This window comes from Chlorocebus sabaeus, chromosome X (genome assembly GCF_047675955.1).
Source record: "Chlorocebus sabaeus isolate Y175 chromosome X, mChlSab1.0.hap1, whole genome shotgun sequence".
In the NCBI taxonomy this organism is placed as follows: domain Eukaryota; kingdom Metazoa; phylum Chordata; class Mammalia; order Primates; family Cercopithecidae; genus Chlorocebus; species Chlorocebus sabaeus.
This window is the reverse complement of record NC_132933.1, coordinates 134,981,493-135,103,388: the sequence shown is the minus strand read 5'-3', so window position 1 is coordinate 135,103,388 and position 121,896 is coordinate 134,981,493. Positions and strand designations below refer to the sequence as shown.

The 121,896-nt window shown below is 43.3% G+C and overlaps 1 protein-coding gene across 2 annotated transcripts; it reads right to left on the bottom strand.

Annotated features, from left to right (window-relative positions):
• Positions 1 to 2,454: 2,454 nt before the first annotated feature.
• Positions 2,455 to 70,741, bottom strand: RAI2 (retinoic acid induced 2). 2 transcript variants are annotated; one of them, XM_007991169.2, is made up of 2 exons: positions 70,480 to 70,741; positions 2,455 to 4,443 (listed from the first exon to the last, which is right to left on the bottom strand). In XM_007991169.2, exon 2 carries the CDS (start codon positions 4,417 to 4,419, stop codon positions 2,827 to 2,829), a length of 1,593 nt encoding a protein of 530 aa, XP_007989360.1. In that variant the 5' UTR covers positions 4,420 to 4,443; positions 70,480 to 70,741; the 3' UTR covers positions 2,455 to 2,826. The 2 variants fall into 2 exon arrangements, with proteins under 2 accessions (XP_007989360.1, XP_007989359.1); XM_007991168.2 differs by lacking the exon at positions 70,480 to 70,741 and adding an exon at positions 69,894 to 70,289.
• Positions 70,742 to 121,896: the final 51,155 nt, after the last annotated feature.

The following is a 121,896-nucleotide window of genomic DNA, read 5'->3' as shown; positions in this document are numbered from 1 at the left end:
CAAAGGTTTGTGTGAAAGGTTGCATACTCCCGACTGGGGAAGGGGCATGGAGTTGAACCACCAGGGAACCTTAGGCTCACAGGGGCCACAACAATGGGTGCTTTCCCTTCTCTTAATTCCTGGCCTGCTTATAGCCAAGCTGACTGGATCCCAGTTTCCACCAAACGCCTGGATGAGGGGCAGGCAGAGGGTGTTGCTGCCCCAGTAGCAAAACCCTGATCCCAACACAACACTCAGTGTGCAGCCTTCACAAAGCTCAATGGGCAAGCCTCCCAATGCCACAGCCAGTCCCCATTACAATAGCCTCCCAGTGTTGAATGGGAAGGATCATAAATGGATTTGGCTGGGGTGGGTAGGGAGGCATGCCCCAGGAATTTATCCCAGGGATGGGAGTTGTCCCACACTGGCTCAACACCCAGGGTCGTCTGTGTAGCCAGCCTTTCTCACCCAGCCAGTGCCGCCGTCTCAAGTTGGGTGGGCGGCCTTCCTGCATCAGTTGATGGGGCCCGTGTCTTTACAATACACTGGGAAGACCTGCTGAGTCTCTGACTTTGAGGGGACAAACCTTGCCATTTGTAGAAGCTGAAAGGATGGCGTCTGGTTGATGCTATAGACTGGGACTAGTCAACCTGACAAGAAAAAGCTATCTGGTCACATTTTGAAAAAGAAATTTTAACAACACAGGAAAGAACAGGAAAAGGGCTTCCCAGATACAACAAAGAGAAACATGCGGCTTGAGGTTTATAAGGTAATTACAGGCTACCATTGCCTTCCTTTTCTCTTGTATGTCACTCGGCTTTAAGCACTTGCTTCTAAAGGGCAAATGGCGAATTTTGTCCCCTTAAAGCCAGAGACTCAGCAGTTCTTCCCAGCATATTGCAAAGACACGGGCCCCATCAGCTGGTGCAGGAAGGCCACCCAGCACTGCAGTGGCAGGAGGAAATAACCGTAAGCATGGGGAAAAACAACAGCAGACGAATGGGAAACGCCGGTTCCCAGGCACCTTTGTGTTCCATTTGAAACCAGAAGACATGTGCTATGCTCAGGAAACATGGCCAGAAACCCACACTAGGAATAAAAATGGAAAAAAAGACTGTGCCACGTAGATGCTGAAAGGATGGCGTGTGGCTGATGCTATAGACTGGGACTAGTTAGCCTGACGAGAAACAGCTACTTGGTCACATTTTGGAAAAAAAAAAAAAATTAATAACACAGGAAAAGAGCAGGAGAAAGAAAATTCACTCTGGGTGTATGATACAGGGCCAGCTAAAGCTGTAACCCTGTACACAGAGAGCCTGGTAATAAAAGAACAGTCTCACAACTGCTTTTCCTCCTGTTCATGCTCCTTGTAACAGCTGGATACATACTAATTACAAGAAGTGAAAAAAAAAAAAAAAAAAAAAAAAAAAAGAGCTTTAAGTTTAAAAGCAGGCATGCAATCATCAGTCTCTCGTCAGTATAGTTTCAGACACAAGTGTGCTGTGCCACCTAGCAGGTCTATTTTAAATGCACATTCACAGTTCCTCCCGTTCCTCATTTGTGTGGGTGGCCTTTGCTGTCAGGGTAGAGCTGCAGTCTCCTTCCACACGCATCGTTTCTGTCCATCAAGAAATGGCTTAACCAAGGCTTCTCAGCCTCAGCACAACTGACATCTCAGGTCAGATCAGTCTCTGTTGGGGGCTAGGGGCTGTCCTGTGTATTATAGAATGTCTAGCAACATCCCTGACCTCTACCCACTAGATGCCAGTAGTAATCTCTCCTCTCAGCTGCGACAACCAAAAGTGTCTCCAGGCTTTGCCAGATATACCCCGGGGGTTAAAAATCACCCCATTTGATAATCACCGAGCTGAACTAAAAAAGAATGACTTTGTCTTCTTTCCCTGGCTCCACCCTCAGAGATCTCTATCCAAGGCTAGGAAAATGTATGAGCCATCTCTTGATCCACTGGCCTGCGCCACTACTTCTGACTTGCAAGATTTTCCATCATTGAGAACAATGCTCGTACTGCCCTTGAAAAGAAGGGCATTTCCAACTAAACTTTTGGTCGGTGGGAAGGAAGCACATTACTTTTTTGTTGTGAAACACTTGTCTGTCTTAGACTGTGGAAGGTCCAGGCACAGAATTCTATACACCCAAGAACTATATGAACTGAAAGGAGTCTCGGGCACTTGAAACTCACCTCCCTGTCTCTTTTCTTTGCCATTTATTTATTTATTTATTTATCTAACAAATGAAATAAAAAAACTCAAGGCCAAAGTGGGAAATGACTTGCTCCAGGTCATCCATATTCCTAACCCTCCTTTTACTGGGGCATGGGGAAATATTTTCCAATATACCTGAAAGGTTTAAGTCTCTAATCACGGATAACTTACAGCTTTTTACAAGCAAGAGTTTTGGCCAAATTATGCCAGTTAAGGAATGTAAATTTTATAAATGATGGAATACTGCAACCAATTAGTGCAAACAAACATTTATTGTGAAATATTCATCCTACCCTTTATTAGGTATTACATCATCAAAGCACTTTGTGGCAATGAAAATAGCTTTTTTTTTAACCCCTCTAATTCACCCAATATTCCATTAAAGCTGCAAAAAATGTGCAATCTGCTTGAAAAATAGGTTGCTCTTATTTACTCATTTGTGAAAAGTCAAAAATTAAAAAAGAAAATGATACTAGCATACAGGGCCTCTAGAGCCAATTCACCTTTCTATTTCCCAACTACTCCCCAAAATAATTAACAAAGATAATTTGTTTTAAATGCCTTTTTATAAAACCAATGCACCTTTCCCCATATTATAATCATACAAATTTTAAAAAGCCGTTATTTACTTTCTTGGAAAAAAGGTGGCCAGCCGTTGTTTTTTGATTGGGAGCATGTGTATTTCCTGGGAGTTCACTTTCTTTAACTTTATGCTCCGGTTTTTGATGGGTTTCCTAAGGGGCTCTGCATTTCCCATGGACTCTTCCCCTTGGCTGTTGATGTCATAGCCCTGAAGCACGGAGTCTTCTCTTTTGAAGGAGAAGTTTTTGGTGGACACCCCTGAGAGGCCTTTGATCTTGCCACAGAATATGGTAGGCACAGCATCTTCGACTGAGACAATGACCTTGGCTGCCTGGGACTCGCCCATCATCTCAATGTTATTTTCAGTCTTGACCTCGCTGCTGGCATGGTTGGGCTCGCTGAGCATCTCGGTGGCAGCTTCACTGCTGCTGATGTGACTATCCATCATGGCTGGGGCCTCATGGGACGTGGTAGGGGCAAAAGAAATTTCCATGCCACTGGGAAGTTTCTCCATCACTGTGTGACCTGAGCTGTCCACTGATGCACCACTGTCATACAGTGTCTCAGGGGGAGGCTCGGATTTCCGGTGGGCTGCCACTGACAGGTCTAGGGCTGCATCTTCCTGGAAGATTGGGGGACTGACTTCGCCAGCCTTGAGCCAGGGCACTGACTTCATGGAGAGATCCAGGGCCTCATTCTCACTTCCCATCTTAATGACCGTGTGGCGGCTGAGCTGGAAGTACTCCTTAGGCTGGAGGATGTCAAAGGGCTTCAGTTCATCTTTTTCCAGAGGGGTCTGGGTGCCTTTAAAGGGGTGCAGGCCAAAGGAAGATGGCGGTTTGGGGAAACTGGAGCTGAACTTGGATTCAGAACTCTGAGGCACCGGGATGGGGATGGGAATAGGGACTGGCACAGGCAAGGGGACGATCACAGGATACGGCACCAAGAGGGTGGCTGGTGGGACCAGGGGGGACAAGGGGGAGCTAAAAGGCTGGGGGGGCACAGGGGCATATCCAGGAGGAGGTTGACAAGGTGGGGGCCCGAGAGTGCCCTGAGAGGGAAACAAATTCTGGAGCACAGCTTCAAATGGCAAAGTGGGCTCCTGCGGTTGGCTGGGGATCCTCAGGTCCAGGAGCTGGGGCTGGGCCTCCGGGTCCTCCGCTCCCTGGAAGAGGTTGTTGTGGATGGTATTGGAGGAGCATGGGGCCTCCTGTGGCAGGACCAGAGGGGAGTTGAGGTGCTGAAAGACGTGCTGCTCCAGCACCACGGGCAGTTGCACGGGGCCCTGGGTGGTCATGACGTAGGTGGCATTGCCATTGGGATTGAGCTCTGGTGCGGAGCTTCCCTCCACCTGCATGTGAATGGGCATCACCACTGGGCTCTCCCCGAGGCACAGGGGCTGCAACACAGTGGCTGCCACCTTCAGAGCCATACCACTCTGAGACTCGGCAGGGGGGTTCAGAATGGATGGGGCTGGCACAGTCACCAGGGCCTTCTTTACCAGGTCAGTGGAGTTGATGTTCCAGGCCTCAGTGGTGATCAGTTGAGCCATGCCATTCTCCAGTCTGTTATTAGCCAAGGCAGGAGGGGAGTCAGTCATGTCCATGGAGAGGTTCTGGGACTGCAGGTTGTCCATCACTCAGCTCTGATGCCACTTGGCCTGCAACACAGAACATACAATATGAATCTTCCTGAAAAGACTGTTTATAATTGCCTTAAGAGCTCTCTCACATCTTTAGAAAGTTTTCACATTTTAGTTAACCAGGGAGCATAACCCATCTCTCTATGTATATATTCAGGTTATAGATATCTCCTAATATATGCAAACACACCCACATGGTCATCTGTGCTTGGAGAACCCCAATTTAACAGCTGATTAAGCTATAAATGCAGATGATGTAATCAGTAAATAGCCAAGTGAGGTTAAACCGGGCATTTTTTAAGCCTAATTCTCAGCTTATATGTTTAGCCTTCAACAAAAACAAACTTTCAGTCCACATTGCTACGTCAGACAGTTAAGATATGCAGAAATTTGACTCGTTCAAATTCAAATAAGCAGTGAAGACTTACTTTCCTTTACGGAAAAAAATAACGCCTTGTCACATTTGAATATGCTGTGACTATGGAAAATGGCATTTTAAATACTCTGTAGCAATCATTCTTCCAAAAGAGGTTTGATAAGGAAGAGCAGTCCATTTACACAAGGGTCATTACAGTTGTCTCTCTGTCTCCCTCTGACCAACGACATTCCCATTTCTCCCAATAACAGCAAAATCCATTCCCCAGGGCAAGGTGAAGATGGGATGATGACTCGCATAAATGGTCATTGGGTCCACTGTCATTTCCCCAATCAGTTCATCTATCTGATCTGTGGCCTCTCCTAATATCTAGCTGCCAAGAGGAAGAGGGCATTGATGAACCTAGGGCTGGGGAGATGGAACACTTGTCGGAAACGAAAATCCTCAAAGGTCAGGCACACTTTCTCAATGTCCTTGGCACCTCCCACAGACCTCTGGCCACCTCTTGAGAGGCCAAAGGGACCTAGCACGTGTGCTTCCTGGAGGAGGCAGGGCTGCAGATGTGATAGGGCTCTCCATGGAAACCTGTCCATATTTTTGCCTCGTTACCATGGAGAAGGCAGGCACCATGTCTAACTCAGGGATCTGAGCAGCCTTGGAGTCTGGTTGGGCTCAATAATAATTCAATAATCCTCAGTTTCACTGGGCAGGCCTTGGGCAACTGAGATTTTTGACCTCACCTATCCCAACTGCCTAGACTTTAGTCCTGTGGCCAGCTTGTCGTCCTCTCTCCACCCCAAAATTACCAACATAACCTCCAAAACAAGAAAGAGAGGCAGCCCGGCACACTGTGGGGTTAGAAATAAACAAACGAGGCCGGGTGTGGTGGCTCATGCCTGTAATCCCAACACTTTGGGAGGCTGAGGTAGGCAGATCATTTGAGGTCAGGAGTTCGAGACCAGCCTGGCCAACATGATGAAACCCTATCTCTACTAAAAACACAAAAATTAGCCGGGCGTGATGTCACACACCCGTAGTCCCAGCTACTCTACTCAGGAGGCTGAGGCAGGAGAATGGCTTGAACTCAGAAGGCAGAGGTTGCAGTGAACCAAGATCACGTCACTGCACTCCAGCCTGGGTGACAGAGCGAGACTCCATTTCAAAAGAAAAGAAAAAAAAGAAAGAAAGAAACAAATGATGTCTCACTACAGTAAGGCAGCTTTAACAAATGAACAACTCTGTGGTATTTCCAGGCAATCAGAATGTGTTAAATGCACAGAACAAGGAGTTTCTCTGAGGCAGGAGGAGAGGCGGGGAGGGAAACGATGCTGTGCAAACAACTTTGTGGAGAATGACTGGTGGGCCACACTTTCGGCAGGATCCAGAGCGTGTCTACCTCTGGAAGCCATGAGGTGACCCAGCATGCTGGCCAGTAACCCCCTTGGGACAGAGCTGGGAGGCAGCCTGGCCCCAGGGAGGCTGAGGGGGCTTGCCCTAGCTGAAGGATCTGGTTCTTTATGAGTGAAGCCTGATTCAGCCCAGAAGACGCCATGCCTCTAAGATGCTTTTTTAAATTATTATTTTATTTATTTATTTATTTATTTATTTATTCATTTATTTATGTGAGAAGGACTCTTGCTCTGTAGCCCAGGCTGGAGCACAGTGGCGCGATCTTGGCTCACTGCAACCTCTGCCTCCTGGATTCAAGTGGTTCTTCTGCCTCAGTCTCCCGAGTAGCTGGGACTACAGGCGCACACCACCATGCCTGGCTAATTTTTGCATTTTTAGTAGAGATGGGGTTTCACCATGTTGTCCGGGGTCATCTTGAACTCCTGGCCTCAAGTGATCCTCCTGCTTCAGCCTCCCAAGTGCTGGGATTACAGGTGTGAGCCACTGCACCTGGCCTCTAATACACCATTCATTCATACATGCATGTATGAATTCATTCATTCACTCATCCTGAGTGAAACAGACAAGGTTCTTGCTTTCATGGACATTATAGTCTAGTGGAGGCAACATGTATTTGATCAGAGATTTGCTAGCATGCAAAGGCATCAACGTTATACCAGGAGAGGCATCCAAATCAGCAGGACAAATATTTGTTGGCCACTTGTATGCAGCCCCAAGAAGGCCCTGAGAACCTAAGGCCAGATCCTTGTCCCTCACAGTGGCCAGAACCCTTGGGGAATGGTAAGAAAAGGCTGAAGGGAAGCTGCAGTAGGACTGGTGAGGACAACGGCAGCTACAGAAGTCAATACATGTTCTATGCCACATTTGGTCTTCCTGTGGGGTTAGGATTATCCAGCTGTGAGACATCTTTCTCATAACAGCTGCATCTGTCCACCCTTGCAGAAATGGCAGCTTCTCTCCCTCCCTGTCTGCTTCTCTCAATCCCCTCCCAAAGGAAAGAAGGCAAACTTCTGGATGCCTCGTCCACCTGATCCTTGCACACACCTTCAGCTTAGGTACCAGCTCTCATCATTTCCTGTGAAACCTCAATCCCTTCCCTGCCTGGCCTTGGTCTAGGCCTGCTAACATTCCAGAACAGTCCTGCTCAGAAAAGTGAAAAGAGGGTTTTGCCAGGGCAGGTGACCTCCCTCAGGCCCCTGTTCCTCCCACAGATAGCAAGAGCTACAACTCATTGAGCATCTGCTATTTGCCAGGCCCTCTGTTGAGAACAACCCAGCCAGAGGGGTCTTATAATTATGCCAGTTTTGTTGGTGGAAAAACTGATTCTGCAGAGAGATTAAATAAGTAGCCTAAAGGTACATAAAGGCTGGGCTTCCCAGGCTTCCCTTCGACCGTGAGAGCTGTGAAGGCCACGCTCCTCCATGCATTTTGTTTCCTGGCAAAAGCAGTCCCCACAGCCTCTCCTTCAACACCGAGTGCATGTGCCTGCAGACGCATGCAGGAAACAGTACGTGAGCATCACATTTCTTCAAAGTGGAGGCCAGGCCCTTCCTAGTAAAGTCATTGAACTATTGTTCTTTTTTATCCCACAAGGGGCCTCATCTGTCCCTCTGGTCACTGGAGTTCCTCCTGTCCTTGGCGACTGCAGCCCGAAGTGGCTATGGTTCTGTTACTGGAAGACTTGAGGGGCCTCCATCCTCTCAGCCTACTTTTGGTTACCCACCTATCCCCAGCCTGCCTTCCAGAGACAGGTGTCACATGGGTTGGAGGGCATCTCAGCACCAACGAGCTATAGACAGGCCCTTGCATCCCCTGCTGTGACTCAAGTCTCTGGGAACAAGGCTGAGGCCCAGTGAGATGAAGGACAGAGGACAGGCCAAGGTGTGGGTGGAGGGGAGCAGTATGCAGGATCTCAGGGCAGGAAAAACCCCTGGCCCAAACCTCACTTCCACCTCCTTCAACAGGATAGCTCCAGATCTGCCTGACTACTCAGCCAAAGCAGGCCTGAGAGTAGCCCTGGGCTTTTCCCTAGAGAGCTGCTGGCCCTGAGACAGACTTGCCTGCCTCCACCTAGTCCCTGCCAAGTATGGCGCTGGCCCTGGGACACCCAGGCAAAGGAACATGAACTTGGCCTTCATCATGCACCCTCTCATCTCCCAGAAAGTCTCGTTCTTTCTTTCTCTCTACATCTCCTCCTCTTGCTGTTCAACCTGCCAGCAAGCACCCTCCTCTGACTCTGAGTCAGCAGCTGAGGTGGTCTGGGTGCATCTAGTGGGAGCATAGTGGGTGTTGCTGCTGCAGGGGCTAGTACTGGAAGCCTCAGCGATGCCCTAAGAATACAAAACCAGTTCATGAATTGAGGGTTCAAAGGGTGAGTCTGTGTCCCTGAGGACAAGCCAAGTAGCCAGATAATGACTGGAGAGAAGGTAGAGACCCATCTCCCCACTCAGCCAAGCTGCTGATTAGCTTGGGCCTAAGGTGGGTGGGGGACCGCTTCAAATCAAGGAATATCACAGGAGCCAGCTGATGCTCAAGCCCAGGAGGCATGAATTTCTTCAGAGGCGACAGGGAACATTTTGTTTGGGTTTTGCAAAACATTTTCACATGGGTTTAAATGAGGGCACCCATCCATTCTGCCTGCTCCTATTATCCCTGGGGGTGTGGGAGTGGAGGTCACTAAACCATGGCAGTGTGGCTGGGTAGGAAGTGGGCAACCTGGATTTGCAAGTTGCTGGAGACCCTGGAGACCTCGATGTCTTGGTCTGCAGCCAGTTGCTAGGGCCTCAACCCCGTGTAGCCCATGTGCACCCTGTATGGAGACAGTGGGGAAAAGACTCAGGGCCCAGGACAGATGAAGAGGTGGGGAGCGACTGGGAGAGTAGCTCTGCTTGCAGACTTTTGGGGTATATTAATCTGTTCTCACACTCCTATGAAGACATACTTGAGACTGGGTAATTTATTATATTAAGAAAAGAGGTTTAATGGGCTCATGGTTCTGTGGGCCATACAGGCTTCTGCTTCTGGGGATCAGAAAACTAACGATCATGGCAGAAGGTGAAGGGGAAGGAGGCACATCTTCACGTGTCTGGCAAGAGGTGAGGGGGAGGTGCCATACACTTTTAAACAAGCAGATTTCGTGAGAACTCTATTGTAAGAACAGCAAGAGGGAAGTCCTATGGTCCAATCACCTCCCACTTGGCCCCTACCTCCAACACTGGAGATTACAATTTGACATGATATTTGGGTGGGGATACAGAGCCAAACCATATCATGGGGTCACAGAACTGTTATCTGAACCCCTCATCTAATTATTGCAAAGATCTAATTATACCAGAGGCCGGTCTCCCCAGGGTCTGACCATTAGCCTGGAGCTCTCTCCCACCTCAGCCTTCACCCAGCCAACTCCTGCTCATCTGTCTGACTTGAGGGGTTCAGCTCTAAAGTTGCTTCTTCTGAGATCAACCCCCACCCTCATTGGGCTCCCAAAGGACCCCAACTTGACTTTATCTAGTCCTGACTCTGCCCAGCCCATACTGGGATTTCTTATTTACTTGTTTCTCCAGGAGAAGGGGATAGTCTCCCACCTCATATCTGGCACTAGTAGGTGCTTAGGAAATATATTCTGGATGAATTGGTGCACGAATGAACACCTAAGCCTTCCTGAGCCTGGTGTTCTCATCCTCATCCTCTTGTCGCAGGCACACCATTTATACACTCATGGTGTGTCAAGGTGGGCAGGGATATTAAAGCTGACATCTCCTCAAGACTCTTGCTGACCCTTTTTACTGATGAGTAAGCTGCAACTCAAAAAGGCTGACTGAAACTTACACAAGGCCACTTCTTACAGAGGTCACGAGGCTCTTGTTTCGGGAAGAGCAGAGGGTCAGACCCGCAGGTGACATGGTGGGAGAACATGGCAGCCACTCACCTTCACCAGCCATGGGAGACTCCGATAGGTCAGTGTTAAATGTCCACAACAAACAAATAGGTGGATTTTAGGACTTGGAGAATAGCCTAAATTATCTGAGATGTCAAGTATTTTGCTTTTTAAATTAAGCCATCTATCAAGGTAAGTTTCTTCCCCTACAACAATCACATCTTAAAACATAGCTGAAAATCCTCTCAAGATATGTGTTTTCCAACTGTAAAATATCAACAGCTTTGGTTTCTATGGAGCGTGGAGGCAGCTATCAATTATTTCTTTTTTTTTTTTTTTTTAATGTATTTATTATTATTAAACTTCAAGTTGTAGGGTACATGTGCACAACGTGCAGGTTTGCTACATATGTATACTTGTGTCATGTTGGTGTGCTGCACCCATCAACTCGTCATTTACATCAGGTATAACTCCCAATGCAATCCCTCCCCCCTCCCCCCTCCCCATGATAGGCCCCGGTGTGTGATGTTCCCCTTCCCGAGTCCAAGTGATCTCATTGTTCAGTTCCCACCTACGAGTGAGAACATGCGGTGTTTGGTTTTCTGTTCTTGTGATAGTTTGCTAAGAATAATGGTTTCCAGCTGCATCCATGTCCCTACAAAGGACACAAACTCATCCTTTTTTATGGCTGCATAGTATTCCATGGTGTATATGTGCCACATTTTCTTAATCCAATCTGTCACTGATGGACCTTTGGGTTGATTCCAAGTCTTTGCTATTGTGAATAGTGCTGCAATAAACATACGTGTGCATGTGTCCTTATAGCAGCATAATTTATAATCCTTTGGGTATATACCCAGTAATGGGATGGCTGGGTCATATGGTACATCTAGTTCTAGATCCTTGAGGAATCGCCATACTGTTTTCCATAATGGTTGAACTAGTTTACAATCCCACCAACAGTGTAAAAGTGTTCCTATTTCTCCACATCCTCTCCAGCACCTGTTGTTTCCTGACTTTTTAATGATCGCCATTCTAACTGGTGTGAGATGGTATCTCATTGTGGTTTTGATTTGCATTTCTCTGATGGCCAGTGATGATGAGCATTTTTTCATGTGTCTGTTGGCTGTATGAATGTCTTCTTTTGAGAAATGTCTGTTCATATCCTTTGCCCACTTTTGGATGGGGTTGTTTGTTTTTTTCTTGTAAACTTGTTTGAGTTCTTTGTAGGTTCTGGATATTAGCCCTTTGTCAGATGAGTAGATTGCAAAAATTTTCTCCCATTCTGTAGGTTGCCTGCTCACTCTGATGGTAGTTTCTTTTGCTGTGCAGAAGCTCTTTAGTTTAATGAGATCCCATTTGTCAATTTTGGCTTTTGCTGCTGTTGCTTTTGGTGTTTTAGACATGAAGTCTTTGCCCATGCCTATGTCCTGAATGGTTCTACCTAGGTTTTCCTCTAGGATTTTTATGGTATTAGGTCTAACATTTAAGTCTCTAATCCATCTTGAATTAATTTTCGTATAAGGAGTAAGGAAAGGATCCAGTTTCAGCTTTCTACTTATGGCTAGCCAGTTTTCCCAGCACCATTTATTAAATAGGGAATCCTTTCCCCATTTCTTGTTTCTCTCAGGTTTGTCAAAGATCAGATGGCTGTAGATGTGTGGTATTATTTCTGAGGACTCTGTTCTGTTCCATTGGTCTATATCTCTGTTTTGGTACCAGTACCATGCTGTTTTGGTTACTGTAGCCTTGTAGTAGAGTTTGAAGTCAGGTAGCGTGATGCCTCCAGCTTTGTTCTTTTGACTTAGGATTGTCTTGGAGATGCGGGCTCTTTTTTGGTTCCATATGAACTTTAAAGCAGTTTTTTCCAATTCTGTGAAGAAGCTCATTGGTAGCTTGATGGGGATGGCATTGAATCTATAAATTACCTTGGGCAGTATGGCCATTTTCACGATATTGATTCTTCCTATCCATGAGCATGGTATGTTCTTCCATTTGTTTGTGTCCTCTTTGATTTCACTGAGCAGTGGTTTGTAGTTCTCCTTGAAGAGGTCCTTTACATCCCTTGTAAGTTGGATTCCTAGGTATTTTATTCTCTTTGAAGCAATTGTGAATGGAAGTTCATTCCTGATTTGGCTCTCTGTTTGACTGTCACTGGTGTATAAGAATGCTTGTGATTTTTGCACATTAATTTTGTATCCTGAGACTTTGCTGAAGTTGCTGATCAGCTTAAGGAGATTTTGGGCTGAGACAATGGGGTTTTCTAAATATACAATCATGTCGTCTGCAAACAGGGACAATTTGACTTCTTCTTTTCCTAACTGAATCCCCTTGATTTCTTTCTCTTGCCTGATTGCCCTAGCCAGAACTTCCAACACTATGTTGAATAGGAGTGGTGAGAGAGGGCATCCCTGTCTTGTGCCAGTTTTCAAAGGGAATTTTTCCAGTTTTTGCCCATTCATTATGATATTGGCTGTGGGTTTGTCATAAATAGCTCTTATTATTTTGAGGTACGTTCCATCAATACCGAATTTATTGAGCGTTTTTAGCATGAAGGGCTGTTGAATTTTGTCAAAAGCCTTTTCTGCATCTATTGAGATAATGATGTGGTTCTTGTCTTTGGTTCTGTTTATATGCTGGATTATGTTTATTGATTTGCGAATGTTGAACCAGCCTTGCATCCCAGGGATGAAGCCCACTTGATCATGGTGGATAAGCTTTCTGATGTGCTGCTGAATCCGGTTTGCCAGTATTTTATTGAGGATTTTTGCATCGATGTTCATCAGGGATATTGGTCTAAAATTCTCTTTTTTTGTTGTGTCTCTGCCAGGCTTTGGTATCAGGATGATGTTGGCCTCATAAAATGAGTTAGGGAGGATTCCCTCTTTTTCTATTGATTGGAATAGTTTCAGAAGGAATGGTACCAGCTCCTCCTTGTACCTCTGGTAGAATTCAGCTGTGAATCCATCTGGTCCTGGACTTTTTTTGGTTGGTAGGCTATTAATTATTGCCTCAATTTCAGAGCCTACTATTGGTCTATTCAGGGATTCAACTTCTTCCTGGTTTAGTCTTGGAAGAGTGTAAGTGTCCAGGAAATTATCCATTTCTTCTAGATTTTCCAGTTTATTTGCGTAGAGGTGTTTATAGTATTCTCTGATGGTAGTTTGTATTTCTGTGGGGTCGGTGGTGATATCCCCTTTATCATTTTTAATTGCGTCGATTTGATTCTTCTCTCTTTTCTTCTTTATTAGTCTTGCTAGTGGTCTGTCAATTTTGTTGATCTTTTCAAAAAACCAACTCCTGGATTCATTGATTTTTTGGAGGGTTTTTTGTGTCTCTATCTCCTTCAGTTCTGCTCTGATCTTAGTTATTTCTTGCCTTCTGCTAGCTTTCGAATGTGTTTGCTCTTGCTTCTCTAGTTCTTTTAATTGCGATGTTAGAGTGTCAATTTTAGATCTTTCCTGCTTTCTCTTGTGGGCATTTAGTGCTATAAATTTCCCTCTACACACTGCTTTAAATGTGTCCCAGAGATTCTGGTATGTTGTATCTTTGTTCTCATTGGTTTCAAAGAACATCTTTATTTCTGCCTTCATTTCGTTATGTACCCAGTAGTCATTCAGGAGCAGGTTGTTCAGTTTCCATGTAGTTGAGCGGTTTTGATTGAGTTTCTTAGTCCTGAGTTCTAATTTGATTGCACTGTGGTCTGAGAGACAGTTTGTTATAATTTCTGTTCTTGCACATTTGCTGAGGAGTGCTTTACTTCCGATTATGTGGTCAATTTTGGAGTAAGTACGATGTGGTGCTGAGAAGAATGTATATTCTGTTGATTTGGGGTGGAGAGTTCTATAGATGTCTATTAGGTCTGCTTGCTGCAGAGATGAGTTCAATTCCTGGATATCCTTGTTAACTTTCTGTCTCGTTGATCTGTCTAATGTTGACAGTGGAGTGTTGAAGTCTCCCATTATTATTGTATGGGAGTCTAAGTCTCTTTGTAAGTCTCTAAGGACTTGCTTTATGAATCTGGGTGCTCCTGTATTGGGTGCATATATATTTAGGAGAGTTAGCTCTTCCTGTTGAATTGATCCCTTTACCATTATGTAATGGCCTTCTTTGTCTCTTTTGATCTTTGATGGTTTAAAGTCTGTTTTATCAGAGACTAGTATTGCAACCCCCGCTTTTTTGTGTTCTCCATTTGCTTCGTAAATCTTCCTCCATCCCTTTATTTTGAGCCTATGTACGTCTCTGCGTGTGAGATGGGTCTCCTGAATACAGCAGACTGATGGGTCTTGACTCTTTATCCAGTTTGCCAGTCTGTGTCTTTTAATTGGAGCATTTAGTCCATTTACATTTAAGGTTAAGATTGTTATGTGTGAACTTGATCCTGCCATTATGATATTAACTGGTGATTTTGCTCGTTAGTTGATGCAGTTTCTTCCTAGCCTTGATGGTCTTTACATTTTGGCATGTTTTTGCAATGGCTGGTACCGGTTGTTCCTTTCCATGTTTAGTGCTTCCTTCAGGGTCTCTTGTAAGGCAGGCCTAGTGGTGACAAAATCTCTAAGCATTTGCTTATCTGTAAAGGATTTTATTTCTCCTTCACTTATGAAACTTAGTTTGGCTGGATATAAAATTCTGGGTTTAAAATTCTTTTCTTTAAGAATGTTGAATATTGGCCCCCACTCTCTTCTGGCTTGAAGAGTTTCTGCCGAGAGATCTGCTGTTAGTCTGATGGGCTTCCCTTTGTGGGTAACCCGACCTTTCTCTCTGGCTGCCCTTAAGATTTTTTCCTTCATTTCAACTTTGGTGAATCTGGCAATTATGTGTCTTGGAGTTGCTCTTCTCGAGGAGTATCTTTGTGGCGTTCTCTGTATTTCCTGGATTTGAATGTTGGCCTGCCCTACTAGGTTGGGGAAGTTCTCCTGGATGATATCCTGAAGAGTGTTTTCCAACTTGGTTCCATTTTCCCCATCACTTTCAGGCACCCCAATCAGACGTAGATTTGGTCTTTTTACATAATCCCATACTTCTTGCAGGCTTTGTTCATTTCTTTTTCTTCTTTTTTCTTTTGGTTTCTCTTCTCGCTTCATTTCATTCATTTGATCCTCCATCGCTGACATTCTTTCTTCCAGTTGATCGAGACGGTTACTGAAGCTTGTGCATTTGTCACGTATTTCTCGTGCCATGGTTTTCGTCTCTTTCATTTCATTTGTGAGCTTCTCTGCATTAATTACTCTAGCCATCAATTCTTCCACTTTTTTTTCAAGATTTTTAGTTTCTTTGCGCTGGGTACGTAATTCCTCCTTTAGCTCTGAGAAATTTGATGGACTGAAGCCTTCTTCTCTCATCTCGTCGAAGTCATTCTCCGTCCAGCTTTGATCCGTTGCTGGCGATGAGCTGCGCTCCTTTGCCGGGGGAGATGCGCTCTTATTTTTTGAATTTCCAGCTTTTCTGCCCTGCTTTCTCCCCATCTTTGTGGTTTTATCTGCCTCTGGTCTTTGATGATGGTGATGTACTGATGGGGTTTTGGTGTAGGTGTCCTTGCTGTTTGATAGTTTTCCTTCTAACAGTCAGGATCCTCAGCTGTAGGTTGTAGCTGTAGGAGATTGCTTGAGGTCCACTCCAGACCCTGTTTGCCTGGGTATCAGCAGCAGAGGCTGCAGAAGATAGAATATTTCTGAACAGCGAGTGTACCTGTCTGATTCTTGCTTTGGAATCTTCCTCTCAGGGGTGTACTCCACCCTGTGAGGTGTGGGGTGTCAGACTGCCCCTAGTGGGGGATGTCTCCCAGTTAGGCTACTCAGGGGTCAGGGACCCACTTGAGCAGGGAGTCTGTCCCTTCTCAGATCTCAACCTCCGTGTTGGGAGATCCACTGCTCTCTTCAAAGCTGTCAGACAGAGTCGTTTGCGTCTGCAGAGCTGCTGCGTTTGTTATTATTTACTGTGCCCTGTCCCCAGAGGTGGAGTCTACAGAGACAGGCAGGTTTCCTTGAGCTGCTGTGAGCTCCACCCAGTTCGAGCTTCCCAGCAGCTTTGTTTACCTACTTAAGCCTCAGCAATGGCGGGCGCCCCTCCCCCAGCCTCGCTGCTGCCTTGCCGGTAGATCACAGACTGCTGTGCTAGCAATGAGGGAGGCTCCGTGGGTGTGGGACACTCCCGGCCAGGTGTGGGATATGATCTCCTGGTGTGCCTGTCTGCTTAAAGCGCAGTATTGGGGTGGGAGTTACCCGATTTTCCAGGTGTTGTGTGTCTCAGTTCCCCTGGCTAGGAAAAGGGATTCCCTTCCCCCTTGCGCTTTCCAGGTGAGGCAATGCCTCGCCCTGCTTCAGCTCTCGCTGGTCGGGCTGCAGCAGCCGACCAGCACCGATCGTCTGGCACTCCCCAGTGAGATGAACCCAGTACCTCAGTTGAAAATGCAGAAATCGCCGGTCTTCTGTGTCGCTAGCGCTGGGAGTTGGAGACTGGAGCTGTTCCTATTCGGCCATCTTCCATAGTCAGCTATCAATTATTTCTAGTCAAAGTAGGACTGTCTACCCAAGCTTGTCCAACTCGTGGCCCAAGGGTCACATATGGCCCAGAGAGCTTTGAATGCGGCCCAACACACATTTGTAAATTTTCTTAAAGCATTACGAAATTTTTTTTGCATTTTTTTTTTAACTCATCAGCTATCATTAGTGTATTTTAGGTGTGGTCTAAGACAATTCTTCCAATGTGGCCCAGGGAAGCCAAAAGATTGAATACCCCTGGATGCCCTTGTTGCTCAAAGTGGGGTCCTTGGAGCAGCAGCAGCAGCAGCAGCTCCCAGGATCTTGTTAGAAATACAAATCTCAGGCCACAGCCCAGACCCACTGAATCAGAATCTGCCTTCCAAACAGAGCCCCAGGAGATGTGTATGCACATTGAAGTCTGAGCAGTGCTGGTCTACCACTGGTTCTCAGATTTTGCTATTCATTGGAGTAATCTGGAGCTTAAAAAAAAAAAAAAAAAAAAAAAAACCATGCCTGGGTCCTACCCCTAAGACTGAGATTTAATTATTCTAGGATGCAGCAGGTGATTCTAATGTACAGTGAGGCTCTGGACCCTTAATCTAAAGGCCAGAACACACGACTGCTGGTCTGCTGACCTTCTCAATGGCCCATCTTCCTTCTTACTTCCCAAAAAAGACTGAGGCTATCAACACACCAAACTCCCACCTCTTCCCCGGGGCCCCTGCAGTGTCTCCCTATGTGCCCCCACTCCCAGGAAGACGTGAGATGGCTCTCCCTCTTGCAAGGCTGACTTCCCAGAGACCTCTGCTAAGAATCTTGTCCCTTCCATCCGTGCCCTATTCTGAGTCTATTTTGTGCTTTCCATCCAGTACTTAAATCAAACCTTCAATGACTAACCTAATTCTACATAAAAATCACCAGCCACTCTCTATGAGCCAAGTAAGAAAAGCATAATTTTCATCATTTAATTCTATACGTACACGGTTTTACCATTCGGGACTTGAGATACACTAAATATCTAAGAAGTAATTCCAACTGGGTAACAACTGGTCTTTCTCTCCCCATAGGGTATAATAATTGTCAATTACTTGCCCCAGTGATTAAATTTTCTAAGCTTTAAACATCAGCACAGGGCCTTTTTACCAAAGCTGTGAACATAATTACCACATGAATGTAGTCTCAAATTGGTTAAAATATGAAGAATACACAAAATAGTCACCTGCCTTATGGTTGATTGCCTTTTACATCCAGAGGTCTACACAGCCCTCTGAAAGGAATATGAATGCCCAGATTAGCTTTAGAGACGAGTTCCCTGAAACGCTAATTCATTTATGAAAACAGTAGTGACCACAAACATTGCAACTGGGACTAAACTTCATGAGGACGGACAGTGGCTATGGGGAAGATCTGTTAGGGAGGACAGAGTACAAATATTATCTCTGATCTGATATTTGTGAAAAATAGGAGAAGTGGAGCCAAGCATCAGAAACTGGCTATAAACAGCAGGAGAGCCCAAGGTCTTCCCAGGGAGAGGAGGTAAGGTCACGCCCTGAGGTATCATAAAACTTATTTATGTTTGTTTTATCATCTCATCTTTTTTTATTCCTGTTTTTTATTTTATAGTGTATGTAATAAATATAGGAAGGCATATAAATCTAATTATATGTCTGTGTGCATATGTGTGTGTTAAGGGGAGTGTTCACATTTTTTTTTTTTCTAACAGGAGTGCGAGAATTAAAACATTGCAAGACAGCAGGAGAAATGAAGCTCTCAGGGCCCAGGGAGACTTCCAGGGTGCCCCTACCTGAACAAGTCTCAGTGTCACTGGCCCAGTCCACCCCTTCTGGGATTTTTGTGTTTTTTGGGGGAGAGTCTCACTCTGTTGCCCAGGCTGGAGTACAGTGGTCCAATCATTACTTACTGCACCCTCAACCTCCCAGGCTCAAGCAACCCTCCTGCCTCAGCCTCCTGAGTAGCTGGGACTACAGGTGTGTGCCACAATGCCCACTTGATTTTTACTTTTATTTTTGTTGAGACTGGAGTCTCACTATGGTATTCAGGCTAGTCTTGAACTCCTGGCCTCAAGTAATCCTCCCACCTCGACTTCCCAAAGTGCTGGGATTACAGGCATGAGCCACCATGCCCGGCCCCATCCCACTTGTTTTCAAGAGCAAGAACCTGAGGCTCACAGGTGAAGTGACTTGCTCAAGTTCACACAGCATAGAGTACACTGACTCCCAGACCCATGCTCCTTCCTTAAAGGCTCATTACCCCACCTGTTGCCTCTGTTTCACATTTCAAAAGATGTTGAGGAGCACTTGAGTCTAACACACAAGCTATAGAGTTAGCACAGTCAGTCACCCAGGATTAGAACATCTTTATTGGAACCAGCATCTAATGCCAAAGTATGTGGGATGGTTTGATTCAACCAACAAAATGTCAAAAAGTTTGATAGGTGAGGAGCTTGCTAAAAAAAAGAACCCCCCCCCCCCATGTCTTGACTCAGTGATACCTAATAGATAAGTCATTGAAACGAAGAGATTCAGGACACACATGAACTTTTCATGACTGTTGGAATGTTGTTTTATACATCTGGGACTCAGTTTCCTCTTTTGTAACATGGGGGACTGCTCTACTCTCACTCAGGTCTCCTTGGAGCCAGTGGTGCCTGCTGGGGAGGAGTCAAACCTAGCCTCCCAGGAGCTGCTGGAGGAGGAATTGCTGTGGGCCCCAAAGGACGGGCAAGTGGGAAGACCAAGGAAGAATTGGAGGGAGGACACCACCAGCTCCCAGGCCTGGTTTTCCAAGCCTCTACTACCTTCAGCCTGCCCACAAAGGATCTATGATGGGTTTGGGGGCCCACACGGGCCTGACTGCAAGGCTGGAATATGGAACTAGATTTGTGTCCATTAATTTTTATTCATTCTTTCAAAAATGATGTGGGCACCTACTATGTGCCAGGCATGTATCTCCTATTCCTCCAACCTGATACCACTTTCTTTGTAGGCAGGTTGCCATCTCTCTTGGCTCCATTCTCAAGATATTAACCAAATCCATATTATCCCAGGATTATCTGCTTTTAACAGGGCTCCTTCAAGGCTCACATTTCCTGCAGAGGTATAGGAGTAAGTCTCTAAGGGAAGAATGCCAGTCCCTAGACAGCTGGAAGGGGTGATGTTGGTGCAAGGATCTCAACAAATGTCTATTTTCTAGAGATGGCTGCTCCTGATACTAACAGGAATGAACTGCCTTCCTCAGGTCTTGGCGAACCTCAGCATCACAGAAGAAAATCATAAAGAGCTGCTGGTGGTGGTAGGGGACACTCACCTGGACGGGGGACTGTGAGAGTCAGAAAGCATCCATCCCTGCATTGGGCCAATGCCCTACAGTTCAGTTGGACACCCAGAACCCCAAGCACCCTCAGGTGCTGCTGCTGGAGCAGCCATCTCATGCAGGAGCTCAGGTCACGTTTAAGGTCTTGGGCCAAGGTCTATCATCTTAAAGAGCTATGATTTTTGGACATTTTTCTGACAACAAAGAAACCTCTTAAATTTGGAACAAAGAGGAGGAAAAAACCTGCCTCTGGAAGAGAAAATACTTCTAATTAGATTGAGATACAAAGGTTAAATTTTTGTTCTGGGAAAAAGACTGTTTATAATCCTGTGTCATTAGCAGGACATTTTCCAGAGACCAGTGTGCCAGAAATAGACCCTCTGAGGGGTCACTGGAAGGAAGGGGTGCAGATTTCTGAAGTATAAAGAACTGGAGTTCAGTTTCACCTTTTTCTAATGCATGTGAATCCCTTGCCACCCTTTGCCATGGAGACAGTGCCAGGCTCACCCTGGGCACTGGGCCCCCTATGAGAGTGGTTAGGAGTATAAGGTTTGAACTTAGACAGGCCTATGTTCAAACTTCAGCTCTGCCTAATTTTGCTAGCTGTGTGACCTGGGGCAAGTAAGTTCTCAGCCTCAGTTTCTCTCTGTGTAAAATGAGGATTAAAAAAAGACCTGTCACATTGGGTGGTTGTAATGATTAAAGGAGATAAGCTAAGTAAAGTACTTGGCACAGTGCCTGACACAGAAAGTGTTCAGTAAATCATGGCAATTATCAATGTCGTCATCATCACTGGTACCATCATCAACATCATTAGCATCATTGTTGTCGATGCAGTCTTCATCTTCACCATCATTCTCATTGTCAGTGCTATCATCATCATTGTGTCATTGACATCATTGGCATCATCAGATCCACCCGCCATATTTCTTGTGAGCATCTTGAGTAGTATCACCCATGCTCCCTTTGCACCTGAATGGGTTTATACATTCGCAACCCTGTTTATTCAAAGATTCATTTAAAAATCAGCTACTAGGAACTAAGAAGGCACTTACCATAGGATTGGTGTTACACCTGATGGCAAGGTTTCCAGGTCAGCCCACAAAAACCCACCTAACACCCAACGTAGCTGAAATAAGCATTTGAAGTGAAAATAGAAAACAATGCTCTCTCAATATTAGACATTAAATATGGTGGGAAGACAAATAAATACAAAAATCTATTTTTTATTCAGACTGAAAGGCTGGGGGAGAAAGAAAAGGTGGCCAGAACCTTTTGTATCTTGAATATGAACTCATGAGCACTTTTAAGGGTTCTGAAGTTACTGCTGATTGACCGCACATAATTTCACTTCATAGCCTTCAGTTTTCCTTCTCCTTTGCACAAGAGCTTAAGTAGCTCTCCTCTCCTACTTTTCAGTGGTGATGAAGGTCATTTTCTCACTCACAAAAACATGGAAGAAGTGGAAGCAGAGAGGACGAGGGTAAGGATAAGAAGGAGAGAGAAAGCAAAGAGCCTTTTTGAGGTAACTAGGCAAGAGTCAAAGTAGAGAAGACTCAAAAGTTCGTGTAGATCCAAAGGAAAGATTGGTTAGCTATAACAGAAGAGTGAAAGAACACAGAGAAACTGAGGAAAGCTGTGAGGAAAACACTGAATGAGAGTTACTCAGCTGGCCACAAGGGGATGCTGTAATCTGCAATAGCTTGGTTGCAGGACAGCAGGGTGAAGGGAGAGACAGGACTGGAACTTCTTAGCACAGTGAGGACATGGTAAAAAAAATAAAATACAGCATTGTTCACAAGTTTGAGTACTGCAAGTACTTAGGGAAGGTGCTCCAAATTTGGGCAGAACTTCTCCTATGCCTCTAAAATCATCAAACACATTCCCTTGTGACTTGGTTATCAGTTTCAGGAAAAAAAATCTAAATGTACCTTCTTTCTGTGTCTAATATTTATTTTTTCCTACCCCCCCAGCTCCCCCAACCCCTCCTTGGACAGTCAGAATTAGGTTTCTCCCATCAAAATTGGGTTTTCCAGAAAGAAGCTGATAAACTCATTCTCATTGAGGTGCATGACTGATAAGGCAGAAGTATTATGTTCCTTTATTGGTATAATAAAGATAATCCAGCTAGTAATAAAGCTATAGACAAAGAAATGAAACTATAATTGAGACATTTCAGATACTGGTCATGGGGAGGAACCTTCCTAGCAGTCTTGAAATTTCTCCATAGAGACAAGAGCCTACAACTATGATTAAGTTTGCTGGGCCCATTGGGAGGCACCTGAGATCAAATAAAGGGGGCAGGGGCTTGACCTTGACCCTTAAGTACTCAACTAAGGAACGACATGAATGTGAGTCAATTAGTCATCCCTTTATAGACACAATCAGCAAGCACTTATTGCTCACCCAACATGAACTTCCTGAATATGTGCCTCCCTGGTGCAGAGATTTTAGCAGCATCCAAAGTTTTCCAGGGCCCTGTTACTGAACTGGCTACCTCCTTAAACGCTGGTTTCTGTCTTACCAGGTTTCCAGGCAGAAGTTAGGGCTCTCCGCCCATGCACAACACGCTATTGCAGTGCTACAGCCACAATGGCAACTTCACGATCATCATCAATCATGTTCTTTGAACCATTACCAACGATGGCGATGAACAGGGCGAGGGGAGTGAAGAAAGGAGGCTGTTGGGTTTTGGTGAACCCAACTAGCTAGTTGTCTTAGCTTGGGTTTCCCCACAAACAGACACTAAGGCAAGGATTAAATGAAAATAATTTATTTGGGAGAAGATCCCAGACAACACCAGTAGAGGAGTGAAGTGGTGAGACAAGGAAAGCAAGGAAGCCAATTTATCAAACAAGTTACCACTGTGGGCAATTGAAGCTCAATTCCACTGGAGAGACCTCAGAGTCACCCCAACTGAGAGGCTAGGAAATTGGGGTGTTTATTCACCCGCCCCCATTCATCACTGGCCAAGGGCTGCTCCTGGAGGATATAGTCATTCCTTAGCACTTCCAGCTAGCCCAGCATGCAGATCTAGTGCGCTCCTGAGACAAAAACCAAAAACCAAAAATTCACACCTTTAGGGAGTGTCATGGATGTTTGCAGTAAGTAGCATTTGGTGTATAAGAGGCCATTCTGAGCGGGAAATGGCAGGACACCGACAAATGTCTGCTACACCAGCCATGGCCTGGAAAGTCTCAATGCTTTTGTGAATATCCAAATGTCATTAATTTAGGCCACCATGACCAAATGTTTCCCCAGTTGGTGACACCTTCTGTAACCCCTGTGAAGAAGACACTCCTTTATAATAACAATGTTCACACCACAGGGGAATCAGCTGGAAAGGGGTGTGACTCAAGATCTTATAAAAAAACAAGACACACAAGGGGGCCAGAGATGACTATCTTTCCAAAAGCAAAATGTTCAAGAGATGGTCAGCATAGCTAATGTGTTCCTTTGCTAAAATATAACTGGGGCCCTCCAGAAAGTTCTTTGAATCATATTTGTGCTGGCTGGAAAGCAAGATGTTCCTGGGATGAGTCACAGAGGGAGTTTCTTTTCTGGTGATCTTGTGTTCCAACTTGGGGACCAAAAATCAATAAATAAACAAACACTACTTCACTTCATCAGCTGCATGCTGCCTAATAATAATAACAATAACTTCGACCCGAGAAGTAGAGACAATGCAGGAAGGAGAGGGTGGAGAGTACTCATCTTTCAGACAGGGAAGCTTCTTTCTGGAATTCTGTTTTGTCAAAAGCACCCTTCTGCCTAGAGGTGCAAGAGCAGAACAACATCCTCCGCAGAATCTTAGGGTTGGTGAGGCTTTTGAAGTCCTTAAAAATTCACTATATGTATCCTAAAGCAAGTATCATGGTTGGAGCTAATATAGCATAAACAACACAAAATTGGGGTGGGGGGAGGAAAAAGATCAGCTGTACAACATCTGGCTAGTTAGCAATAACGATTATAGGTATTATTTCCTATTTTATTTGGGGGAAGAGTTCTAGAATGCATGTGTTTGCATGCATGCATGTGCGCACGTGCGCGCAGCGCACACACACACACACACACACACACACACACACACACACACACACAGTGGCCAAGCAGGAGTGAAGCCACCTGTTGTCCCTCTAATAGTCAAGGAGGATTCTCAAATCAGGATTCTCCCTCCTCACCTGTTCCACCTCAGGTATTTTCCATCTGAATTCCAGTCATCAAATCTTTATTGTTGCAGGTGACCTGTGAACTGGACCTTGCCACATGAGTAGGATTTTGGCGCAGGAGATGTTGGAATGTAGGAGGGTTTTCCAAAAGTGCAGGACAGAAGGAAAGGCAGAAGAGGACAGGTATGTCTGGGGCAGGCTAGTAGGTTAGGTGCCTGAAGTCCAGGGCTGGTGAGGGCTTAGGGGAGAGTCAAGAGTGCTTCAGACATTCTAGGGGTTATCTATTAGGTTGGTGCAAAAGTAATTGCGGTTTTTGCCATTCCTTTCAATGGTAAAAACCGCAATTACTTTTGCACCAACCTAGTAGCTCTTTTAAAGAGTGTTCAGAATCACCCATCAATTAACCTTGTGCCCCAAAGGACTGACAACTCAACCGACACAATCTTGATGTTCTCTCAGGCTCTGATGAGCAGGAAGCCATCAATTCACTAGTGAAACCATTAGGTTGGGAGGAAAAGATAAAACAGTTTAATTTGCAGGGCTTTGCTAGCTCCTCTGCCTCTTTTCTTTCTCTCTCTTTCTCTTTCTCTTTCTTTCTCTCTTTCCCTCCCTCCCTTCCTTCCTTCCTTTCTCTCTCTCTCTCTCTCTCTTTCTTTCTCTTTCTTTCTTTCTTTCTCCCCCTCCTCTACTTACTCCCTCTCACACACACAGTGACAAGTTGATAATAATAAACCATTTAATAAGCATTTACCATGCATCCCACTAGGTATTTCACATTTATTTTCTCATCTCAGTTTCTCAGCATTCCCAGCAGACTGGTACCACCTTGGTGTGACTGGGTTTGTTGGATTGTTGCTTTCCACCCCGCCAACTCCCCACTCCCAGGAACTGAGCTGTGAATCCCCAGAGAATGGTTGTTTTGATGGGAGGGAGGGTCAGAGCTTTCCAGAACATGCACAACATTCACTGCAGGGAAGGCACTTCTGGGAGAGGTGGAGGGGAGAGAGAGAGCAAAGATTCCTGGTAGTGTGCAGAGAGCAGGTGAGAGTAGAGAAAGGCAGGAAGGAAGAAGTGGAGATGTCTTCGGTCTCTGACCAGAACCTAGGATTTCTCAGCCTACATCTGCACCTCAGGCAGGTCTGCCTAGCTTTGCTGTCTTGGCCCAGCCCTGCTTGGACTTCCCTCTCCACCTCTCCACCACTAACACTGCAGCTAGTGACTATTGGCCCATGAAGGACACAGCTTGAAATAGGTGCTCCCTTTTGTTTTTGGAGCTCAATTCTCACTTCCCATACCTCTGGTCCAGCTTGCATCCCAGGTAGGGGTTCATTCGCATGCTTCCCAGAAATATTTCACCTGTGGCTGTTCACCAAACCCACCTCCTCTTCTTCCTGGACTACATTTCCCAGCCTCCCTTGCAGTTGGATGTGGCCATGTGCCTGAGTTCTAGCAAAGGGAACTTGAGTTGAAAGTGAGGGGCACCACTTCCAGGCCTGCCTCCTACAAAGCTTCCTTCCATATGTGATGCTCCAACCCTTTTCCCCTTCCCCTCAGCTTGATGCAAAAGGACCTTTTAGAAGCGCCCTGTTGAAGATAGTGGAGCCACAAGATGGAAGGGCCTGCATGCCTGAATCATGGCTTGGAGGGGAAAGGGCTACCTGCCATCAGGATAATCCATTTGGGGCTTTAAGTGAGTAAGAAATTGACTTCTATTGTGTTTGAGCCATGGTACTCTTTCAATGTGTCGGTAAGCAAAGCTAGCATTATCTTAAGTAACACAGAGCTTCCTGGGACCCACCCTGTGCACAGTGCTGGGGGCAGGCAGGCTTGTCTCTGCCTGTTGGGAGCTCCTACTCTATTACTTCCACCAAGCTCAGAGCACCCCATAACCCACTGGCTTTCATATCAGTGACTTTCAAACCAGGACCTTAGAAGTAGCCCAAGTACTCACAGCCCAATTCCAAGCTTCCACGTGCTAGCTTTTCTGCAGTAAATTCACCGAGCACCCTTGGCTGCTCTTCCTGACTTGAATAGTGTATTTACATGGGGTCAGGACCATCCTGTGCTCTGTAACTGCATAAATATCCACTGAAAGAGTCTGTTTCATTGGCATTCACAGAGCTGGCAGGGATAAGGGAGCTGCCTCCAGGGAGCAGGAAAAGGCAGAGTTTTCAGCAGCTTCATTCCCTGGAGCCCTACAGCTGCTCAGGTGGCCCTCACCCATGTGAGAAGGTGGGGGCTGTGGGAGGGAGAAGCAGCAGGTCCCTGGCACAACACAGGCAAACATACCTGGGAAGTTGGCACACCTGGCTTCTTGCCAGAGGAATCTGCTAGGACTGCAACCCCCTTCTCTCCTTGTACCCTTTGATGGTTTGCTGGTTTGCAGAGCAGGGAGGTCTGGATTTCTACCCTCTCTCCACACTGGCTTCTCTATAGGAAAGGTCCCTGTAGATAGTCCTTTAGGGGAGTTAGCATCTATGGCTCAAGGATCTAGGGCCAGCTTTCTCCCTTGGTGCCCTATATAATTTATTTTCTAGGCAAAGGCTGCCCATTCAAAAGCATCCTCCTCCTCCACTGACTGCTGATGTTCCACCCCTAGCAAGCCCTTGCCTGTGTCCAACATTATTGCCCTCTTATTGGGTTCTTCTCCCAAAATGCTGGTTCTAAAGACACTGGGTCCTTGCCATATTGGAGTGACCAAACTGACACCATGGGGGCTCTTGTGTGCGAAGGGCCAATCCAAGTATCTTCTGTAACCTTCACAACCACCTGAGGAGGTAAGCAGAGAATGCCCCTATTTTATAGATCTAGAACTCCAGACCCACCTCAAGCCCTGCAATAAATGTCACAGTTGACTTGAACCCAGCCTCCCACCCCCTAAACCAAGGTTGATAAAATTCTCCCTAGGCTTAAGCTCTCTGGCTCCACAGATACATGACTCAGGGCTATGGTGCCTGTAACTTAAAATACACCAGCACCTATAGTGGGACATTTTCTGTCTGACTTAGGTGAAGCCCTAACCCAGTTAGCCACCATTCTGCTAACAAGTGCACATCCCATGGAGGGGAAGCTCAAGTTCTAATCTGGAAGCTCCCATCCTGAGGCTGCTACTGGAGTTCGTTATCTCTTCATCTCCATCAATACTCAAGGCTTGGTTAAAGAGCACCAGGAATGCTAGAAATGTGTGTTGTTGTTGTTGTTTTTTAAGTGGTAAAATTGATGGCTTGCTCTTTAGCATGATGGCTATTTTTAAAAAGAGTAAAATTCATAATACTCAATTTCAAGATATATGGATTAGCTGAAATATTTTAGAGTCAGGCTCCACCCTTGTGAGGACAGGGTTGGAGAATCCAGGAAAGCCCATAGCTGGCAGTCCCAGGGATGGCTCCCAGTGGTTCCAATGCTTGCCACCTAACTGGTTCCATGCCTGGCAACTGGATTTTGGAGGATTTCCAGTTGCCTATGCCAAATAGACGGTAACAGAATTCTGCCTTGGAAACGTCATATCTGCCTTGAATGGTTGGAGCAGCTGAGAGCACAAGCCGGCTGGGACTCCCTGAGCAGGCTCATGAGCTGTTCTGTGCCTGCCGGCTGCTAACATGTTAGATGATCAGTATCTGTGTGGCATGCCACACCATTTGCCCTGAGACTTGCCCTGTGGCTGTCACAGTGTGATTCAGTGTTCCCTGCACAGGGGCCCTCTTCTTCTCCACTCTGACTCTCTTGCTGGCCTCCTTCCCCTTCCCTAGTTCCCCGCTCTAGGGCTTTGGCCTTGAGCTTGCCCTGAGGTAGCCCACAGACAGCCCTCAGGGCTGGGAAGACTCTGCTTTAGGGACAGGGATGATTAGTAGAAACCTCCTGTCTGTAAACATTTAACACCTGGTTTCCCTCCTACGGGACCTTTTCAGTATCTGAGCTGGCATTGACTGACATGCTGGAACATTCTTTAAAATGTCCTAAAAAAACAACTAAGCAACCATATCTCATCCATTACAATAGCTAAAATTTTAAAAGACTAGAAACACCAAAAGTTGGTGAGGCTATGGTGCAAGTGAAACAACTGTCCACCACTGGTCAATGGCACCACCACTTTGGAGAACTGTCTTGCACCTTCTAGAAAGGTTCAGTAACCACCTGCCCTGTTGTCAGCCATTCCACTCCTGGGTATTCTTCCAAAAGAAATGAAAACCTATATTCATAAAAGACTTGTACTCAGATGTTCATTGCAGTCCTATTCATGAGAACCACAAACTGGAAGCAACCTAAATGTTGGTCAACAGGTAAATGCCATACCCAAACTGTGGAATACTACTCAGCAATGGAAAGCAATGCACTGCTGCTACAGGTAATGGCACAATTGCATCTCAAAACCACCATGCTGAGGGAAGGAAGCCAGGTACAAAAGGGAACATGCTGTAAGATTTCATTGACACGAAGTCGAAAAACAGGCAAAAATACTTACAAGGCTAGAAATCAGAAAGTGGTTGCTCCAGGGAGGGAGGAGAGGGAATGAATTGGAAAGGAGTCTGAAGGGTCTTTCTGGGGTTACAGGACTGTTTTATAGCCTCTTTTAGGTGGTTACAAAGGTGCGTACAATTGTCAAAATGTATCCATCTGACCACTTATGAATTTAGGTTAATTATCCCTTGATTCAAGAAAAGAGACATTAAAAATACTATTGAATAACCACAGAAAGGAGAAAAACCCTCAGTGGTTCTGCATGTGTGTATTGTGGGTTTTCACCACTCCTGAGCCCAGTGTGGAGAAGGGAACTGGAGTGAAGACTGTTGGTTAGCCAATGGGTGAGGACACTTCCCTGGGCACCTGCCAGGAGGCCCCTTACAAAGAAGGCAGCAATGTCAGCCCCCAAACACAAACACTCAATGAAATAAAGCAACAGGGGCCCTGAGGAAGCTGGCTTGAGAGTGTGGGATAGATAGCAGGCTTTGAGCCAAAACCACTTTCCAAGAAATGCCAATGTTTTTGTATTTGGGAACGGAGAGGGAGTATTAAGGCAAACAAGAGCCAAAATGTGTTGGTCTTTGGACAACAATTGTGCTCAACCGAGGGGGCCCTGTGGGAGAGACTTCAAAGTGCTGCTACTGAGACCTCCTCTGTGGGTCTCTGGGATGCGGCACCCATAAAAGCGCCGACTGGAGTGGAAAGTCAGAAGTTCCTTAAAGGCAAAGGCCTCCTATTTTGCATGCTGGAGAGGAATATTCTATTTCCCTAGTAAGAGGCTGGCCAAAGTCACACCCATATACCTTCAAATAGCCAGTGGAAGCTTGTGATCTATGGTACAGGAATGAGCTTGTGAGTCAAGCCTGCACACATACCCTGGTTCTGACCTCCTTTTTTTTTTTTTTTTTTTTTTTTTTTTGAGACGGAGTCTCTCTCTCTCACCCAGGCTGGAGTGCAGTGGCGCAATCTCGGCTCACTGCAAGCTCCGCCTCCCGGGTTCACGCCATTCTCCCGCCTCAGCCTCCGAGTAGCTGGGACTACAGGCGCCCGCCACCATGCCCGGCTAGTTTTTTGTATTTTTAGTAGAGACGGGGTTTCACCATGTTAACCAGGATGGTCTCGATCTCCTGACCTCGTGATCCACCCGCCTCGGCCTCCCAAGGTGCTGGGATTACAGGCTTGAGCCACCGCGCCCGGCCCTGTTCTGACCTCTTAAGAACTGTGAGGCCTTGGGAAAGTGACTCGGCCTCTCTGAGCTGCAGTTTCCTTGCCTGCAAAATGGGGAAAATGACACCTACTACTGGCAAAGTAGAAACTGCCTGAAGCCTAGTGAATGCTGAACACAGGATCATATTTGGGCTCCAAGGGTCTTTCCGGATTGTCTATGCCAACCTCTCAGCTGGAGAAGGAATCCTCTCCAGCCAAATCAGCATTCTTTTGTAAAAAAAAAAAAAAAAAGAGAGAGACATTTAGAGACAGGGTCTTACTCTGTCACCCAGGCTGGAGTGCAGTGGCGCAATCATAGCTCACTGTATCCTCCAACTCCTAGGCTCAAGAAATCCTCCCACCTTAGCCTCCCAAGTAGCTTTTTAATTTTTGTATCTGAAGTGTACAAAATTTGCATAATCATTATCCTTGGATCATGACAATGTTCCATGCATGGTCCACTTTTTTGGTTTCATTCTAAAAATTGTTTCTTTTTAGTATTATCCAATTTAAAATAATAAAATAAACGTGTGAACCGTCCCCCCAACTCAACAACATGTGGGTCTGTCGCTGCACTTTCCAGTCTATTTCATCAGTCCCTTTGTCCACCCCTATGCCAGCACCATGTTGTCTTCTTATACTTTCTGATGGTGCTAGGCACTAAGAAGACAGTCAATCAGCAAGCGGATTGAGAGTGACAGGGAGCAGGGTGTGGGGAAAGGCCTGCTTTGGAGAGGGTGATCAGGGAAGGTCTCTTTTTGAGCAAAGTTCTGAAAAAGGAAAGGGAGACACCATGGCATCATGGCATAATGGCATTCCAGGACTCTAAGGAGACATGTGTGTGCGTGCGTGCGTGTGTGTGTGTGTGTGTGTGTGTAAGAGAGAGAGAGAGACAGCGAGAGAGACAGAGAGGTGGGAGAAGGGGAGAAGAAGGAGAGGAGCTAACAAATTTCAGTGTGGCAGGAAAGAAAGGCAGGGGATAGATGACATATGGCTTTCTAATTTCCATTTTTACAAAGACTATTTAGTACAACTCATTTTGTAGCTGGGGAAACAAAGGCTCAGGAAAGGTGACTTGGCCTAGGCCATGCATCTAGGTAGGGGCAGGGTTATGGTTAGAATTCAAGGCTCTGTGCATCTTTGTGTTGACCCTCTGGGCCCTCAAATGATTTTCAATCCACAAAATGCCTCCAAGCAGCTTTCAGGTAATGAAGTGACAAACAGTATATTGAAATAGTGTTCTTCCAAGCAGAAGTTCTTTACCATGCAAAAGATTATTTGGAGACTAATCAGGATTCTGAAATTCTTTAATGGCTAATTCCTTAGGGCCATGTCAAAATCCATGTGAATATTTCCAAATTATTTTCTTATCATAGGCAATATTAATTCTTAAGAGAAAAACCAAACGCATGCTAGTGACATTCTTAGAATCTGAGTTGGGTGTTATGATCATATAAGCACAAGCAAGAGTTTGTCTTAATAACTGAAAAATATACGATTAATAATTTTACATTTATTTTAATACCATCCCTTCAGTTCAATAGATGACAAGAATTCTTATTCCTAATATTGTGGATGTAAACATTAATGTCAGAGGTTTAAAGGTTCACCTACCTGCTGTCTTTTGAAACTCTGAGCTGGGTACAAGATAAAAACAGGAGAGAGACGTGTGACTAAAGACATTTGAGTAAGTCTGACCTGCATTCCCTATTAAACCTTCAGGGTAAATGGATTTCTCAAATCTGTTTTCTTCTTTGGGCAGCTAATCCTTTCCTTCCAGGAGGAGATTTCAGCCCCTCCACTCTCTGCCTCGTCTATGGCAATAGCCCCATGTGCTGTTTCCATCTTGCATCCCCACATTAGGCTTTGATACAACTGCAGAAATTGTGACTCAAGAGATCACAATTACTGACTTCCGAGAGCCTCTGATTTCTCCCAGAAGAATGAGCAGAGGAGAAGTTCTAGGTATTTTCAAAGACAGATGAATTCAGGCTGTTTTTGAATCATGCCCAGACTTTTCTCAGTCTCTCCTTTTTCTTATGAGGACAATTCTAAAAGTATGCAGATATGAGAGTGCTAACTGTAGAGGGTCCTGCCTGCCCTTGGCACAGGTAAGAACTGCCTGCTTTTAGTTACTTATGTCTCCATGAGATCAAGACAACTTGGTCCAGTGGTTGCAACGAAAGAGACTCAAGCTGTTGAATGATTCTCTTCCTAAGCTCTCTGTCCTAAGCCACTCTGCCACTGTGAGAGCATAAGGATACTGATAGATCTCATAGGTGTACACTCACTCGTCCCTGAAGTTCTGTTTTGAGAAAGAAAATACAACGCAAAGGCATAATAAATCCAAGAGAAGTCCTTCTGACTTGTAGAGAAGAGGCTTCACTTAAATGAAATAAGATGTAGATGCCCAACTCAGCCACTGACTGGCTGTGTGAACACTGACAACTCCTTTAGCCTCTCTATGCCTCAGTTTCCTCACCTGTAAAATGGGAGTGATGACAGTGTATATGCTGCAGGGTTGTTAAGAAGGGTAGGTGAGTTCACATGTGCAAGACACTTGAAACAGTTCCTGGCACATGGTAAATACTCAGTAGGGGTTAGCTATTGTTATTGTAACAAAAGATAGGGAGCCAAATGACCTTCACTGTGGAATCCTAAATAAATAAGGCAAGGATTATATTTGAAACTATAAATAGACAATAAATAAGATGAAAAGAGGGATGATTTTTCTTCTCAGCAGGTTTTCCATGGCAATGGTCAGTCTATTCAAACATAAGCCTGGCATGGTGCTGGCCTCTCATGGCCCACAGTAGGCAAGATGTGTGGTGGAACAGTAACTATCATCAAGTCTAAAGTGACAAGTGTAAGGTCAAGAGCAGAGGTGGTGGGGACCTGATGCAGGGTTTTCATCAGGCTAGACTCTCTAGGATAAAGGGTGTGGAGGGACAATCAACTCTGGCTGCACAAGAGACTTGATCAGGGAGCTTTGAAAGACCCAGATAAGTCTACAGCCATACCACCCTGAACCCATCGAATCTCGTTCAAACAACCCAGATTCCCAGACCACACCCAAGGCCAATGAAATAAAATTCATCCATGGTCAGGCCTGGGCCTCAGGATTTGTTTAGAGCTCCCCAGGTGGTTCTGATGTGCATCCAGGGGTGAGGAACCTTCCTCCCAAGTCTGGATCCCCTTTCAACACTACATAAATGGATAGCTTATCCTGGCCAGTCTTCAGGAGGCCCAGACACAATCTCAATTCTCTTCAAAGAGACAAAGAGAAAACCCACCAAGCCCCACCCAGGGCAGGAATCAATTAATATTTGTTTACAGGTCCACAGTACCTGGTATACAGTCTTGGTGCTGAATCAGTAAGTGAATGAATAGATGAATGAATAGATAAATGAATGAATGAATGGACGAATGAACAAACGAATACAGCTCCATAGAAAATGTCTACAAATAAGGAAATAAATTGGTTAAACACTTTCTGGAGGGCAATTTAAAATCGTTCATATCCACTGACCTAGAAAATCTACTTTTTGGAATCACCTCAAGGAAATGCAGGCCCTGGCTGGATTTTCTCCCAAGTGCCTGCAGTGCTGATTAAAGGGAGATCCAAGGGCTACAGAAGTGAAGAGTGGACACTCTAGGGCAATGGTGCTCTTGCAATCCCATTTCCATGGGGAGGCGAGAGAGGGGCACTCTCAGACAAGGCCCATATTTTTTCTTTCATTAGTATTTGGGATTTGCACAGACTTTCAGTTAAGAACTCAGTGCAGACTCCAGAATTCAGTGGCCTAAGCATGAAAGAGACTCTTCTAGGTAGGAGAAAGCTGATAGGAAAGTCCTGCCAGCCAGTCAGTTAGACATTAAAAAAAAATCACAGTAAGACAATGTCCAATGTCTGATTTTGAGCAGAGTAGCCCTCCTAGGATGAGTTAACTGCAAAACGTGCCCCTGGGTGGTTAATGATGTGACCCAATCTTGCCAGCTGGTATGAACAAAGGTGTCAGCAATTTGAAGCCTTGTGCAACACTGCAGATGGTTATTAACTTGGGGAAGTTAGGAACCTTCCCTTTCTGGAAATGGGATGGATTTACCTTTGAGTCCATCTTGAAGGCATTACACATCAGAGGGAATCCATTCATCAAGACCCAGAGCTTGCTCCTCAAGACAGGAGGAGCAGTCTGCATCTACGGTGCAGGTGATGAAGGGCTTTCTCCGCTGTGTCTGCAACAGCATTATAATGGTGGGGCTTTGAATCAGGGGCTGGAATCAACAGGAACAGAATTTTGCAAATATGCCTTTGAAAGTCAAACCATCCCATCTGAAGCTATTAAATGTGCTTGTATGTATATGTACTTCTTGGTACTTAAGAGAAAATAGAATCATCATTCCCTGGGCAAGACCACTTATAAGAAATTTGGTCCAGAAAAAATATTATTCTTGTGTTACAAAATCAAAGCAGTGGGGGGAAAAAATCAAAGGAAAGGATCACTCAGGAAAAATGTCCCGGTTCCAAAATGCTGCGGGAGACTGCATAAAAAGCACAGTAATATTTAAGCTTGTGCTAAACAGATTTTTTCTACAGTCACTTTTTACCAAGTGTAAGTTTCTATATGCTCTGTCAAATGCCTCTTTAAGGATTTATTCTGAGGGATTTTCTACCATTCTTGGGCTTAAAAGTTCAGGCAAGGTTAAAGGGCTGGATGGACTTTGGAAGTGAAAGGCCACACAGGGGACAAAAATGAGAACATGGCACTGAGAAGGCCGAGGTCAACCCTCTGTGCCCTGCCTCACCCATTTATAAAGGGCCTAGGTAGTTCTCCTGAGTCACAGGTGCCCCTGGCCTCAGCCAGCCATTCTGCAATGAACATGGGTCATCAATGTCACAGAGTTCCAGGGGCTGTACATGTGTGACTGGCTGGTATTTCCCATACTGGGAAATCACCAAGGGGGTTGATGGTGGGCAGGTAGTGATGTCTTAGATACCAAGGATGACATCACCACTACAAACATCACTGTGACCATTACACTAAGTCTTACTGAAAAAAGAATAAAACCAAGTAATTCCCTGAAAACTGACCAAAGCAGTATTAAGAAATGTTATTGAATTTTTGATCCCTTCAAATGCAAGTGCCTATTCCTTGGTGAAACCATATGTTCTAAAACCAAAAGGCAAAGAGAACAGCTGCTCTCTACTTCTCCACAGAGGTCACACTGACCTCCATGTGGCCAGATCCACTGAGAGATTCTCTTCGCCCTCATCTTACTCATCTCAGCAGTGTTTGACACAGTTGACTATTCCCTCCTTCTTTTAAAACATAAATCAAATAGTTTTAATTGTCTGCATAAAACTCTCCAAGGCATCTCATTGTACTTTAAAATAAAAGCCAAGCCCTACAAAGCCCTATCTGATCTGGTCCCACTTTAACCCATTCCAAGAAGGTACCAAACTCTTTCCTGTCTCTGGGCCTTTGTACTGGCCATTTCCTCAGCTTGGAATACCCTTCTCACAGCTGGTTCCTTCTCAGCTAAGTCTCAAATCAAAACAATCTTCTTCGATAGAGAAGGTTCTATGACCATCTGGAACAGTCACCTCCATCCCAGTTTTCCTCTCTCATATCAGTCTCTGTGTGTCTTTCCTTCAGCACCTATCACATTTGCAAGCTATCTTTTTTTCCTGTTTTCTGTTTATAGTCTGTCTCTTCTACTTCACCTGGAATGTTAACTCTTTGGGAGCAGAGACCTCACCCACCACCCAGAATAATACCTGTTTCATAGACAATGTTCAATGAATATTTATTTGAAGGGAGGAAGGAAGGGAGGGAGGGACTGAGAGCAAAGGAGGGAGGACAATGTTCCCAACTAGTGTGTCCAAAGACTGATACACCTCAAATTCATTACAGAGGTGCTACTAAATATTGAATAGTGAATTGATATGGTTTGGCTCTATGTCCCCACCCAAATCTCATCTAGAATTGTAATCCCCACATGTCAAGGGAGGGACTTGGTGGGAAGTGCTTGGATCATGGGACTGGTTTCCCCCGTGATAGTGAGTGAGTTCTCACGAGATCTGATGTTTTAAAAGTGTGACACTTCCCTCCTGGTGCTCTCTCTCTCCTGCCACCATGTAAGATATGCCTTGCTTCCCCCTTGCCTTCCACCATGATTGTAAGTTTCCTGAGACCTCCCCAGCCATGTGGAACTGTGAGTCAATTAAATCTCTTTCCTTTATCAATTACTCAGTCTCAAGTAGTTCTTTATAGCAATGTGAAAACAAACTAATACATAGATTCCATTTATTTTGGCTACAGCTGAAGATATAGAGAGTTGAGTCATTGTCACATGGAATGTTCAGTTGATGTAGGGTAAAGCAGCATTCAACTTATCATGAGTAACAGGCACTGCATTGGGGAGCTAAGGCCAGATGGCCTGCCCACTGGAATATGGAGAACTTGATTTTGAGACTACACAGGAGAGCATGGCCAGGGCGGTGGGCTCTGCTTCCACAGCAGCCCTTAGTGCAGAGAGGGAGGGAGTGAACTCTGTGATCCCCTTGCAGGCCACACAGAATCATGGCTCAGAACCCCGCCCAAATTACTGTTGGCCCATAACCAAACTCTGAGTTCCAGGAAGGTAGGGGTGGGGCCTTGTTCAACAACCAATAAACATTTGTTGAGTGGCTGTATTTAACAGAACTTCTTCATCCATACTAATTATGTTTTATTTACAATACACTTTTATACACAGTGCTTACTACATGCCAGGTACTCTTCTAAATGTTTACAAATATTCAAGCCTCACAAACACCCCTAAAAAAGAGATGCTGTTATTATTACTACTTTAAAGATGCAGAAACTGAGGCATGAAAAGAATAGGGAACTTGCTACTCAGTTGAGAGCTGGAACGTGAACTTACTGTAGCCTTGGTTCCAGAATCTATGCTCTTAACCACCAGCCCGTGCTATCAAGAGTGTCTACTGCCACATCACCAGCACCATGTATCAAGAACAGGTGGGTGGGATGGCAGCATGGGAAAAGGGTGGGTACTTACCCTTTAAGGGATCGCTGGGTTAAGTCTCACATACTTCACATACCACTTTTTGGTGTCACCTCTGCAGGCTGAGGGAAGGTGGGGAGGCTGAAGCTTGGGAGTCCATTTCCAACCCAGTATCCCTACCTCTGCAGGAGATCTCTTTTTCCCTTCATGTTTCTACTGTAGTTCTAGGCCAGCAATTCTAAACTTGGTACAATTCTGTCCCTGTTGCCAAGAGGACATTTGGCAATGTCTAGGGACATTTTTGATTGTCCCTAACTTGTGGGAAGTGGGGATGTTCTACTGGTACTGAGCGGGTAGAAGTCATGGATGCTGCTAAACATTCTACAAGTCATGGGACAGCCCCCCACAGCACAAAATAATCTGGTCCCAAATGGTAGTAGTGCTATGGGTGGGTCACCCTGGTCTTGGTCCAGAGACTACCGTTTAGAAAATCAGTAAGAAAGGTGGTAAGGTCATCAAAGGCAGGTCCATCTGTGAATCACCAAGAAATGCCAGCTGCACCACTACAAAATCTGCGGGGAAGAGGCAAGACCTTCCTGCTTGCCTCCCTCTCTCTCCTGATTCCTGGAACCACAGCCTCTCCCTCCTGCCGAGAAGCTAAGAACAGCCCTGGCCCTCATGGCACATAGCAGAGGTTGCTAATACCCGCTTCCTTTGGCAGCTTCTTAATGCTCTTGGCTTGGCATTTGGTATTCCTCGAGCCCTTTTGCCTAATTACATTCTAGAGATGAAGGGAAACCTAGGTATAATTCAAAAATGAATGTCCCTACCTTTGATTCCTCTCAAACATGCCAAATCGGAGTAGAACTGTGCTACTCCTCCAAATAGATTACGGGGATCTCTGGAGAAGTAAATGGACCTTGATGAGCTGGACCCCAGGGCAGAGCACAAGAGAATTTAGAGTGCTCTTTATGGATGATAAAATGAAGAAAACTCGGGATCAGATTTAGGATGGAAGACAGTGGGGGAACTATGTGGTATGGTAAACCCAGAAGGCCCAGATTTGATTGCTGGCTGTGTCCCTGAGCTCTGTGGCCTGGGATTATCACTCCACTTTTCCCATGTGTAAAACGGGGTTTGAGATACCCCCATAAAGATACTGGGAGGGTTGGTGGAGGAGGCCATCAAGGGCCTCACACTGCATGTGGCTTAGAGTAGAGCCTTATCAAATTTTTGTTCATTCACTTGCCAATGTTCATCCTTTTATTCACTTATCACCATTTATCCTTTTAACCATCTCGACACCTGAGGGATCCAAAAGCTATTTATGCCTCTAGCTCACCAACTCAGGAGCAGTCAGATGTCCTGAGCACTCAGTAGAATAATAATGAACAAAATAAACCTAAGGAGCACTGGATGTGACTTGATTTGCAGTCATTTCAAGGAATCATAGAGTTGATTGGATTTTAAAATTGAGCTTCAGCTAATGAACACATGTGCAATCCAGAGTCAAAGGCATGTGCTGAGATGTGATTTCATGGCCATCTATGTGGGAAAAAAAGGTCTGTAATGGTGTGGATAGGATGCTGTTCAGAGAAATGGATTAGGCTAGCAGTTCTCAAAACGGGGCTAATGATCAAAATCACCTGGGGATCCCTCTGAGCTCAAAGATTCTCCATCTGACTCCCAAGAGCCCAACCTCATGCATCTAATGGGGTCCAGAAATGTACAAGTTCCTCCCCAGGTGATTCTAAGGTCAGCTGGATTTAGGAACCTCTTGACAGGGTTTCTAAATTATGTGGAGCAGTTCACCAAGTGCCAGGCAACAACCCATGATCCTTAAATCTCTTCCAAAATCCTTAACCAAGATGTTTCACAAGCATTGTTTGAGGCTGCATTTGCTTTCACATCTAAGAGAACATTTTTACATATGAGATTTGTTTTCCTTCCAGCAAGATGCTCTACATCACTACTACCAATTAGGCAAGTTCATTTAAAAGCTTTGAATCCATACTTGTAAAATTCCCCCTTTGCTCATCCAACTTTATGTCTAAACAGTGCAGCTGATGGCTGTACAGTTCCATTTATGAATTCCACTCTTGTGAATATATTTCCAAAATTCTTTCAGAATTTCTTTGTCTGGGTAAGCCAGGACTGCTGGTTTTAATAAGAACATGGTTTAAACATAGTTATCCAGGTCACTGATATTTCATGGCTTCCCAGAACGCAGACAGCACCCAGTACTCAGACAGAACCTTCCCCTTTTCAAACAAACACTGCCTTGCCCAATTCTATCCTTTTCTTTTACAAAAGAACTCCCTCTCCATTTTCCTCGCACACCATTTTCTCTTTAGAAAGAGTTATATGGTGTAATAGAATGAACACTGAGGTTAGACCAAAGGAAAGGCAAGCACTGCCTCTGGTTATATATAGCTCATCAACATCACAAAGTGGTCCACAATAGTGTCTAGCAAAGTGGCTTGCACACAGTAGGTCCTCAACAGCTAACTAAATGAATTCAATTATTTGAGAGAACTCTTGCACCTCCATTTAGGAAAACCCAAACAAGTATTCTCTGAACAACTGTGACATTCCATAGCATTCACATCTGAGAATGTGTTCTATTACATAATCAACAAAGTAAAAGGAACTTTATTTTTAGCTACTGGACTTTGCAGGGAAGATCAGAGTCCCATTTTAAACTTCTCTTTCATCCCTAACCTTCAAATGACACTCCTATATATATATTTTTATTTTTTTTTTAAGACTCAGTTAAAGATGGCCTGGAGCACACTTAAAACAATACAAAACAAGAGAAATAAACCAGATGGCAAAAAATCATAAATCAGGACAAGCTGAGCTGAACAAGCTACAAAGGAAGGCATAGTCAAACTGTGAAGGGAAGAGGCCCTTCATCCCTCATGGATAAGTCTCCATTATTGCTTCCTTGCAAAGGAAAGCTCAGAGGTCATCTGGGGTGTGTGTGTGGAGGGGGTGTTATACCTCCTCAACTTGTCACAAGCAAGGCTAGAAAAAGCTGCATGATAGCTGGGAACCTCCAAAGGGTCAGTACTCAGAACAGGTAAGTTGGGCATTGCTTCCTATATGATAGAAAAATAATAGTTTGTGAGGATCTTTGTTTTAATTGAATGATGATAAAGGTAGAGAAAGAAGAAAAAGAAATTGAACCAATGTATCTGTGCTATTTCTAACACATGATGAAAACAATGAGAACTACCCTCTAGAAAAACCATCCATCCTCATCTTTTCTACAAACATTCATAAAAGGACATACCTTACACAAACATCACTGGCATCCCCTGGGCTGAAGAAGGCAAGAAGGGGACTCTAAAATTCGAGACCCATCTTGTTTTGTCATGTCTCTGATACTGGATTAAATGTTTGGACTTTTCCATGGAGATAAGGGCTTCAGTTTTGGGAGATTTGTTTTGTTTTATTGGATCTGTGTGATAGCTGGTAGAAAGTAAAATATTCAGGGGGTATTTTTTACATATACTAAGGATATATGGACATCTGTCAACCTGCATTGGGCTGGCCTTTCAGCTCTTACAACAACTGCCATATATTTCTAGTACATTAAAAAGCTTTAAAAAAAAAAACAAAACTGGGCCTCTTAGGCAAGAGTACATGCCCATTAGTTTTAGATACTTACAAGTACATGCTGTTCTGTTGTAAAACAACACATAGAAAATCTGGCACTAAGTTTTCCACCCTGGAGCCCTGTTTACAAACACACTGAATTATAAACCCCAGAACATCATCTTCACCCCATTTTATCTATGTGATCTGAAAACTTGAAGAAGGTTTTCCAAGGCATGCTTGTCACTCTGAATTTATGGGCACAGACAATGCCAAGGACTCCCGTTCACTACACACTGAATGTTTTGCACCACCCAATAAGGACTCTCGGAGTGGGAGAAGAAATGTGGTTATGTGTTGGGAATGTAAGCAGCAAAAAGGGATTACATCAATAGACCTAAATCTGTCTATTTCCTTATCATCCTCCACCCTCTTTGTTGATAGCTGTTATGAGTGCATCAGAGTTTGCTGCAAATGGCTTTTCTGAGCCGCCCTAGAACTTTGTGGATATGCTAAGGAAATAATGAACTGGTAGTGGATTGTCTTTTCCACCTGCTTCCAGAGCTTCCAGAATTTTCCCAATTAAAGTGCTCATTGCCTTATTATCTCTAATCAAAGCAAGCATTGCACTGTGTTGTAATCACTTGTTTAAATCCTACCTTTCTTGCTATACGAAGTACACCAGAAGGAGGGGCAGAGATCACCACTGCCTTGTCGTTACCAATCTATCCCCCAAACCTTGCAAGGTGCATGGTTCTGTAATAGAAGGCTAATAATATTTGTTAACTGAAATGCACTGATAACAGAGTGAAAAGGGCTCCCTCTTGTAGGGTGACCAATTGTCCTGGTTTGCCCAGGACTGAGGGGCTTTCCAGGCCCTGGCACTTTCAGCACTTAAACCAGAACAGTCCCAGGCAAAGCGGGAAGGTTTGAACAACTGATCTCTTTTCTGCACCACCAGATCCAGGTTGCAGACCCGCCCTCGCCTCCCAGGAGTTCCCAACCCTGTCGCACCTGTACATACAGCTGCTTGCCTCACCCATCAGCTGGAGGGAGGGGGCAGCTTTCTAAGGTGACATCCCTTTGTGCCCAGTTTCTGCCCAATGACAAATGACTACCTTAGTCACACTGCCTGGTCAGTTTCCTTATGAGAGGCAATAATGGTTTCTTTATTTCCCAGATTCAGAAAATGGGCAGGTGTCAGAATGATCAGGAGAGATGCCCAAATTTAAGCTGTGTCCCCGAGTCTGCCCAAAGGTGGGCATGATGCCAGATACCTGTGCACTCCAGATGAAAAACTGCTGCTCTCCTTTCCTGGCCACCTGCAAACCCATCCCAGGTCCCCCTGCCTGTCAATTTCTAAAGCTCACCTTCTTTTCTCCCATATTAGGATTAATGGAGGCTAGGTGCTGAGGTCCCTCTTTGCCCCACAATTATGCTGGGGATGTGATAAGGGAACATGAAGCTCACTTGAATCTTAAGGGAAAGATAACCCAAGACAGTCTTGCCACTCAGGATTCAGAATGCTTGTTTATGCAGTGGTGAGTGGATTTTGCCCCAGTTTGAAACACGTTCACCCATGGGCACATCATTCTTGCTTACATCTAGGATGCCCTTCTATAGACTATCCAGAAAACATAAGTTAAAACTGAAGGTAAGGGAAAAGCCAAAAACAACCCAAATGTCCATCAATAATATATAAACAGTCCTGTATTCATATAATGGAATATTACAGAGCAATAACAGAATGAATTACTGATACAATGCAACAACATGGATGAATCTTGAATATTTACACTGCGTAAAAGAAACCAGACAGAGAAGTACATACTGTCTGATACACTTCCTATGAATTTCGGGCTGGGCACGGTGGCTCACGCCTGTAATCTCAGCACTATGGGAGGCTGAGGCGGACAGATCACTTGAGACCAGGAGTTCGAGACCAGCCTGGCCAATGTGGTGAAACCCTGTCTTCACTAAAAATACAAAAATTAGCCAGCCATAGTGGTACACGCCTGTAATCCCAGCTACTCGGGAGGCTGAGGCAGGAGAATCATTTGAACCCGGGAGGTGAACGTTGCAGTGAGCTGAGATCGTGCCACTGCACTCCAGACTGGGTGACAGAGTGAGACTCTGTCTCAGAAACAAAACAAAACTGAAGTTCAAAAGCAAACAAAACTTATCTTTGCCGTTAGAAGTCAGAGTAGTGGTTACCATGAGCCACAGGAAGAGAAAAATAATGATTGGGAAGTTAATGTTTTGCAGGGACAGAAATGTCTTGATTTGGGTGGTGGTTATATGAACGTACACATAGGCAAAAATTTATTAACTTGTATACTTAAGATGAACTCACTTCACTTACTTTATACCTCAATTTAAAAAGTAAAACAAAAATACAAAAGCAATGGAGGAGATACTTGCTTTGAGCTTGATCCAGCAAGCCATGTCAGGCATGTCATTTAACCCTGGGGAAAACATTCTTACCTCCTCTGTAAGTACATTATTCTACCTACCTGCTTTGGCTGTCAAATTAAATTAGATAAAACTGAGTGGGGTGGTTGTTCAATCTCATTTGTTAAATGTATGCTCGACAAAGGCAATGCTGTCAATCCCAATTAAATTAGAATTTGTCAAATGACGCTGATTTTTTTTTTTAATAAAAGACAGATTTCTGCATTTAGGACTTACTCTCAAATATCTTTCTAGCAGCTGTATCTCTCCGCCTATTAGTCAAAGGCAGGCACCCAACCAGCTGTTTGCTGGATTCAACTTCCCCGTACATAATAATTTCAAAGGTTGTGTATATGTTAATTTACTACCTGGCTGTTATTTAAAAAGATTTTATTACATCATTTTATGGTGATTTATTCTTCCTCCTCCTCTAAGAAATTCTGGATACTAGAATACCCACTGGCAGGGTAACTCTGGATGAGAATGAGACTTCAAAGAAATCACTGTTGTCATTTTTCAAATTAAACATGAACACACACAAGCAATATGTTTTGGTTGGACATAATTATGATCACCATTGTCTGGAGCTAGAAGGAAGAAGTAGTTTAAGCAAAAATGGTTCACATGTTTTTTTAAAGAAGAGAGCAAGCGAGATACCCACAGCGTGCCTATCTAAATCATTACTTGACAATAGCAATGCCCATGTGGTGAATTTGACAGTGTCTAGGTCTTTATAATTTGACTGGCTTTACTTTTTTCCTAGGGACAACCTAAGGGCTTCCTAGCTGATTATAAGGCAATGCAGTTTCATTTTCTATGTGTTCTGTGAAGACCACAGTATCCTTAAGCTGGGTTCATATGGGAAGAGAATAAAACACCAAGAGGAGAAAAAAGGAGGTTGAGGAGAAGACAGGATAAGGTAAGAGAGATGGGATTCCAAGGTAGCTTACAGGAGGGGAAGGTGGTGGGTTGACGGAAAGAGGTTGCATATGTAACACTATTTCATATGGCAGGCGTTACAGAAAAGGTTTTTATGGTGGTGGCTCAGGGAGGAGAGTTGTGATGAGAAAGGCAAATGGAAGAGAGCCACAAGAAGAGGGAGGCCTGGAGAGATCAGGCCCAGATAAAAGCACTGATTTGCTTTCAAATGAACATATCAGTGCCTCATTTACTTTTCACCAGCACCTGTAATCTCAGAGATCTCCCCAACACGTGTTCATGTTGGAGAAAAGAATGATTCAAGCACAAAATCGTCAGTGAGTGATCACCATTGTTCTTCTGCTCAAATGTCACATTAAGGCGCCCATACGCTACCATTCAGAAATCTATTAGTAACATAGCGAAGTCAGGAACTTCTCTGACCTACTTTTACCAGACAGTGGATGCTTCTAATTCTGCAATCAATGAAACAGTAAAACGATTAGAAAATGTGTGTAGCATGGTGTGGGATCAGACCAGGCAAACACAGCCACTGGGGAAAGGTTACTAGAATGTAACTTAAACAGCTTGTGTGCTTCTAAATTTTCCCCAGGCAATGAGGGGCATCAGGCCAAAGGGAATCCTTCAAAACCAAAACCACAATCCTCCCTCTACCATCCCCAACTCTTGGATAGCCCAAGTTTATCTGTGCCTTCATATTCCCCACTCCCCAGCCCTTCCATTTCCAGCTGTGCCCTACACACAGCTGAACCAAGATCCGTATCTGCAATTTGATGTCTTGCCCTCTTTAAATGCTGTAGGCCTCCAGGTCACCCCAGCCCCACTGAGATAGGTCCGTGTGTTTATCATCCCAGAACCACAAACTCAAACTCAAATCATCAAATGTTATAGCTAATTATATCCCACTGCCCTAAGTCTCATCTCCTTCCTCTGTTCCCTTTCTTATGTGGAAAAATACCCCTCCAAGAAAAGATGAAAAAGAAACTGGACAAAATGCTTTGTGCAGTATGATTTTTCTACCTAAAAAGATTCATCTTGGAATTATTTTTAAAATATTCATGCTTACATTACAACTGAATTTTGGAAAATTTAGAAAAAATGGAAAAATTCATTCAGGAGTCTTATGCCACCAACAAATCAAAACTATTTGACTTTATTGTTTTGTTTGTTACAGGAAACAACCTATCATGGCAGAGATACAATTTTTGTCTTTTCCTTTTCACACTGTATTTTACAATAAGCCATTTTCCTCAGAGATACAGAGCAGTTGAGAATTCCCTTAAGTAACAATGCCCACCCCTCAACTCCCACCCCTGCAATCCCCATGTCTTAAATGATTCCATTTCCTCACATATTTTTGGAGTTACATGTCTATCACGCACAGACAGCATCGGGAGTGACAAGGACAGGGAGCAATGGGACCAAGCTGTCTGCCTTCATTGTAGCTTGAAAATTAAGTACTACAGATGCTCCTTGACTTACGATAGGGTTATGTCCTGTCATAAGTTGAAAATATTGTAGTCAAAAATGCATTTCATACACCTAACCTACCAAAATCATAGCTTAGCCTAGTCAACTTTAATGTAAGCTCAGAACACTTATATTATCCTATTGTTGGGTAAAAAAATCTAACAGCAAGCATATTTTGTAATACAGTGTTGTCTATCTCAGTAATTTATTGAATACTGTACTAAAAGTGAAAAACAGAATGGCTGTACAGGTATTCGAAGTACAATTTCTTTCTTTCTTTTCTTTTTTTTTCTTCCTTTTTTTTTTTTTTTTTTTTTTTTTTTTTTTGAGATGGAGTCTCACTCTGTTGCCCAGGCTGGAGTGCAGTGGCGCGATATCAGCTCACTGCAAGCTCCACCTCCCGGGTTCACGCCATTCTCCTGCCTCAACCTCCTGAGTAGCTGGGACTACAGGCGCCCCCACCATGCCAGGCTAATTTATTTTTGTATTTTTAGTAGAGACAGGGTTTCACCACGTTAGCCAGGATGGTCTCAATTTCCTGACCTCATGATCCGCCCGCCTCGGCCTCCCAAAGTGCTGGGATTACAGGCATGAGCCACCGTGCCCAGCCTCAAAGTACAATTTCTACTGAATGAGTATGACTTTTGCACCATTGTAAAGGTGAAAAAAATTATAAGTTGAACTATCGTAAGTTGGGGGCCATCTGTATTTATTATGGTCCTCCCCTGAGTCAGCCCCTAATCACAAGCTTCTCCACAGCAAAGATATCTGATGATGGCCTTGCTGAACCCTAGACCAGGTGATGCAGATGGTGTCATGGAATTTGCAAAATCCTCAGGCAAAATTAATGTATGTGCCAGAAAGCATTTTTCCTTGGAGAAGAGCATGGTTAAATTTGGATTCTCCCAAAGACAGACCCTGTGACCAAGATCTGAGTGCATATAGTGTATGTAGAAGGGGACCTCAGGCAGCACCCATGGAGCAGTAGAGAAGTGAGAAAGGAAAGAAAGGCAAACAATTCAGGATGCATTCATAAGCAGCTGACTGCTATGAGCAACTGGGGCTCAGTCCCACTGGGAGTTAACCTCAGGTTTCTCCCGACTGAGGGAGAGAAAGCAGGGGCATCTGTCTTCCAGTTCCATTGCATCATCGGTTGAGGGCTGCTCCTGGTGGCATATGTTCCAGAGCCTCTTGCTTGCCCTGTGCCTGGACTAAGCATGCTTCCAGGGTCAGTACTGAAGTCTTGGAGCAGAGAACTGCAGGGGTTTGAAGTAAGCACACAGATGGGTGGAGATGGGTCAGCCAAGATAGCTTCCACTATAGAGATAATCAATCAAAGAGCAAGCTGCTGCAGACACCCAAAAGACCAAAGCCCACCAGTGTGCAGGTGCAGGCCTGTTTGTTTCTCTTTCTTCACTCTCTGAAATCCTTCCTGATATCCTGGGGATGGGCATCAGGCTGGATTTTACCAAGGTCTGAGCTCCCTAAAACTAAATTGGGTACCTTTAGAAGTTGTCTGCACCCAGCTTTACAGGGCTTCTAATGGGAAATCTTGGCATTGGAGCCCAAACCACAGCTCGCAGATCCTGAAGCAGCCAGTGGCCCTACCAAAAATCCCAACTTACCTCCCAAGGAGTAATTTAATCACTGGGAAACCTGGATCATAAACACTGAAGTTCTCAGAAATGACGTCTATTTGGCAGTGGAATTCTGTGTCCAGACAAGCCTGCCACCCTTCTTAATGTGACCCTCTTTCCCCAAAGGAGAGAAGTCAAGACAGGTCTTATGCAAGTTGACTGCTTCATTCTTCCTGGGAAGCCTGCTGGGGTAAGTTGGGGGTTTTGTTATTGTTGTTGTTTGATTTTTGGCAGGGGGTTATTTTTTGCAAGCTCTATCTTTGTCAAATGCTATCACAGGCAACATTAAGACAGCTCTACATATGGCCACAAAAAGACATGTTCAAGAATATTTGTAGCAGCTTTATTTGCAATAGCCCTGAACTGGAAACCACCCAGATGTCCGTCAGCAGGAGAATGGATAAACAAACTGTAATACATCCATACAATAAGATGCTACACAGCAATAAAAAGGAAGGAACTTCTGATACAAGCAACAACATGGAAGAATCTCATAAGCATTATGCTAAGTGAAAACAGCCAGACAAAAAGACTACCTATACTGCATGATTCTGTTCATATGAAACTCTAGAGCAGACACAACTGATCTACCAATACCAAAGTAAGAATGGTGTTTGCCTGTGGGAGATATTGACTAGAAAGGGGCTCAAGGGAGCTCTTTTGGGTGCTGGGACTGTATTCTATTTTGATCTAGGGTATGATTATATGGGTGAATACACATGCACTTAAAACCCATCAGCATGTAAGATTTGTGTACTCTGTGACTTTACTGTATGTGTCATATATACCTCTATAAGAAGGTAAGATAGACTAATATAACAATGAGTTAAAAGAACAGTGAAATAAAATAAGACAGCTCTAGAGAATACTGTCTCTCTCTCTCTTTCTCTTACTGTGACCAGTGGAAACATAAGCCCTTCCCTAGAGCTTGGTCTCCTTAGGGAGAAAATGTTCGAGAGGGTTCTCTTGGTGAAGTTGGCATTTTTGCCACAGGAAACAGAAGACAGGAGAAAAAACTCAACATGAACCCAGAGGTCTTTGGTGCGCAACATGAATAGCGTGGGGGAATTTAATCAGGACCGCCTCAAACGCACACACACATACAAAACACAGCACCTCATGCATTGAATCACATCCACACACACTCCATGCCCCATGCCACCCCGCAACACCACATGCACTCACATCCCACACTGCTGCTGCAACACACCCAACACAGTCACACACATAGGACTGCACACATCACACATCATATACACGGCACACTCACATACTCAACCACATCACACTGCACAGACCTGCACACACACAAAGCACACATCACATGCTCATACCACAAGGGATCACACACACACACACACAGCGGAAGCAGCCCCTCCCCTCTCAGGGTCAACTCTTACAGTGCCAGTGCAATTTGGGTAATCACCTCCTTCTTCCCGCTGCCAACCACAGCCACTGTCATCATCATCATCGTTCCAGAAACATCCCTCATGGACAGGAACATCTCAGTGTGCACGCAGCTGTGCCTGCAAACAAAGGCGTCTGCCTGGAGCCACCTGCTCACCCCAAAAGCTGTCTGGGCACATCAGGTTTCCGCCTGGTTCTGTGGAGTGAGTGTCCTGGAGCCTTCAGCTCCAGCCCTGACAGGAACTCTGCGGTGACATCTATGCACCGTCCTCCTCCCTCTCTCTTTCCCTGCCCTACTGGCCACTGCCCCCCTCTCAGTAAGGAGTCTTGCTTCCCTTCTTAGTGTGGAACAGTGTCCATCCTGGGCCCAGATCGGCCCTGACCTTCCAGACAATGCAGACTTCGTTGCCACGGGAATGCAGAGAAACCCGCTAATATCCAGAAGGTGTCATCCTCTCAATTTGGGATGCTGGCACCTCCTTGCTGTTAGTCTTTGCCATGGACTCGGAACATAGCTGCAGCCTTCTGAGATCCTGGAAAACCCTTTTTTTCTGCTGTTGCTACCTTAACTTGAAGAACTAACTCCACTGAGTCCATTTCAATATCTGTTGACCATCTGGACCTTCTGCAGAAAATAGGTCTCCATGTGTGGAAGACAGTGAAAAATTCCCATCAGCGTACCCACCATTTAACTCTCAGGAATCTCCCCCAAAGATAAATGCACAAGCAGGTTTATCACAGCTCTTTTGTGTTATAAAGACTGGAAACAACCTAAATGTCAACTGAGAGGGAATTGGCTTAGTTAATTATCCCAGATTATTACACCAAATATTACCCAGTCCTTGCAAAGGAGGACACAGGTTGGTATGTTCTGACATGGAAAAAAAAGTCCGAGGAAATTATTTAAGGGACAAATAGGTGAAGAAGTCATTTGGCAGGAGAGAATATAGGTTTTCTATATTTTCTACATGTAACATGAACTAATTTTTGTTGAGTGAGCGTGTGTGTACACATGTGTGTGTTAAGAACTTAAAGAATAAAACCAAGCATATACCAGTTTTCTCTGATAACATTACAGAGCGCTGTTCCTGTCTTTTTTCAGATATCTATAATGTTTTCATTTTTATATATGTGTTACTTTTTTCAGTCAGAAAGAGACAAAAACATTTTTTTCTAAGTGCCCATCACTGGCCCCTCACCCATTCTTTTTAAAATCTTGGATTACCAATACTCAGAGGCAGTTGGACCTTGAGGCCAGTGAGTTCAGCATTTTCTAGCTATGGGGTCTGGGCATGTGACTTTGCCTTGTTGAACCTTCCTTTCATCCATCATCAACAAGCCTCATTGAGAGCCTACTCAATGCCACCCTCTGTGCCAATCCTCGGGTGAGTGTGGTGGACAAAATGCTCATCCCCTTCCTACTTGGAGTTGCATCTATCGCTGTAAAATAAGGAATCTTTGCAGGGCTACTGAAAGGATTAGTAACATAAACAATTTCAGGCACATAAAAGGCCTTTGAAAACTACTGGCTGCTTAAAAATAAATCCAAGGAGTATGACTTAGTTAAGGTAGGATAAGCTACCTAGTGAATTGCTCCTAACTTGTAATGGTTCAATAATGAAAGCTTATGTCTTGTTTATGTAACTGTCCAGGGTAGGGGCTCCAGATCTGGCAGTTCTGTTCCATGAAATGGCCTTCGCTAGGCAGAAAAGGCTCTGCCATCTTTAACTGTGGTTTTCAAGGTGACTCTGGGACTTCACTCCATCCCAGACAGTCAGTGGATAAGAGAAGAGCTTGGAGGAAAACCTAGAAAGCTTTTATGGTTGAACCACAAGTGCACTCGTCCTTTCTCCTCACATCCCACTGGCCAGAACTCAGGCAGATGGCCACACATACAACTGCAAGAGAGACTGGGAAATGTAGTCTATCTGGGTACCTAGGAAGATAAACAAAACGGATTTTGGGGACTAACCAGCAATCACTGCCATGGTGAATTAGAGAGGGAAACAAATTCCTATGACTTTGTTTGTGAGTGTTTATTTGTGTCCAGTCTGCAAATAGTTGATGCTCAAAGAAGCCTTTGCTCTAGGAAGTTCAGAAGGTCTTTTTTTTTTTTTTTTTTTTTTTTTTTTTTTTTTTGCTGAACTTCTAGTTTTTTGGAAAAACTCTAAGAAGACATCTGTTTAAGCCTCTCTTTTTTATCATCAAGGTTGTCCTGCCACCGTCTGAGATACTACTAAAAACAATGCCAGCCCCAAGCTCTGACTTTCACAAGATTTGAGATGCTGTCAAAAATAAATGCCAGCTCCTCAGATTCTGTGTGAAAGAGATGCCAACACACATCTAACTCAAACTAAAAGCTGCAGACAAGAAGCTGTACCATGAATACATTGTCACTCCTACTCCACTAAAGAACCTCACATGTGAACCAGTGAATCCATGGATTAATCATGGCAACTAAAAGGAAATACCATTTTTTCCCTTAAGCTCGCACTTTGCAGAACCAGTACTTGTATGTCTGTCTGTCAGAGGCTTACATTACAGATTCAGAAGGCTTACAATTTAATTCTACAGTATGGTTTGCAGAAAGTCCACGTGTGTGGTCGAGATAGGGACAAGATGTGTACAATACGATACTATTCATTTGTTCATTTATTCATTCATCCATTCAATCAATATATATTGAGTGACTCCTCAATTACAAGCACTGTGGGTCCCCGGCTGAGGATACCAAGATGGAAGGCACATTCACTGTGTCGTAGGGGAGTCAGCTGTGTGAACACACAATTACAATGCAGCAGGACACCTGCTGCAGTGAAAGCACGTGCGATGGCAGTGGAAGAAGCACAAGAAGCAGATTATTAAAAAGGCCACTCAATTCTTGGTTATTTCCCTGATTTACTTGGCACAGAAGCATCAGGTAACTCATCAGAAATCTTCCTATGGCTCATTAGATGAAACGACTGGAAATGTGAAGAGAAAGGAAGTGCTCTAGGGCCCCAAGGGCTCTTTATTTATGCTGTCATTAGAAAGAAAGTGGGCAAAGTACAAGCAGCTGCAGACATTGGATCTCTCTTGTGTACCAGGCATCTTGCATACTTGTCACTCATCCTGACAGGCAGGTATCACTGCCACCCACTGTACAGTTGGCATCTCTGAGGCCAGAGAGATGAAGACACTCATCCCATTATGTAGTAGTTGGTAGACCTGAGAATTTGGCCCATTTGACTCTAAAGAGCGACCTCTTTCCATTGCATCCCCTTATTGCCCATACTCCATGGAAAACCAGGGAGAGCAGACCCAGTGGACAGAAGGAGGCTTAATCTCACTGCGAGGGAGAGGCAGTAAAGGATGGCGGAAGGCGTTAGCCTCAGGAGCTGATGCTCACCCCCTGGGAGTAATATGAGGATGAACTGTCACCATTAATTCATTGATTCAACATTTATATTAAGGAACTGCTAGGTTCCACGTGCTTGGGGGATACGGCAGTCAGTAGAAAAGGAGAAATAAATATGCTAAAAAAATTTTGTCACCTATGAGAAGTAATAAAATAGGTACCTTTTCATTTTTGATGTTAATGATTAGGGAAACATAAATGATTGGCAAAGTTTTGAGAAAATCAGTTTAAGCACAAGAAGACTTTGAACTGTAAAGCTCCAAACTCCTGGAGAAGATAAAGAATATATGTATAGGGAAAAAATAAAAAAGACTGTGAGGACATGAACCAAAACGATGATAGTGGCAATCTCTGGGTGGTAAGAATGCAAATTATATTTATTCTCTTCTTGCTGTCTTCTCATACTTGTAAATTTTTAAAACTAAGTATGTCTACTTTTATGATCATAGAAAAACAAGATTTACTACCAAGGTGAAGAAAATAAAACTGCAAAAAAACAGAAGAGGAGGATTCCTATGTTTCATTCCTTTCTCTCCTGGCACATAGGTGGTGACCGGCATATCAGCCAGACAGCTATGCCTCACTCCTATAGTAACACCCAATGATAACTTATTTCAACACACTGCCTGATTATTTCAGAAGTCACTCACAGGAGTAGCCACAGGAGGAAATATGCACTCATCACTCAGATATTAGGGACTGAATCCTGAAACTTGATTTTTCATTAGGGTGTTATGCCATTTTTCAATTAAGAGAGGTTCATCTTTTTTTTTTTTTTTTAAGTGCTGATGTGTAAAACCTCATTTCCTTCCTTAGCACACTTGCCTGTGGGTTTTATTTGTAATGCATTTCCATGCATTCCGACGAGTGGCAGAGAAACTGAGCTCGTGAGCTATGTTGCGACAGTGCTCCTGGTGCTGGAAAGGAAACTGCAGCTCTGTGAGAACAATGCTCTGGAAAATCTGTGAAACCCAGTTGAACACACCTAAGGTTTTCATGAAAGGGCAGACATTACTCACAGCAGCTTTGACAGTGAGAACAGAGACAGAAAAGCCATCCAGCCCTTCAGCAATGAATGTGCCTGGATGAATTGGTCAGGTCTAATCTTGAAGCCCAGGAAGAACTGTCTAATGTCTTGATACAGTGGATTCATTGCATTATCTTTTTATTAAAAGTATTTTCCATGTTCTTGAATTAAAAAAAAGATTATGACCCTACTCCCTCAAGTATTAAATCTAGAAATGAAAATATCCTCACTCAAACTAACAGGGTCTGTGAGGGACTTAGGTTCTTAACATAAGATTCTATTTCCTGCTAGAAATATTGTTTCAGAAAAAATAGAAGCAATGATAGAAGGGCCACAGGAAACATCTGTGTATACAAACAGGCCAGCTCACTAGGAATAAAAATGCATTATGCATCACGAAAGTCTAAATATTTTTATTAACATAGTTTGTTAACTAAGAACTGAGAAATAAGGTTCCCTAAGAGTACCCCATCAAATGCTTTCTTCAATATTTCATTTTATTCTTAGGAGAGAAGTTGCTCGGAAATCTTATCTTAGATTTTCGCAATGAGTTTTCTATTAAAAGTTATTTCTTTTCCATTTCAGGTGGAGCAAAGCTCTGGGCCAAGAGGGTTAGGGAATTTGTTTCATAAAACTGACAGCTTGGCGAGCATTCAATCACTCGGCACTCCACAGCCCAGGAGAACAAATAAGTCCTTTGCTGATGCCGCTCCAGACACATTACGATGTATGTTCCACAGCTTGATTCCCACCTTCCTACTTTTTGCCTCCTGCAGCAAAAAGAAAAGGGGGCAGAATGCACATAGAAAAATACAATGAAACCTACGAAGAAGAGAAATTCATCAATCATACTCTCATTTGGAAGCTGGAGAAAAACGTCCTGGTTGGATATGCTGTTTTAGTCGCTGTGCCTGGCTTTACCTTCCAGAAGGCCAGTTGATTCAGAGGACTCCCAGCCATTTTATTGTCCTATACTCGGTGCTCCCAGACATGTGTCTTTGCAAGCTCTGACAGAGGCTTTAATAAGGCAGATAAAGCAAGCTTGGTGGCTGCCTTTGGCCAGATGGTGCCAAGAACAGGTTACTGGCTTGCAGCCTGGGCATTGTCTTGGGCAGAAGAGACCAGCCTGCCCAAACCCTATACCAGCAAGAACCCAGCTTGGAAACTTCCTGTTTAACAAGCCTAACTCAGAACAGCCAGAGAAAGAAAATCATTACAAAACTTCTGCTCCCACCCTCTCCACCAAAACAAATCGCAGGACTGGTTTATTTTTTGGTACTCACACACAAAGCTATTATTTAAAAATCCCTGTACACGATACAACAAATCTATGCTGTTAAAAGATAGTGGCTGTTGTTGGTGAGGATAATGAAGAGGGCATGAAGAAGCTTCCAGGGGCTGGTGCAGTCTGTGTCTCCATCAGGGCACTGGTGACATGGGTGTGCTGTTTGTGAAAATTCTTCAAGATGTACGCTTAATAATATATGCAATTTCGTGTATGTATGTAAGAATTTTAGATAAAAATCCACAAATAAAACTTTGTGTTAGATAATTTTTAACACTTCTCCAATCCATATAGCTGGCTTTAAAAACCAAACATTACCAAGGAAAGAATAAACCATGTCACCCTACTGCTTAAAAATTGGCCTATTTGAAGTGTGTGTGAAATAGACAACCTTTTAAAAATGCTGATACTATTATTTAAGGTCTAATATCTACTCCTCATACAGTGGTACAGAGTGCCACAAATAAACAAGAAGACTCATTTTCTCTCTCAGACTCATTTTAGGAGGACAGGGTATCATTGAGGGCACTTTCCAAAGACCCAAGTCCCATTTGGGGTGGTTCTCCACTATCTGAACCACATGGCCATGGCTTATGAATCTTATTCTTGCCTTTTTCACATCTTCCTCTAGTTTTCCCTTTCGCTTTTATTTCCCTGAACTGAATTCCTCCTAGACCACCCTCCATATTCTAGTTGTTGAGGGTTCAGGTGCCACCACAAGAATAAACTCTGAGTGCTTTTCTCTGTCACTGGTGTCCTAAGATGAGTGTGTCACCTCACTCTGCATTTCTCTTTGTATTTCTGAATGTACCTGAAGGCTTGCACCAGGACCCAACAGGAAAAATCCCTTTCATTAGCTTCCTACTCCAAGCTCTGTGCTTTGTACCATTTACAACATGTTGCCTGTTTATTTACTGAGGTTTGCTTTGCAAGAGAAATCTTTGGGATGGGATGGAGAAAGGAAGCTTTTGAAAACTTAAAAATTTTAAAATTTGGTTTCAGTAGAGTGATGAATAATGGAGGACTACAGTTGCTTTGCAAAATTAAAATTTGAATGGTCTACTGCTACACAAGAGTCTGCATCTTGCTGCTCCTAGAAAAATAAAAAGTATTTTCTAATCATGATTTTAAGGATGTAGGAATGCATTATGTAAAGAAATTGTTTTTCTCACTCAAGACACAGTTTAACATATTTCCATGTTCAGTTAAGGACTTTCAAGTCCCAAATTCCAGCAGGACTGAAGGATTTGTTCACTCATCTGAAATCCAACTGAAATATCTAGACAGGCCTCAGATGGGTGGGATAACAAGAAGGGCATAGGGTGGTCTAGTTTCCAGGAAGGCAGGGTAGGGATCTCAGGCTCCTATTTTAAGAGAAGTGCTTCAGTTGGAACCAGAGAAGCTATTGGAAAGGGTTTGGGATATATTATTGCCTTTTCTATTCCCAGGCTCCTTTTCTTCTCTGTGGTGGCATCTCCATCCTGATGCCAGTTCAGGTGGAAGTGAATCTCCACTGCTTTGGTTCCAATCAGCTCAACCATCCATGTTGCAACACTTCTCCTGGCAGGTAGGGTGACTCACTCACCCTGGTTTGCCCAGAACTGTCTGAGTTTTAAAACTGAAAGTCCTGTGTCTTAAGCACCCTCTCAATTCCAGGCAAACGAGGACAGGATGGTTGGTCATGCTAGCAGCAGGCCACCAGCGAAACCCCTCTCCCCTAGCTGGGCCCAGTCAAAGCCTGAACCAGCAGGCTCACCCAAAGTCCCCTCCTGCTTACAGAGTCTGACCTATTTAAAGTGTATATATTTGTGAAGTGCATTTAAAGCTGCAGACTGAAGGTGCTCCTGGCTGTTGACTATGTCTGTCAGCTTTTGTTTTTGTCCCCAGAATGGCTTCAAAAGGCTCTTCTGACCCATTAATTTGTTTTCATTGCATTTCCTTCAGAATTGAGGACTCAGAATAGGATTGCCTAGGCCACACCAAGATTTTCTGACTACTCACCTAGGCCTGGCTGCAGGGGGAGGGTAGGCCCAGGTACCCACTCTCTCCCTTCTTCTGAGTTTCCTGACCCACCAAGGGGCCCAAAAGACAGAAACCAGGGTGCTGTCATCATTTAGTCTGTCTATCAGCCTAATACGATTTGGCTATGTCCCTATCCAAATCTCACCTTGAATTGTAATAATCCGCATGTGTAAGGGCAGGGCCAGGTGGACATAATTGAATCATGGGGGGTGGTTTCCCCCATACTGTTCTCATGGTAGTGAATAAGTCTCACAAGATTTGATGGTTTTATGGATGGGAGTTCCCCTGCACAAGCTCTCTCTTGCCTGCCACCACGTAAGATGTCCCTTTGCCCTTCCTTAGTCTTCCACCATGATTGTGAGGCCTCCCCAACCATGTGGAACTGTGAGTCCATTAAATCTCTTTCCTTTATAAATTACTGAGTCTCAAGTATATCTTTATTATCAGCATGAGAACAGACTAATGCAAAGCCATCACCAAGCCTCAGATAGGCAGCCTCCTAGATTCTTTCTGAATCCAGCCACTGGCCTCCCCATCCGCTGCAGTCCTCTACTTTAGTTCTTCCTCGCCTCTTTCTGGGTTACTGCAACAGAGCCTTTATGGTCTTCATTCCCCCCACCTTCCCCATCCCCCACCCTCCAGTTCATCTCCACTGGGAAAAAGACCAAACACATAAATTAGGTCATGTCACAAGCCTCCTGAAAACTGCTCAGGATGAAGTCCAAGGTCTTTGTCAAGGCACACAAGACCCATTATTATGTGGGCCCTGCTCACCTTTTCTGCTCATCACTCAGAACTAGCCCTTTTGCTGCCTCAGTTTATTCATCCTGCAAATGAAAATCGCTGTTTCTGAAAGTGACTATGTGGTCGAAGTAAAAGCACATATATTAAGGCCCTGGCCCAGTGCTTCAACTCCATCTTAGGTTTGGAGAACATAGGAGTCCTTTGCCCCCAGCCACAGAAGTGGTCAAAAGGAACGAAGGGGAAGGGTGGAGCACTTGGCATAGCCCTCTGCAGAAAGCAACGAATTTGAAGGCAGCAAATAAGTATCCATATGGATAGGGGATGAAGAGCTTCCTGTCCAAATATCCACAATGAAGTTAACAGTGGGTTTGGCTGACTAGAGGAAAGCAGGCCTCATCCCCTGGTGATGATGGTGACAAAGACCAGAGAGGGCTAGAACTCTGGGACCCACCATGTGCTGGTATTTACTGAGCTGCTCATGGGTAGATGGCAGAGAGCTAAGTGGTAGGTAAATGGAAGTATTAAAAGCCCAAGAAATTTACATTTCACCACCAATTAATAGGGACAGAGCCTCTATAATAATGCAAAAGAGGACCTGACTTCATGCCTTTGGAGACTTACTTTTGGAAACAGACAAACTGAGGGAAACTTGTGTGTTAGCACTTTTTGGTTCAATCTATTATCAGCATCTAAGTGCTGCCAGGAGCCAAGGAGGGCTGGACTGCCATAGACTATGATTAAAATGAGCTTTAGGAAGTGCTGCCTGGCTCAAGAGAATGAATGCTGGTTTGAGACCAAGCCACAAAAAAGACACATGATTTCTGCTCTCAAATAAAACAAAAAACGAAAAAAACCAAAAAAACAAAAAAACAAACAAACAAAAAACGGTAGGGGAAGGAGAGGGGAGAGACAGAGAGAAAAGAAAAAAGCTTAGTCTCTGTGGGGGAAAACAGAAGATTTGTGCACATTCAGAAAAAAAGATTCCGTATCACTCTTTCATTTTACAAATATTCATAAGAAAAACAGCTCAACAGCTGCTTTGGCAAGTAACCTCAACTACTTCTTTCTACCTGTATAAAAAAAAAAACCCAACCACCCAATCAACCAAACAAACAAACAAAAACATTCTCAGCACTGCTGAAATGGAGATCAAGTGTTAAGGTGACTGACATCAGTCTCCTTCAAGGGACCTTTGCAGACCTTCCCTGGCCTCCTAGCCACTCACACGCCCTTGCCTCCACCCCTGCCCCAGGGAGGCTGGCTTTTGCCCTCCAAAATGGAGAAAGACTTCAATTAGGGTGAAGAAATAAGTGTGGGGGCACAGAGGAGTGGGAGAAAACCTGGCTTCATTATCTGTCTGTCTCACTCTTTCCTAGTCAACTTTTCTGCCCTATTTAATTACAGAGAACAGCAAATTGGACAGCAAATGGGCCCCTCTGTCTGGGCTTGCCCTAGATTGCTAGGGTGGTCAGGCAGTTCCTAGAGCCCATGCTTCTTCCTTCACCCGCAACTGGCTCTCCACCCTCTTCCTCCTGAAGGATCCCAAATTAAAATGAATGCATTCAAGAACAACTGCCAAGGAAGTAACCAAATCTAACAGTTGCCCAAATAAAGCTGGGATGACGAGGAGAGGGTAAGCTCTTCAGGACAGCAGTGGGAAGGAAGCTTCTCCCTCCTGACTTGAGCCAGCGACCACTGCTCCCTGAGGTACAGAGGCAATTCTAATGCACACTTGCCCTTGACAACTGGCTACAGGCCTCTGAGAAAAAGCAGAGCTGTGTTTTGTCCAGAGGGAGGAAGAGAGATATAAAGTCTGCAGAGAGCAGAGAGATGGAATGGTGCGGGGAAACATGCATATTCTAGAGCTGCTACCAAAGTGTACATTCAGTAAAATCCACTTCCTCGGCCACACCAGCCACATTTCTAGTTCTCCTACAGTTACTTGTAGCTATTGGCTACCATATTGGACTGTGCACATTTCCATCACTGCAGAAAGTTCTACTGAACCAGGCTGTAAAGAATCCCAGTTCCACCTCCTGTAAGTGGTGTGACCTTGTGTAAGTTACTAAACTTATCCAAGCCTCTGATTCCTTCTCTGTGAAATAGAGCTCGTAATATGTATACCTACCTCATATGGTTGTTATGGAGCTGGAAATAAAACAATATATGTAAATCACCTGGTGCCACTGTCAAGCCTATAGCAGGAGCTTGATAAATGATAGGTAATATCATTGCTTTCATGATTTCATGAGCAGTCATTGAAGGATGTTTCCTAACAGAATGGACATTCTGCATTGGCTAGGATGGACCCGTTCCACTATGTTTGAGTTGTACATTTCAAAGCTTGGTTAAGTGGCTCAGTTCTCAACAGGATAAGCTAGTGGTGTAATTCTGAAGCAATACTCACTTGCTGGCAGGCCAGAAAGGTGGTATCCTAACCCAGCGTGGTAAGAGACTTGTAGTAAGGCTGCAATTCTTGAAACCAGAAAGCCTCATTTTGTGAAAGGCTTTTTCTTTTCTTTTCTTTTTTTCTTTTCTTCTCTCTTTTTCTCTCTCACATTAAACTCAAGTTTTCCATTTTGTTCATGTAGAAAGATGCTCAAGATACCCCATAACCTTTTTGGAAATCTCCCCCCATATAAGAAAACAAACAAAACCCAGCACAGAGAAGCTGTATAACCTGCAGACACCCTCCCATGATGCCTTACTGAACACCAGTCTAAGCTCTAGGAGGGGAGAAATGGGCTGGGAAAGTAGAGAAGGCTTCATATGTGGAGTTTTATTCAACTTTATTAGGAAATAGGGGGTCACAGAATGTTCTTGAGCTAGGGTGACAGGACTAGAGAGGTGCTTTAGCAGGAGGAAGCTGATGCAGGCCTGTAGAACACCAGCTGGGGGGAGCAATGCAACAAATCATGCAGAGCAGTGAGGAGAACAGGGCCACACCGGGGAGCCTTTTAAGGCCTGTGCTCATGACAGCAGTGGGCATGGCTGAGGAGAGGGTGAAGGGGGTCAAGCCCACGAGAACCGGCAATGGCATTGACATTGGGAGTCAGGGATAAAGGTCCCAGGGTCTCAGCATTGAGGCTGCACGCTTGTGTATTCATGTTCAAGAGGCCAGTTTTACCCCCTCAAACTCCTCCAAAGAAGCAATTCTATTCTTCACATGGGCTTAGGACAAAAGCCAGCTCTCTATGAGTGAGGAGTCACAAGAACTGAGTAAAGGGACGCAGGGAAGCAGCCCCAGGATCCTTCCACAGGTTGTTGTTTCTGGCTTAGGAATCATAATAAAGCCTCCCCTTCCAGGTCTACTTGGGCCTCCTGGGTGAATCTCAGACTTCTGAATGTTATGGATGAGTAACATTTTTAAAATGAAGGACCCAATATAAGTTGGACAACTTCTGACTTTGTCAAATAAAGATGTCAAAATACAAATGTCATCCACTATCTCTTGATAAGTCATAAAAGAAAGTTTCACATCAAGGACAATAGGAAAGATCATTTGGGAATATAGTGCAGTTTTGTAAAGTGGAAAAGGTTTAGCTTTAAACAAAATAAATTCATGGCATTTTCACTTTTCTTCCACTTCACTGTGTAGGGGCAGATATCCTGTCTAATACAGACAGTGGTCTGCAAACTTTGTCTGTGGGGACCACTGGTTTATGTGACATTCTAAGATGTTTCCCCTTGCAGTTTTGGCTGTAAGCTTCAGCCCTGATGACCTCAAATCCAGCTGCCCAGCCTCTATGAGCACAAACAAAGTTTGGGGTTTCTGGTGTGACTGTGTCCAACATGGAAGGCCAGGGCAGAATTGGCCTTTTCTAACCTTCTTAAAATGCCAGTGATAGGTGAAAAAGGATCTTAGAACACGTGGCCCCATATTGATATTTTCACATTCAATAATTTCATATTTAGTCTAGAGGGTTAGTGATTCTTTTTTTCATAAAAGAAAATTGCATCCAGAGCTAATTGCTCAATCTAAAATGGATCTGGACATTGTTTAGATGTTGGAAAGGAAATGGTAACACTGTAGAGCTTTAGCAAAGAGGGGAGCATTATTTTAGAACAAAATTTAAATGGAAAGTAATAGGAAATGTAACTCTGTATGGTTTTCAAAGCTTTGATGTGTATAGTCGAAAGAGTATCCCTATTTTGTGCTTTCCTTGACATTTTTCTTGTTTATAAAATGCAAAAGGAAATTCATCAGCACAGGCTCAATCCATTCCCATCCATTGATTGCTAGCCAATCAATGGCCATTGTAATCTGAAAAAAAGTAACACTGGTTTCTATGACCCTTTCCAAGCGCAGCAGTGTTCGGCTAAGCTTAATAAAGAGAAAAACAGCAAGGACCATCTGGAAAACACTCTTCCGGAGTCTCGAAAGATAGTGGCAGCCTCTGCCCAACCTGCTATAAATAAGTGTCTCAGAAACAAAACAAAACAAAACAAAACAAAACAAAAAACACCCGATTTTCAAATCTGTTTCTACTTAATACAGCTGCAATAGGGTTTATTTAGCTTTTCCCTATAGAAGGAAGACTGTTTGCATTTTTATGACAAGGTCCTAAATGTTTTTCACAGCCATTTCCATTGCCATTATTTTGAGGAACAACATACACTTGGACCTGTCTGTTTGCTTCTGCAGCACACAGTGGTGGCCCCAGTGGCCTCTGCACCGCGAAACTGGCCTCCAACGCCCAGATTTATGATCCTGTTTCCTCTCCCAGTGTTGCGACCATCACCCGAATCCTGGCCTGTGAGGGACTGGCAACTTAGAATGACCAAGTGTCACGTGCTGCAAATCAATTATTTATCCGCCTGAGCCCAGCACACTGTGGATCCCTGCCAGCTCGCTGCCTTTCTCTTCATGGTGACAAGGAAGACTTTAACTACTCTTCAAGAGATGCTGGAACTCACCAATGAAGAAATGGTGCTGGCTTGCCAAATCCCTCAATGTTCACCTTTCCATCTTTCCTCACTGGCTAGCATACAAGGGAATCCTACGCATGACATTCTTTGGAAAAGGTCAGCCTACCTTGGATGGCTGCAAAATGAAGTGGCCTATGTTGACTTCTGTACTGAGCAACTGCCCCTATCCTTCACCAGCATCCCCTGCTGCCATATCACTCCCAGAGGTTGGCAGGGGAGGGCTGACTGGGGAACACTTTCCCTGTATAATGAGTGATTCACTTCTCTGCCCTCTCCCTACCCCCCCAAACACCCACTCCATTTCCAGGTATGGGCAGGGCATGGTTTGCCCCCATGACACCTTCCCTGTGTAAGGCATTTCAAGTGACTACCAGAAAGAATATTATTGGCTGAGGGCTTGTCCTGGTGGCAACATTTCATCTGCTGTTGCTGCCTGTAGGCATTACCAGGTGCTAGCTGCCTGAGGGAGGGTTGCTTCAAGGAAACAAATGTGTGTAAAAGGAAACAAAATTGCCAGGGGTGATGGGGGCCAACTGAATTTCAACTTCCAATCATTACGAAAAATGATCCATCTACCAAGAAACTACTGTTGACTTTCTTTCTCAATAGTACTGGAAAACATGGAACTTAGTGGTGGGTAAAGGGCTGCTACAATCTGAAATGAGTCCATTACAATATTACCAGCAGAGCTCTCACAAGTACACTAAAGGGCTAAATTAATTGGCTCAGGCTTAAGATGCTACCAGAGAAATGACAGTGGGGAGGGGCTGGGGGCGGGGGAAGATGTCTGCTGGCTTTGAAGTCATGCCTGGAATCAGGTGCATATGAAAAAGAAATTAGGGAGGAATAAACCTGTTCTCTTTATGAAAAACCAGAGAAGCCACTAGTTCTTACAATGTGCCCCCCAATTACCTATGACTTATAAAATTGCCTGCCTTGAAAAAGTCTCCATACTTATACAGTCTTATAGACCCTTCCACCAACCTTAGAATTAAATCACGCACATGATCCACTTCCAACTGTTAATTAATCATGCCCATGAATTGTATATATAAAAGTCAGAGGGGGGAAATTGTGTCTTTTATTATTTCAAATGGAATTTTCCAGAAAAACACAAAGTACTTATTAAATTTTGGTCTAGACAAGTGGTCCTCAACAGGGCTAATTTTGTCCCAGAGGGGACATTTGGCAAGGTCTGGGGTAGGGGGATGTGGTGCTAATGGTGTCTAGTGGGTGGAGGCCAGGGATGCTGCTAAACATCTTAAGGTGCATGGGACAGTCCCCTGCAACAAGCAATTCTCTGGTCTAAAATGTCAGCAGGGCCAAGGTGAGGAAACCATGCTCCAGATAAAGCCAAATATGCTTGGCCTTTAACATTCATATTTTTTTTAAAAAAGGGAAAGGATCCCATTTTTTTGAAATCTAAGGAAGGTTTACATATATGTTGACTAACATATTTACTCCTTTTCCATATAAATGAAACACATTCTCCATCTGAATCTAGGAACATTAACGAAATACTGTGATGATGGTGGGGGTAGGTATGGGATATTTTAAATGCCTATTTCATCAGTCTAAATGGGTGGAAATTAATATCTCATAAAATAAAATGATTATCTAGTTATGTTCCATACAAAATCAAAATCAATACACTGTATCTTACTTAACCTGCAATTAGAGTTTTAAAAAAACTAAAACAAGGAAATGCTATTCTTTCCCATTTTTTGCTAGCTGGGCACACATTTCTGAGCATGAGGCATTAAAAAACAAATAGGCAGACAAAAACGTTTTTTTAAAAAAACATATTTTTCTAGAGCACAAAAAGCTTCCTGAATCTTTCCTTGTATTTACTATAGATTCAATCATTCTTTAGTGAGCAAAACATGCAGCCCATTCTCTTGGTTATGCTTGCCTGGTTTTCCAAATGCCCTCAAAACTAGGATGATGAATCACATACTTTGGCCCCATTGTGCCAATTAATAGTAAGCAAAAGAATTCCACACAGCCAAGACAGGACTTTCTGCCTGGTTGTGTGTATGGGGGTGGGGAGGGATTCCTCAGCCAATTGCTTTCAGAGAATCTTAAGAACAGGTGTTTCACTTCCCTAAAATTCCTGTCATCCTAGAACATTCTATGTGGTTCTGCATTGCCCCCACGTTGGGGATGGGCTTTGATCCGGAAAAACCTATGTTCCTACAGTCAGCCTGGAGCTTCCAGGCTTAAACGAAGGAAAGAATGGCTGACAGCTACACCATTTCAACCCTTCCAGGCCTCCGTTTCTTTTTCTGAATTATAAGGGAAAAGTGGCCATATACACAAAGGCAAAAATAACAACAATAATAAAAACGCCCAAACACACCCAGTCTTGGCTGCCAGCATGGCCCGATTCTGCTGCTGAAAAAGAACAGTTGCTATAGTGCAGCTGGAGGAGCTTTTCCAGGGAACTGGTAATACCCTGGCTGTTAATTAATTATTTTTCGCCAGAATGTTGGATTCTTCCTGTGCGCCAGTAAACAGTCTGCTTCTGCCATGTGAAACAAAACCAACTCCTTCTGAGGAGCCCAAGGAGGTCAGCCAAGGGTCCCCTGTGAGGGCAGCCCCCTCAGGAGCCAGAGCCACAGGCGCCTGACCTGTAAATCACTGCAGTCCCAAGTTCATTATCCCATCCCTTTCCATCTATTCATGCCATGCCCAGTGCCCAGGGAAGGACCCAGGAATGATGTGATGTGATGATACCACAGTGCCAGCCAAAATCCTTCTGCCTTCCTGAACTCTCCTTTAGCCAGTTTTCTTCATCTGTGGTGCTATGGTTGTGTGAAATTGACCTTCCTTGCATTTATTCTGTCTCCCTCGCAGAAATTTTATTTATGTCCTTGCTCTTGTTCTCATCAAGCTGTCAGGAAGTGACAGTGTGCATCCTCTTTTTTATTTTCTCTCCTTTAAGGCTGGCCCCGGCCCCAAATAACTCACTCTCAGCATGAGGGTGTCTACTGGTGACATTACTCTCCAAGCACAAATCCCTGCAACAGATAGTACTTCAAGCTCCTACTAGAGCAGGTGTCAAGGAATTCTCTGATGGACAAGGACACTGGCCTGAGGTGGGTGGGGTTGAGGAAAGGAAAGGAGTCATTTCATTCAAGCCAGTCCTGCCTGTGCTCCTTCTGCCTTGCTCATTCTATTGGGTTTCTGGGTCCCACATTCCTCATAGAGCATGAGACTGAGCCAACATGCTCATGGGTAGGTTCCATGGGGAACCCCCATCATGGCACCTGAGCTACTGAAAATCAAAATCGCTTGATGCCAGACTGCTGTGGCTACTGACTCAGCCCCCTGCCTCCCACCTGCCATCGAGATGGAGAGCGTTTGTGTCCCCAGAACATCTGGAGGCTGAAGTCACGAGGTTGGTTAGTTTGCTCCAGAGCAGCTCTAACAGAAATGTTTACGTAATTTAAAATTTTTTGTAGGCACATTTAAAAAAAATTTAAAAAGTCAGTAATTTTAATACTCTATCATATTTAACTAATATATTCAAAATATTATCATTTCACCATGTAATCAATGCAAAGATTATTAATGAGCTATTTTGTATTTTTTTTATTAAGTCATAGAAATCCCATGCATCTGTTATATTTAATGCACATCCTAATTTGGACCAACCACTTTTCAAGCACTCTATGGCTGCATGTGGCTAGTGGCTAGTGTGTGGGACAGTGCAGACATGCAACATTTCCATCATCATAGAAAGTTTTATTAGACAGTGCTGTGCTGAAAGACAAAAAAGTTGTGGGAAAAGGAATGACAGGTGTGAGCAGAGTGTGCCCCAAAGCTCTCTAAAATTACTGAGTTGTTGGAGCTAATTACAGCAGAAATTGGAATTACAAGGATTGGGATGTTCAAGGAGCCCAGCCCTATGTCTAAGTAGAAATTAAAATGGGTTTTTATGAAAGGCCCTGGGACCATGCATAGTCTGAATGTGTGTGTCCCCTCCAAATTCCTATGTTGAAATCCTAATCCCCAACCTGATAGTATTAAGAGGTGAGGCATTTATTTGGTGATTAGATCGTGAAAGTGGAGCCTTCATGAATGGGATGAGTACCCTTGTAAAAGAAGCCCCCAAGAACTCACTTGACCCTTCCACCATGTGAGGGCACAGCAAGAAGATACCGATACCATCTCTGAACCAGGAAAAAAAAGCCCTCATCAGACACTGAATCTGCCGAAATCTTGATCTTTGACTTCCCATCCTCCAGAACGGTGAGAAATATGTTTCTATCATTTATAAGCCACCCAGCCTATTTTGTTATAGCAGCCCAGATGGATGAAGGCAGACCATACTCATGTTTTGGGGTGCTGCCCCACAGCAGCGGGAAGGTCAGCAAGTATGATCATGGCTCAAGACATCTGCTGGCTAAGCCGCCTGCATCTTAGCTGTTCTGGTCTGTTCAGGGCAGAGGCTGGGAGAGAAGAACACCAAAATCATGTACTTCTTCCAATAACAATTCTGGGTTTGAATCTAATTTGGTGAAGCAGATACAGAAACGTGATCAAATTATGTGCGCCTGTGTCTGTGTGTGCATGTGTGTTCGTGTGTGTGTTCTTGGTAGGAGAGAGGAGGGTCATGTGTGAACTCCAGAAGTACTAACCTGGCCACCAAAATCAGCTTCTCACCAGCTGCCATCAGAAGACAGTGAAGTGGCAGACTCAAGAGGCTCATCAAACATTGTGAGCCAGGAGGAAAGGCCTTGAGTCTGGAAAGAATGAGATGATGGGCACCCAGGCAGACGATCAGGTGGGAGGGAGAAGTGGTAATCAGAGGCATTCTCCAAAGACAAGAGCTGCCAACTCTACGGCGAGGATGTCACCCTGATCCCCAAATCAAGCTTAATCCAGAATCCTACGCAGGCGTTTGTGTGAGGGAAGAGTGCAATTAGCCATCTTTCCCCCTCATTCTCTGAGGTCTCCCTCATATTCTGATCAGGGAGGCAGCATTCATGTGCACCTCATACATAGATTCAAAGCCCAGTTCCCTGGGTGGCACCAGAATTTCTAGGAGGTTACAGACTACCACCTGGTTGGAAGGGGGCTATGGGGGCTTGTTAATGATACATTTGCATAGCAAGTCCCCTCCTCATTTTCCTATAGATTGTTTATTTGAGACAGTTAGTAGTCAAAAATACCTCACCCACCCTTTGGTCCCATCATGGACTTTGAATTAGTTGCTTAACCTTTCTGAGCCTCAGTTTCCTCACCTACAAGATGGGAATAATCTTGCCGATCTCCCATGGATTTTGTAAAGATTAAACTGGGGCTTATCAGCACGGAGCTACCAAGGGCTAAAACTGGAATATGACACCAGGACCTTCAGGTTCCCAACCAAACATACAAATCTCTGGATCTCTCCTTGCTGGGTCTCCCTTAACAATGATTTACAGCCCCCTCCCCACTGTTGTTCACTCCATCAGTGCCATCATTTAGTCACTCAACTCTCATTTATTAAGCAACAGTTGGGTGGTAGGGACTCCAAGATGAAAAGGCACAGTCTGTCCATCTGACATGTCCATCTGACATTTCAGATCTATCTACTTGGCACATAAGTATGCACTGTGGGTGACTGGGCGGCCCACTGGTGGGCTTCCACCTTCCCCCCAACCGCCACCAATTGGGTACCAGATTTTGCCAAGGTGGAGGGGCCGAAAGATCCAGTAGGAAGAGATCCAGAGATTTGTATGTTTGGTTAGGGGCCTGAAGTTCCTGGTGTCATACTCCAGTTTTAATCCTTCGTGGTCCCATGTTGACAAGTCCCACTTTAATCTTTACAACGTCCATGTGAGATGGGAAAGATTATTCCCATCTCATAGGTAAGGAAACTGAGGCTCAGACAGGTTAAGAGAAATAAATAAGAGACCTGGAGCAGGGGAAGAGGGACATGTTGCCCTCTTAAATCATAACCACCAAAGTCTGAAATCAGATACACAACTGGAAATTCATCTGAGCCTCAGATTCCTTATCTGTAAAATAATTTTTCCATCACAGGGTGGCTGAGAAGGTTTACCACATGTGAAGTGCCTGGCAGACAGAGGCCAACACTACATGTTAGTTCCCTTCCCAATTTATTTCCCTCCACTACCATTCTCTCCAAAATTCTAAGCTTAGGGGAGAAGCCAGAGAACAAATGTTTCCTATTTTCTTATCATAAATTTGGATCACACTGTGCAGGGCTTTCTGCACATCCAGAATATCTCCATTCTGGGTCAATGGATTTGGTAGGCCAGTCCCATCCTCAGCTTCCGGGTCATTACAGCTAGAGCACTCCCAGCAACAGCTCCTCACACACCTTCCAGTCTTTGATTTTTCTTTCTTGTAGTTCAGATGGTCCTGTCTCAGGAACTCTGTATTCTGGATACAAGATTCTGAAATGTATCTTACAGTTCTTCCCCAACTGCCCACCAAACCGAGTTCTCACCCCAGCGACCGGCATCACTTGGAAAACTGTCTTTTCATTTGTTCCTCAGATGAACAGGTTTTCCTGGGCAAAACATCACCAATGGAGGTCTTACCATTTTTTCATCATAAAGGAATCCCCTTGGGTAGTTGAATGGTCCCCTGGGCTGGTGCCAAAGTAGTCACTATCCCCAAGTTCCAGTCTGACTTGGTTCACAGTGCCTGGGCCGCCCTGGGGATGCCTCTAGTGGGCATCTGTCAGGATGAGAAGCGAGTGTCCCTTTGAAGGAGACTGTGTGTATGTGGGGGTGTGGGGGCAGGTGGCTTCTCTGGGCTTGTAAGAGGCAGAGAAACTGGGATGCCACCAAGCTTACGATTCTCTGCCTTCCAGCCCACCCCTGGCTTCTCATGTTCCCATTTGAGAAGAAAACTAGCCTCCATACTGTCCCTTTCCATATTGTCCCCTCCCACCTTGCCACCCCTCTACTGTAACAAAGGCATGTCCACACCACATTTTCAAAGTTATCACAAGTCTCTCAGTCCACCAACAACTAATTCTGATGACTCCATAGGAGCAAGAGAGACATAAGGGAGACATCTAGAAAACGGTGGGAAAGATTCCCTGGGAAAAGCACAGAAAAGCTTGCCTGATGCATGTGAGGCTAAGAATTGTTTTCTCCCTACTGGCTGCTTTTCTCTCTGTTCTAAAGAGAAGCTTCCAAGAATCAGCTAAATAAAGGGATCACACCAGAGGATGCGAGATAATGCTAAACCAACAAAAACAAAGACCCAAATGAAACAGAGAGAGCCATGAGAATACGCGGTTATCAAAACTTTGTTTGGCCATATCTATTTATCATCGCTGCACACCCGGGCTCTGCGGAATATCATTCTGTTGATGTCACTTATCCTCAGCAAAATATTTACACATCCTTGAAAACGCCAGATGAGGGGGGCCGGGCCACGCACTGCCGAAAGCCGCCCCTCAAACCCCATCGCTGGGTTCTGAACAGCCCAGGACGTAAGGGCACGACGGTGGGTGGCACCAGCGGGCACAGGTGAGAGCTACCAACAGTTCCGGGAACAGGGTCACCCAGACGCTGCGCCGTGCCCTGCCCACCTTTCCTCTACCTGACTCTGCAAGCAGCAGCCACATACCCGATATGGTGTCGGCGCCTCCTTGTCCTCCTTTCCTGCCTTTTTCATTGATTAAGTTATCAAACCATTGTTAAAGCTGGGTTGCTTTTTCCTTGGAAAACTGGGCTAAATTCATTAAGCTTCCCTCTGCCATAAAAGGAATATTCATAAAAGTTTGGCAGGCAGAAAGGGAGACTGAGTGAGTGCCATGGTGTGGGTAACAATCCGCTCCTCCAAAGCCACCTTTTTCTTCCGTGCCCCATCCCTCTCTCCATCCATCCGTCGTGCCCCAAACCTACTCCAGGGACTTCTGATAGGGAAACACAAAGCAGCAGCTGTTTGGCAACATTTCTACCCCTCGCCAGCAACTGTGGTGGGATGCCATTTCCCCACCCAGGCGGAGCTTATCCTGAACAATAGTTGGGCTTTAAATGGCAAACAAGCAAACACACAGAGCACAACCCCAACCTCGAAAAAGCCACAGCGGAGAGAAGCAGTAACTCCCTCCGCAGCAAAAGGCGCCACTGAAACGCACGCAAAAATGCAGCGAGAACGTTACTCAGTGCCTAACATGGCAGAAAGCCCGAGCTGGTGCGGCCACCCCGGGACTGGGCACTGGGGGACACCGGGGCTCCTGGGGCGCCGACGCACACTCACCCGGCTCCGGGGGGATGCGGGACTGGCCGCGCGTCACAAAGAGGAGCCCGGCGCAATCTGGCAAAACCCAACTTTCCACCAGGCTCGCCAGGGCCGCCAGATACGTCAACAGAATCCATCTTTCGAAGGGCCTGGAAGGCGCCGGGTTTTCTGGGCCGGGGCAGAACGGCAGATCCGGAGACTGCCCGGTGCGGTGCCCGGGCGCAGAGTCCGCCGTGCACCACCCTCTGCGCCCGGTGCCAGCGCGGGCGGCTGCCCGAAACCCACTTCGGGGCCCCCGCCCCGCCGGTCGGCGCCGCCTCCCCGGCAGTCCCCGGCCCCGCCGGCCAGTGCGCGGCGCCGGGGACAGGAGCGGGGCCCCGGCGCGCCACACGGGCGGCGGCTTCGGCCCGCGTCCCCGCCCCAGCCTGGCCCTCCCCGCCGGCCCCGGCCTCCGGGCGCCGTCCTGCCCCCGGGAGCAGGCCCCTCCCCGGGCGCCGGGCCCCGCCAGGCGCGCCCAGCCCGGCGCGCCCCCTGCGTCCCAGTGGCAGCTCCGCGGGGAGGGCGGGGGTGACCCTGGCCCGCACGGGGGCGCCGCGGCCGCTACCTCGCAATCGCGGCCGCCGCCTCCAGGAAGCCGCGGGGTGGTCGCGGGTGCGGGAACTCTCCGGTCTGGCCTCGCCGCCGGCCGCCTGAAGGGGGTGCGCCGCGGTGGGAGCCGCCGTCGCCGCTGTCACCGAGCCGCTGTCGCCGCCGCCGCTGCTGGTTGTGCGTGAGCGTGTGTACGCCTGTGTCCGGGCGAGTGTGTGTCTGCGTGCGGCGCCCGGCCTTTACTATATACACCAAGGGGTGGGAGGAGGCGGGGAAGGGGAGGGCTTGGGAGAGGCGGCGGAGGAGGGGGAGCAGGAGGGGGGCTAAAGGGTACCCGAGGAGGCGGCGGCGGAGGAGGGACAGGTGATCTCGCCCACGGGGAGGGCGTGGCCGTGGGCGGTGCGGGGTGCCAGGAGGAAGGGGTGTCCGGGGCGGGGAGGGGGACCTTGGGGGGAACGCCGGGGGAGGGCCTGAGGAGCTGGGACCCTACTGCCTCCCGAGGGGCTGGGGACCATTCCAGACCCCAGGATGGAGAAGAGCGAGGAACAGAGCCCAGGAGGGAGGAAGTGGCTGGCTGATGGAAGCGGGGGAGGTGGGAAGGGCCCAGCGATCACCCGAAAATGCCAATTGTGATACCGGTGAAAGATGCTTCTCACAAGGTGGGAGATTAGGAAAGATCAAATTAGTCCACCTACATAATGTAATTTCCATCCAAGAGGTGATTCGTGTATAAATCTAACCTTTATTAAGCGCCTAGTGTTTGCCAGATACTGGGCTAAGAACTGGAGTTACAGGGACGGTGACTGTATGATTGCTGGCCGGTAAATAAGTAGTAGGTGTCAGTTGTACTATTGATCATTTTAAAATTGAAAACAATAAATCCTTAGAATTCTTGAGACAGCCAAGGAAGCAACCAAATTAGTTTAATGATTCTCCAAAGATGTAAAGATTTTTTCTATTAATCAAAACAGGATGAAGATATTTGAGAGAGAATAGCAGAGCAGAAATTATTTAATCGGAGCACAGAACAAAATGAATCTAGCTGTTCTTGGCAGTCTCGAGCCCCCTGAAGTTCCAATACTGTGTGTATTAACCATGACTTTCCTCTTATCAAATCTGAGTTTTATAACACAGTTTTTAATTAGTATGGGAGCCTGAACTTGTGTTTGAAAGGCTCTATTCTAACCATATTGTGTTGCAAGCATAAGGTGGTAGTAAGTGAGGCTGAATGATGACTGTGTTGAGCACTTTTGCCTTTGTGGACTCCTTCCTCCATAGAAAGATATTACAAATTACATTTTACAATTGCATTGGTGTAAAGATGAATATAATAGTATTATATATTAAAACAGTTTCTTCAACCTAAAAAATCATTTTTTCTTCTGATTTTAAAAGAAATTAAAAGATTGATATGGGTGCCTAAAAGTACCATGAGCCCCAGGCACTGTGTCTACTGTGCTTAAGGGAGAAGTCAGCCCTGGTAGTACCATTCCTTGATACTGAATTTCCTCTTTTGAAAAATAAGAGTTAAATTAAGAAGTACCCAGACCATACAGGGGTGGAAAGACACACAGTGCAAGTTTAAGAATTGATAATAATGAATATCAACAGAAAGTGTCAGTTTCTACTTGTTTCAGTCAGGTTTTGGGGAGTTTAAAATCAGCCCCAACTAATTATTGATACCTGTGGAAATATTTGTCTATGAATGTGTCTTCAATCATTTCAGTAACCAAAGACTTCCTCTATAGATCTCATAACTGTCCTAAGTTCTTGGATAAGGTATGTGAGGTCTCGGTTGCCAAGACCTAGTCTGAATACAACTAAAGACACAGCTGGGCAATTATAATTGGGCAAGTTCATGGATGAAAGATCCATAAAGGTTTTGTGTGTGTTGAGGGGGTATGTGTGCATAAGGTAGGGATTGATATCCTGGAAGGCAATTACTAGCCTATTTCTTTTGTTGGCCTCATCACAACCCTGGGTTAATGTTTGATCCTCACTGGCAGTTGTGATTCATATTTGCTGCCCTTTGAGGTGCTTGTGTTTTCAGGAAAGATTATATTGATTCAGATTAATGCAGAAGAAATAGGCATCATGGCCCCCATTCCCAAAGAAATGTACAGTGGCACCCTTCTGCCTTTTCATCCTGGCTGCTCTTGCAAAGAGAAGAAAAAAAGGTTCATAAAGGGTAGGTATGGATTTGTGTGTGCTTGTGGGGCGGTGCTTTGGGACAGAAATAGGACATTAATGTGGAATAATTTTGTTCATACAGTTAAAGGGGTGCCTAAGAAAATGGAGGGAAGAAGGAACATGCCAAAACAGCAGGAAAGAACAACCTCAAAATCTTCCAGGATGGGTCAGGGTGATTTTTGAGATCTGTAATTGTAATATTTGGTGATTTTAAATAAGTACCCAATAAATTTCCCATCCCAGATCTTATTCTTTTTATCCATATCCTGCTTCTCTAATACAGCATCTCCTTATAATCGAGTTTTCACATACTTGCCAGATGGGCGATTCGTTTGTTTATCCAATAAACATCTATTAAGCACCTACTAGCTGCCCAGTCACTGAGCTAAGGATGCGGGTTAGAGATATGGTGAATATGTGGTTTCTGACTGCAGTATGCTCACAGATTAATAAGAACTGTTAATAATACAATGTGACATTATGTGGTACATGGTGAGTTATAAAATAGGCTGGGTGAACACCCAAGGAGTAGGCCTATTCCTGCACTGGGAAGGAATAGGGAATGGCATGGGGCAGGGAAGTCAGAAAAGATTGCCAGAGATGTTGACAGTTGCTGAGCACTGAGAGATAAATAGAAGTTTCCAAAGTAAACAAAAGGCATTATAAATGAAGGGAACTGAAGCTGGGACACAGAACACTATTTAGAGGCTGCAGATATTTTGTAAGTCCAGAGTAGAGGCTGTGAGGAATAGTAGAGGAGGGGGAAAAGGAAGCTACAGGTCACTTGAGGTCCCTAGTCTGTCCTGTCAAGGAGCTTTTCCTTGTATTCAGTGAGAACCATTGAAAGGCTTTAAGCAAGGGAGTGACAAGGAAAGATTTGGATTGAGGAGTGATCACTCTGTTGGTTGGTGTGGAGGGCTGATCAGAGGGAGGTGAGATTGGCAGCAGGGAGACCAGATAAGAGAGGCTGTTGCAATGATTGGTCGTGCCAGCAGAGATGAAGAGTAGGAACTTGAGTCAAGTGGTACTTGGGATGCTGAATCGACAAGGCTTGATGATGGAGGAAACAGGAGTAAGGGTGAGTGACACCTGGTTTTCTGACTTGTGTGACAGAGTGGATGGGGGCGTGGTCACTGAGATAGAGGTCTCTAGGAAGAGAAGCAGATTTGGGGCTGGCACTGACGAGTGTCATAGGTTCCCCCAGAAGCATATCCTGAGACAAGGATTCCAGTGCAGAAAGTTGATTTGGGAAGTGAAGAAAACACTGTAGGGGAGGAGGGAAGGGAGCCAGAGGGACAGCTATCAATGGGAGGCATGTTCTCAAGGCCAGTTACCACTGTGAGCAACTGGAGCTTAATCCCACAGGCAAACTCTTGGACAGGATACAAAGCACCCACTCCAGAGGTGAAGAAGCTAGTTAAGAGCGGTCCAAGGGGTGCCGATTTTCTGGCAATTCCAACCTGCCACCCAGCATAGGCAGAAGTTCCTTCCCAAACACAGAGAGAAGATCCTGGCAGCTGGATGTCTGTGGAGCACATTGAAGTGGTAGCACCCAAGGGATATGGGTGGTGCATCATCAGTATCTGCTCCAGGGAGTTCTGTTTAGGACATCTCGAATTGGAGGTGCCTGTTGATTAGCCACGTAGAGATGTCCAGTAGGTATTTGGAAGAGCAGATCTGGAGTTCAAAATTTAAGTTGCAGACCAAGATTTTGGAGTTGTTAGGCCCCGGGTGTTGGTTGAACTGGGATTACTTGGTGAACTCTGTAGAAGACATATGTGAATTGGGCTGGTGGCTGAGCCCTTCACCCTGGGGTGCACCAACACAATCTGACCTCATCTTTATGAACATGTGGGTTTCTCAAGGGATTCCTGAAAGCCCTGAAATTGTAGATGTCAGTTTAATGCTCACCGGTGTGAATGCACCTGGGGAAATTGCCTATTGCTTTCAAGAGATTCTTAACGGGTCTATATTTTACTGAAGTGGAATAATGTATTTAAAATGGAAACTTTGTTTTACAAATGTTTTCGTGGTTAATAATATTTACTGGGTGATTGAGTGATTGAATGAGGCAGGCATTTGAAAACATAATTAAGGCAGAAGGAGGAGAAATGCTGAAGAAAATGCAAGGGATAACTGAAGCACAGAGGACTGAAATCAAACCCAGGTTTGGGGAAATAGGATGGAAAGCATTCAGAGAAACAGTCCGATGAGAATGACATTTTTACCTGAGGAATGTTCAGAGCTCATGAGGTGAGGGAAAGGTTTTAACTATTTGGATGGGACAGAGACATCTAGTGCGCTCTGCATGGAGGTGGGGAGTTTCAGTATTCTTCATCTGAGGACTTCCTATGAACTGTTTTATGCACTTTGGATAAAATTAGCAAAGACTGGATCAAAGGATATGTGAGTTGGTCCTTCAGTTAGGCAATCAATAAGTATATACTGAACAACTATTACTTTAAAGTACTAAGCCACGTGCTAGAAAGTAAAGAATAATAAACTACCATCCCTGCACTGCATCGAAACCCCTCATTGTCCAGTTGTAGCTCTGTCTAGTCTCACAAGCAGTAAAGCATTGCATTTCATAGAGATTTTCGAGAAATTATCAAGAGTAAGAAGCAGGCTCATTATAAAGGGCTTTGCTTGTGGCTGCTGTATTCTGTATTCTCCATTTTTCTTTCCTAACAGAACACTAATATTCAGACATCCATCCCTCTCCTGTGAAACCTATGTACCTTAGAATTTCATCCTATATTTAGGGTGGGTCTATTTGAGCTAAGAAAATTTGCATCCCTCCTGCTATAATTAGGACCAAATAAATGAGAGGAGAGATTTGCTGAGGATTTCCAGCTCAGTTCTGACTCTCTAGGAGAGCATCCCTCCCTCTCCCGATGGATGTGAGGCTAATGTAACTCCATTTGCAACTGGCAGCAAAAACATTATGCAGGTGACCACATAGTTGATCACCTAAACCAGGATGCTACTGAGGGTGAAAGGGGTTGCTATTAACAACTATGTCAGGGGAAGAGGCATAAACTGGGTCTTTCCAGTAAACCAGGATGGATGGTCACTGTTATGATAGGAACCAGGCCTAGAAAGGAGCTGATGCTCAAGGCATCACAGCAAAAGTAGAGAAAGAACTTAGGACTGTGGCTAGGTTGTGGAACTACTAGAATAAGCAGTTCTAGAACCACCCAACCATGCGCTTCTGGTTATGTAAATTATTACATTGCTTTATAGGTTAAGCTTCTTTGAGTCAGGTCTCTATCACTTGTAATTTCATTGAAAGCATCCTAAGACATACATGCAGTAACTGGGTTATCTTTGTTTTGTTTTACCTCCAATTCTGGGGGTAAAGACCATTCTTGAGTCAAGCAATCTGACAAAAACAAGTGAAAGGAAGAAGTAGGTTACGGATTGTCATGGTAAACTGACTTTAAAGTCAAATGAAAGCGATAATCTAAACTAGAACGCGGGTGAAGGCCTTCTGTGCATGCAGCGGTTTCTGTTCTAGCCGCGCCTTCAAGGCACACTGCTGCCTCTGATGGAGGGCAAGACTCCTGTGCAAGGGGTCAGGATGGGGAACATCTATCCTCTGCTCTGTCACTGCTCTAAGTGGCTTTGAGTAAGCTTTCCTCTCCCTCTGGGACGTAGATGCCTCACACCAGTGGTTGCCATCCTTCCCCTTGCATCTCATCTCTCTGAGTTGATGGTGCACATTGAGGGAGGCCTCGTGGCTTGCACCTCCTGCAGACGCCACTTTGGTTCTCCCGGTGTAGGTGGCCTGCAGTAAGTAGTTGGTAAACTCACTGCTATCTCCCCTCCCACTTGGGCTTGCTCTCTTACTTCGAAGGAGCTGGAACAGCCACATCTCCTACAAGGATCATGACCGTCAAACACATCTTCCTTTTCGGTGTGGAGGGAGGATGTGGGCAGAGTGGGGTTGGGATTGGAGTCATGTGACTGTCACTTGAGGCCACCAGGGTTTGCCCAAATCCATGGAGAGCCCTGTACAAGCCGCGTGAGAAGCCAGGCTGCACGAGACAGAGTAGGGTCCATGAAGGTCACCAAGGAAGGACCAGAACACAATTATAGACCCAACAGAGAGTTGAAGTCAGGGGCATGAAATTATACGGCAGGGGATGTCAGTGAAGTGAAAACTACACCCAGATTTGTTTTGGGGCAGTGAATTTTCTTGCTGGATGGGACACCTGTGCCAACTGTGGCATGAGAGTGGGTGAAATACTGGCACATCACAGACCAGGGGTAGGAGAGTTCAGAGATGACCCCTCACAACCCAGCCTTCGCATGCAGAACATGAGGCTCAGAGATGTTTGCATGGAAGAACTGGATACACATACACAAACACACGCACACAAGCACATGCATGCATGTACACATGCACATGTACACACACTCACATGTACCCACACACCCGCACACGCACGTAAACACACACATGCGCACACACACACACCCCTTCGCACGTGCCAAGTCCTGTTCCCTTTCCAGGTATGAGACTCACCTTTTCCCCTCTTAGAAGTTCATTCACAAATGAGCCCGATTCATACCTGAGTGAGAAAGGAAAAATCGGCAAAATTGCCCTGGACTAATGAGGATTAACAATTAGAACATTGTCCAAAACAGATCCTAAAAAGTAACTGCGCAGACACTCCAAGTCAGGAGTGTTATTGTTAAAAAGGACAATGGAGTGGCCCATAAATATCCTCAATTGCCCAAATCCACAGGCCCCTGGTGCCCGTCTCTGTGGTGAGTCCGAGATCTAGCTCTGCAGTGGTCGCTTGGGAGAAGAGCTAGTGAGGGCTTTCTCAGCCATCAAACCCATCAGCTTTTGGTAGGTATTAGTTCCCCCAGAGACACAACCTGTTTGACCCGGCTCACATGCATTTCATGAACAAATGAGAGTGTGGCAGTCAGTTTCACAAATGGTCTGTGCCACAACCTGCATCGCATGCTCCTATCACCCTCAGCGTGTCCATGGCCTGTTAGGTCTGCTCCGATTCATGTGCTGCAAGTCTCCCCAGTGTAACTGGCAAGGGTTCTGTTACTATAAACTCAAGGAATAAAAGGAGTTGCCAGGTCCTTCATTTTTGAACAGGACATCAATGTGTAGCACAAAAGAGACTTTAATAGTTTCATTTTTCTTCGCCTGGGAGAATTTCTCAAATTATAAAATTTTATGAATGGAACAATGTTACAGAAGAAGGAAAAGAGAGCAAGTGTAAAATCTCTCATGTCTAGGCTGGTTAGCATTTTTAATTGCCATTTTTGCATTTGTGGCCTCTTTCTGCCAAGTCAACACCTAATGCTCTCATAAGATCGCTTACCAGCAGCCCCTGCTCACCTTGGCCTCTTTCAAGAGAATTCCCTGATGCTCTTCACCCCTAGGATTATCCTTGCCCAATTTCTGAGCCAGACCACCAGTGTGTTGGGCCCCAGATGAGGCCTGCTTCTCTCTTCTAAGCTCCTCGTGTTCTTGAGGGGAGTATACTAGGCATCGCTCAGCCATGGAGCCTTAGCATTCACCAGTCATCATCCATGACCTCTTCCCACATTGGCCCCATTTATAGAACTAGGTTTCTGGGTCTGATTCTCTTCGTAGCTCTCAAAGCTTCCATTAGAAATGTGGCTCCCAATGCCATCCCTCCCCCCTCCCCGCTCCCCGTAATAGGCCCTGGTGTGTGATGGGAGTTATACCTGATATAAATGATGAGTTGATGGGTGCTGACGAGTTGATGGGTGCAGCACACCAACATGGCACAAGTATACATATGTAACAAACCTGCACATTGTGCACATGTACCCTAGAACTTAAAGTATAATAAAAATAAAAATAAAAATGAAAATAAATAAATCTGTATTGTCCCAAAAAAAAGAAAAAAGAAATGTGGCTCCACCACCCAGCCCAATTCACTAAAGTGTCTCCATCAATCTCTGATGTCCACATTTCTGTGCACATGGGAGAGAGTTGGTTTCTCATTCACTGACATCCTGCCTTAAAGGAATAATCCTCAAACTTAACAGGCACGTTTCATAAATAGTGGGCCACTACCATCTTGGATTTCTGTTTCACTCCATCTATTAGATGAGTCCTTGTTTTTTGAAGAATTATTATTTTAGAGGAAATAGAGGTGACATTTTGAAAGCTACACATTATTGCTTCAGAAAATATTCACATTTAATGTAGAAATACTGTAGAATACATACAATTTATTATTTTTAAATGAATGGTTCATTGTAATATTCATTAAAGATTAAATATAAGTGTAAAAGTTTATTATATCTTCAGCGTAAACCTTCAATTATAACCACTTTCAGTGATCTTTATATTTCTAGTTTTTCTCTATGCTATTTACTCAACTGAAATAATATTACATGTGGTTTTAGTCCTGTTTTTATCCCTTAACATCTTCAAAGAATAAGCATTTTATCATAGCATTCTAATCACACTACACAATCACCATAAATATTTTTAATGGTGGTATACAATTTTATTAGGTGGATTTATTACCATATACTTAGTTTTCCCCCATTAGAAGTATAAGCCATTTCCAAAATCTGCTGTTAAAAAGAACACTGCAATTAGTATCTTTGTGTATATCAATGTTCCCCATTAATAATTATTTCTCAGCATAAATACACAGCTGTAATATTTCTGGGGCAGACACAGAGACGTGAACATGTTGCCAAACTGATTTTGAAAAGGATTTATGAGGTCTGAGACCACCTGCCTTGTGAGTACTCACCAGTCTGAGCCAAAAAATTTGACTCATTTTGTTTTAAAATGTACTTCTCTGATTACTAGAGAGGTGAGCCATTTTTATTTGTATGCTTGCTACTTCGATATCCAAGTCTTTATTCACTTTTTCGTTAAATCACAGTGTTTGCATCTTATTGGTGTGTATGTGTCATTTGCTTAATGCAGAATAGATGTTTGTCATAATTGCAACAAATATATACTCCATTTTCTTTTCATTCCATGAGTGTGGCTACTATTTTATATAGATAAGATTTTTATTTTTGTAAAGTTAAAGGTATCCATCTTTTGTGTTGTGAAGCCTTCTATTATTTGAGTAAAAACTAATAAATCCTAACTAATTCAATATTTATTCATTTAAATTTGTTTGGTATTTATTGTAAGGTGGATTCTAATTGTATCATTTTTTTCCCCAAGTAGTTGGCCAATTGTCTTAACGCTATTTAATATGAAATATCTTCTTCATTAATTTGTGCTTTCTATTTTAGCAAATAATAAGCTAATATTTAAAAGATTCTAATTCGGGACTGTCAGTTCTGTTTTGTCGCTCTGTCTCTCTTTTTTTAAGATAAAACTTTTTATTCTGAGATAATTATAGATTCACATGCAGCTGTAAAAAAAAAAAAATACAAAGAGATCCCCTGTATCATTTACCCAATTTTCCCGATTGGTAATGTCTTGCAAAACTATAGTGCTATGTCACAACCAGAATATTGACACTGATACAATTCACAATCTTATTAAGATTTCTCCAGTTTTATTTGTAGTCAGGTGTGTGTGTGTGTGTGTGTATTTGGTTGTATGCAATTTTATTACATGAGTAGGTTTGTGTATCCACACTATAGTTAATATATAGAACATTTCCATCACAACAAGGATCTCTCTTATTGCCCTTTTATAGCCACATCCACCTCTCTTCCTCCCCTCCATCCCATCCCTACCAATGGCAACCACCATTCCGTTTTCCATTACTAATTTTCTTTTCATTTAAAAATGTCACATAAATGAAAGTATACAGTACGTGACCTTTTAGGATTGGTTTTTTTCACTCAGAATAATTCACTGGCAATTCATCCACATTGCTGTGTGTATCAACAGTTCATTGCTTGTAATTGCAGAATAGTATTCCATTGGGACATACATACCATGGTTTATTTAGCCATTAACCTGTTGGAGCATATCTGGGCTGTTTTCAGTTTTGGTCTGCTGCCAGCTTTGGGCTACTATGGATAAAGCTACTATGAACATTCCTGCATGGGTTTTTATGTGAACCTAAGTTTTCATTTCTCTAGGATAATGCCCAAAAGTTCACTTGCTGAGTTGTATGGTAATTGAATGCTTGATTTTTTAAGAAACTGCAAAACTGCTTTATAGAGTTATTGTAACATTTTACATTCCCACCAGAAATGTATGAATGAACCAGTTTATCCACATACCTGCCAGTTTTTGGCATTAGAACCATTTTTATTTTAGCCATTCTAATAGGTGTGTAGTGATAGCTCATTGTGGTTTTAATTTGTATTTCTCTAATAGCTAATGATGTTGAACATCTTTTCTTGTGCTTATCTACCACCTGTATGTCCTCTTTGGTGAAATGTCTGTTCATACTTTTTGCCCATTTTATGATTGAATTGTTTGGGTATTTATACTGTTGAATTTTGAGAGTTCTTTATACATTCTAGTTATTATTTGTCAGGTGTGCGGTTTGCACATATTTTCTCTCAGTCTGTATCTTGTCTTTATATCCTTTTAATACGGTCTTTTACAGAGCAAAAGATTTTACTATTTATTTATTTATTGCCTATGGATGTCCAATTGCTCTAGCACTACTTTTTGAAAAGGCTATTTTTCCTCTTTTGAGTTGTTTTTGCACCTTTGCCAAAAATCAGTTGGCCATATTTGTGTGAGTATTTCTGGATTCTTTATTCCATTCCACTTACCTATGTTTCCACGTGTCTGCCCCTCCACCCACACATACTATCTTGATTACTGTTGCTATATAGTAATCATTAATATCAGGTAGAGTGATTGCTTCTACTTTATCCTTCTTTTTCAAGCTAATTTGAACTATTCTAGTTATTTGGTGTTTCAATATAAATTTTAGAATAAGCTTGTCCATGTCTATACAAAATTTCCTGGGATTTTGATAGGAATAGCTTTCAATCTACAGATCAAATTGAAAAGAAATGACAACTTTAGTATGTTGAGTCTTCTAATTCATTAACTGAGAATGTATCACCATTTATTAAGGTCTTCTTTAACGTCATCAGCACATTGTCATTTTTCAGTTAAATTTAGACCTAAGTGTTTCACTTTCTTTGCAGTGATTGTAAGTGGTATTGTGTTTTAAATTTCTGCTTCCATATGCTCTTTGTTAGTATATAGAAATAAGATGAATTTTTTTGTGCTCATCTTATGTTCTGTGACCTTCCTAAACTCAATTATTGCAATTATTAATTCTAGAATATCTTTTTATGTTTTAGAAATTCCTTGGAATTTTCTACATAAGCAATCATGTCATCTGCGAATAAGAACAGTTTTGTTTCTTTCTTTCCAATCTGTATGCCTTTATTTCTTTTTCTTGCTTTACTGCAGTGGCCAGAACTTTCAGTAATATGTTGAGTATGAATGGCAGGAATAGACATCTTTACCTTGTTTCTGATCTTAGGGAGAAAATATTGAGTCTTTCACCATTAAGTATAATGTTTTCTATAGGTTTGCTGTACATACTCTTTGTCAAGTGGAGATAATTCTTCTCTCTTCCTAACTGGCTGAGAACTTTTATGATGAATGAGTGTTAATTTTGCCAAATGTGTTTTTTGCATAATTTAATATTGATTATCTGATTTTTTGTTTAGCCTGATGATATGATAGGTTACATTGATTTATTTTTGAATGTTGTATCATTATTTTATATCTGGAATAAATTTCACTTGCTCCATGTGTATTGTTTTAATACATTGTTGGATTTGATTTACTATTTTGTTAAGGATTTTGGTGTCCAAGTTTATAAACAACATTGATATCTATTTGTACTTTTTTTGTACTATTTGTCTAGTTTTGATATCAGGATATTTGTCTTACAATGTAAGCTGGAAATTTTTTCTCTTATTCAATTTCCTGGAAAAGATTATGTATAATTGGTGTTAATTCTTCTTTAAACGTTTGATAGAGATTTCCAATGAAACTGTCTGGGTCTGGATGTTTCTTTTTGAAGGAGTTTTTAAATTACAAATTCAATTTCTTTAATGGTTATAGGACTATTTAATCTTGGCTGATATTTGGTAGTTTGTGGTTTTGGAGGGATTGGTCAATTTATTCTAAGTTGTTAAATTTATTAGTATAAATTATTTGTAATATCCCCTTATTTTTCTTCTAATGGCTATGAGATCTGTAGTGATAGTCTCTGCTTCATTCCTAATATTGGTGACTTGTTTTTCTTTATTTTTATTTTTATTTACTGTACTAAAATGTTATCAGTTTCATTTCATTTTTTGATGAACCAGCATGTAATTTTATTTCATTTTCACTCATTTTTCTGTTTTTCATTTTATTGATTTCTGCTTTTTATGATTTCCTTCATTCTGCTTGCTTTGGGCTTATTTTACTCTTCCTAGTTTATTTAGGTAGCAACTTAGATTACTGATTCAAGACCTTGCAACTTTTCTAATGTAAGATTTTGATGCCATAAATTTCCCTCTCAGTGCTGCATCCCAGATATTTAGTTATGTTGTATTTTCCTTTTAGTTAATTTCCATATTTTTTTATGTTCTTGGAGACAACCTCTTTGACACATGGATTATTTAGAAGTGTGTTGCTTAATTTCCAGGTGTTTAGAGATTTTTCTTGTTCGTTCTTTCTGTTATTGATTTCTACTTTGATCCCATTAAGGTCAGAGAACATGCTGTAAATACTTTCAACTCTTTCAAATGTATTGAGATTTGTTTTATGGCTTAAGATATTGTCTATTTCAGAGGACATTATATGGATAATTGAAAAAGATGTGTATTCTTCTGTTACCGAGTGGGATGTTTTATATATGTCAATAGGATCCTGATGGTTGATTGTGTTGTTCAGATCTCCTATATCCTCTCTTATTTTCTTTCTAGTAATTTTATCAGTTGCTGAGACAGAAGCATTGAAGTCCCTAAATATAATTGTGAATTTGTCTATTTCTCCTTTCAGCTGTATTAGCTTAAGCTTTCACTCATTTTAAGGCTCTGTTCTTAGATGCATGTATATTTATAATTACTATAGCTTCTTGGTATATTTACATAATGTCTCTATCTGTATCAATTTTCTTTGCTCTAAACTTTATCTTACGTTAATATAGGTTCTCCTAATTGTTTTTTGTTTTTGTTGTTGTTGTTTGTTTGTTTGTTTTTTTGAGAAGGAGGCTCGCTTTGTCATGCAGGCTGGAGTGCAGTGGTGTGATCTTGGCTCACTGCAACCTCCACTTCCCAGGTTCAATCAATTCTCCTGCCTCAACCTTCCAAGTAGCTGGGATTACAGGCGCCTGCCACCATGCTCTTTTTTTTTTTTTTTTTTTTTTTAAGTACAGGCAAAGTTTTACCATGTTGGCCAGGTTAGTCTTGAACTCCTGACCTCAGGTGATCCACCTGCCTCGGCCTCCCAAAGTGCTGGGATTACAGATGTGAGCCACTGTGCCTGGCCCTAATTGTTTTAATTAATGTTTGCATAGTATATCTGTCTCTATTCTCTTACTTTTAACCTACCTATGACATTGAATTTGAGGGTTTTTTGTAAACCACATATAGTTGAGTTGTTTTGTAAATCCATTCTATCAATATCTGTCTTTTCATTGGTATATTCAGGCCTTTTACATTTAAGATAATTATTGGTATGTTAGAACCTTAGCCTACCATTTTATTATTTGTTTTATGACTGTTTCCTCTGTTTATCATTCTTCTATTTCTGTCTTCTTGCCTCCCTGTGGGTTACTTGAACATTTTAATAAATCTGTCTTGAATTATTTATAGTGTTTCTGAGTGTGTCTCTTTTTATAGCTTGCTTAATTGTTGCTCTGGGTATTACAATATAGATATGTGATGTATCACATTCTACTGGTAGCAGCATTTTGCCACTTCAAGTCAACTGTAGAAACTTTCATTCCATTTAGATCCCTTTAATCTGATTGCTTTCAAATATAAATGTGTTGAGTATCAAGTGTTATTATAACTATTGTTTTAATCATTAAATATAATTTATAAAGCTTGTAGGAAAGATAGTCTATTTTATTCACCCAGATTTCTGCTCTTTCTGTTGTTCTTTCCCCCGTCTTGATGCTCCAAGATTTTTTTATTTTATAATTTCCTTTCTGTTTGAAGAATTTCCTTTAGACAATATTTAAGGGTAAGTCTGATAGTGACAAATTCTCTTGGTTTTCCTTCTTCTGCAACTACTTTGATTTCCCTTTCATTCCCAAAGGATATTCTAGATCGGCAATTCTTTTCTTTCAGAACTTTAAGAATATTGTATCACTTCCTTCTGGCCTCCACGGTTTCATATGAAAACCCCATTGTCATCCAAATTGGTGTTCCTTGATAGGTAATGCATCATTTCTCTCTGGCTGCCTTCAATATCTTATCTTTGCTTTAGTTTTCAGAAGTTTAACTATGATATGTCATGATATGGATTGGGGGGAGGTTATCTTGTTTGAGGTTGGCTCAGCTTCTTGAATCTATGTGTTTCTTTTGCCACATTTGAGGTGTTTTCAGTCATTATGTCTAATATTCTTTCAACCCCACTCTTTTTCCTCTTTTTCTGGAACTCCAATTATAAACATGTTTGATCTTTTGTTGTTGTTCCACAGGTCTTTGAGAGTCTGTTCATTTTTTTTGCAGGCTATCTCTCTGTTTTTCAGATCGTGTGAATCTTCTTAATTTATCCTGAGGTTCACTGATTCTATCTGCTGACATATTTGCTCTACTGTCAAGTCCATCCAGCAAGTTAATAAATTTGGAGTATTATACTTTTCATTTATAAGATTTTCATTTCATTATTTTTTATAACTTATATTTCTTTTCTGAGTTTTTTCTCTATTTTTCACTTATTTAAAAAGAATTCATTATTATTCATTTGAAGTTATTTATTATACTTGCCTTAAATTCCTTGTCAGATGATTCTAGCATCCTATTTATCTTTTTGTTGCCATCCCTGGATTGTCTTTTTCCATTCAAGCTGTGATTTCCCTGGCTCTTGATATGGTGAGTGATTTTTTTATTGTATTCTGGACATTTTTTGCTTTTATCTTAGGAGATTCTAGGTCCTATTTAAATAAACCAGTTTCGGTTTAGCATACAGATCCTGATCTACTTTTTTGGACTGTGGTTTCAATGACAGTTTCATTTTCAGAGCCTTTTCAGTGCTTCTTGGTATGCTTGATTTAGCTGGTGCTGCTGGGACTTCCACTGGTCCCTGGTGGTGCTGCCTGAAAGGATCAAAAGGGTTTCCCAGGGCAGGGCCACCTGGTGTCTCAAGCTGGAAGAAAGGAATCTCTAGCCCATAAGGATAAAGAATGCTTCCTGGAAATAAGCAGCCTATTGTGTGTGGCAGAACCATCTTGCCAGTGCCAGCCTGCCACCCAGTGTCTCTCAGTAGAAGTGGGGTGTCTCAGGTCCTGCAGGGGAAGAGAGAATTTGCCTTAGCTTCTTATTTTTAGCGGGGCTCCTGATCTATCCTTCTTACCAGCACTGTAGGCTCACTGGGCATTATCAATAGGACTGTCATTCATTCATTCAAATTCAGTCCATAATCAGCCTACCTGCACTACCTCGTGTTGCCAGGTTGAGGGCTTGGAAATGCCAGGCCAGGGTTGCCTTCTTCTGTTGGGTAGGGGGTGTAAGACACTCTGCTGCTGTGTTCTTCCTTCGGTACTGGAATCCCAAACCAGCTCACCTTCCTCTTATCACCTTTCATAGTGTTCTTTTGGTTGCCTTTTGAGTTTTTTCTAGGGTTTATAGTTGTACTTAGCAGGTAGGAGCAGAGAGAAACAGGTCTAAGCCATCTTTTCCAGACCAAAACTTCATTTTAATTGTTAATTGCTTGTTTTACAACCAGAGAAAAATTCAAGAAAATGATTATTATGATTATTATATGATTCAATACTAAAAATAATTTTGGCATAGAAAATCAGCACATTTTTAGAAATGATCTGCTCCAGGTGTCAAATATATTAGCTATGCCACCGAGAGTGGGCAAAATAAAAGGAGAGATTAGGAAGACTGTGAAGAATGGCCTTGAAGCCAAGGGTGGAAAGAGTGTTAAGAAGCTGAGAAGGGTTATTATATTTGTTTTATGATAGGATTAGAAACCAGAGTATCTGAAGCATTAGGTTGCTTGCCCAAAATTGCTAGGGCATTTGAGTGCAGGATGGTTACAGAATTTAGGATTATGACATTCCAAGACCATGGTAACAGCACACTGTTTCCCAGAGCACTGCTTTCAAACTCCAAACACAACATTTGCTAGAAGATATACTGCAACAGTGAAGTTAACCTTTTGCTTATCTGGCAAATGAACAAAAAGTTTCAATGGAAACAAATGTTTACTAAATTCGACTAGTATTAAATGTCTGTTATTAATTATGTCTTAATCATGCTGCTTGGATGGGACTTAATTAATGTTCATGAATTCATTTTGAGATAATAATTAGCAAGTAGAGTGCTTGCTCTTAGAAGGAGAATATTAAATTATTATTGGCATTTGGATAAGTTTGTGAAACCATTATTTATGTCTTTTTTAAGCTTCTGACTTCTAGAATTTATCTACAACAATTTCGAGTAAGTCGCAGTTCTCTAAGTTTCATTTGCCCATGTTTCACTTCCACATAAGTTAAACATTTGCTCTCAATAGTATAGACAGGATTTCAGATAAAAGCTAACCACTTTCTGATTAAATGTGTTTGAGTCTTTCATTTGATTTTTTAAAATTTGACCCTGAAAAAAATATGAAATGGATTTAAAATTTTTAAGGAAACATCTTTTTTTAAAAAAACTCAAAACAAGAGACCTCTTCCAACCCAGGAAAACAACCCTTCAGGAAAACTGTCCCCAAACTGCAGATAGCTGTCCCAAAACTGTTCCAAAACTGTCCCAAACTGCAGATAGCATCCTGGATGAAAAGATCTGCTTTGCTACCCAGTCCAAAAAGTCTTTGCATTTTGTTGATTGGGCTGTGGTTATTTGTTATGTTGAAACATGGGAAACTACTCACTGGGAATAGATTACGATATCTTTGGAAAGTCTATTAACACTTTCAAGACATTGGGATGCCATCTCCCCCATGCCCCAAATTTGTCCAACACATTAAATGGTTTCCAGCATCCTGAAAATGTGAACCAAGCTTCTTCCACAAGTGTCTATCTTGCAGTTAGCTTATGCTCCTGCCTCAGGTGTAACTGGTTTCAGTGGTCTTAGCTTCCTTTTGCATGTCTCATGGTATTCTTAGTAAAAATTATGATGCTTTGATAATTTGAGATCTCACCTCACAGCTGAGCTATTAAATCATGACTGTGTGAGGAGGTGAGATGCCAAGGATTTGGGTGGGAATGATCAGGTTTATAAATTATGGGAGAAAGAAATGGTTAGTATAAATTATTACTCAACATGGAAGAAGCTAAGGGTCAGGTCCACAAAATATCATTCATGTGATGTACAAATGATTCACCAAGGGGAATGATGCACTTACAGGGCAGGCTCTAACATCTATAATTCTGCAACTCAGGAGAGCAGGAAGCAAGTCTCCCCTTGCAAATCTGCTTAGAAAAAGCATATTATTAGTTCACCTCCTTGTTTGTTCCTGTATATCATATCATCAACTGGTGCCTTAAAGTACTTCCTTGCACCAAATACTGCCCTATAAGAAGTGAACAGGTTAAAGTGTCATTGTATTTTTTTTTTTATCTGCAATGTGGCCAGTTCTTTAGTGCCAAAGTGGAGGAATGATTACTTGATATTAAATAATCATTTACTTATTTAATAGTAGAAGAACCCAAATTATTATTTGTAACCCAAATGTTTTCTTGGGGATATGAATGAAATCAAATTAATCCAAACTTCCTGGCTTTTAACTCTACTTACTTATTCAGGGTCACCAGCTTTCTGGAAAAGTGCCCCCTTTCCCAATTGAGTATTCCTGGATATCCCTAGCAGGAATTCACAGGGAGCTCATGAATCAGTATGACAGCTGCAGGTCCCACACATCCATTATCAAAATTTCCTTCTCTTCCCGATTTGGCTTCCCTTTGTCAGTGTTATCTGCTCAGAAGTAGAGTGAAAGCCTCTTCCCAGTGTTGCTGCTGATGGTGAGAATTCCAGCTTCCCCACCAAGTACATTCTTTTGCCATGCTCTCTAAATAGTCCATGATGCAGTAGCAGAGAGCGTTCTGCTTGGGGCAACAGTTCAGAGATCATCTCTATTCTCTACTATGTGATATTCTTTGTCACCCCAGTCCCCAAGACAAAAATACTTGTATTCAGTCTCACCAGAGTATCTCATAGAATGTCTCCTTCCATGTTAGAGCTCAATACCTTTTTCCACTGGAGATCAAATCCATGCCATGAAACCAGGCAAGAACAAAAATCTTGCCTTCTCCTTTCTTGTCCTCACTTCTAATTTCTCCAGCCTTCTCTACCTCCACACTTAATGCATCTAACTCCTCTTTCTTCCTTCAGACACCAAAGTAAAGACCTCAAAGATTCAAGGACATCAATTCACGGAAATACTGCCCATCCTACCACAAACCACCAACCTCCAGTTGTAAGTGATTCTCTGTGAGCTCTTTATTGGCCTCAATTGTCCACTTGGCTTTGGTTGCTTAGGTAAGGCCTTAGATTCTCTAGAGCAGTGGCCTCCAAAATGGAGTGGTCATACCCCAAGGGTGAATGAGGTAATATACTGGGGTATACAGAACAAATGTTAGAATGATTAGATAGATAGATGAATAGCTAGCTAGCTAGATAGATGAATAGATAGATAGATAGATAGATAGATAGATGAATAGCTAGCTAGCTAGATAGATAGATAGATAGATAGATAGATCGATAGATGAATAGCTAGCTAGCTAGATAGATAGATAGATGAATAGCTAGCTAGCTAGCTAGCTAGATAGATGAATAGCTAGCTAGCTAGATAGATGAATAGCTAGCTAGCTAGCTAGATAGATAGATAGATAGATAGATGAATGGCTAGCTAGCTAGCTAGATAGATAGATGAATAGCTAGCTAGCTAGATAGATGAATAGCTAGCTAGCTAGCTAGATAGATAGATAGATGAATGGCTAGCTAGCTAGCTAGCTAGCTAGATAGATGAATAGCTAGCTAGCTAGCTAGCTAGATAGATAGATAGATGAATAGCTAGCTAGCTAACTAGCTAGATAGATAGATGAATAGCTAGCTAGATAGATAGACAGATAGATGAATAGCTAGCTAGCTAGCTAGATAGCTAGCTAGCTAGATAGATGAATAGATAGCTAGCTAGATAGATAGATGAATAGCTAGCTAGCTAGCTAGATAGATAGGTAGATAGATAGATAGATAGATGAATAGCTAGCTAGCTAGCTAGATAGCTAGCTAGCTAGATAGATGAATAGATAGCTAGCTAGATAGATAGATGAATAGCTAGCTAGCTAGCTAGATAGATAGGTAGATAGATAGATAGATTCAGTTTGACTACCATTTAATATATAGATTGTTACCAGTGAGCTTCCTCTGTCTATATGAGCAGGTCATATGTCCCATGTGCTTTTAGAGGTATTCTGGGGAAGGAGGGAATATTCCACACTGAGAAGGGTCGACAGTGGAGCCCTCATGTGATCACTTCTTTCAGTGTATTGCAAAGTATTGCAGTTTACATGTTCCTGGTGAGTTAGCATTACAAATTATATTAGCCAGTTGTAACTAAAAACCCCCTCACAATAGGTATGTAACATTAAAAAGTCCTTGGCCGGGCACGGTGGCTCATGCCTGTAATCCCAGCACTTTGGGAGGCCGAGACGGGAGGATCACGAGGTCAGGAGATCAAGACCCCCCCTGGCTAACACGGTGAAACCCTGTCTCTACTAAAAATACCAAAAAAATCAGCCCGGCTTAGTGGCGGGTGCCTGTAGTCCCAGCTACTCAGGAGGCTGAGGCAGGAGAATGGCGTGAACCTGGGAGGCAGAGCTTGCAGTGAGCCAATCACGCCACTGCACTCCAGCCTGAGCGAATGAGCAAGACTCCGTCTCCAAAAAAGAAAAGAAAAGGAAAAAAGTCCTTACAAAGAAACCATAGATCAAGATACTACTATTCATTCAAGCTTACAAAATCAGAAGACAATGGCAGCACTGCCAATTATCCTACCCTAGTTGTAGCTCAGCACCAACCACATTACATAAAATAATGACATTATAATCAGGTTACTTAAAAATAGAGAGCATCAAGGAGACCATTTAAAATGCTATTAACAATTATCTTAGTTTGCCCCACTCCAACAAAACACACCCCAAGACAAAGATTTAGATAGAAGTATCCTATTTGGGAGGTGATTCCAGGAAGCACAGTGAGGGAGTAGGAAAGTGACATACAAAGGCAAGAAAGCCAATAAAGGATATGTTGATGATTGGGTTACTACGTGGGGCACCAAGGACTCTATCCTGCTGAGGAACCTCTGAGAGACTGTATGGGACTGAATTATCCCTCTGTATTAGTCTGTTCTCATACTGCTAATACAGACATATCCAAGACTGGTTAATTTATAAAGAAAAAGAGGTTTAATGGGCTCACAGTTCCACGTGGCTGTGGAGTCCTCACAATCATGGTGGAAGGTGAAGGAGGAGCAAAGTCACGTCTTACATGGTGGCAGGCAAGAGAGCTTGTGCAGGGGAACTCCCATTTATAAAACCATCAGACTTCTTGAGACTTATTCACTACTATGAGAACAGTATGGGGAAACCATCCTCATGTTTCAATTATCTCCACCTGGCCCTTCCCTTGACACATGGGTATTATTACAATTCAAGGTGCAATTTGGGTGGAGACAGGGCCAAACCATATCAACCTCTGAGGTGCAAGGAAGTTGGGGCATTTATCTACTGACTCCCATCCCTCACTGGTTGAGAATCATTCCTGGGGTGTTGGGTCCCTCCTACTGCAGGCCTCACTTGTGCATACTTGTCACATTTTGTTGTTGTTGTTGTTTTAAGGAGCAGAGAGTTTAATAGGCAAGAAGGAGGGGAGAAGACAGAAGGAAGAAGCTCCCCCGTACAGAGACAGAGGGAGGGGGGCTCCAAAGCCAAAAGAGAAGGTTCCCACTAGTCACACTTTAATAGTTAGAGAATGCTTTCATGCAGAGAAACACGTGAGCTGTTGCTTATACAGGAACCCTACAGATGCCTGCTAGGGTGGACCAAGACAATACAGGTTGAGTCCTAACAGTGTCTGCCAGGGAAATGAAGCTTTCTGTAACACATATTGTTTGTTGAACTATTAGCAAATGATAACAGGAAGATACCACAATTGGAAAATACTTTAAAAATATTCATTTTATATTTTCACCCATCCTTTCAAAATATATTTTTGTGTATGTGTTTCATTATGCACATAGTACATCAGAACAGTACTGCACAAATACAATTTAGAAACAAATATATCTGTGTTGGTGGTACATGCTCAAAGTATTTTTTATTGATATAGGTGCCTGGATCAAAAACATTTTGGAGTTCACTCCTCTAAAGGGGGCTGGAATCTCAAAATGGTTTGTGAGCACTAACTCCAAATCCTGTTGAAACACCATAGGCCAGAGAACCATGGAATAAAAACCATAAACCCATTTTTCCCCAGAGGCATCTTATAACAGATTCTCTCCCTCTGCTCTCACAAGATATCTAGCAACCTGGTTGCTTTTTTTTTTTTTTTTTTTTTTTTTTTTTTTGAAGTGGGGTCTTGCTCTGTCACCCAGGCTGGAATGCAGTGGTATGGTCACAGCTCATTGCAGCCTCTAACTCCTGGGCTCAAGCAATTCTCCATCCTCAGCTTCCTAAGTAGCTGGGAGTATGGCACATGCCACTACACTTGGCTAATTGTTAAATTTTTTGTAGAGAAGGGATCTCACTCTGTTACCCAGGCTGGTCTTGAACTTCTGGCCTTAAGCAACCCCCCTGGGCCAGCTTCCCAAAGCATTGAGATTACAGGTGTGCACCACTGCACCTGGCCCCTGGTTGCTTCTTTAACTTCTCTTTGGACATCATGGCATTGAAGAGCAAATTGCCTTATAGATGAAAATGTCAAAATGTTGGGTTCAGGATGGGTAACGAGGAGAGGAAATAATACAAATAGATGGTATTGAAAGGAAGAGGCTCTCATGATCCAGTGTGTGGCCTTTATTTCACTAGTGGATTCTGAGAGAGGATGAGGTACATCTCATGATTTTTGGCTATGATGTTCTCCATGTTGAAAAGGGTTGTTTCCCTGGGGAGTGCGATGGGGGTAGGTAGACAGCCACAAGGACTTACTATTTGGTCACATTGATCTTTTTGGTTTGCCGTTTAGTGCACTTTGTCTTAAGTAGCCTAACTGAGCCAACAAAGCTTGCTAAATCATGATTTTTCTGGGATCTGCTTTAGTCATTAATAATTAGCACATCAGTAGCCTGTATCAATCATTTATAGTGTCTCCAGAATATTAAAACTCAAGAAGTGCTAGAGATGGGGTCATGAGCCATCAGCGCTGGTATTCTGTTTGTGACATGAGAACTAGAGGACAAGTTTTGGAAGGACGTGTCTTTCTTGCAGACTTCAAGGCTGGAAAGGTACTACCAACACATATGAGTTCTGTTTAGTTACCTAACCACAACCAATCAACAACTGCTGAGTAGCTGTGCTAGGGCTTTGGTGGATTGGGCAAGATGGAAGAGAGGGAAGCAGAGAAGAAAAGAGATGGGAGGGAGGGAGAAAGGAAAAGAGAGGGGAGGGAAGGATGGAGGCAGAGAGAGGAAAGGAGTGAGGAAGGAGGGAGGGAGAGCAGGAAGAAGAGAGGAAGGAGGAAGAGAGGAAAGGAGAAGGGAGGGAGGGAGAGAGAGAGGAGGGAGAAGAAGGAGGAAGGGAGGAAAGGAGAGGGGAGAGAAGAGAGAGGGAAGAGGAAAGGTAGAAGAAGGGAGTGAGGGAAAGAGAGAAGGAAGGAAGAAAGAAAAGAAAGAAGGGGTGGAAATCATCCTTGGCTTTCTTACAAGGTAGCTAACTGCAAGCAAAGTTGCACATGGTGATTGCCAAATAAGATAAACAAACATGAAAGCATCTTAAGAGCCTGGACAAAAGCTGTGGGGACCAGGGAAGCATCCAGAAAGAGGTGAGATCTGAGCTAAAATGGATCATCAAACCTGCAGGGACTGTTAAATTGGATTGCGGGTTCTCATCACCAGGGTTTCTGAGCCAGCGGGTCTGGGGTGGGGCCTGAGCATTTGCATTTCTAACAGGTTCCCAGGTGATGCTCATGTTGGTGATCTGGAGACCAAACTTTGAGAACCAACCACTTCTCTGAAGGATTTTAGATATGTAGAAGGGAGACCCATGTGAAGGGTTAAGATGAGGAAGACGTTAAGAGGAATAAGGTGGGGAAAAGAGGAAGACCTGTTTAGGAGGATTCTGAAATGAAGGGATTGTGTAACAGAAGAGCGAGAGAAAAGAATGGAAAGAATTTGAGAATCTATCCTATAGGCAAATGGGAGTCATTGGATGTGTCTGAGTAGTGACATGGCATGATGGAAACTTTAATTTGGGACTGGTTAATCTGTCATCAGTATACTCTATGGTGTGGTGCAAGGCAGGGGGAGAGATGGATGCAGAAAGTACATGTAAGAGCTCATGAATGTACTTAAGAGATTTAAAGTCTATTTATATGCTGCTCTTTCCAAACAGAAGTAACAAAAAAGTGCGTCTTGGGGGGTTAAATTTTGGTGAGGAGCATGGGCCAGCACTCCTCCTGGGAAAGAAGACAGAAGCAAACAAATGGAATCTGAGCTTTGGTCTTCCATTATTCAAGATTTCCTAAAAAGTGATAGCATGGGGGGCGGAGCAAGATGGCCGAATAGGAACAGCTCCAGTCTCCAACTCCCAGCGCGAGCGACACAGAAGACTGGTGATTTCTGCATTTTCAACTGAGGTACTGGGTTCATCTCACTGGGGAGTGCCAGACGATCGATGCTGGTCAGCTGCTGCAGCCCGACCAGCGAGAGCTGAAGCAGGGCGAGGCATTGCCTCACCTGGAAAGCGCAAGGGGGAAGGGAATCCCTTTTCCTAGCCAGGGGAACTGAGACACACAACACCTGGAAAATCGGGTAACTCCCACCCCAAAACTGCGCTTTAAGCAAACAGGCACACCAGGAGATCATATCCCACACCTGGCCGGGAGGGTCCCACACCCACGGAGCCTCCCTCATTGCTAGCACAGCAGTGTGTGATCTACCGGCAAGGCAGCAGCCAGGCTGGGTGAGGGGCGCCCGCCATTGCTGAGGCTTAAGTAGGTAAACAAAGCTGCTGGGAAGCTCGAACTGGGTGGAGCTCACAGCAGCTCAAGGAAACCTGCCTGTCTCTGTAGACTCCACCTCTGGGGACAGGGCACAGTAAACAATAACAAACGCAGCAGCTCTGCAGACGCAAACGACTCTGTCTGACAGCTTTGAAGAGAGCAGTGGATCTCCCAACACGGAGGTTGAGATCTGAGAAGGGACAGACTCCCTGCTCAAGTGGGTCCCTGACCCCTGAGTAGCCTAACTGGGAGACATCCCCCACTAGGGGCAGTCTGACACCCCACACCTCACAGGGTGGAGTACACCCCTGAGAGGAAGCTTCCAAAGCAAGAATCAGACAGGTACACTCGCTGTTCAGAAATATTCTATCTTCTGCAGCCTCTGCTGCTGATACCCAGGCAAACAGGGTCTGGAGTGGACCTCAAGCAATCTCCTACAGCTACAACCTACAGCTGAGGATCCTGACTGTTAGAAGGAAAGCTATCAAACAGGAAGGACACCTACACCAAAACCCCATCAGTACATCACCATCATCAAAGACCAGAGGCAGATAAAACCACAAAGATGGGGAAAAAGCAGGGCAGAAAAGCTGGAAATTCAAAAAATAAGAGCGCATCTCCCCCGGCAAAGGAGCGCAGCTCATCGCCAGCAACGGATCAAAGCTGGACGGAGAATGACTTCGACGAGATGAGAGAAGAAGGCTTCAGTCCATCAAATTTCTCAGAGCTAAAGGAGGAATTATGTACCCAGCGCAAAGAAACTAAAAATCTTGAAAAAAAAGTGGAAGAATTGATGGCTAGAGAAATTAATGCAGAGAAGCTCACAAACGAAATGAAAGAGACGAAAACCATGGCACGAGAAATACGTGACAAATGCACAAGCTTCAGTAACCGACTCGATCAACTGGAAGAAAGAATGTCAGCGATGGAGGATCAAATGAATGAAATGAAGCGAGAAGAGAAACCAAAAGAAAAAAGAAGAAAAAGAAATGAACAAAGCCTGCAAGAAGTATGGGATTATGTAAAAAGACCAAATCTACGTCTGATTGGGGTGCCTGAAAGTGAGGGGGAAAATGGAACCAAGTTGGAAAACACTCTTCAGGATATCATCCAGGAGAACTTCCCCAACCTAGTAAGGCAGGCCAACATTCAAATTCAGGAAATACAAAGAACGCCACAAAGATACTCCTCGAGAAGAGCAACTCCAAGACACATAATTGCCAGATTCACCAAAGTTGAAATGAAGGAAAAAATCTTAAGGGCAGCCAGAGAGAAAGGTCGGGTTACCCACAAAGGGAAGCCCATCAGACTAACAGCAGATCTCTCGGCAGAAACTCTTCAAGTCAGAAGAGAGTGGGGGCCAATATTCAACATTCTTAAAGAAAAGAATTTTAAACCCAGAATTTTATATCCAGCCAAACTAAGTTTCATAAGTGAAGGAGAAATAAAATCCTTTACAGATAAGCAAATGCTTAGAGATTTTGTCACCACTAGGCCTGCCTTACAAGAGACCCTGAAGGAAGCACTAAACATGGAAAGGAACAACCGGTACCAGCCATTGCAAAAACATGCCAAAATGTAAAGACCATCAAGGCTAGGAAGAAACTGCATCAACTAACGAGCAAAATAACCAGTTAATATCATAATGGCAGGATCAAGTTCACACATAACAATCTTAACCTTAAATGTAAATGGACTAAATGCTCCAATTAAAAGACACAGACTGGCAAACTGGATAAAGAGTCAAGACCCATCAGTCTGCTGTATTCAGGAGACCCATCTCACGCGCAGAGACATACATAGGCTCAAAATAAAGGGATGGAGGAAGATTTACCAAGCAAATGGAGAACAAAAAAAAGCGGGGGTTGCAATACTAGTCTCTGATAAAACAGACTTTAAACCATCAAAGATCAAAAGAGACAAAGAAGGCCATTACATAATGGTAAAGGGATCAATTCAACAGGAAGAGCTAACTATCCTAAATATATATGCACCCAATACAGGAGCACCCAGATTCATAAAGCAAGTCCTTAGAGACTTACAAAGAGACTTAGACTCCCATACAATAATAATGGGAGACTTCAACACTCCACTGTCAACATTAGACAGATCAACGAGACAGAAAGTTAACAAGGATATCCAGGAATTGAACTCATCTCTGCAGCAAGCAGACCTAATAGACATCTATAGAACTCTCCACCCCAAATCAACAGAATATACATTCTTCTCAGCACCACATCATACTTACTCCAAAATTGACCACGTAATTGGAAGTAAAGCACTCCTCAGCAAATGTACAAGAACAGAAATTATAACAAACTGTCTCTCAGACCACAGTGCAATCAAATTAGAACTCAGGACTAAGAAACTCAATCAAAACCGCTCAACTACATGGAAACTGAACAACCTGCTCCTGAATGACTACTGGGTACATAACGAAATGAAGGCAGAAATAAAGATGTTCTCTGAAACCAATGAGAACAAAGATACAACATACCAGAATCTCTGGGACACATTTAAAGCAGTGTGTAGAGGGAAATTTATAGCACTAAATGCCCACAAGAGAAAGCAGGAAAGATCTAAAATTGACACTCTAACATCACAATTAAAAGAACTAGAGAAGCAAGAGCAAACACATTCGAAAGCTAGCAGAAGGCAAGAAATAACTAAGATTAGAGCAGAACTGAAGGAGATAGAGACACAAAAAACCCTCCAAAAAATCAATGAATCCAGGAGTTGGTTTTTTGAAAAGATCAACAAAATTGACAGACCACTAGCAAGACTAATAAAGAAGAAAAGAGAGAAGAATCAAATCGACGCAATTAAAAATGATAAAGGGGATATCACCACCGACCCCACAGAAATACAAACTACCATCAGAGAATACTATAAACACCTCTACGCAAATAAACTGGAAAATCTAGAAGAAATGGATAATTTCCTGGACACTTACACTCTTCCAAGACTAAACCAGGAAGAAGTTGAATCCCTGAATAGACCAATAGTAGGCTCTGAAATTGAGGCAATAATTAATAGCCTACCAACCAAAAAAAGTCCAGGACCAGATGGATTCACAGCTGAATTCTACCAGAGGTACAAGGAGGAGCTGGTACCATTCCTTCTGAAACTATTCCAATCAATAGAAAAAGAGGGAATCCTCCCTAACTCATTTTATGAGGCCATCATCATCCTGATACCAAAGCCTGGCAGAGACACTACAAAAAAAGAGAATTTTAGACCAGTATCCCTGATGAACATCGATGCAAAAATCCTCAATAAAATACTGGCAAACCGGATTCAGCAGCACATCAAAAAGCTTATCCACCATGATCAAGTGGGCTTCATCCCTGGGATGCAAGGCTGGTTCAACATTCGTAAATCAATAAACATAATCCAGCATATAAACAGAACCAAAGACAAGAACCACATCATTATCTCAATAGATGCAGAAAAGGCTTTTGACAAAATTCAACAGCCCTTCATGCTAAAAACGCTCAATAAATTCGGTATTGATGGAACGTACCTCAAAATCATAAGAGCTATTTATGACAAACCCACAGCCAATATCATACTGAATGGGCAAAAACTGGAAAAATTCCCTTTGAAAACTGGCACAAGACAGGGATGCCCTCTCTCACCACTCCTATTCAACATAGTGTTGGAAGTTCTGGCTAGGGCAGTCAGGCAAGAGAAAGAAATCAAGGGGATTCAGTTAGGAAAAGAAGAAGTCAAATTGTCCCTGTTTGCAGACGACATGATTGTATATTTAGAAAACCCCATTGTCTCAGCCCAAAATCTCCTTAAGCTGATAAGCAACTTCAGCAAAGTCTCAGGATACAAAATTAATGTGCAAAAATCACAAGCATTCTTATACACCAGTGACAGTCAAACAGAGAGCCAAATCAGGAATGAACTTCCATTCACAATTGCTTCAAAGAGAATAAAATACCTAGGAATCCAACTTACAAGGGATGTAAAGGACCTCTTCAAGGAGAACTACAAACCACTGCTCAGTGAAATCAAAGAGGACACAAACAAATGGAAGAACATACCATGCTCATGGATAGGAAGAATCAATATCGTGAAAATGGCCATACTGCCCAAGGTAATTTATAGATTCAATGCCATCCCCATCAAGCTACCAATGAGCTTCTTCACAGAATTGGAAAAAACTGCTTTAAAGTTCATATGGAACCAAAAAAGAGCCCGCATCTCCAAGACAATCCTAAGTCAAAAGAACAAAGCTGGAGGCATCACGCTACCTGACTTCAAACTATACTACAAGGCTACAGTAACCAAAACAGCATGGTACTGGTACCAAAACAGAGATATAGACCAATGGAACAGAACAGAGTCCTCAGAAATAATACCACACATCTACAGCCATCTGATCTTTGACAAACCTGAGAGAAACAAGAAATGGGGAAAGGATTCCCTATTTAATAAATGGTGCTGGGAAAATTGGCTAGCCATAAGTAGAAAGCTGAAACTGGATCCTTTCCTTACTCCTTATACGAAAATTAATTCAAGATGGATTAGAGACTTAAATGTTAGACCTAATACCATAAAAATCCTAGAGGAAAACCTAGGTAGTACCATTCAGGACATAGGCATGGGCAAAGACTTCATGTCTAAAACACCAAAAGCAACGGCAGCAAAAGCCAAAATTGACAAATGGGATCTCATTAAACTAAAGAGCTTCTGCACAGCAAAAGAAACTACCATCAGAGTGAACAGGCAACCTACAGAATGGGAGAAAATTTTTGCAATCTACTCATCTGACAAAGGGCTAATATCCAGAACCTACAAAGAACTCAAACAAATTTACAAGAAAAAAACAAACAACCCCATCAAAAAGTGGGCAAAGGATATGAACAGACATTTCTCAAAAGAAGACATTCATACAGCCAACAGACACATGAAAAAATGCTCATCATCACTGGCCATCAGAGAAATGCAAATCAAAACCACAATGAGATACCATCTCACACCAGTTAGAATGGCGATCATTCAAACGTCAGGAAACAACAGGTGCTGGAGAGGATGTGGAGAAATAGGAACACTTTTACACTGTTGGTGGGATTGTAAACTAGTTCAACCATTATGGAAAACAGTATGGCGATTCCTCAAGGATCTAGAACTAGATGTACCATATGACCCAGCCATCCCATTACTAGGTATATACCCAAAGGATTATAAATTATGCTGCTATAAAGACACATGCACACGTATGTTTATTGCAGCACTATTCACAATAGCAAAGACTTGGAATCAACCCAAATGTCCATCAGTGACAGATTGGATTAAGAAAATGTGGCACATATACACCATGGAATACTATGCAGCCATAAAAAAGGATGAGTTTGTGTCCTTTGTAGGGACATGGATGCAGCTGGAAACCATCATTCTTAGCAAACTATCACAAGAACAGAAAACCAAACACCGCATGTTCTCACTCATAGGCGGGAACTGAACAATGAGATCACTTGGACTCGGGAAGGGGAACATCACACACCGGGGCCTATCATGGGGAGGGGGGAGGGGGGAGGGATTGCATTGGGAGTTATACCTTATGTAAATGACGAGTTGATGGGTGCAGCACACCAACATGGCACAAGTATACATATGTAGCAAACCTGCACGTTGTGCACATGTACCCTACAACTTGAAGTTTAATAATAATAAATAAATTAAAAAAAAAAAAAAAGTGATAGCATGGAAATCCTCAAGTCTGCTCAGAGCCTGTGCCAATTTGATGGGAGAATCTGCAGATTTTCAGGCAGCATGCTGATCCATGATGGCCTTCAACCCAGGAGTGAGAAGTTTTCTGCTTGCAGATTTGACTCAAAAAGGTTCCAAATTTACCCTACCCTGGACGTGCATCACTAAGGGGGAATTTTCAATGTTTAAAAATTGTTTATAATAGGATTACATTGAATGTTCTTCTTTTTTTCTCTCTCTCTGAATATAAATGCAATCTGTGTGACACTGATTCTACATCAGGCAAGAGAATTATGTGGTGAGGGCACACACACACGCACACACCATTGAGCACCAGCTGGCTCAGTTCTGCTCTGAGAGAGCTTTCTGGGCATATTTCTGCATGAAGCAAAATCAATGTGGGTGAAACTGAAGACCATCTATGGGGACCTTTGGAGAGGTAGATGAAAGAGGAGATGAGTGGCAAAGGTGAAGACTTGGGAAACAGTCCAAAGAAGCTCTTTCAATGATTCGAATCATTATTTGACATTGATGTAGCCATCAGTGAGGCACCAAGGTAAGCCTGCAGCCCTGTGAAAAGGAGCCTAGAGATGACATGGGGTGGATACGATTGAGAACAAACCTTTGGCATCTCCCAGTGTCCTTTGGGTCTTTGTTGTCTTCAGCTCCAGCTCGCTAGGCAACCCTTCTTCTGTGTGGTTTTTCTTCTATTTCCTGCTTTTCTCCTTTGTTAGCTACCACCTAGCTCCCTATGGGTTGAATAATAATTTAGTACAAATTCAATATTTTCAAAATGTTTTGCAATAAAATCTTAATGCCTCTGTTTTCGGTGGCTAGTGGGCTAGAGGCCTGTTATGACTGCCCCAAATTTAAAAGCATGAAAAATAGGGATAATGGATCAAGTGATTTGCCAGAGAAGAAACAAATGAGATTTGTGCTTGATACTTTTTATCCCAGCAGATGAAATAAATACAAGAGTAGTAATTATTTGAGGAAGAATGGAAAACATCATTCTTTGTGATTCTCATGTAATGAATGTGGTAACAGAGAAGATGGCTATACCAGTTTTTAATATGGTGGAGATTTTGAACATATTTCTAATTCCTTTAGTACATCCCCAGTTTTCTCAGGCATAATATGCAGCTAATGCAATAGTTATTGTCTACTATAGGGTCATTGTAAGGATTAAAAGATTTAAAACATGTCGAACACTTAGAGTAGTATGTGGCATCTAATAAGTGGCCAATTAATTAATTATTGTTATTACAACAACAATTTGTTTTAAATTAAAAACTTTAATATTCAAATATTTCAAAAATGTGTACCCTACAATGCCTAGATGAAAAGGAATCAGGTCTAGCATGGTGATTGACACCTGTAATCGCAGCACTTTGGGAGGCCAAGGCAGGCAGATTACTTGAGGTCAGGAGTTTGAGACCAGTCTGGCCAATGTGGCAAAACCCCATCTCTACTAAAAATACAAAAATTAGCCAGACGTGGTGGTGCACAACTATAGTACCAGCTACCGGGGGGCTGAGGTGGGAGAATTGCTTCAACTTGGGAGGCGGAGGTTGCAGTGAGCTGAGATCATGCCACTGCACTCCAGCCTGGGTGACAGAGCAAAACTCTGTCTCAAAAAAAAAAAAAAAAAAAGATAAAAGAAAAAATCATACCGGTTTTCCTGAAAACTTTTTTGGAATGATAAATTAACGGGTGGGGAATTGAGTAAATGAATGGTTCACCACTCTTCCAGGACATTTTGGAAATTAAACCCTTCATTTCAGGTTATTTGTATCAGGGCTGGGTGTGCCTGTGGGCAAATGAAATACAAAAGTTGCAGGTGCCATTCCTGCTTCTACCTACCTGAACCCCATTATAGCAGAAGTTATTTCCCTGTCACTAGGAAGCCAAGAGTGTACTGTGATCAGGCCCTGGTGTGACACTAAATTTATCTGTGACTGCTAAGACAGTCAATCCTGCCTGTCACACCTGTGTCACTTCTTAAATAAAAGCCTCACATGTCATCTCTCCTCTTGCATACTCTCAGTCAATAATTTTTTGTTCTGCTTTCCACCTCTCTTGTTCTTCCTGTCATTCCTAATCCTTTTTACAGTGTTCCCTAGAATTTCCATTCCCCTTTCCATAGCAAGCAACTCTGTGCATTCCCACTCTTCCACCATCTAGTGTTAGTTCAAATCTGGATCTCCCATGAAGCTCTACTTCCTGGAGCTCTCTTAGGCAGATAGTGTTTATTCTACTGAGTTTGTGGTGATGATCATCATCATCTACCTGTTCTCTACCCAAACTTTTTTTCTTCCACCTTTATATAAAGACCTCTTGGAGAACTTCTACCTTCAGGAAAATGAAGTAGCTGTACTTTTACCCATTCCTCCTGCTAAGTACAGCTAAAATCTCTAGCAATTATATATGAAACAAACATGAGAAGATTCTGAAAGGTAGAAAGAAGAAAGCAGGCCAGCTAGAGACCTCAGGACCTGATGAACAACAAGGCAATAAATTCCCTGGGTTTTCTTTTTGCCTCATACATCCCGGACTTGGACTGGCAATCTGGGAACAGCAACAGGAGCAGACAGAAAAAGCCCCAACAAAAGCCTGTTCTCTCTGGCCAAAGTATCAAGAAAGTGCCTAAGACAGAACATTTAGAAAATAACCACTCCACTCCAACCAAGCACCACAGAAAGAACCATGGCCCCACCCCAAGGGACATCAGCAAACCCTGAGTGAATAGTCTTGACTTCCACCATTGCATGGCTATAATGAGGCTCTCCTCTCATCAGAGTGATGTCAGAGGAAGCTGAATATGGAGTCAGGGCTTTCATCTCTACTGGATGATAACAAACACACTCCCCTTGTGGGAAGCCCATTCTCCTATCTTTATCTGGCAGTAACAAGGCACCCTTCCCTACTGGGATGATGTCAAGGGAGGCTCAGTGGAGAGTCAGGACTTTTGCCACCAGTCAGCAATAATGAGGTAACCACCCCAGAGCTGTCATTGTCCAGAGTGTCAATGGAGGCTACATAGGGAGTTTAATGACATCTCAGATGACAACAGAGCCTACCTGAGGGACCTGAACTTCTGTGCTCACTTGGGAGGGACAAGGTGGCACTTCTACTTCCCTTGCCAGAGCAGCATCAGCAGAAACCAGCTAAAGCAAAAGGTTTAAATAAGATCCAGAGTATCATAGTGTAAGTTTCCAGGTTTCAATAAAACAATCATGTGTCATGCAAAGAACCAGAAAATTCTCAACTTGAATGAAAAAGACAATCAATGGATGCCAACACTGAGATGGCAGAGATGTTAGGATTCTATTATACACATTTAAAAGCAGTCATAATAAAAATCCTTTAATGAGCAATTGCAAGCATGATTGGAACCAATAAAAAAGTTGAAAATCTCAGCAAAGAAAGGGAAGATATAAAGAAGAACCAAAGGGAAATTGCAGAGCTGAAAATACAAGAATCAAAATAATAATAACTCAATGGATGGGCTCAATAGCAGAATGGAGGGGCTAGTGAACAGAATCAGTGAATTTGAAGAAAGAACTATAAAAATTACCTAATCTGAACAACAGAGGGAAAAAAAGGACTAAAAAAATAAACAGAGTTGTAGTAAAAGATCTAACATCTGGGCATGGAAGTCCTGGAAAGAGAGGAGAAAAAGGATGGCACTAAAAAAAGTGCTCAAAGAAATAATGGCTGGAAACTTCCCAAATTTGGTAAAATAAGTTAATATACAGTTTCCAGAAAGTAAGCAAACCCCAAACAGGATAAACCCAAAGAAATCCAAACCAAGTCACATAATAGTCACACTTCTGAAAATTAAAGCCAAAGATGAATCTTGCAGTAAAAGAGAAACAGCACATTACCTATTAAGGAAAAATAATTCACATGACAGCAGATTTCTCATCAGAAACCACTGAGGCTGGAAGAAAATGGCACAACATTTTTCAGGTGCTCAAAGAAAAGAACCGTCCGTTTAGATTTCTACATCCAGTGAACATATCCATGACAAATGAAGAAGAAATCAAGACAACCTCAGATGAAGAAAAGTAAGAGAATCTATTGCCAGCAGGCCCTACCCTAAAAGAATGGCTAAAGGAAGCTCTCTAAACAGAAAGGAAATGATAAAAGAAGGAATCTTAGAACACTAGGAAGAAAGAGCAACAGGATGAGTGAAAATATGGGTAAATACATTTTCCTTCTCTTCAGTCTTCTAAGGTATGTTTGATGTTTGAAGCAAAAGTTGTAACATTGTCTGATGTGTTTCTAAACGTATGCAGAAAAAAATATTTAAGATAATTATATTACAAAACAAAAAAGGGCAAAGACACATAAAGAGAGGTAAGTTTTCTTATACTTCTGACTCAAACTGGTAAAATGTACAGTAAACTGTGATAAATTATGTGTATATAATGCAATACCTAGAGAAACCACTAAAAAAGCTATGCAAGGAGATAGCCTTAAAAATACTATAGGTAAATCAAAATTGAATTTTAAAAAATTTTGAAGTAAAGGAATGTTCATTTACAGGAAGACAGGAAAAATAAGAAAAGAGAAATCATAAACAGAGGAAAAGTTTAAAACAAAATTATAAATGGAAGACATAGCTTTAACACATCAATAATTACACTAAATGTAACTGGTCTAAATGCACCAATTAACACGAAGAAATTGGCTTAGTGCATTAAAAACTCAACACAACTATATGGTGTCTACAAAAAACTAGCTTCAAATATAATGATATAGGTAGGTTGAAAGTAAAAGGATGGAAAAAGATATATCATGTGAACATTAGTCAAAAAAAGCGGGAGTGGCTATATTAATACTAGATAAAGTAGATTTCAGTGCACAGAAAATTGCCAGAGACAGAGGGGGACATTACATGATGATAAAAAGGTCAACCCTCCATAGCAATCTTAAATGTCTGTACGCCAAATGACAAAGCTGCAAACTAAGTGAAGCAAAACAACAACACCAAAAAAAAAAAAAAATTCCAATATAACTAAAAAGAGAAATAGACAAATCCATAATCATATCTAGAAACTATGGTACCCCTCTTTCAATAGTTGATAGAATGTATAGACAGGAAATTGAGCAAAGATATACAAGAACCCAACACAACCAACAATCAATAGGATTTAATAGACATTTATAGAATACCTCACCCAACAATGGAGAAATACATATTCTTCTCAAGTGTCCAGGGATCATATACCAAGATAGGCGATACCCTGACCATAAAACAAAACTTAACTCATTTTAAAGAATTGAAATAATCAGTAAAATTGACAAATTTCTGGCAAGGCTGAAAAATAAAAAAGAGTGACAAATAAAATTACCAATATCAGGCCGGGCACAGTGGCTCCCAGGCGTGGCTGAGGCGGGCGAATTGCCTGAGCTGAGGAGTTCAAGACCAGCCTGAGCAACATGGTGAAATCCCGTCTCTGCTAAAATACAAAAAAATTAGCCCAGCATGGCGGCGTGCACCTGTGGTCCCAGCTACTCGGAAGGCTGAGGCAGGAGAATCACTTAATCCTGGGAGGCGGGGGTTGCGGTGAGCCCAGATCGCACCACTGCACTCCAGCCTGGGCAACAGAATGAGACTCCATCTCAAAAAAAAAAAAAAAAGGATTAACACTAATTCTAACAATCTTGTACAGAAAATAGAAGGAGAGAGCTTTTCTCAATTGTTTTTATTAAACTAGTATTACCCTGATACCAAACCAAAGACAGTACCAAAAAAGTAATGCTATCTCTTGCAAATATAGATATAAAAATACTTTAAAAATATTTCAGCAAATAAATTCACCAGCATATAAAAAAGAGAATTATACACCATGAAAAAGTGGGACTTATTCCAAGGATGCAAGTCTGGTTCAAATTCAAAATCAATCAGTGTAATCCACCATAATCACAGGCTAAAGAAGAAAACTCACAGGATCATATCAATTGATGTAGGAAAAGCATCTGAAAATTCAACACCCATTCATGATATAAGGAAAAATCTCTGAACTAGCAATAGAGGGAGAATTTCTTCAACTTGATAAAGAACATCTACCAAAAAATTACAACTACCACTATATTTAATAATGAAAGACTGACTGATTACCCTCTAAGATCAGAAAAAAATGTTTGCTGTCACCATTCTTATTCAACAAAGTGCCAAAAGTTCTAGCCAGGGTAGTAAGAAACAAAAAAGAAATATAAGGCACAGACATTGGGAAGGAAGAAGTAAAACTGTCCCTATTTGCAGATCATAGGATTGTCTATGTGAAAAAGTACTAAGAAATCTACAAAATATTCCTAGAATAAATGAGTTTAGCAAGGAGGCAGGATGCAAGACAAAACATATAAAAGTCACATTTCTATATACTAGCATTGGACATATGAAAACCAAAATTTAAAATACAATACCATTTGCAATTGCTATAAAAGTTAAATACTATGTGTAAATCTAACAAAACATGTATGAGGGCTGGGCACAGTGGCTCACACCTGTAATCCCAGCATTTTGGGAGGCTGAGGCAAGCAGATAACTTGAGGCCAGGAATTCGAGACCAGCCTGGGCAACATGGTAAAACCCCATCTCTACTAAAAATATGAAAATTAGTTGGGTGTGGTGGCACAGGCCTGTAGTCCCAGCTACTACCAGGTTCAAGAGAACCCGGGAGGCAGAGGTTGCAGTGAGCTGAGATTGCGCCACTGCACTCCAGCCTGAGTGACAGAGCAAGACTCTGTCTTGAAAAAAAAAAAAAAAAAAATGAAACTTGTATCCTCAAACTATAAAACACTGATGAAGAAATAAAGCAAGATATACACAAATGGAGAGACATATCATGTCCATGGGTTGAAAGATTCAACATAGAAAAGATTGCAATTCTCACTAAATTTATATACATGCTTAATCCAATTCCCATCAAAATCCCAGCAAGATTTATTTTTTAGTTATAGGCAAGATTATCTCACAGTTTATATGGAAAGACAAAGGAACTATATAGTAGCTAAAGCAGTTTGGGGCAAGAAGAATAAAGTGGGAGGATAACTTTACCTAATCTTAATGTTACAGTAATTAGAACAGTGTGGTTTGTTGGAGATACATAGATCAATGAAACAGAATAGAGATCCCAGAAATAGACCCATATAAATATGCCAAACTGATTTCTGATAAAGGTGCAAAAACAACTCAAAAGAAGAAGGATAACCTTTTCAACAAATGGTGCTGGAGCAACTGGACCATCCATAAGCAAACAAAACAAACAAAAAGGACCTCAACCTAAACCTCGCACATTACCACATTATACAAAAAATAACTCAAAATGGATCTTAAACTTATATACAAAATGTAAAATTACAATACATTTGTTTTAAAAATAGCAGAATGTCTGAGCTCTAGAGCTAGACAAGAAGTCTTAGACTTGATACCAAAAGTGTGATATGATCCATAAAAGGAAAAATAGATAAATTGGACTCAATCTACATAAAAGCTTTTGTTCTGTGTAAACCCTATAGAAGAAGGTAAAGGCAAGCTATAGACTGAGGTAAAATATTTGCAAACCACATATCCAACAAAGAACTAGTACCTAGAATATAGAAAGAACTCAAAACTTAACATTAAAAAACCTCAAACAACCCAATTATAAAATGGACAAAAGACATAAACAGACATTTCAACAAAGAGGATATACAGATGGCAAATACTCACAAGAAAAGATGTTCACCATCATGAACCATTTGGGAAATGCAAATTAAGCCCACAAAGAGATATGCTTACACCTATCAGAATGGTAATAAAAAACAGTGACATCACCAAACACTGGCAAATACTGACAAGGATGTAGAGAAACCGGATGGTTCATATACTACTGGTGGGGATGTAAAATGGCATAGCTAGTCTGGAAAATCATTTGGTAATTATTTTTAAAAATGAAGCATGCCACTATCATATGATTCAGCAATTGTACTCCTGGGCACCCATCCCAGAAAAATGAAAACTTATGTTCATGCAAAAACCTGTTCACGAATGTCCATAGTCTCTTTATTCATAATAGCCCCAAACTGAAAACAACCCAGATGTCCTACCACAGGGGAATGGTTAAGCAGGCTATGGTGCTACTCAGCAATAAAAAGGAATGAACTATTGAGACACACAAAAACTTGGATGACTTTCCAGGGAAATATGCTAAGTGGAAAAAAAAAAAGTGCCAATCCCCAAAGATTAAAAGCTGTATGATACCATTTATATAACATTTCTGAAATGACAAAATTTTAGAACTTAGAACAGATTAGTTGTTGCCAGTGGTTACGGATGAGGTGGAGAGGTGGAAGAGAGGTGGGTGTGGTGTAAGAGGGCAATATGAGAGATCCTTGTGGTGATGGAAATGTTCTGTATCTTGACTATATCAATGTCAATATCTTTGTTGTAATATTTTACTATAGTCTTGCAAGACACTAATTACCATTGGAGGAAACTATTATTCTTTGTATTATTTATTAGCTGCATGCGAATCTACAATTATCTTGAATAAAAAGTTTGATTTAATCCAAATGTTTTAAAATCTCCTGCTTTGAGAATCATTATCTTCTGGCTGTACCACTCACTATCTCTCCTCATCACTGTCATCCACCAGATGGAAGTCGATGGTGACTTGGACTAGGGAGGAAGTGATGGAAATTGTGAGAAGTGGGTGGTTTCTGGGTGTATTTTAAAGGTCAAACCAAAAGGGGTTGCTGCTGAATCAAACGTGAAATAAATGGAGGGATCCAAAAATGGCTCCAAAGTTTTTCCTGAGCCATCTGGATGATGGATTTACTTCCTGAAATGGGGAAGACTGCAGGAGAAGCATGTTTTGGGGGAATGTTGGGAGTGTGGCTTTGGACATCCTGAGTTTGAGATTCCTAGACCTCCAAGTGGAAATCTACAATAGGCAGTGGAAAACATGAGTCTGGAGTGAAGAGGAAAGGTAAGATCTGGAGAATCAAAGTGAGGAGTCATCAGCACATGGACGGAAATTGATTATGAGTTTAGGCAAGATTGCCTAGGTAATAAGTATAGGAGAGAAGTAGCTTATGTCTGAGCTTAGGAACTCCAAAGTTTAAAGGACTGAGGAATGAAGAGAAAGCAGCAAAGACACTAACAAACAATGACCAATGATACGGAGGAAAGCAATGAGAAAGGGGGGCTTTGGAAATCAAGACCTAACTCTCTGACCATCTTTCTTAACCTTTTAAATGAATGAATGAATAGGCATCTGGTTTCATCTTCAGCCCTTCTAACCACCATGTATATGCAGATTCTCCCTAAATTATTGTCTTCAGCATTGACTTCTCCCTTAAAGTTCTAACTTATAAAATCCATTGATCATTGGACACTCTGTTGAGAGAACATAGGTACCTGTTCTAGTTATTCATTAATGCATAGCAAATCACCCATAAACTTAATGGCTTCAAACAATAGCAATCATTTATTATCTCTCACAGTTTTGTGGGTCAGGAACTCAGAAGTGACTTGGTTGGGCAGGTTTTGGCTCAGGATCTCTCAGGTGGATGCAAATGGCTGGGATTGAAATAATGTGAAAGCACACTCACTCACATAGTCTGGCACCTGGGCAGGGAAGACTCAAACCATTGGTCCAGGTACACCTCATCAATCTTGGAGTTATACAATGCACAATGCAATGGCAGAGTATGGCATTTCAGGCATAAACAAAGTGGTATCCAGTGACCTTCCAACTCTCGTGGCTGGCAAAGTCCAAGTACATACCAGAACTCAGTCGTTTGGAACCAGAACCAGATGTTGGTTTTCCATATATGGGACAGAATCTTACCAGATAGGATTGTATTATCCTTGTGTGTCTGTCATAGGCAGTCTGTTCTTCTGGGATGCCAAAATTGTTTATCTTAATCCCCCAAATCACTGCATTCTCTCACATGCATGTAATAAGCAACATTTACCTTGTTGACAATCCCTACAAGTCTCTCTGTGAGCTTTGTAGAAGATTGCCATTGTGGGAGTATTCTATGTATCAGGGTTAGCAGATGTCTTGGTTTGTCAAGACAGACGTCCCAAGTTTTACACCTGCTATCCTACTTTTTTTTTTTTTTTTTTTTTTTTTTTTAGAGACGGAGTCTCGCTCTGCCACCCAGGCTGGAGTGCAGTGGCCGGATCTCAGCTCACTGCAAGCTCCGCCTCCCGGGTTTACGCCATTCTCCTGCCTCAGCCTCCCGAGTAGCTGGGACTACAGGCGCCCGCCACCTCACCCGGCTAGTTTTTTGTATTTTTTAGTAGAGACGGGGTTTCACCGTGTTAACCAGGATGGTCTCGATCTCCTGACCTCGTGATCCGCCCGTCTCGGCCTCCCAAAGTGCTGGGATTACAGGCTTGAGCCACCGCGCCCGGCCTATCCTACTTTTTAGAAGTACCCCCTTTACTCACCTCAAATGTGTCCTGGTTAAATAATAGGTTTTATATACCTATATAATTTATCTACTGCAAACGTGTTTCTTCCTTGCAATCGTATTGTGTTCAGAATTAATCTGGAAGTGCAAATTATTCCTCCAGGAACCAATAGGTTGATGTGTCAGCAAAGGGTTCTGAAAGAGAAAAGAAGTAGTCTTTCCCTGAGTGTGGGGTTGGGGGCACATAAGAACCCAATGTGTCCAGTGTCAAAAGGGAATCCACATAGACACTACAAGTAAAGTCATTTTCCTCATAATAGTAATAAGTAAAGCACGCAGAAGCTCTCTTAACCCTTCTCCACTTAATTGATTCACCTAATCATCAATACTATCCACTGGAAGCAATACTGATGCCCGGGGCCTGCAGCTGCTCAGAGGTAGAGGGCTACTCTCTAAGATGCCAGGATACTTCTGCTCCTGCTGGTTGAGTTGTATATTTAGCCAAGAGTGAATTGAGTTTGTTTCCAATTCTGCTTATGCTTGTAGTTGTCACTAGAATTCTGTAATTTGAAGTGACCCAAATTAATGAAAATGACCATAAAAGCCTGGGAGTTACTGGATAGACTTCTTTAAGGCAAGTTGCTGGAGGGAAAAAAAGGTGGGAGAACAGCTATTCATTTGGATGTAGTAGATTAAAAAAGATTAGGTGGACATTAGAAAATTCTAGAAAGAGTCTGTACTCAGATTTCCTCATAAATGTGAGAAAATTTGTGATTGTGATTGTAGGAAAGTTGTGGCTACTCAGCAACTTTTGAAGATCCTTTCTAGGTTTTAAGAACTTTCCTCCTCAATGTAAAAGTCAGAACTTACTCTCCCAACATCCCTTGCACCTGGAGAGCAGGCAGATGACCTAGGCTCTGCCCAATCAAGATTTAAGTTAGAAGTGAACAAATATTTGTTGAACACTTACTTGGTGCCAAGCATTGATATAGACACTATGATGATAAAGAAGCTTACATTCTAGTTGGAGTAGACAATAACCAAATATAAATTATTATATATTAGGTGATGATAAGAACTATAAAGAAAAATGATGTAAGTTAAAGTGATAGAGAATGATGAGGGATGGTCAGTAAATGCCTCTCTGATAAAGTAACATTTGAGCAGAGACCTGGATAAGGTGATGGAGTAAGTCATATTGGATATCTAGGCAAGCATGTTCTAAACAGAGGAAAAGGCAAGAGCAAAGACCCCAGGGCAGAAGCATACCTGAAGTGTTCGAAGAACAGCAAGAAGGATAGTAGGTCAAGTGGAATAAGTAATAAGGACAGTGGTAGGAGATGAGTTAAGGGAGGAAGGAGATAGGTAGGTCATTCATTCACATAGGGCCTGATAGAAGAATAGGAATGACTTCAAATTATTATACCAAGTTATCTGGGTATAATAATTTTGAGTTATTATATAACACTCTCTAGTTTTGAACAAGATAGCATGTTCTGTTCTACATTTAAAAAGTTCACTCTGGCTGCTGTGTAAGAATAATCTATGGGGGACAAGAGTAGCAAAGCTGAGGGCTCATTTAGGTGAATGCTATAATCCCAGCCAGAGATTATGGTGGCTTGGACTACTCTGGCAGCAATAGATATGACAGAGGTTGGACTGGGGATGTATTTTGAAAGTAGAGCCAATAACATCTGTTAATGGATAGGATGCAGATTATGCAAGAAAAAAAAGAGTCAACCAATCCACCAAGATTTTTTGTCTGAACAACTGGAAGGGCGCAACTGGAAGGGCGCAGTTGCCATTTAACGGAGAGGGAAAAGTCTGTAGGGGAGAAGGTTTGTGGCTTCTCCACAAATCAGTAGCTCTGGTTTATACATTAAGTTTGAGATGCATATCAGACCTCCAAGAGAAGATGTTTAGTGGACAGGTGAATATACAAGAATGGAGTTTAGAAGAGATCTGAACTAGAAATACATATTTGGGAAGCATTGGTGTATAGGTGGTGTTTTCAGCCATGAGCCTGGATAAAATTACTTAGGGAGTGAGAGGGAATGAAATATGTGAAGACTAAGTCTGAGGGCACTCCAAAGCTTAGAGATTGGGAAGATAAGGAAGTGCAGTAAAGGATAGTAAGGAGGCGAAGCCAGTAAATAAAAAGGCAAACTAAGGGGATAATGCCTCAGAGACCGAATAGTTTTAAATAAGAAACACTATTGCTGGTAAACCAAGTAAGATGAAGACTAAGAATGACCATAGGCTTTGGCAACATGGACACCATTAACATTGTTGATAAGAGCAGTTTCAGTGGTTTACTTTTGACGATAGCGCGTTCCCATTTGGGGACTGTTGGGGGGCTGTCAGGCCAGTTCAACCATCCCACATCCCAGTTAGGTGGGTCTATTTGTTGAAGCTCTTACCCCAAGCTGAACAACTGTTGTCAAGTTTGGCTCCAGCAGCCTGGTTGTCAACTGGCCAGGAAGGACTTCCAGCCCAGTTGACCCTCTGAGACACCAAGTAAACTCAGTGCTGCCTGAGGAGCCCATGAATTATCCCAGATATTGGGAAACACCCCTTTAGCTCACCCTTATTGACCATTTCACACTTTCCCCTGTTTCTTCAAACCACAAACACTTCTCCCCCTTCCTCACTCTCACATGAAGACCTTGTTTCTCATTTCACTGGAAAACTAGAAGCAGTCAGAGGGAAATCCCTCAGCTTCCCACTACCACATCCACCAACCTACATGCAACTGTGCCTTCCCCTCTTCTACTGTGGATGGACCGTCCATTCCTAGCTAAGACCAATCCCTCACTTGTGCCCTGGATCCCATCCTTCCTTTTATACTGGCTACCCAGTACAAAAGAAAAATCTAGGTGCCTTACTCAAAATGTATTAAGAATTTTGAGACATCAACATCAGAGCACTAAAGTAAGCACAGGACCCTTCTGAACACAAGTCACATATCCATAAAACTAGTCCTGTCTATGGCTGGGTTGGAAGACAGATCCCAGCCTGGACCCAACAAAGGATGCTTGTTTCTTAGGGTAGCCTCTCCCTCAGAGGGCATCCTGGCCTTAATCGGGCCTCTGGGGCTACTAGCAGGGTAAGTGGGTCTCTCCGTGAGGTAACTTAAGGAAGACTCTTAAGGAAGTTGTTGTCTTCTAGAGATGAAAGAACCCCAGGAAGTCAAGGCTAGGTGGCCGCCTGGGAGCTGCTTCCACCTAGAGACTTGAGACACTGCCTGGTAACCACAGACACAGAATGAAATGGAGGTTCCTTTTCCCCAGCCTTGAAAGCCTCAGGACAATCCAAGAAGCAGCTAAGGAGACACCAAAGGACCCCAAGAACGTGTCTGTTGGTCCACCTCTCTTATCCTCCATGCAGTCAGTACTTTAGTGCATCTCCCTGTCTTCTCCCTGGGGTCACTGTCCCGGTTCTGAGACAGTGGGGTGGTGTCCTCTCTGGAGCCATCTGGGTTCTTCTCTCTTGCCTCCCACTCTCAGAGGTTCTAGTTTCTATCGGCTGCTCAACTGCCCTATCTTCAATTTGTTCCTCTCTGAGGGGAGCTTGTACTCGTGGGCTAGAATTTGCTACAGTTACAGCTTGGCAGTCTCAGAATAGCCTGGGACCCCTGATCAACTCCCTGCTTCCCATCACCATGGGAGCTTCCTTCCTGCTTGGGGTCTAGCAAAACCAGCCTGGGGGTCTCTGGATCACCTCTCTGAGGACCTGGTGCTGGTGGCAGGTGACACCCTGGCTCCAACCTCCCATTTAGAGGAAGCAGAGGACTCTTACTGCCCAAATTGGGGATGGGGGAAATCTTTGCAGCTTAGGGCGAGGGGTATGTGTGGCCGTGTTCACCCTGGACTGGTCGATACTTAACATTCTGGCCATCCCCTCCCTCTGCTTGGGAGACACCATGACCAAGGAAACTTCCTGGGCCAACCGACTCTCCTCAAAGCCCATCTTCACCCCAACAGAAGTGGCCCCAGGAGGGAAGATGGTGTGCCCACAAATAGGAGTATCTCTCATCCCCTGACTGGCCTGCACCCTGCCCTTCCTGCCTCTGCCTGTGACGGTGAGTCCACTTCTCTCCTGTTGCTCAGTCTCACCTCCCTCGCCTTCTTGACTCTGTGGTGATTGATTTTATTTTCATTTTCTGGTGGTTTCTTTTTAATGTCTCATCCCTAGATATTTGCTGCTTCTCCTGGGAAAACATCTTTAGCTCCCTCTGGCTGTGGCATTTCTCTTCCCATTAGGGTCCTCCGTGGTGGTCACGATATTTTCAGTGGGCAAAAGGCAGGCCCTTCATGGCAGCATGACTGACTAGGGCCCAAGGATGACTACTGGGGACACCCATCAAGGTCAGCCCCAAGCTGTAGCCCAACTGAGCCAGGTAGAGTCTGGGGCTCAGAGGCTTCCTCCTAAGGCAGGCTTCTGCAGGGTCTGGCCCTCTATCCTGCCGTGTCCTGGCACTTTTGATGAAGGATAATGAGTTACTCCTGGTGATAGGCATGCATTCCATGGTGGTGGAGAGTTGTGTGGGGACAGAGTGAAAGAAGAGGGGCCAAGATGTATTCACTAAAGTGAAGATGGAGTGGGCCAAGTGGAAGGTGCTGTGTTTCCTCTCACTGGGCTCCAGCACTCAGATATCAAAATGGAAGTGGTCCTTGTAGGTGTAGGGAACAGGAAGGTCAATACTGCTCAGTTTGGACAAGATGGTTTTGCAGGGCCAAATGCTGTCCAGATGTACGTTGGCAACTGAGCCTGGAGGTGCAATCCTCCGGCTGTTTCTTTTCTAGCTCCAGGCTAGCCACATGCTCACCCTCCTCAACTCTGGCACCTTCAGGTCTCAGCCCTGAGCTCACTCACCCTCGGACTCAGTACCATGCTCAGGCCACTGTGCAGGGCCTTGAGGGGTCCAGAAGCTGGTCCCAGAGTGGGACAAGTAGCCTGAATCCATGATCTCACACTTCCTCAGGCTGCCCTCAGAGGCCTTGGTGTCCCAGGACTCCTTCAAGGAAGCCACCTACTGCCACTGCAGCAGCCAAGGCTTGCTGGCAGCTGGACTTCTGCTCTGACACCTTACACTAGGAGGAACTGAGGGGAAGTCATGTTTAGAGTTCAAACTGGCTTCCCCATTGGCAGTTTCTAAATGTGGACTTAGGGAACAACTTATGACTTCATGTCTAAGTTCTTGGTAGCAAGGGACAAATGTGGAAAGACTTTGGACACTGCCCTGCACCCTTGGTGCCTGGAGAAGGAGGTCTCTCTGATGTCCCATCAGCTTCCCTCTGGCTCTGGCTTTCCCCTGCCCTCTGTTCTGAGGGTCTCTCCAACCTTGTCTCCTCCCCAAAAGGCTGCCTCTCTTCTACCAGACTTGGAGGATAGCCATCTGTTGTTAAGGTGTGTCTGGGTGTGCCCATGCTTCTGTAAGTGACTCTGGGGCCTGAAGATGATGTCATGGGTGGCAGACAGGCAGGGCATCTTGCTTGTGAGGGATGGCATGTGCTCCTCCAAAATACTGAGCTTCAGAAAGTCCTGACCACAGTGTGGGTGCAGTTACTTCCTGGAAATGCTCTTCTTCCTGGGGTTTCTCAGACCCGGCAAGAGGACAGGCAGAGTGTCTATGATGTTCATGCTCAGCACTGGGGCCAGTGGCTTCCACAGTTGGACAGGGCTGAACCACGCAGGCTGTAGCAGGGGGTTAAGGACAAAGGGCATGCTGCCTTTGTCAAGGCTGCTGTCACTGAGGGAGTGTGTGGGTGGAGGCCCCCAGGAGACACATGTGGTAGAGCAGGATGGGTAGGGTCTTCAGGAATGTGGTGGCTGCAAGGCAAGATGATGGGGCCCAGGAGGAAGCCAAATGGGGCTTGCCTACCTTGGGCCCCTGCCTGCTCCCTAGAAGACAGAACAGGCAAATGGGTTCTAGGGCTTGCATCCGACATCGTTCAGGGTGACCTGGGACACAAGGCAGACTGCAGCAACAACCAAATGTTCCTATTGGTACCTCTCTTCTCTCATCATACAGTATGCTCTCACTTACCCAGGTTGATGCATTCACATGGCCCCCATTAAAGCTCTACACCAATCTCCCCAGGAAAGTATTGTTATCTCCATATAAGCAAAGAAGAAACTGAGGCTCAGAGAACTGAAGTGAGTTGTCATGCAGCCAAGTGGCAGAGCGAAGATTCAGACCAAAATCTGTTGGAATGTAGATTCCAACACTACATTAGAATGAATGTAGTGTTCTATTTAACACATCTGAAAGTGAACTCTTAATTCTTGCCCTCTACACAGGCTCCCTGGCAGGTTTGTCACTGGTGAGTCTCCAGCACCTGGCATGGTACCTGACACAGAATAGAAATGCAAACACTGTATTGATTGCATGAGGGAAAGTAGTGCAGCTTGCCCAAGGTCCTCGAGGCCCACAGGTGTCCAATGTGCAGGGGGTGAGCCCCTTGCATTCTCTGGGACTCCATTTCCAGATCTCTGGAAATAGTCAAGGAACCAGCATCTTCCTAGGGTCTTTCCCACTCTGGGGTTCTGACTCTTTTCTCTTGGATGTGGATGGCAAGAAAGAAAATGAACCCAAGGAAAAGGAGCCCTTCCTTAGCCTTGGGGTCAGGCTCAGGTGGCTGCACAGAGGTGGTACTTTGGCAGCCCCTCAAGCCATGGGCAGGGCAGAATCAGTTCTCTCTGAGCTGGAGAAAGGAGCAGGAGGGATCTAACCATGCTCTTCAGACCAACAGGGAAGGAAAGTGAATGTGAGCTGATTGTTAAGCAGAGCCATTATTAAAAGGTAAATTAAATAAAAATACAATTACATAGATTATATTAAAAGCAAAGGTACCAAATACTCAAAGCTCATCATTTTTCACTTTATTGTATTTGATATTTTCTACGCTTCCAAGGTTTTTAAATGTATATTGTATCAATATGGTAGAAACATTATCTAATGCTGTGCTGTTGTGCACCCCTTTCTAATTCCTCATGGCCTTGGTAGCTTGAAATCAGTCATGCTGGGAGTATTTACACCACAGAAATTGGCAAACGCTACAAATGAGGCTTTTAACACCAAGAACTGTTTGGTCAATATTTACCAGCATGCCACTGGACAGGAAAAAGGGCACATCAGGCCATCTCACGCGTTCTCTGTTCCTGCCAAAAACATCTGTCTAACATTTGCCACCTGGCAGCACCATGCCACTGCAAAGCCCCCTGGGCCCTTATAAATTTTTAAAGGAAAGGTGGAAAAACAGAAGTCTTTAGAGATTAACAGGTAACTTAAAAATGGAAAGGTAATATTAAGATAAAGGCTTATCTCATGATGCATCATTTCTGCTGGCTGGAGAATTTCAAGGTGCTACCCAGAACACTGGACAGACCTGAGTTCCTATCCCTCCTTAACCATCTTGCATGCACAAGGATATACTTCCTTAGCTTGAAGAACAGTGTTGTTAGGGCAGGAATTCCAGGAGAATCAGATGAAATCATTTATGTGAAAATATTTGGTGCAGTGCCTGGCACATAGTAAGTATTCAGTTTATTTGAAGTTTTAATGATGTGCAGTGCTGGCTACATAATTTGTGGGACCCAGTGCAGAATGAAAATGTGGGTTGCTTTGCTTAAAAGGCTGGGGGAAGTGCCAAAATATGAAGCTTTTTCGTTTCTCTCTCTCTCTCTCTCTCCCTCTCTCTCTCTCTCTTTCCCTCTACTTGTCATTGTGCTTTTATTTGCTATTTGAGGTCGTTCTAGATAAAGAAAAAATGAAATGTTTACATCATTATTAGCATACATTTTACTGTACACACTTGGGCCTGATAGCTGCCTGCTGTACCAAGATGGGTGAGCTCTGAGGAAGTCAAGCCAGGTTTCCCATGGCAGATGGATGACCCTTAGGAAGTGTTAAACCTCTGTGCCAGGGCACACTAGGTACTTGGATGGAGGGTGGGTGAGAGGCTTTCCCCCACCAAGATGCAACCTCTGTTAAGTTTCCCAAACATGCTGTGGCACTGCCAACCTGGGGCAGGATGGCCACTATCACACCCTGCTCAGGGTGTGCACCTGAGCCAGACCACCCTCATGCCCAGACTCCACTGGTGGGCAGTGGGGGGAGAAAGACATGAGAAATTGGGCCATTCCTCCTTTCCTCACCAAGTCAACCCTGGGCATAGGACAGTGAACTGGTAGGGCAAGGCCAGGGAGAAGGAGGCCAGATGATGCCTGGGCCACCAAAGCTCTGGGGAGCAGGTGGCCAAGAACTTGTCCTGGAGACATGTGGGAAGGCAAGGCTGTGTGTAAGCTGAGGCTCCAGGCCCCCTGGCACTTGCCTCTGTGTTTCATCAGACTCCACTTACAAAGGGAAGGTTATGTAGACTTTGAAGACAGTGACGGAGCATTACATTAAGCACAAGGGGCCTGGGGCCCTGGAAGCCTGCACAGGATGCAGGCCCATGAAGCTGGTCCTACTCACTCATCTGCTCAAGGAATTACCCCAGCAATTCTCTCCCATGTTAGCAATTTCCCCCTCTGTGCCAGAGAAAGCTGGGCCAACTTACAAACGTGCTATACTATCTTCATGACTTAAACACACACACATGCCTCCTTCAACTCTGCATCCAATGCCAGCCATTGCTATAATTTTCCACTTCCTTTCACACCCGAAGTGCTGGAATGAGTTGTCTCTACTTACCATCTTCACTTGCTCTCCTGTTTCTTGTACCTACTCCAATCGGGTTTTGTTCGTCACACCATTGAAGCTGCAGTCAGCATCACCTCTGGATTCTCTGCTCACCTTTTTCTTCTCTTCCTTGCAGACAGGGCTGGCTTCAGCAGCCTGCTGGGTATCACTGTGGGGTCATTTCATGTGGCTGCCTCCACTGGTGTTGCTGTCTCTTTCCAAGGTTGAGAATGGAACTTGACACAATCTCTACAGGAGATTGTTATTGCAGGTCACCTCAGCCCCAGCAAAGATTCAAGGGAAGAATCAAGCTGCCTTTGCTTAGAGTGGCTGATTTATTTTCCTGTTGCACTTTTACTCCCCATCAAAGAGAATACCAGTGCAGATTCTACATAATAACATTACCGAGGATGCTCTAACTCTAAATTCAGAACATTCCCAGGTTATCATTGCTGCAAGATGTTTATTTAGACACAGTAGTTCGAGCTCCATATCTTTCTACTGTTTTTTCTACTTTAAACATACCCCCAAAACTCAAATGAGGGCCAAGAGAATGTTACTGTTCGTTATGAAACACCTGGCTTTTGGGATACTTAATAGCTATCCTCTAATCATGCCTCTAGTTAATGCATTTAAGAACTAGACATATGTTTTCTTCTTTAGAATTTTTCATTTTGAGATCACATCGTCATCTTTTTCTTAAGAAAGGAGTTGGCTGGCAAATTTGCTACATCTCAGCAGCAGATCTCACTTTCAGGAAGCCCAGGGTGAAAGCCCTTTGGATTTGAAATTTTCTGGCGCCTCAGTCATATGTAGTGAGTTACAGCTCTGCTCACACTATACTTTCATGTGAAAAAAAGAAGAAAACAAAAAACCATTCCATTATGTGCCTGTATTTGACCTAACCCTCATATTCCCTCCTGCTAAGTAGCAGAAAAAGTTCAGTTTTTTAGTTGATTATGTGTTTATCTCTCCCAGTTTTAAAATTTCCCTTTCAGGTTACAAAAGAAGTTCCTTTTTGCACTAATTTCCCTCACATATATAAAGAACTTTTAAAGATCAAGAAGAAAAAGACCAAGCCTGAGCAACATGGTGAAATCATTTCTACAGAAAGTGTAACGATTAGCCAGGTGTGGTGGCACACACCTGTAGTCCCAGTTAGTCTCAAGAGGCTGAGGTGGGAAGATCGCTTGGACCCAGGAGGTCGAGGCTGCAGTGAGCCATGATTGCACCACTGCACTCCAGCCTGGGTGACAGAGTAGGAGGCTGTCTTAAAAAGGACAAGAGAAGGAGAAGGAGAAGGAGAAGGAGAAGGAGAAGGAGAAGAAGAAGAAGAAGAAGAAGAAGAAGAAGAAGAAGAAGAAGAAGAAGAAGAAGAAGAAGAAGAAGAAGAAGAAGGAGGAGGAGGAGGAGGAGGAGGAGGAGGAGGAGGAGGAGGAGGAGGAGGAGGAGGAGGAGGAGGAGGAGGAGGAGGAGGAAGCAAAAACACAATCAAAAAGTGGACAAAAGATATAAACAGACAGCCCACAGAAAAAGACATACAGATATGACTGTTATATGTAAGAAAATATGCTCAAATTTATTGTAATAAATTAAAACTATACTGAGACTACATACTTTTATCCATACTTAAGGCAAAATCCAAAAGTTTAACAAAATACCTTGCTGGCAATGCTGTGGGAAAACAGGCATGGGTCTGCATTGCAGTGGAAGTGAAAAATAGTGGAGCCACCATTGATGAGAATTTGACTATAGGTAACAGAATTACATTTGCACTTATCTTTTGACCCATCAATCTTACTTCCACAAATGCACTCTGAAGAAGCCCCTCCATGAATATAAAATAATGCATCTCTAATTTTATTCACTGTGGTATTATTTGTGTTAACAAAAGGTTGGAAAAGCCCTAATGTACATTGGTTCACAGTTGAATAAACTATGGTACATCTGCATCATGGAGTACTATGTGGCTGTAAGAAAGCATGAGGAAAATTATGCATTTTAAAAGGTAAGGCGTAAAACAGGATATATTGTATGTTACAAGGGAAAATTATAATGCATACGTGTTTGTTTTGTATTTTTGAAAAAAATGAAGCAGAGAAAGGATAAACCAGAAAT

What these genes read in the sequence shown, in the direction of transcription:
- RAI2 (XM_007991169.2), bottom strand. Translation starts at nt 4,419, where the DNA reads ATGGACAACCTGCAGTCCCAGAACCTCTCCATGGACATGACTGACTCC.